The 144,179-nt window shown below is 38.6% G+C and overlaps 1 protein-coding gene and 1 pseudogene across 1 annotated transcript; both read left to right on the plus strand.

Moving 5' to 3' along the window:
* Positions 1 to 42,074: 42,074 nt before the first annotated feature.
* LOC129147486 (formin-1-like) lies at positions 42,075 to 44,066 on the plus strand. The gene has a single exon (XM_054709861.1). It carries the CDS (start codon positions 42,441 to 42,443, stop codon positions 44,064 to 44,066), a length of 1,626 nt encoding a protein of 541 aa, XP_054565836.1. The 5' UTR covers positions 42,075 to 42,440.
* Positions 44,067 to 61,654: 17,588 nt separating this feature from the next.
* On the plus strand, positions 61,655 to 108,852 carry LOC103301565 (60S ribosomal protein L4-like; annotated as a pseudogene).
* The last annotated feature ends 35,327 nt before the right edge of the window (positions 108,853 to 144,179 follow it).

Consider the following 144,179-nt stretch of genomic DNA (forward strand, 5'->3'; position numbering starts at 1 on the left):
TCTCTAAAATAAAAAGGGAAGACTCCTAAATGGCTAACTTGATAATTTTATTCACGACACAGAGAACATAGAGCTAGGAGCAAGAGGACACTGATGAGTAAATCTTAAGAAGTACTGAATTTGAGGTACCAATGGAATATTTTCATCTGGATATTCAAGTTAGATATAAAGGCCTAAATCCCAGAAGTCAATTCTGAGCATAGAATTTTTAATATGAAGGGCCATATGGTGGTGTTATAGTTTATAGATAGATTTTATGTGGAGAAAAAAGAAAAATGGGTTAAACAGAGACTTTTTAAAAAGTATAATTTTTCAAAAAGTTTGCTTAACCTTTTGCACTCGGATGTCGAGATTAAAATTACCCTTTGAATGTATCAATAATTTGAAATATAAAAAAATCCAAATAAATAAGTTTGTATGAAAAGAAACTCCAGCTTTTTATTCTAGTGCTGTGCTTTGTAAAATCTGGGGTATTTAAAAAATTAAATCCCGAGTAGAAAAAAGAAATTGAGAAAAAAGCAAGCGAGTGCAAAGGGTTAATATAAATATGCAAAAAATTTTTACTAAGTTCATAGGTTTTAATTACTTAATTTAAACAAAGATAGCCTAGAAAATGTTGATAATTCCCCAGTCTCTATTAACATTTTTAAAAAATATATAACTTTTATTGATTTCAGAGAGGTAGGGAGAGGGAGAAAGAGATCAAAACATCAATGATGAGAGAGAACCATTGATCAGCTGCCTCCTGCATGCCTCACACTGGGGATTAAGCTGCAACCTGGGTATATGCTCTGACGGGGAATTGAACAGTGACCTTCTGGTTCATAGGTTGATGCTCAACCACTGAGCCATGCCAGCCAGGCTCTATTAACATTTTTGAGGGTAACTTTATTTTTTTAAAGATTTTATTGATTTTTATATACTTATAAAAAAGTATATAAAAGGGAGAGAAAGGGAGAGGGATAGAGAGTTGGAAACATCGATGAGAGAGAAACATCAATCAGCTGCCTCCTGCACAGCCCCTCCTGGGGATGTGCCCACAACCAAGGTACATGCCCTTGACTGGAATCGAACCTGGGACCCTTCAGTCTTCAGGCTGATGCTCTATCTACTGAGCCTAACCGGTTAGGGGAAGGGTAACTTTTTAAAAAAATTTGGAGCCATCCCAGTCTTGTTTGATCTCTCCCCTCTATATTTTGTCAGTCATTATGGCCTGTAGAAATATATATATTTCTAATCTTTAGTACCTCTGCCTTTATTGTAACTTTGGTTCCTCATACCTGGCAACTCTTTTATTGAGATAATGTCAGATTACAATTACTCAGATAATAATTACTCATCTCTTCAATACTCTTCATGCCCAAATTTTACTTCTTTTGTTACCTGAATTTTCTGTCCAAAGGCTTCAATAGCTTTTTTATTTCTTTTTCATGTTCAAAGCCAATCAAGTAGCCTTCAGTGCACTTCACAGTCTAAGCATACCCTAACTAATTATCTTATTTTCTCCCTCATAAAGTGTGCAAACTCATTACATCTTGCTCAACTTTACACATGTTCCTTTTGCCTCCTGAGCTATCATTTTTCCCTGGACTGCATTCTTCCTACCTCAGTCCTAATAGAATTCATTTTTCGGGATTTAGTTCACACTCAAAGTCTTCTACTTTTTCCCCTGCCCATTGTACCCCGTTATTCATCCCTACCTATTCTAAACATTCTACAGACCAATGATCATACCACATATGCCCCACTGACTTTGAACAAAGTTAATGTTTAAATTCAGGATAGACTGTAAACTCCTGAGGCAAGGGCTTATGTAAATATAATAATAAAAGCAACAACAATAGCACTCCTATAGCATTATTGTGTACTTACCATGTTCTACTTATGCATATTATCTCTTTTATATCTTATAAAACCCAATGAAGTCAATGTTATTAAAAAAATTTCCCATTTTATAGCTGAAGAAATGAGACCCAGAAAGACTTAGTAATGTTCACAGGAATACAACTGTTGAATGGCACAGGATACATTTACACACAAGGGGTCTGACTCCTGTGCCTGTGCTCTGACTCTGATCTTATGCTACCGTGTTTTATCATCTCCCTTGCACATATATCAATACGAGTAACATGTTTAAATATTTTTGACAAAATAATTTTAAAATCTTAAAGTAATTAATAGTCAATGATTTCTAAGGGTCTTTTACATAATTTCAACTGCCTCTTAAAATGAAACACCTTGTAATTTCTTGGTTTTGCTACCAATTTTGATTCTTCACACTCTTACCCTTCTCTTCAGTTGCATGAATAATTTTCCAATAGCCCAAATGCTTTTCTTTCTACAGATTTAATGAAACCGGCAAAGCTAAAACACCCTGAGTTCTCACAGTGACAGCGTCAGTAAGCAATTAATCTCCAACAGTTCACCTACCTTGTGTAAACTTCAGAGCTCAATTCAGTACCTCACACAACTCCACGTCCTAATTCTCTCCTAGAGGAAAAAGTGTATAAACCAAAAACAGAACATCAGAAAATAGTGAGAAATAAATGATGCAGATAAAAATAGTTTTTCATCTGTAAAAAAGTATGAGCACATTTTTCATGGAGAAAAATAATTCTGATCTTGGAACTTTTGGGGTTGGTTAATTTAAGGTTTTCTTCATTTTCACCCTCTGCAAAACAGGTTTAATGATATTTGTGCATTATAGAAGGACATTGTAGGACTTAATTAAAGCTTATAAAGCATAGAGGGGACCTCTTTGTAATTACCTTGCCATTCACCTTTGTCATTTAACTTTCCTCTAGGGAACCATGACTTTTGTCAGTTGTAATGTAGAAGAAAACCACCGAACACCATGTAATGTAATTGGGGAAAACAACTTTATACAGCCATAAGTAAGTAGCAACATAAGGCAAAATAAATTCCAAGCATAGAGATGCTGCAAAAATATTGCAACAGACTGTCACTGTGTCAGTTTCTACTCTTACCAATCTGGAGCCTATTTTTAATATAACAGCACTCTAGTACACATTTAATAATATAATATCATCAAAAAGTGGTAAATATGTAAAATGATGGATGTGCTAAATCCATGGAGGAAATCCTTTCACAATGTGCACATACACTGAGTGGCCAGATTATTATGAACTCTGAACGCATAATAATCTGGCCACTTAGTATATATATATTAGAGGCCTGGTGCATGAATTCATGCATAGGTGGGGTCTGGCCAGCCTGGCCAGGGGGAGGGGGCATGGGCGGTTGTCCAGCCTGCCTGCTGGTCAAACTCCTGGGCGAGGGGACGATTTGCATATTAGCCTTTTATTATAGAGGATATACACTGAGTGGCCAGACTATTATGTGTTTAGAGATCATAATAATCTGGCCACTCAGTGTATATCAAATCATCACTTTGTATACTTTCCATATCTTACAATTTTATTTGTCAATTATACCTCCAAGAAGTCATAAAAAATATGACTAATGATGTAATTTTGCTTCCCAAACTCCCAATAGATTCCTATGTCACCCAGAGTAAAAGCCAAAGACCTAGACCTACAGGAAGTCCCTTACAGAAATGTGCACTCTTTAGTTATCTCCTACCTCTCTAAGCACAGATGCCACTCTCTCTCTAATCAGGCTGGTTCTTTGCCAGGCAAGCTCCTACCTACCTCATGGATTCTGCACTGGCTCTTTCACAAGTCGCCAGTGCTCTTCAGCCAGATTTCTGTATGGCTCTTTTTCCTCATCTCTCCTTCTGTTTCTTGCACAAATGACACTTGACAGTGGGGTCTTGTTTGTGCATCCTATCAACAATTGAACCCTGAACTTTGTATGTAATGCTGCTCCCCTACTCAATCATTTCCCAAGTCTTTATCACCACAAGACAGACTACAGATGTAAATTGTTCATTTTCTGTTTCTCCCTGCTAGATTGCAAGCTCCATGAGCATACGGATATTGAATCATTTTGTTTACTGACTTATTCCCAGTACCTAGAAAACTGCCTGTCACAAAGTTGGTTCGCTGAGGTAAATATTTATCGAATGAACAAATGAGATGGAAAAATTTCAAATCTCAGAATGGAAATGTAGTAGCATGAAATATAGTCAATCAGGGATTTTCACAAGGGAAAAAATATCTGGGTGAATTTAAAGATAAAACTTCATTTTATGTATGTTATTTATTGCTATATTATAAATCTTATGATTTGTTAGGCTTTTACATAATTTAATATTTCTTTAAAAATTTGTGTATGACACCTCTAATTTATGGTAAATAATAAAGAAAAGGTGGTCCTGTATCTCATAAAGTAACCAAGAAAAATTAATATTTTTCTTAAAAACTGGGATATCATGTAGGGTATCACCCACACTTGTCTTCCTGTTTTATGACTTTACTATTCATGCCACAAAGAAAAACAGAGGAGAGAAAGAGAGAGGGAGAGAAGTCAAATAGACAGAATACAAATAATATACATATATATATATATATTTTAAAAAATCATGTTAAAAATGAAGAAATTTAGTGAAATAAATATTAAATTAATTTAATAATTATATAATTATACCAATAGGAAAAAAATATAGATTTATACTCAGAATACTGCCTTTGTTTATATGTGTCACATTTAAAAAATCAGTTTGTAAAGGGAAAAGTGACTAGGCCCTCGTAGGATTTAAAATCCTATTGTGTGAGGTTAGACAAAGCAAAGAAAAAATAAACTAAATAAAAAGAAGAGTAGGAGAAACCAAACCCCCATTAAATACATTTACCTATTATGCAGAAGATAAATTAAACTTGTTTTGTTGGTCCCCAAAGCAATAGACAGGGACAGATGAAGGATAACATCTATGTAAGGAAGAGTGTGTGGTGAGAGAACTTCCCAGTCTCAAATGGCATGCCTGGCAGGTAGTACATTTTCTGCTAGTGAATAGCCACACATATTAATTGGGTTGAGTACAAGGGTTGAAGTATTATGACAAAAGATGATAACCCTATACTATTATTAACTCCCTTCAACTTTAAATACAATTTATCTACATAAAATGATAATGATCAGAGGCAAACACCAGAAAGAAAACACAGTGATGGCCAGATTTCTGATGTATCATTTAAGACCAAGTTTACAATTACATTATGAGTTTATAAAATTTTATAAAACATACCCATCAATTCCACTTTTGTAAACGTATCCTAAATTATCATTAAGATATACACTTCAGCACTGTTAATAATAGTGAAAAGCTGTAAACCATTTATATTTATGAAAATAGTGGGTAGGTTAAATGATTCATGGTATATCTAAATGTTTTACCAATAAATTGCTAGTTAAATGATGTTATAGGAGGAAATTTAATAACATTTAAAGATGCACGGATTATATGGTTTCATTTTTTAAAATGTATAAAAGCTGTTTGTATAGTACAGTTAAATTGGTGGTAAAAATTTGCTTATATATTAATTCAAAATTGTCTATAATGTTACACTCATGATACATAAGTTTCATTTTATTACTAGAGGCCCGGTACACGAAATTCGTGCACGGAGGAGGGTTATCCCTCAGTCCAGCCTGTACCCTCTCCAATCTGGGACCCCTCGAGGGCAGTCGGACAGCCCTCTCACAATCCAGGACTGCTGGCTCCCAACTGCTTTCCTGCCTGCCTTCCTGATTGCCCCTAACCACTTCTGCCTGCCAGCCTGATCACCCCCTAAACCACTCCCTGCCAGCCTGTTTGCCCCCAACTTCCCTCCTCTGCCAGCCAGGTCACCCCTAACTGCCCTCTCCTGCAGGGTTGATCACCTCCAACTGCCCTCCCTTGCAGGCCTGGTCCTTCTCAACTGCCCTCCCTTGCAGGCCTGGTCCTTCTCAACTGCCCTCCCTTGCAGGCCGGGTGCCTCCCAACTGCCCTCTCCTGCTGGCCATCTGTGGTGGCCATCTTGTGTCCACATGGGGGCAGGATCTTTGACCATATGGAGGCAGCTATATTGTGTGTTGCAGTGATGATCAATCTGCATATTACTCTTTTATTAGATAGGATAGAGGCCTGGTACAGGGGTGGGGGCCAGCTGGTTTGTCCTGAAGGGCGTCCCGGATCAGGTGGGGGTTCCCTTGGGGTGTGGGGCAGCCTGAGCGAGGGGCTTGTGGTGGTTTGCAGGTGAGCCACGCCCCCTGGCAACCCAAGCGGAGGCCCTGGTATCTGTAATTTATTTTCCTTCTACAATAGAAACTTTGTAGCCTGGAGAGGAGCCAAGCCTGGGGCTCCCTCTGAGGCTGAGGCCGGCAGCCATTTGTGTTGGGGTTATAATTGAAACTTTGTTGCCTTAAGCGGGTGAGCCCTGCCAGGGTGTGCAGAAAGCTTTGCTTCCCCTGTTGCTGGCGGCAACCCTGGCCTGCTCTCTCAAGCTCCATTCTGCCGCCATTTGTTTGAATTTGTTTACCTTCTATAATTAAAACTTTGTAGCTTGAGTAGAGGCTTAGGCCTGGCAAGGGCAGGCAGAAAGCTGGGCTTCCTTTGTTACCTAGAAAACCTTGCTCTCTGTGGCTGTAGCCATCTTGGTTTGAGTTAATTAGCATGCTCACTCTGATTGGATGGTGGGCGTGGCTTGTGGGTGTGTCAGAGGTATGGTCAATTTGCATATTTGTCTATTATTAGATAGGATATACATACGTATATATTGGAACAAAATGAAGAATATAAAATACTGAAAATCCACATATATTTTCTCACTTTATTCTCTATTTCAGATTATGTAAATTTATTATGTTTCTAAGACAGGTAATTGAAGAAAAAGAAATGATTTCTTAGCCTTTCTGGATAACTTGATACATACATTTTGTTTCCGTATAATATTTAGTGCCAAGTTATCTAGGAATAAAAAAAATTAAACAGAAGAGGACTGTGATTAAACATTCTAATTGAATATCTTTGTTTCACTTGTTAGTGATTAGATTGATACAGACCTTATAACACAAAGATGCAATCTAATATGACCTTTACCTAAAAGTGCTTGTGATAGGATAAAAGAAGTTCACTATACCAAACATTTAAGTTCAATGTGTTATTCTTCATTTTGTTTGTATTACTCTAAAAATTTACTTCAATACTTCTCTAACAAACAAACAGAAATGTTTAAAATTTCTAGTAGTTTCCTTTTTTTTTTTTTTTACGTGTAGAACTATTTGTATGGAATAAAAAAAAAAGGGATGTAATTTCCTTTAATTTCCAAAGGGCTTACATAGTTCAACTACATTAGATTCTTCATAATTTCTAACAAGAAAAATATGAGAGAACATCATCACCTGTTCATCATACTTCATTCATGCTTGTTTTCCTGAGATAGACAAATTTTTGAAACTATCTTTTAGAAAGAGCATCTGGTCCAGTAACTGTGTTTTAAAATAGAGCTGAAAATATTAGAAACATTAATGATTTTGCACTAAGAGAAACATGTCACTTGATATCTACTTCCAATTTCAAAGAAAACACCATTTATTAATTTTATTGTAATATTTATCAGAATGGACATTTTTTCTGCTAAGAAAACACAATTCAACCAAGTAACTTTGAAGATCTAACTGGCATTATTTATTAAGTGGTTGATGAATCAAGCATTATCCCATGTAACAAGTAGAAGGGGCAAAATGGAAGGTTTTTAATAGGAAGAAGGGTGAGGGAAGGGAGCAATTAAGAAAATAATAAAAACAAAAACACACAATTATATTTAGACTAGCATATCTTCATTTACAGGGAAGGTTTTTGTTGTTGTTTCTGTTAAATCCTCACCCAAGGGTACTCTTCCATTGATATTTAGAGAGAGTGGAAGGGAGGGGGAGACACAGGAAGAGAGAAACATCACAGATTGATTGCCTCTGACAAGATATGTGCTTCCAACCTGAACTTGCCAGGACTGCAGGGAAGGGTTTTTATCTTATGCCCAGAGGCCTGGTGCACTAGGGTCCCTCTGCCTGGCCTGTGACCTCTCACAATCCGAGACCCCTCGGGGGATGTCAGACTGCTGGTTTTGGCTCAATCCCCACTGCAGTCTGACATTCGCTGAGGGACATAGTAGTGCACAAAGCAGCAGGCGGTCAGGAGGGAACCCAAGCCCAGGCTGGGCACTGCGCTGCTACCGCTCATCCCAACCCCACTGTGCCTTCTGCCGCCGCAGCTCCACAGCATTGCCATAGAGGCAGGAGAGGGTCACACCACCACAGCTGTTCTTGACAGCTGTGAGCCCGGTGTCTGGCGCCTGTCAGTCAGCTGAGCATTGCTCCCACTGTAGGAGCGCACTGAACACCAGGGGGCAGCTCCTGCATTGAGCGTCTGGCCTTTCTTTCTCACAACAAGGGAGAATATTTGTGCTCCTACAGTGGTCAGTGTGCATGATAGCGACCCATCAAACAGTCGAGTGGTCAATCGGTTGACCAGTGCACGAATTTGTGCACGGGTGGGGTCCAGTTGGCCCAGCCCCAATCAGGGCTGATCAGGGCTGGGCCTGTAGGGAGGAGGAGACGAAGGGAGAGTGATTGGCCAGCCCACCCCAATCAGGGCCCGATCAGGCCTAGAAGGCTGGGGGGAGGGGCCATTGGCAATTGGCTGGTGGGCCCTGACTCCGATTGGGGGGAGCGGGGCTGACTGGGGGAGGGGCCAGCTTTGGGGAGGGGCTGTGGGCAGTGGGCCCTCCAGCCCTGCCTCCGAATGGGGTGCAGTGGCCGGTTGGGGGCAAGCAGCCTGGGGGAAGGGCCATGGGTGGTTGGCTGGCTGGCCCTGCCCCTAATCAAAGTGAGGAACAGAGATGGCTCGGGGGAGGGGCTGTGGAACGGTCAGGGTGGTGGGGGCCCATTGGGGGTGGGGCTGGTTGGAGAGAGGAGCTGCAGGCAGTTGGCCAGCTGGCCCTGCCCCTGGTTAGAGTAGGGGGGCCAATCTGGAGTGGGGCCAGGCAGGGGGAGGGGTTGCAGGAAGTTAGCCAGCTGGCCTCACCCCCTGTTGGGGTAGAGGGGGGCAATCAGGGGTGGGGCCAGCCTGGGCCAGCCAGCCCCACCCCCTCAATCGGGCCCGCTCGCTGGCCGCAGTGGGTGTCATAACGACCAGTTGTTCCTGTTGTTATAGCATTCTGGTTGCTGGCTTTATATATATATATAGATTGCCTCTTTCTATGGGGAATAGAGAAGGCTCTTGTAACAGGTTACCTCATTTACTAGTATGTTGACTAGAAAATTCCAATCTAGTTGATTAAGATTTTATTTCTAGGAGAGGTTAAAACAGTACTTAAGTCAGGTATTAAATCTACATTTGGTATTATGGACTTAAGCACAGTGATGCCATTTGGAACTTGTAGTTTTCTTTTTAGATGCTTTTCATTAGCCTAGAAAATGGCACTTCAAAAAATTGTTTCTTACAAATCAATGCACTACAGAAGTGGCCTTTAAATCATATTTTGAAGAGCATACAATAAAGCTATGACTATGTCTAAATATCTTACTGAATCTAATATCTAGGTAAGTATTTTTAATCCTGATTATAATAAACTTTCAGACCTTATCAATGGAAGTTCATCATAGTCAATCCAGTGATAATGTAATCATCAGAATTTTTTTTACCATAACTATATTAATGGCTAATTGTATTATACATGTAGAAGTTTCATTGATTTCACACTGACAACAATATGGAAGAGGTGAACCTGAAGCAAATTATTTATTTTTGTAAATAGAGATTGACATTTTCTATATACAAATGAATAAACAAAAGTGAAGTGATCAATTTATCTTACTAGTGAAATTGCATTATTAATTATAATATGTAAAAAGTAAATAATCTACTCCTATTATGTAAGGATATATTTAAGACAAAACTGGCTTCTAAAAACAATACAAATCTACTTAAAATATCCTTAAGACTGGCACCATTTTCTTTAATGTCTGACATAGTTATCTATGCATTATTTTTACAATCACATATTCACAGCATAAATAGACACATATACACACAAACACCATAAAAACACAGACACAAAACACCCAACTATACCATACACACACACACACACACACACACACACACAACACACACACACACAAGCTGTTATAACACTGATCAATGGCCTTTGTTATTTCCTACAAGGCCTTTGGTTGACCTGTCTCCATTTATTGATTTTGGGCTATTTCACTTAGAAGGAAATAGGTAGCAATTCAATTTCCTATTACTCAATTTAGAAGTAAGGAATTAGTGTCACAGTGAGGAAAAAAGAAATCATATACTGTGTAAAAATGAAATATGGTATATTTTGTGAAGGGAGATGAAGAGAAGAAAATGTTAAGAAGAATGGGAAAGATATAAGAAAGGTAAAAAGCTTGATGAGAAAAGGTAAAGAAATGACAATAAATATGACCACATAGACAGAGGAAGAAAGATGGGACTGAATAAAGAAAGGAGATTTGGCAAGCACAATCTTCACTGTTTGTGTCAGAATGGCTTTTCTTTCTCATAACAAGGGAGAATATTTGCAAAAGGAATGAAGACACATCCATTTTCCTCTGGCATTTTCTGAGATTGATTCTGCTTCTTCTCTGCTAAATCCCTAAGTATAATGAGAAATGTAAGCTGACAAGGCAGCAGAACAGGTCAAAAAGAGAATTCAATCATTTGGCATATTTTTATGGTTCAAGAAAATTCCTCTTCCACCATCACCATCTCCAGCCAGCCTCTAGTACCAATGAGTAGCTTAGAACTTAGCTGAACTAAACGATTTCATTTCTAAAAATATATTTTTTTAAATTTCACGATTTTTTTGGGGAATTCCTTTACTCTTACTTTGTAATAGAAAGTCATTCATTTCCTATGTTACATAAACTCTTTGGTCAGGTTTTAAAATGCTAACTGGTAAAACAGTCTATTAATTATCAGAACTGATCTGCTCTCTATTGTTTTTATTGGATACATGTGGCCAGGGAGCAGAAGGATAAGGATATTTTATTTCTCTTTTTATTTGTATTTCAGTTTACAACCATCTGGCACAAACCTGAAACTTGTGGCAGGAGTCCCATTGAAAGGAGGAATACGAAGACATGGACAAGGGTTGTTTTCATAACTGAAGATTGAGACTGGGTTCATATACTTATGGAGGCTTTGATAGAAGATCTAGTGTGATTACATATTTCAGAAGTCTGCATATCAGGCTCTGTCATGACTTACAAAAATAAAAGTAAATTTGTGGACTTTTCCATAGGAAAACATAGATTACTAAATGAGGATTTCTTATTACTTAGTTATTATTAAGAATACAGGTCTGAAATCAACTTGGATCCCTTTTCTGGACACTTTAGCTATGTACCCATAGGCCTTTCATGATTTCTTTATATAAAGCCTCCCACCAGGCACTAAGCAAAAATCAACTGCTGCTGAGTGTAGATTAGTAAATATAGCTCCATATGACAGCAATGCTAAACCAGGCACTTTACCCAGATTTATTTTATATATATATAATGAAAACATATTTATTCACCACATTAATTTGTCTTAAGATATTACCATATTTGTTTTAGATCACTTTTTCTGAGTCTTTTTTTTTTTAATCTTTATTGTTGAGATTATTATAGATGTCCCTCTTCCCCACCCCCCCCCATAGCTTCCCTCTACATTGTTCCCACCCCACACCAGGCCCTTGCCACCCTATTGTCTGTGTCATAGGTAATGCATACATGCATATAAGATCTTTGTATAAATATCTTCCTGCACTTCCCCACACCCCCTTTCATTTCCATGTCCCTGATTCTATTCCATTCACCAGTTTATTCTGTTCATCAGATTTTTTATTCATTTGAGTTTTAGATTCACTTGTTGATAGATATGTATTTGTTGTCACTTTGTTGTTCATAGTTTTGTATATTTACCGTTTTCTTCTTCTTCCTCTTCTTAAAGAATACCCTTCAGCATTTCATATAATACTGGTTTAGTGGTGATGAACTCCTTTAGCTTTTTCTTGTCCCTGAAGCTCTTTATCTGACTTTCAATTCTAAATGGCAGCTTTGCTGGGTAGAGTAATCTTGGTTGTAGGTTCTTGCTATTCATCACTTTGAATATTTCTTGCCACTCCCATCTGGCCTGCATAGTTTCTGTTGAGAAATCAGCTGACAGTTGTATGGGTATTCCCTTGTGGGTAACTAACTGTTTTTCTCTTGCTGCTTTTAAGATTCTCTTTTTGTCTTTTGCCCTTGGCATTTTAATTATGATGTGTCTTTGTGTGGTCCTCTTTGGATTCCTCTTGTTTGGGGTTCTCTATGCTTCCTGGACTTGTTAAGTCTATTTCTTTCACCAGGGAGGAGAAGTTTTCTGTCATTATTTCTTCAAATAGGTTTTCAATATCTTGCTCTCCCTCTTCTTCTGGCACCCCCATAATTCGAATGTTGGTACACATGAAGTTTTCCCAAAGGCTCCTTACACTATCTTAATATATTTGGATTAATTTTTCTTTTTGCTCTTCTGGTTGGGTGTTTTTTGCTTCATCATATTTTAAATCATTGACTTGATTCTCAGGATACTTTAGTCTACTGTTTAATCCCTATATTTTATTCTTTATTTCAGTCAGTGTATGCTTACTTTCTGACTGGTCCTTTTCCATTTTTTTTTTTTTTTTTTGGCATTCTCACTAAGGTCCTTGAAGGTCTCACTAAGTTTCTCAGAGGTTTCTTGAGTAACCTTATAACTGTGGTTTTGAACTCTATATCTAGTAGTTTGCTTTCTTCCATTTCTTTCAATTGTGACATGTTTCTTTATCTCTGCATTTTTATTGCTTCCCTGTGTTTGTTTCTATGTATTGGGTAGTTGCTAAGTCTCCTTGAGTTGATAGAGTGCAGTAGGTGTCTTATAGGGCCCAGTGGCTCAGCCTCTCCAGTTACCTAAGGTGAACACTATCGGTGCACCCCTTTGTGGGCTGTGTAAACAATTTTGTTGTAGTTGAGCCTTGATTGCTGTTGGTGTCACTGGGAGAAACTGACCTCTAGGCTAATTGGTTGTGAGGACCAGCTGTGTCTACAATTAAAGAGCTACTGTTCAGGAGACACCCTTATGGGGCAGAACTTGTTTCAGTGGGGCTTTGGTGCTCACTGAGTCTGCCCCTTGAGTGAGTCACTTATGTGTGAAGAGTTGTAATCTGGTGTGGTCTCACACTGACCACTGGGTACACTGGCTCTTGGATTTCCAGGGAGGTGCAAAGTAAGCCACTGCCTGGGGCCACCCAGGAGGAGCTACAGAGAGATCTGCAGATTCCTCTTCTTTGTGTTGGGTTTAGAAGTGTCCATGCAAGGCCCAGCTGTGAAGCAAGGCAGGCTGGTGCTGGTGCAGGCCTCGGGGCTTTGGTTGATAGCCTTGGGGCACCCTGACCCAGCTGTAGCTTGTCTAACAGGTTTTAGGCTGAGAAAGGACAGGTCATTCATATGCAAAAGCTGCTGTGCACAGCTTGGGTGGGGTTGTAAGTTGGGTGGGGTGGGGTCTCAGAGAATCACCAGAGTAGAGCAAACAGAAATGGGTGCCAGTCAGCCCAGCACTGGGGAGGTCCCAGCATGAGAATAATGACCACTGCAAGCACCTCCTTCTGGAAGAAAGCTGCCCCAGAGTTCCTTACCTGATGGCAGACAGTCCAGTTTCTTTCCGTATGTGTCTTGTCCCCCAGAGCTTTGTCTGGCACTAATGCTGAGAGCAAGTGGAAACTTGTAAATTCAGTTCCAAGTGCCAGCCTTTTGAGAGGAGCAGCTGGGTATCCAGCAGCCTGTGTGTTACTCATCCCAATCCACACCGGTTTTTACAGTCCATAGTTCTTACTGCCCATAGGGACTTCTTCTCCCAGCTTTGGGACCCTGGGCTGGGGGTCTGGTGTGGGGCTGGGACCCCTCACACCTCCAGGCAGTCTCTGCAGAAGTAATCTCCCTCCTGATTAAAAAAGTGACACACCCAGGTGCCAGACCAGCCCATTCCATGCCTCCACATCTCCTACCAGTCTCAATGTGCTTTCTTCTTTACCTCTCTAGTTGTAGTACTTCCACTCAGCCAGCTTTCCCATGGTTCTGGTTGATAGTTGTTCTGTATTTTAGTTGTAATTTGATGCGGTTGTGGGAGGCATCAAATACAGGTGTTTAGCTATGTCACTATCTTGGTTATTCTCCTTTTTACCCAGAATTTAAGTGAAGTAGCACTTCCCTGGCTCTGGGTCCTTGAGGTACTGGTTCTCTGTTACTAATCTCAGAACATTATATTTTGTCCTTCATTCAGCTTCAGAGGTACCTTGTGCCAATCGTTGATTTTCAGACATATTATGTCAATGATGCCGCTTTCTTTCAGCTTCAGAATGTCAACAAAACAACTAAATTCATGATCAAAACACACATGTGTGATTGGTTCCAGCAAGAGCTTTATATGTATCACGCATCTGAGAGTCAACATTTATTTTTAAATTGCCGGTGTGCATCATATGTACCAGTAAGTCGGTCAGACGGACGGATGGTTGGTCACTTAGCCTTTTATATATATAGATAAGTCTGGAGGCTATAACTCTGAGATCAAACTGGGTGGGTTCCTTCTGAGGATTGTGAGGGAGAATGGCTTCTGGTGGTTTGCTGGAAATCTCAGGCATACCTTGACTTGTAGATGCATTATCATAATCTTTGCCTTCATCTTCACATGATGTTCTCCCAGTGTTTATCTTTGTGCTTATCTTATCAAATGTCTTATTTTTATAGGACACAATCATATTGGATTAGGACCCACCTTAATGACTTCATCCTGATTTGATAATCTGCAAAGACCCTATTTCTAGTTAAGGTCATGTTTATGGGTTGAGGTAGAGCTTTTCAGAGCACACAATTAAGCCCATAATGGGCAAAAACAGCACTTACTTTGCTCTATAAAGTATGGTTTTCAGAGCAGCTCTGTTTTAGACCATCATGGCTGAGGGAGAGCTCTACTCCTGTTGCTTGCCAGTGGTTCAGTGAGGCTGGCTGCATTTCACAGGAGATCATTTTTAGTTCCAGGCTGAAGGCACAGCTGATATATGAGGGAAACTCTTCTCATAGCAAAAATGTAAACACAAATGGAAAAGTCCAGGTGTTCAAACCCATCTTAAGATCTCTGCTATGTCACAGCCATTAACACCCCAGCCAGAAAAGCAAATCACATGGCTAAACCCCAAATCAAGGTAGAAGAAAATACTGTGTTCCTGTGGGACAAATTTAAATAATACATGGCAAAAATTATAGCTATAAGAAAAAATGTAAAATTAAAAGAAATAATTTAGTCTACCAGATGAGGCAGTGGAAGGATCAATACATTCATTTTTCACTTATTATGTTTATCTCTTTTATTTTCATGCATAATACAAATTTAACTGTTTAAAAATATAAGTAAATAATATAGGAAAATAATGTTCCACATATTACTTTTATATTTTGCAATAATAAATATGCTTACTTTTCTAAGTTCTTGTATATTACAAGTGGCCCAGTGCATGAAATTAATGCACATTAAAAGGGAATTAATTAGCGGAAATATTTTAATATTGCTATTTGCCCTTTCTCTATAATAGAAGTGTCAGAGATGAAAAAAAAATTAGTAAAATGTATGTGAAAATCTCCCTCCTGTCAGAGTCTGGGGTCTGCCATGGGACCCAGAGTCAAGTCCCGCCCACTACCTGTACATGTTTCGAAAACACAGGAGACCCAGACCCAGCTGGCTCCACCCTCATCAAGCCTCGTCGGGCAGGAGGCGCAACCTCAGGTCCCCCATCCCAGTGCTGGGTCGGGGGTTCAGTCTCAGGTTCCCCATCAAGCCCCGCTGATCGGGGGTGCAGCCTCAGGACCCCCATCAAGCCCTGCCAGGCAGGGGGCGCAGCCTCAGGGCCCCCAGCCTGGTACCGGTGCAAAGGGCATAGCCTGAGGTCCCCCATGAAGCCTTGCTGAGTGGGGAGGCATGGCCTGAGGTCCCCGTCAAGCCCCACTGGGCAGGGGGCACGGCCTGAGGTCCCCCACCCGGGCCAGGCACCGTGCAGTTTCAAGTCCCTGCTGTTCAGTAGTTATGTGATGGCGTCCTGGACAATTTGCATTTTCCTCTATTATTAGTATAGCTTTTGATATGAAATAATACACTTAAAAGCTATATCATATATGACTTACTTTTTTGCATTTCAGAATAGATTCTGAATTGTGAATAGACTGCATAATATATATTTTTATTGTATTATGAAGATATTTACTAAATACATATATATATAGCCCATGCAAATATTGACTTTGCCAGTAGAATCGTGCAAGGTTCTTTCACTTTGTGACATAACGGTTATTGCCTATATTTTAACTTTAGTTATTCTGTAAAGTGCTGAATAGGTATCTTATACTTGCAAAATAAAATAACCTGAAATATATATATTAGTATAAAAGAGATGAAATGTGTTTTGTTCATGGATTGATATCATTTCCCAAAGGAAATATTTTGACTCTGGCTACAAAATGTATGCAGAATCAAACTGCTTTTACCACTTTCCTTTTGGTCAAAACTAATATCTTCACTTCCCTAGGTATTTAGAATAGTTCCTATCCAGCAATCAAAGTGGGCTTTAAAATGTCAGATCACATCACAACTTTACTCAGAACTCTCTAATGGTTTTCCATTTGACTTAGTATTAAAACAAAAGTCCTTATTATAGCTTCCAGACATGAAGAGATCTGTCCTGTGACCACTTTTATACCCATTCGTACCATCTCCTTTCTGACCTTTGTTTTCTCCCCTACTTCTTCCACATCGGTCTCTTGTGTTATTTCTAAAAACTCCAGGGATGCTCCTCAGAGCCGTTCCATTAGCTGTTACCTCGAGCTGGGTTGCTTTTCCTCCATATATCCATACAGCTCCTGCACTCACTAATTTCAAATCTGTTCAGAGGTACCTTTCCTAGGAAGCTTACCCTCATTTGAAATAGTTAAAATATTAACTCCTTAACTATCACCACTCCCATTTCATCTGACATGCTATTTTCTTTCTTTTCTTTTTTTTGTATCTTCTTTTTTCTTTATTGATTAAGGTATTACATATGTGTCCTTATCCGCCCGCCCCCCCATCCTATACCCATTCATGCCCTCACCCCCCTGGTGTCTGTGTCCATTGGTTATGCTTACTAGTATATGCATGCATACAAGTCCTTTGGTTGATCTTTCCCCCATATCCCTTTCCTCCCCTACTTTCCCTCTGAGGTTTGAGCATCCGATCGATGTTTCTCTGTCTCTGGATCTGTTTGTGTTTATCAGTTTATCTTGTTCGTTATATTCCACAAATGAGTAAGATCATGTGATATTTAAATTTCTCTGGCTAACTTATTTCACTTAGCATAATGCTCTCCAGTCCCATCCATGTTGTTGCAAATGGTAAGAATTCCTTCTTTTTTTACTGCAGTGTAGTATTCCATTGTGTAGATTACCACAGTTTTTTAATCCACTCATCTGCTGATGGGCACTTAGGTTGTTTCCAAATCTTAGCTATTGTAAATTGTGCTGCTATGAACATAGGGGTGCATATATCCTTTCTGGTTGGTGTTTCTGGTTTCTTGGGATATATTCCTAGAAGTGGGATCACTGGGAAAAATGGGAGTTCCATTTTTAGTTTTTTGAGGAGACTCCATACTGTTCTCCATAGTGGCTGCACTAGTCTGCATTCCATGGACATATTTTTAAGCTATGGTGAGAGGGTTAACTTGAAAGCAGGCAGGTAGGGCTGGGGTCCAGTGGAAAATAAAGGCAGGTGAAACATAGGCAGGGGCATACATGGTATTTTGAGAAAGCCTAACCATAGAAACCAGCCATGCTGAAAACAGTAAAATGTTTTTGGATACAGAGTGGCAGGCATGAGAAACCAAGGGAGGGCCTGTAGTAACAAGGTGTATGTACACATAGCAACAAGCTGATGGATATACGAACCTAGAGCTCAGAAGAAAGATATGGACTATAGACATGAATTATGAATTACGGAATAGATAGATGATGTTTGAGTCTGAGAATAGGTAAGATAGCCTAAGGAGAAAGTTCAGAGAGCAGAGGAGAATTTAATTGCAAAGAAGATAGTGTCTATAGAGGAATCATGGAAACCAAATGGTGTAATTTCATGAAAATCATGACTACCTGTATCAAATGCTACTTAAAATTCATGTAAAATGAGACAAAACCTGAAGTAACATTAAAGTAATGGATATTTTACTCAGTCACTCACTTCTCACTCCAACTTCTGAAATTGTTGCTGATTGACAGCTCTCAGCTGTCAGCCTTTTTTAGAAATGGCTGACAAGCTCATAGGTATTCTTCCTGAGTAAGCCTGTAACTAATGGCTGGGTTATATAAGGTTATATAAGGTTTATATATACATTACTAACACTTTTCCCCAATAGAGATAAATCAAAAAAAGTCACCTCACTTTCACAATTCCTTGTTGTGCAGCCAAGCTAAAAATTTAGCTTTTGAACTAAATTATCTTTCACTCTAGTTCTGTTTTCTTCACTCGAAAGGTATACATTCTTTAATTTCTTGTATGCCAATTTCTATCTTAATACCTGCTTTCCAAGTAACTGACCTGTAATTCTTGATAATGGCAGTGGGCAGAAATTTTAAAGCTAGTTCATGAGCAAGCCAGATGACAAAGAGAAAATTGTCTATTGGTAGTGGAAAATAGATAGCCTGGCATAGCATAGAAGGGTAATTATTAAGATTTTTCTCTGGGATGAAATATTCTGTGGAGGGAAATATACTAGCAGGCAAAATGTATCATCTATTTAAAAATATATATATAAGAAATGAAATTGAGGGGTTTTGAATTGGATAGCTTTTGCCAGGAGCACTTTTATGAACTTTGTGGATGATGAAAGTCTGGAGGCAATTAATAAGTAATTAAAGGCTAAATATGAAAACCTCCTTGGCAGCATATACTAAATACATTGTAGTCTCCTGCAGTTAGGAAGCAGAGAAAGCTGAGAATCACGTCCAGATTTACGCTTTTGAATAGAACAACTTCAACAAATATTAAACTTTCAATTGGACAGGTCTAATGTGTCAAGGTCAGAACTCTGACTGGAAGTGAATGCAACCCAAGTCACCAAAAGGACACATCTGGATTAGTGCATTAACCTCTCACATTTCCCAAACTCTCAAGTCTGAAGAAGAGGTATTACAGTTCTCCTTCTTAGGGGCTAGCAAACATTCATCTTTTTAAAGAGGATGCACATGTCTCTGACCTTCAGGAAAACAGCCCAATCTACCAGTCCTTCCCAACTTCCCTTCTGACCACTAAGCCAATTACTAGAATTAAGTTATTGCCTAACCCATCATGGAAACCTTGTGCCAGCAAGTGGAGAGTGGCTATAAATACTGGACTGGCTAGCAGGTACCTGGAGAAACTGAATGTATGTAGGTATGGAGACAATAGATGTTGAATTGAAGGAAGCAGAACATAAAGGTAGACAATGGACAATTTATCAATATGGGAACAATTTTGCAGATATATATTTTAATAACCTAGGAAATATTTCCAGAAAAACAATCAACAGGCTGCTAAGACCAAGGATATGGACCCCTTAAGGACAAGTCTCTGATTCATTCCACCAGGGGAACCTCTGATACCAATAGATGCACTAACTGAGACTAGAGAGAATCTAGACTGGGTAATACAGACAGGAGAGAACTTATGCTAAACAAGTGAATCTGGGCAGTGCAAGTGAAAGATTGTGACGGATACTCTGCTAAGACACCCAGACACTCTCAGGTCTTACCTTCCTTGGCTGCTGAAAGTCTTGGTTATAAGCCCTCTCAGGAACTCTGCTCAAAATCATACCTTTCCCCTGAAGCCAACTACATATAATGACTTTTTCTTTTGCAGATACAAATTTCCAAAACCTTTTCACCAACTGTGAGAAATTTTAAAACTTCCTCTTGCAAATATTTATCTATTGAGTTTATCCAAATATTTTTTTCTTTATACTGTTAATATGGTACAATATATTATAATATATTATTTTTTAAATATTAAAGCAACTTTAACATTTGGGATAAATCTTAGTTGTTATGAGGTAGTGTCTTTTTTTTACATACTAATAGTTCTGTATTTCATAAATATTTTTTAAAAGATATGTATCTCATCATAAGTGGTATTATAATACCATTGTCAGCTATTGTTGTCAGAAATATGCTGATCTCATAAAAGAAGTTGGGTTATGTTCCCTCATAATGAAATTTGTGTGAGATTTTTAATATTTCCTACTTAAGTGCATGATAAAATTCATAATTCATCAACAACGCCATCTGGAACTTGAATTTTCTTTTTGGTAAATATTAAACTATTAATTAATTATTTGAAGAAGTAGGGCTATTAAAATGCACTACTGCTTCTGTGTAAGTTTTAATAAGTGTCTTTCAGAAAACTTATTCATTTAATCTAATTTGTTAAATTTACCATCATAAAATTGTTATATTTTCTATTATCTTTTTAACATCTGTTGCATGTCCCATTTTTACTCCTGATATTAATCTGTGTTCTCTTTTTTCTTGATTAATCTAAGTAAAGTTTCATTAGTTTATAAATATTTTATAAGGACAACATAAAACTTGTATCATTTTCTTTAGTTTTTACTTTTTTCATTTATTTCTGCTTTTAATTTTAGTATGTCATTTTTTCTATTTTTCAGAGTTTATTTTGATTTGTAGGGTAGATTCTTATAATAAAAAGATCATTGAATTTTTAAAGTTTGTTTCTTTTGTTTAATCTTTGTAAAAACTCTTTTTATTTACTTCAGACAGGAAGGGAGAGAGAGAAACAAATAGTTTGTGACAGATACTTTCTAGTCAATGATGAGAGAGAATTATTGGTTGGCTGCCTTCTGCACACTCCACACTGGGGATCGAGCCCACAACCCAGGCATGTGCCCTGACCAAGAATTGAACCATGATTTCCTGGTTCAGAGGTCAACGCTCAACCACTGAGCAACACTGGCTGGGCACTTGTCATTTGTTGATTTGTTGATGATAGCCATTCTGACAGGTGTGAGATAGTACCTCATTGTTGTTTTGATTTGCATCTCTCAGATGATTAGTGACTTTGAGCATGTTTGCATATATCTCTTGGCCTTCCTTATGTCTTCTTTTGAAAAGTATCTATTTAGGTCCGTTGCCCATTTTTTGGTTGGGTTGTTTATCTTCCTTTTGCTAATTTGTATGAGTTCCTTATAAATGTTGGAGATTAAACCCATATCGGAGATAACATTGGCAAATATGTTCTCCCATGCAGTGGGCTTTCTTATTGTTTTGTTGATGGTTTCTTTTGCTGTGCAGAAGCTTTTTATTTTGAAGTAGTCCTATTTGTTTATTTCCTCTTTAGTTTCCATTGTCCTAGGAACTGTATCAGTGAAGATATTGCTTTGGCATATGTCTGAGATTTTGCTGCATGTGGATTCCTCTAAGAATTTTATGGTTTTCCATCTTACATTTAAGTGCTTTATCCATTTTGAGTTTATTTTTGTGTATGGTGTAAGGTGGTGGTCCAGTTTTATTTTTTTTCCATGTATCTGTCCAATTTTCTTCAATAAATAAACACCATTTATTGAAGAGACTGTCTTGATTCCATTGTATCCTCTTGCCTCCTTTGTCAAATATTAATTGAGCATAGATAGTGGTTTGGGTCAATTTCTGGGTTCTCTATTCTATTCCATTGGTCTATACACTGAGTGGCCAGATTATTATGATCTCTGAACGCATAATAATCTGGCCACTCAGTGTATATCCTATATAATAAAAGGGTAATATGCAAATTGTCCCCTTGACCAGAAGTTTGACCAGCAGGCAGGCCAGCCAACCGCCATGTCCTCTCCCCTGGCCAGGCTGGCTGGACCCCACCCATGCATGAATTCATGCACTAGGCCTCTAATATGTGTGTGTGTGTGTGTGTGTGTATGCATATATATATATATATATATATATATATATATCTCCTATCTAATAATAGACAAATATGCAAATTGACCATACCTCCAACACACCCACAAGCCACGCCCACAAACCACGCCCACCACCCAAACAGAGCGAGTATGCAAATTAACCCAAATCAAGATGGCTACAGCCACAGAGAGCAAGGTTTCCTAGGTAACAGAGGAAGCCAAGCTTTCTGCCTGCCCTTGCCAGGCCTAAGCCTCCACTCAAGCTACAAAGTTTCAATTATAGAAAGTAAACAAATTCAAACAAATGGCGGCAGAATGGAGCTTGAGAGAGCAGGCCAGGGTTGCCGACAGCAACAGGGGAAGCAAAGCTTTCCGCACACCCTGGCCAGGCCCACCTGCTTAAGGCAACAAAGTTTCAATTATAATCCCAACACAAATGGCTGCCGGCCACGGAGGGAGCCCCAGGCTTGGCTCTGTTCCAGGCTACAAAGTTTCAATTGTAGAAGGAAAATAAATTCCAGATTCCAGGCCTCCGCTTGGGTTGCCAGGGGGGTGGCCTGCCTGCAAACCACCACAGGCCCCTCGCTCAGGCAACCCCACACCCCAAGGGAACCCCCACCTGATCTGGGACGCACTTCAGGACAAACCAGCTGGCACCCACCCCTGTACCAGGCCTCTATCCTATCTAATAAAAGAGTAATATGCAGATTGATCATCACTGCAACACCCAATATTGCTGTCCCCATGTGGTCAAAGATCCTGCCCCCATGTGGACACAAGATGGTCACCACAAGATGGCCAGCAGGAGAGGGCAGTTGGGAGGCACCTGGCTTGCAAGGGAGGGCAGTTGGAGGTGATCAACCCTGCAGGAGAGGGCAGTTAGGGGTGACCAGGCTGGCAGAGGAGGGAAGTTGGGGGCAAACAGGCTGGCAGCAGAGTGGTTAGGGGGTGATCAGGCTGGCAGGCAGAAGTGGTTAGGGGCAATCAGGAAGGCAGGCAGGCAAGCAGATGGGAGCCAGCAGTCCTGGATTGTGAGAGGGATGTCTGACTGCCCGGTTAGGGATCCGACTGCCCACCGGCATCGGGCCTACATGGGCAATCGGACATCCCTCGAGGGGTCCCATATTGGAGAGGGTACAGGCTGGGCTGAGGGACAACCCCCCTCCGTGCACGAATTTCATGCACTGGGCCTCTAGTATATATATATAATGAGTGGCCTGATTATTATGCGTTCAGAAATCATAATAATCTGGCCACTCACTAAATGTCTGTTCTTTTGCCAGTACCAGGCAGTTTTGAGAACAGTGGCTTTGTAATACAGCTTGATATCTGGTATTGAGATCCCTCCTACTTTGATCTTCTTTCTCAGGATTGCTGCAGCTATTCAGGTCTTTTTTATTCCAGATGAATTTTTGGAGAGTTCATTCTTGATCTGTGAAATATGCCGTTGGTATTTTAATGAGGAGTGCTTTGAATCTGTAGATTGCTTTGGGTAGTATGGACATTTTAATGATGTTGATTCTACCAATCCATGAATACGTATGTTCTTCCATCTGTTTATGTTTTCCTCTATCTCTTTTTTTCAGTGTCCTGTAGTTTTCTGATTACAGGTCTTTTACCTCTTTAATTAAGTTTATTCCTAGGTATCTTATTATTTTTTAGTGCAATGGTAAATGGGATTTTTTTTTAATCTCGCTTTCTTTAAGTTCACTATTGGTGTATAAAAATGCCATAGATTTCTTGGCATTGATTTTGTATCCTGCTACATTGCCGAATTCATTTAAGTCTAATAATTTTTTATGGAGTCTTTAGGGTTTTCAATGTATTGTATCATGTCATCTGTGAATAATGACAGTTTTACATCTTCTTTTCCAATTTGGATGCCTTTGATTTCTTCTTCTTGTGTAATTGCTATAGCTGGCACTTCCAGTACTATGCTGAACAGGGTTGGTGAAAGTGGGCATCCCTGTCTCGTTCATATTCTTAGGTGAAATTATTTTAGTTTTTGCCCATTGAGTATGATGTTGGCTGTAGGTTTGTCATATAAGGCTTTTATTATGTTGGGGTATGATCCCTCTATTCCCATTTTGCTGAGGGTTATCAAGAAATGGTGTTGGATTTTGTCAAATGCTTTTTCTGCACCAATTGATATGACTATGTGATTTTTATTACTCAATTTGTTTATGTGATGTATCACATTTATTGATTTGCATATATTGTACCATCCTTGCTTCCCCAGGATAAATCCTACTTGGTCATGGTGTATGATCTTTCTGATGTAATGCTGGATCCAATTTGCTAGAATTTTGCTGCGGATTTTGGCATCTATGTTCATGAGGGATATTGGCCTATAATTCTCTTTCATTGTGTTGTCTTTATCTGGTTTTGGTATTAGGGTAATGATGGCTTCATAGAATAAGCTTTGAAGTGTTATTTTCTACAGATGTGATTTTAATTTCTATACTGTTAATATGGTACATTTTATATGGTATATATTTTATAAAGCTTTTCTAGTTATTTTGTTTTTATCAACTTCTAACTCATTATTTTTAAAGCTATAAAAATATTTTCTGAATTATTAATCTTTTGAGATTTATTTTGTGACTCAAGATAACATCTTTCTTCATAGACCATCTAACAATACATGAAATAATAGATATACTGAGTGACTGTAGTGCTTTATTAATGCCAAGTTGGTCAAGGGCATTGACATTTTCAGTTTTTTATATCTTCATTTACTTTTTTCTCTATCAATTTTGTAGAGAAAGGGTATTTATCTACTTATGTTTGTTTATTTGTCTTTATCTTCCCTTTTTTTCTGTCAGTTCATGCATCAGATATTTTGAAGCTCTATTTTGGGTTACATATTTATTTATTGTTTTGATTACATGAGTTTTTAATCATTAAAAATGAACCTCATTGTCAGTGGTAATATTCCTTGACAGAAAAATCTATTTTTCCTGATATTAGTATAGCTACTATAACACTCATGTGTACTGCTTTTATGATATCTATTTGTCATCCTTTTAATGTATTCCATCTTTTATTTAAAATTCATCTCTTGTAGACCTTGTATAGTTTGTCATTATTTTAATCAGTTTGACAATCTTTGTCTTTAAATTTGAGTGTTTTGTAAATCTATTTAATGCAATTTAAACATGATTGTATTTAACTCTATCATTGATTGGAATTTATCTATTTTTCATCTACCTTTTACTTGATTGATTGTAAATAAAATCTGTTTTTTTCCTGCCTTTTTTATATTTTGACTATTTTTTATTAATTATTGTATTTATATCTTCAGCATTATTTTATTTTGCTTTTTTATGAATTATACTATGCATTGTTATCATACTCTATTTAGAGTTTTATTTATTGATTGATCTCAGAGAGAGGAAGGAAAGAAGAGATAGAGAGACAGAGAAAGAGACAAGGAAGTGTACTGTGAGAGAAAAAATCATCAATCTACTGCCTGCTACATGCTCTCAGACCAGGAATTCATCATGAAACCTGGGTGTGTACCCTGACCAGGAATGGAACCGACCACCTTCTGGCATATGGGATGATGCTCCAACCATCTGAACCACACTAGCTAGATAGAGTTAATTATTTTATTTTATTTTATTTATTTTATTTTATTTTATGTAAAATATTTTTAAAATTACAACTTTATATTTCAAATTAATTCACCAAACTTTTGTGCTATTGATATTAAATATGATACTTCATTGCTGTAATTTTTGCTTCATATTATTATCAATATTTTAAAGGATATTTTTTTTGTATTCACCTACATATCTACCATTTCCTTTGTTGCCCATTTCTTTAGATACTATGTTCCACTTCTTTTCTGTTCCTCAGACTGAAGAACTTATTTTGGCACTAATTAAAAGAACAGATTTTGGGACAAAGGATTCTCTTAGTTTTATCCATATATATTTTTTACATTTTGAAAAATAAAATATTCTTGTGTACATTTTATCTGGATACAGGGTTCTGTATTGACAGATTTTTTGTTTTGTTTTTTCCCCTCATCCTTTGAAGATGTCATTCTATTGTTTTCTGGCTTTCATTGTTTCCTTAGAAGTTAAATGTAGTGTGTATTATTGCAATTTTTCTTCATTAATTGTTTTCAAGATCCTCCTCCCTTTACTTAATTTCTAGTATTTGGTTATTTTAGTAATATTACTACATTGTAGTAGCTGTGATTTGTCTTGCCTGAGGTTCACTAAGCTTCTTGGATCTGTAAAATGTATCTTTTTAAACAAATTTAGAAATTTTGGTCTTTTATAATTTATTTCATTGGTCTTTTTTTTTTTTTTGTTCAATTCTCATTCTCTTCTCCTTTCAACTTCAAATTCCTGTGTGCTAGACTGATGCTTTATTGCTTACTGAGACTTTACCTTTTTTAAAATTTTGTGGTTTTAAGATTATATTCAAATTCAGTGATCCTTTTGTCTGTCATATTCCATAGCATTATGATCCTTTTCAGAAAATATTTTTATATAATATATTATACTTTTAGTAGTAAATTTTCCATTTTTGTAGCATTAATACTTGATATGATTTCTCTTTTATTCATTTCATTAAGTATAATTATGTTATACCCTTGAACATATTTATAACAGCTACTTAATAATCTATATCTATTAATTATATCTTACACATATTGATGTCACTTTCCATGGACTCCTTTATTAAGAAGAAGTTTCCTTGTACAATTTCCTGCTTCTTCTAAAATCTAGCTATTTTTCATTAAATGCTGAAAATCATGCATGCTAGTCTGAACATCTGTTACCCTGCTTTAAAGAGGCTTCTGCTATTTCCCTTTGTTTTTTCCTGGCAGGCAGCTTTTAACATTAGCGCAGGTTGACCCAATTGAGGCATGTATTAAGCATCATTAGGGTAGGTATTGAGTTGCATGTACTCTATAACTAGGTTATCCCTACTCATAAATCTCTTCTGGTGTGTCAGCTGAGTCCCCCTGGAATCTAATGAGGTATCTATGCTCTAATTAGAAATACTATGTTTTCCATGCAACTTCTAAAATCTCTTCTGATCAGAGTTTTCATGTACCTTTTTCTTCCAGGCTTCCAGGAATCTTGCTGTTTAACTTTGTTTTAAGTGTTATAAGACACAGACTTAAAAGGAGTCAATAAACTAATAGAGCTTCTCTTCATAGCTTCCTCCTTCTTTATAATCTGTTCAGAAATTTTAGCTGCTTGAGAAGTTCTGATCTTTGATCTGTACTCTGCTTGGCCGTACATCCCCTAGCCAGCATCTAGAATGTGATCTTGTGCAGAAACCTGGCACACTCATGTACCCCTTTTGGCTTTTCTCTTCTTTTGATGATCACAGTTCTGCAGAGTCCATTATCCAATGTTTGAAAACACTCATTTCACATATTTCCACCAGTTTCATAGATTTTTATATATTAAGGACTAGATAAGTAGCAGTTAGTCACAGCCCAAGGAATTGAATTTTGAGATTAGGAGAAACAGCATCAAACGTAACAGGGTGAAAAAGAAATATGGGTATGGGTGCATTTAGGCTTATCATTTTTTATTGTAAGGTAAAGCAATCGTATCACATGGATTCTAGTTTCTTAATCAAGTGTGAAATCTATTACTAAAGAAAGATGGTGTTTATGTTATAGATGAGAAAATCATGGTGAGGGGAGTTGGAGAGGCAGGGAGCATGTTTTCTTTTAAAAATAGGAAAACATTTGCTCATTAAAACTCTTCTAAACCTATCCTAACATTTAATTTTGAATGTTGTCTTGGTTATTTTAAAGTGGTTGTCTGCCTTATTATATAATCTATAATAATAAAAGCATGATATGCTAATTAGACCGAATAGCCAAACGACCTTCCAGACGACTTTCTGGATGAAGCCAGGGCTGCGAGAGCCAAGGGCAGCTGCCATGGCTGCGAGGGCCAAGCCCCTTGCATGAATTTCATGCATTGGGCCTCTAGTGATATATAAGAATAGAGTATTAAAAAAATAAACTTTAACCTGAAGAGTAGAATGTGGAGATCTCAAAGTTGTTGAAAATTTTCTAAATACTTCCTGAATATAATACTAACAACATATTAAATCAAAATGCATTATCAACATATTGACCTTTAGAATAAGTTGATTAAAATGAATTATAGCCTTATATGCACATTTAATGACAAATAAGTGTAAATAACATTAAACACAGATCATATGACTGACTCCTTGTCCTATGCACATGTAAAGAAATAGACAGACATATAAGCACACATATACAATTTAAATCATGGAGCTAATAGAAATCGGATTGAATTCAATAACAGAAATCTAATTCAGCAATTTATGAGTCTTAGGAATTTTGGAGCAAATAAAAAATATCTTGGACTTTAGAATGACATCTATACAATAATAGTTTCAGTAGTAAATAGATAATGTCTGTGACCTCTATTACTACAATAATAGATAACAGGCATTATTACATATGCTCTTTATATGTATAGTGAAGAACAAATGACATATAATGTTATTTGAAAGCATGATGTGAGTTTAGGGAAATAATAGAAAAGACAATCCTATAGTGAATAAAAAATGTAATAAAACAGAAATGTGCCATTTGTTGTTATTTTCCCACTGCTTTTTACCTGAGAACCACAAAACTCTGACTCACAAGCAGAATAATTTATTGGTGACAGTTCTAATAATCATTTTTTTCTTCCCACCAAGTGCTTTTTCCACTTAATAAAAATGAAATAAAAATTAAATTAAACAAACAAGAAAAGCAGTAAGCAGGGTTCAAAGTTCCACCCTACTTTTCAAATTTATTCATTTATTTAAAAATCAATTGACTATGTGCAAGACACTGTATTTGACTATGTGAATAGTAGACAAAATATCTAAAGTTTACTCTCATATAACTTAACTACTGATTATTATAATAGAAAATTAAACTAAAAACAACCACAAAGTGATATACATGAGGGTCAAGGTAAATGCAAGGACGGTATTACTCTCAATTTCCACCCTCCCAATATCTGGACTCTAATTTTGCATCAAAATCACTCCTCTCATGTTCTTCTTTGCATTCCTTCCATTTTTCTTAAGGGCCTTTCTATTGCCATACGTCCCTTTTCTGCTGAATTATGTGTTATTTTTTCCTCCTACTACTAAATTATTTCTACCAGTATACACATGTGGTCTTAATCCATATTCCCCTCTGTTGTATCTTTCCCCTTTCTTTCAAAGAAAATCTAATAGAATAATTGTCTGCAGGAATAAACCTAAGCAGGCTCACATCATTATCACTCCTGAGTCCATGCAAATTGTCCTTCATTTCTATAATCCCACTGAGTGTTCTCTTCTCAAGTTTGTCATTGTCTTCCACATTCTTCTTAATGTCTGTGACCACTTGGTAGCATGCAAATACGTGAGCACTGGTTAATGTCCTCTAGGACCTTGTTCTTCTTATGCTCCAATTCCATCTACTATCACCTTTTTGCTTAACCTCTATGATCCAGCAGCCCTAGCCTCTTTCAAATTCTTCAACATCCCATCATAGGACCTTTGTTTAGGCAGTGTCTTCTGTGTAGACTTCTCATCCTTCTAAAATTTGCATAGCAGACTCCTTTTTGTTTTTCAGATTAAAATGAAAGGTCACCTCATTTAGATCTTTTCTAACTGCTTAAAATAAAATAGCCATGCAGGCAATTTCTATCAATCATTTTTAATTTCAATTTTTTTCATGGCTTGCATGATTCTTAAAGGTTAACTTACTTTATTTATATATTATCTACATCCAACATTAGAATATAAACTTCATGAAATCAAGAGCCTTGCATGTTTTATTCACTGCTATCATCAGTACTAAAGCCCTAAGACAGATAATCAATAATTAATTTATGTGGTTTAAAATAGTAAATTAATAAATGAACAGGCGAACAATTAAGAGATGTATCTAACTCAGACTGAGGGATCAGCGAAATATTTCCTTCAATAGATGATGCTTGAACTGAGCAGTGAGGGTTAGCAAATGTTTGTCAGTAAAGAAGAGGGTGGATGGACTTTCCAGTTTATGAACATCCATGTCGAAAGAAAACCAGGACATGGTACAGATGAGATAAATATGATTTTCCATTCCTTATCTATGTTATATAAGTTGGATACATCTATTAAGTGTATCTCTGTACATTAGTATTCTCATTTATAAGTTGAAAAAATAATGTATCATAACATTATTTTGTAGAATTAGATGATAAGAATAAACTTATTATATTAATGCAGTTTAGTACATAATAATTCCCATATTGCAGGTGCACAATGTTTCCACTCTCTCAGTGTTCTTTAGTAATATATTAGTGTTCTATGCTAAGTAACAAATTACCACACATTTAGCATCTGAAGACATCACACATCTATTATCTCAGAGGTTGGGTAGGTCAGGAATCTGGGCAAGGCCTAAATGGATCCTCTGCAAGGTTGGAACAAAAATGTTGGCAAGGGCTTCATACTCATTAGAGACTCAACTGACAATGCATCTACTTCCAAGCTCACTTAGGTGGGTGACTATTAATTTTCCTGTGGCTATATGATTGAAGGGCCTGGCTTCTTGCAGGCCATCAGGCCTGTCTCAGTTTCTAGAGACTATCATATTTTTTTGCCATATACAGGTCCTGTCACAACTCTGCCTCTTCAAAGACAGAGACAAAGAGGGTGAGCCTCCCAAGATAAGATATTACATAATGTAATACTAGGATTTATATCCCATCACCTTGGCCAAGTTTGGTTGATTAGAAGCAGTTCACAGATCCCACCCACAATAAAAGGGAAGCAGTTATACAAGAATGTAAACACCAGGAGGAGAGGATTGTGGGGCCCCTTTAAGATCTGTCCACAATTCTAGTAAACCATGACAATAACAATCCCAGATCTTCAAACTAAACTATGAGTAACTCCCACTTTTTATGCTTCTTCCTCCTTAGAAAACAAAATCTAAACCAGAAAGTTTCCCCGATTTTCAAATATTTTAAGCTTCTGCCAAAAGTATTATTTCCCAAGTTGTTTTTGGGGACCCTTGGCACAAATCCTTTAACCAGAAACTATAACCTGTTAGATAAATGCTGCTTTTTCCCATTGCCACTGACCTTCTTCAACTCATAGCTGATACTTTTAAGACAAAGGGTTATAATATGCACTCCGTGTTTTTTGTTTATGTTATTTTTAAGTGAAATTACTACCACTGCTCCAATATTTTAAGCTTCATATTTAGTGAAAATTTTCATTCACTTGATGTTTTTTATAGTACAGTCTTCCAAAGTGCTCTAATGGGCCAGGGGTTTTCACTTTAAAAATTATCCTGCTCTTTATAAGATGTGTATCATAATACTTGGCTATTAACTGGTTTGAATCTCCTTTAGCCTGTCACACACAAAACACGAGTCTTGGGATTTAGTGACTAATTTGTCAGAGTAACAAGTTCCTCATTTTTACATGACCCCTTGAACAACCGCGCTGGAGGATCATTGCCTCTACTTCATTACATGTAACTTTTTCTCTACCCAGCTCTATTTCCTCCCATCTTCCTACAAAGAATCTCTCTAGTTCTCAAGGAAGGTTTGCTTACTTTTATTTTTTATTTCTTTTCACTTGTTTACAAGTGACACTAGATGGTATCATAGAAAATAAGCATATCAAAGTCAGGGAGAAGAAAAGGAACCTGCAAGGTTTTCTATCAAATCTGCTTTATTTAATAAGTAGACATTGGTGTGAAGAGAAACAGTGGCCTTGGGAAAGGGGCAGGAGGTCACGCATGTACTGATAAGGTCTATAGAAATTGGACTACATAATCATTTAATCATGGTTGTTATTTCATAAAACATTACTCTTGACCTTATCTGAATACTACCAATCAACCATCTTTTTTTAAAGACAGTTTTTATTCATAAACTTCTAAAAAATAAATCAATTAGCCCATTGTCAGAAAAGACAAAGGAAAAGCAGAATGGCAGATTAGGGGAAAAATAACATGGAAAAAGAAGAAAATACGTTTAACCCTTGATTTGGAATTAGTTGCGTCTCATTTGATATAAATGGATGGATTACTTGACCTTAAGGTGTTTTAAGCATTTTTGTCTTATGACTCCATTTGTATAAATAGAAACTTTGAAGGAAAAGAAATGCATTCGAAGGCTAGGAAGAGAGACTACCTAAAATGACTTGTAGTTGTATTCTTGGAATTTTTTTGTAAAGTCATATATATTGCATTTAACAATTTTTTTCAATCTTTAAACTTTTAGAATATAGGACCTACATAGTAATTTAAGAACTTGGAATTCACTGAGAACTTGCATTAATTCCTACCAGGAGTGATGTAACCACTGAATCTTTAGTAACAATAACTTTATAACTTTATTTAGGACTAAGTTGTTAGAATTATTTTCCTTTATAATATATTCAGTTGGCAGTTCACAGGATTATGGAATTAATCAGTTAATATTTACTGACTATTCTTAGATGTAAGGCAATATATGTGGAGATTGTGGGTAAGTGAAGATGAGAAATTGGTTCAAAGAATAGAGACACTAATGAAATTTGAATTAGACAAAATGTAATCTGCAGTACCTTCTGTCATCAGAAATGAATGGCGACAGAAGCAGGTCTGCCCCAGCACACTCTGGACTGTACGGGTTCTTGATTTCATGCAGGAAAGATCTCAGGTTTCGAGTCCAGATGATTACATTAATTAAAGCTGGGGAGAAAAAAATGGCGACGGAATAGAGTCGGGTTTGGAGTCTGTTCCTGGGGCGGAGAGTCGGAGCAGCAGAGGCTCGCAGAGGGAGTGTATGTGGGCAAGCCAAGGGACAGCTAAACTCCAGGAGAAGGCGGGGGAGTGCTGGGCAGTGTTCCTCTGACCGCGCAGCACCCACAGGGGCTGGGTCCCCTCCTGGAGCTGCGGGCTCGCCGGGCGCCTCGCCATCTTGCAAGGAAAGGAGGATTTTATTGGAAACCTGACTTTCTGCGACAACTGCAAACACTGCGCTGCTGGGAGCACCAGACCACCGGTCCCCTATCAGCGCAAACATTTGGATTCAAAGAAACTCTTCACTGCACCACGGAAAGGTCAGATTTTGTCTGAAATAAGCTGCGGTTTCTAATCCCCGCGGTGGGTGAGGGAAGCGCTGGGTGAGGGAAGCGCGGCAGCCGCAGGACCGGCAGGAGCCGGGAGGTCTGTGCCTAGAAAAATCAGCGGCAGTTGGAACTGCCGTGATCCGTGAATGAGGAGGGGGGTCTTCTGAGCTGCTAACAGAAGTGACCTCTTGAAAGCAACTCATTTTAATCTGACGAGGAGGGTCAGACTAAGAATTTTCAAAGGAGTGCAGGCTCCTTAGTCTGGGGCACAGACCCACGGTCCGCACACCTGGGCTCTTTCCGACTCTGATTGCTAAGCCCAATACAGAGGTAAACCCAGGTGGAAACCCTGAAAGACTGCAGGGGGAAGGTGTTTTTTCGGAACCTGGGGCCAGAGCTGCGTGTGACCATCAGAGAGGCAGCTCTGAGGCGCACATCTCTACAAACCGGTAGTGAGTGCCATAGAAGGGGAAAAAAAAAAAAAGGAAAAAAGAGCTAGAGAGGCCCGGAAGTCAATTCAGAAACACTGCCACCCAGGGGCTGAAACGCTAATTGTCTCTGGTGTAATCAAAAATAAATACGAGAAATTAAGATAGGGCTGGCTTAAAAAGCAGGACTGGCTTCCAACACTGAGGAGCCCTGGAATGAAGCTGAACTGAAATACCGCCCAGACTGGGAAAAAGGCATACCAAACAGAATAATAGAGGAAGTGAATGACAGCCGCTACTGCACATTTTAGTCTTCCTATTTTTTAATTTTCAATTCTTTTTTCAATTTTTTAAATTTTTTATTCTCATATTTTTTTATTTTCATTTTTTGCATCTTTTACTTAAGAAACTAATATTTTTTTTCTTTTTCCTCACTTGATTTTCACCTTTTTAATTATTACATTTTTATTTTCAATCAGCACTATTATTACTATTATTTTACTTTTTTTTTTTTTTTTAATGTCATTTGATTTTCTCTTTCTTTTATTTTTGGATTAGTGTCCTACATTCGATTTGCATCTTTCCCTTACAATCGCTTTACCCTATCTCAAAGCTAACATTATGCCATCACTCTCCTAACCTTTCCCCTTTTGCTCCCAGTTTATCTTAACCCTTTCTGGCTTTAGATTTTCCTTACTTTTTCAGTTTACTCTCTGCTAAAACTTCACCCTACTTATATATCTAATTCCCAACCCCCTGCTCCAAATCCATACAAACCTCTCTCTACGCTACTTTTAAAAAATTATTTTTCTCTCGGGCCTTTTGTTGTTGTTTGCTTGAATGTTGATTAGATTGAATTTTTATGCTTTTTTATGAGATTGTTTAGATTATTCTTTTTGTTGGTTTGGTTGGTTCTTTTGTTTGCTTTGTTTTTGTTTGTTTTTTACTTTTGTTTTCCCTTGCCTCACTTGATATTAGCTGCTGTTGCAGTTTGTATTAATCTCCAGGCTCGTGTTGCTGGAATTTGCTGGGAATAGTGGTTGTTCTAGTGGAGTTTACTCCCCATATATATAGTTTGTTCCCCTTTTCTCTCTTAGTATCATTCTTGTCTCTCTTACTTTTTTTTTCTTTTCTTTTTCTTTTCTGTTATTTCTTTTCTTTCTTTCTGCTCTTTTCCCAAGTTCAGACTCACACTCTTTGTTGTTGTTTTTTTTCTTCGTTGTTGTTCTTTCTTTTTACTCTCCCTCTTCCACTCCTATTCCCTAATTTGTCTTTCTCTGGTGGTTACCTCTATTGGAGGTTATTAATATCGTGAATACAATTCTGTTTAGTGCCTTGTCTGTTGAGCCTGGTTGTGTTGTATTTTATACCTTTAAATCAACGCCAGAGAGAGAAATCTATATAACCAGACATCCGGAGAAGAGAGACCATAGGGAGACAAAGAAACAGCCCCCACAGGAAAGAGAAGCAGGCATCACCAGAAAAGGAAGTAAACGATTTAGAGGCAAACAACCTATCAGAGAAAGAATTCAGAGAAATGGTCATAAAGTGGCTGAAAAGGATGGAAGACAAATTCGACAATATGAGTAAGAACCAAGAAGAAATGAAGAAGAACCAAGAAGAAATGAAAAGTGACATCGCTGCTGTAAAGAACTCAATAGAAAGCATCAAGAGTAGACTAGATGAAGCAGAGGACCGCATAAGTGAGCTAGAAGACAAGATGGAAAAAAATACCCAATTACAACAGCTTCTAGAAACAAAAATTAGAAAGATTGAGGAGAGCGTAAGGGAACTTCGGGACAATACAAAACAAAACAACATCAGGATAATAGGGGTGCCAGAAGGAAAGGAAACTGAGCAAGGAATAGAAAACCTGTTTGAAGAAATAATAACAGAAAACTTCCCTGATATAGGGAAGAAAAAACCCACACAAATCCAAGAAGCTCACAGAGTTCCAAGCAAAATGAACCCCAAAAGACCGACGCCAAGGCACATTATAGTTAAGTTGGCAAACACCAACGACAAAGTAAGAATCTTACAAGCGGCCAGAGAGAGACAGACAGTTACATACAAAGGAACCCCCATCAGACTAGCAACTGATTTCTCAACAGAAACTCATCAGGCCAGAAGGGAATGGAATGAAATATACCAAGTCATGCAAAGGAAGGGTCTAAATCCAAGAATACTGTACCCAGCAAGGCTATCAATCAAAATTGAAGGTGAAATCAGGAGCTTCAGAGACAAAAAAGGACTAAGGGAGTTTATCACCACCAAACCAGCAATGAAAGAAATGCTAAAGGGTCTGCTGTAAAAAAAAAGAAAGAAATAGGAAGCAAAGAAGGTACACAGGGGTATAGAATAAAAATGGCGTCAAATAAGTACCTATCAATAATAACTTTAAATGTAAATGGATTGAATGCCCCAATCAAAAGACACAGGGTAACAGACTGGATAAGAAAACAAAACCCAGATATCTGCTGTCTACAGGAAACCCACCTCAAAAAAAAGGATGCATACAGACTGAGACTAAAGGGATGGAAAAAGGTTTTCCAGGCAAATGGAAATGAAAAAAAAGCTGGGGTTGCAATACTTATATCTGACAAATTAGATCTCAAAGTGAAGGACATAACAAGAGATAATGAAGGCCACTTCATAATACTAAAGGGAGAAATCCAACAAGAAGAAATAACTCTGGTAAACATATATGCACCCAATACAGGAGCACCAAGATACATTAAAAAACTCCTGGAAGATATCAAAGGAGAGATTGACAGTAATACAATCATAGTAGGAGACTTCAATACCCCACTATCACCATTGGACAAATCCTCTAAACAAAAAATCAGCAAAGAAACATCAATCCTAAATGACTCACTAGAACAGATGGAATTAATCGACATCTTCAGAACATTTCACCCCAAAGCCACAGAATATACATTCTTCTCAAGTGCACATGGGTCATTTTCAAAGATAGACCATATGTTAGGACATAGGCAAAGTCTCTCCAAATTCAAGAAGATAGAAATCATATCAAGTATCTTCTCAGATCACAGTGGCATAAAACTGGAAATCAACTACAATAAAAACAACCCAAAGAAATCAAACACTTGGAGACTAAACAGCATGTTATTAAACCATGACTGGGTTACCAAAGACATCAAGGAAGAAATAAAAAACATCATGGCAACAAACGACAATGAAAACACAACAATCCAAAATCTATGGGACACAATGAAAGCAGTCCTGAGAGGGAAGTTCATAGCTCTACAAGCCTACTTCAAAAAACAAGAAACAATGGTAATAAATTACCTAACCCAACAACTCAAAGAGTTAGAGAGAGAGCAACAAGATAAGCCCAGTGTAAGCAGAAGGAAAGAAATAATAAAGATCAGAGCGGAGATGAACGACATAGAGACCAAAGAAACAATACAAAAGATCAACAAAACCAAGAGCTGGTTCTTTGAAAGGATAAACAAGATTGATGGACCTCTAGCCAGGCTCACCAAGAAGCAAAGAGAGAGGACCCAAATAAACAAAATCAGAAATGAAAGAGGTGAAATAACAACAGACCCCGACGAAATACAAAGGATTGTTACAAAATACTACGAACAACTCTATTCCAACAAACTGGACAACCTAGAGGAAATCGACATATTCCTAGAAAAATACAACCTTCCAAAACTCAATCAGGAAGATTCTAAACAGCTCAACATGCCAGTAACTATGGAAGAAATTGAAGCAGTCATCAAAAAGCTTCCGGCAAACAAAAGCCCGGGGCCAGATGGCTTCACAGGAGAGTTTTATCAAACTTTCAAGGAAGAACTAAAACCTATCCTCCTCAGACTATTCCAAAAAATTCAAGAGGAAGGAACACTTCCAGGCTCTTTCTATGAAGCCAGCATCACCCTAATACCAAAACCAGATAAAGACAACTCAATGAAAGAGAATTACAGGCCAATATCCCTCATGAACATTGATGCCAAAATCCTCAACAAAATTCTAGCAAATCGGCTCCAGCAGTACATCAGAAAGATCATACACCATGACCAAGTAGGATTTATTCCAGGAATGCAAGGATGGTACAATATCCGCAAATCAATAAACGTGATACATCACATAAACAAATTGAGAGACAAAAATCACATAGTCATATCAATAGATGCAGAAAAAGCATTTGATAAAATCCAACACCCTTTCTTGATAAAAACTCTCAACAAGGTGGGAATAGAAGGCTCATACCTCAACATAATAAAAGCTATATATGATAAACCCACAGCAAACATCATACTCAATGGGCAAAAACTAAAACCATTTCCCCTAAGAACAGGAACAAGACAGGGATGCCCACTCTCACCACTCCTGTTTGACATAGTACTGGAAGTATTAGCTATCGCAATTAGGCAAGAAGAAGAAATAAGAGGCATCCAAATTGGAAAAGAAGAAGTGAAGCTGTCCTTATTTGCAGATGACATGATATTGTACATAAAAAACCCAAAAGATTCCATCAAAAAACTAATAGACTTAATAAATGAATTCGGCAATGTAGCGGGATACAAAATTAACGCCAAGAAATCTATGGCTTTTCTATACACCAATAATGAACTTACAGAAAGAGAGACTAAAAAAGCAATCCCATTTACCATCGCACCAAAAAAATTAAGATACCTAGGAATAAACTTAACTAAGGAGGTAAAAGACCTATACGCAGAAAACTACAGGACACTGAAAAAAGAGATAGAGGAAGACGTAAACAGATGGAAGAACATACCATGTTCCTGGATTGGTAGAATCAACATCATTAAAATGTCCATACTACCCAAAGCAATCTACAGATTCAATGCACTCCCCATCAAAATACCAACAGCATATTTCACAGACCTAGAAAGAACTCTCCAAAAATTCATCTGGAATAAAAAAAGACCCCGACTAGCCTCAGCAATCCTCAGAAAGAAGAATAAAGTAGGTGGGATCTCAATACCAGATTTCAAGCTGTATTACAAAGCCACTGTTCTCAAAACAGCCTGGTACTGGCACAAGAACAGACATATTGATCAATGGAACAGAATAGAGAACCCAGATATCGACCCAAACCACTATGCTCAATTAATATTTGACAAAGGAGGCATGAACATACAATGGAGTCAAGACAGTCTCTTCAATAAATGGTGTTGGGAAAACTGGACAGATACATGCAAAAAAATGAAACTAGATCACCAACTTACACCATACACAAAAATAAACTCAAAATGGATACAGGACTTAAACATAAGACGGGAAACCATAAAAATACTAGAGGAATCCACAGGCAACAAAATCTCAGACATATGCCACAAGAACTTCTTCACTGACACTGCCCCTAGGGCAATGGAAGCTAAAGAGAAAATTAACAAATGGGACTACATCAAAATAAAAAGCTTTTTTACAGCAAAAGAAACCATCAACAAAACAACAAGAAAGCCCACTGCATGGGAAAACATAATTGCAAATGCTATCACTGATAAAGGTTTAATCTCCAACATCTACAGGCAGCTTATGCAACTTAATAAGAGGAAGATAAATGATCCAATAAAAAAATGGGCAACAGACCTAAACAGAATATTTTCAAAAGAAGACAGAAGGAAGGCCAAGAGACACATGAAAACATGTTCAAAGTCACTTATTATCCGAGAGATGCAAATCAAAACAACAATGAGGTACCATCTCACACCTGTCAGAATGGCTATCATCAACAAATCAACAAACGACAAGTGTTGGCGAGGATGTGGAGAAAAAGGAACCCTCGTGCACTGCTGGTGGGAATGCAGACTGGTGCAGCCACTGTGGAGATCAGTATGGAGTGTCCTAAAAAAACTGAAAATGGAACTCCCATTTGACCCAGTAATCCCACTCCTGGGAATATATCCGAAGAAACTAGAAACACCAATCAGAAAGGATATATGCACCACTATGTTCATAGCAGCACAATTTACAATAGCTAAGATTTGGAAACAGCCTAGGTGCCCATCAGCAGATGACTGGATCGGAAAACTGTGGTACATCTACACAATGGAATACTATGCTGCCATAAAAAAGAAGGAATTCTCATCATTTGCAGCAACCTGGATGGAATTGGAGAACATTATGCTAAGTGAAATAAGCCAGTCAATGAAAGAAAAATACCACATGATCTCACTCATTTAGGGATAGTAAAGAACATTATAAAGTGGTGAACAAAAAGATAGATACAGAGACAGTAAAGCATCAAACAGACTTTCAAAGTACAGGGGGAAAGTTTGGGAAAGGTGGGGGAGTTATGAAATCAAATGAAGGACTTGTATGCATGCATATAAGCATAAACAATGGACGCAAAACTCTGGGGGGGAGGGCATGTGTGGGTGTGGGGTGGGGGGGGGTAATAGTAAGATATGTACACATATAATACCTCAATAAAAATATTAAAAAAAAAAAAAAAAAAAAAAAGCTGGGGACAGTGAAACAAAGGAAGGCTTAAGCTAGAAGAGGCAAGATTATAGCAACAGGAATGAGCCTAGGCACAGCTGCCTTGGCCCTTTGGAAGCATGAGGAAGAGTCAAGCCTAAGCAAGGCTACCTTGGCCCTTAGGAGGAAAGAAAGTCACAGAGGCAAAGAACTGAGCCAGTGGGCTGCATGGACTCAGAAAACAAGTTACAAAGGCAAAAGGAGGGCCCTTGGAGACAGGTTCAAGGGATTAGCACAGGAAAAACTGCCACTGCCCATTACTCCCCTGGTTGCAGGTCTCCTGGGAACCTTTAGAGCAGTGGTTCTCAACCTTTCTAATGCTGCGACCCTTTAATACAGTTCCTCATGTTGTGGTGACCCCCAACCACAAAATTATTTTTGTTGCTACTTCATACTTGTAATTTTGCTACTGTTATGAATCGTAATGTAAATATCTGTGTTTTGTGATGGTCTTAGGCTCTACAGCAGTGGTCGCAACCCACACATTGAGAACCGCTAGCAGGGTCTCCTAAGACCATCGGATGAAGAATAGCCTCATAGGACTCCCCTACAAGCCCTCACACAACTTAAGCATTAAGCCCCCAGGACAATGTGGTTCTGACCCATGTCAAATAACCTTATGAACAGCACCTCAGGTCTGTTGACCACTAGACAGAGTCTTGGTCAAGCTAGAAATAACATCTAGGCCTCAGTGTGTTTTAGCTCCAGGGTATAAAAGCAGCAAGGCCAGGAGGGATGACCCCATGAGTGACATCAGCATCAGCTTCAATGACTAATAAACTCCCTGCCCTGAGGCTGGCCAGTAAGTGGAGACCATGACCCTGAAAGGACACACCTAAAAGGTTGATGATATTCTATTGAGATCCTCCCCTGAGACCCCCAGATAAAAACTCTCAAGACAAAGGACTCATCGTGTGTGTTCTTTCTTTGGAGCATACCCAAGCCTTTCCTCCTCTCTGTCCCCCAAGCACTTTTCTTTGCCTTTCTTTTTCCTTAGCTCCCCTTTCTTTTGCTTCTGTAATTTGTTCCTGAGTCCACACAGCCCAGATGGCTAACTTTTCCTATGACTCACTTCTTCTACCCCTGTGACTTTCTAAATTAACTCTCACTTCTATTTGAGTTCCTTGGCTCAGAATGATTTTCTTAGCCAAACTCAAGGACCAAGGTCTAACATCTGGTGCAGTTCACTATTAACAAACAGATTTAATGTAGCCTAGTTTTACTCCTTCTCCATTGATTCCAAATGTATAAAATAAGCTGCAACACTGTCATTCTCTGGAGCATTTTCTCAATCGATTTGACAACTTCCTTTTGAACATGCTCTCAAATCTTGGATCAATTAATTTTCTATTAAGCTTTCTATAAGTTTGGACTCCTTCCATCAGCAATATGAAAACTGAGATTCATAATGAAACCAAAATATGGGGCTTGAGTCTGAGTTTGTTGTCTCATGAAATTGAAGAATGAAGTTGTGGACAAAGACGCTTATCAGAACCAAAGTTAATGAGAGAAGCCACTCCTGGAAAAGGGGCAGCTGGGCTTCCAGGATCAGGCCAGTGTCCAGAGTTTCCTTTCCATGTGACTGTCAGGTGTTAAAGTTTATGAGTCCTGTGCTGAGGAAAGAGAGAGCGAGAATGATGAAAGGACTGTACCACTTTTTCCCGCCGTAGGCTAGGACTGAACCACTTTTTCCCGCCGTAGGCTAGGACTGAACCACTTTTTCCCGCCGTAGGCTAGGACTGAACCACTTTTTCCCCGCCGTCAGACCACGCCCTACACCTTCGTAAGCAAGCCCCGGCCCCCACCCAGCCAATCAGAGTAGGCTAACTCAGTAACTTGAGTAGCATTCCCATCCTCCCTGAGCCCCCGTCTATAAAATTGCGGTATAACAAAAGATCGGGGCTCACAGCCCCCACTCTGTATTCAGGGTATGCTGTGAGACCTAGCATGCTGGTTTTAATAAACCCTTTGTTTTTTACATGAGAGGCGTCTTTTGGGTGCTTTGTGAATGCGGCCAGCTTTTCGGGCGTAACATTTGGAGGTTCCACCGAGATTGCGGCGGCCGCCTTCGGGCTCCAACAGACGCTTCTTGGGGTAAGTGAAGGCGCCTCTTGAATAGCGATCGCTTCGAAATTTGGGAATAAAAATCTTGTCAGAACTGGCAAATCTGTTCGGTCTGGTGGCTGTCGGGGAGGGACGTGAGTCTCCCCCGACTGCGGCTGACAGACGTGTCGGGAGGTCGCAGGCCACATCCCCGGGGGACGCCCTGGTGGAATCTGGAGAGGACCGGGGACGCCTGGATCCCTCTCATCTGCTTAATATTGATTCTGAAACTCTGTTGCCAGTCAGGTCAATTGGTTTTGAAAAACCTTCTTTTTGGATCCTTAAATTCTTGTCTCAACGTGTTGTGTCTGTCCTTGTCCTTTGTTCTTTGTTTCTTGTCGTGTGTGTGTGTGTGTTCGCGGTCATGGGCCAGAGTACTTCTACTCCTTTGTCCCTGACCCTAGGCCGCTGGTCAGAGGTCAAGGGACGAGCTCAAAATCTTTCCCTTGTCATCAAAAAGAGCAAATGGCAGACTTTCTGCTCGTCCGAGTGGCCTAACTTTAAGGTCGGATGGCCCCCGGAGGGGTCTTTCCATTTGCCTCTCATAAGGGAAGTGAGGAATCTTGTTTTTCAGCCTGGCCGACATGGACACCCGGACCAGGAGCCTTACATTTTGGTGTGGCAAGACTTATGTGAAAATCCCCCGGTGTGGGTTAAGCCCTTTTTACCCCCTGATTCCCTCTCTAGGTCGTCGGTCTCCGCTTCCGAACCTGCTATTCTTCCTGTAAAGCCAGCTCTGCCTTCTCCTCCACCCTCTGTTCCCCCGGTTCTTCCGGACTCACAATCTGATCTTTTCCTTCTTGATCCCCCGCCACCTCCTTATGCCTCGGCCAGAGCTCCGCGGCGCGACCAAGGACCTCCTCCGGCACCTGGCCCAGTTCCTCCACCCATGTCCCCGATGGCGGCCTCCCCAGATTCTACTCTTGAGGGCCCCCCGCCGCCGCCAGGCAGCGGACCTGCACTGCGGACTCGGAGCCGATTCCAGCCAGACGAAGGGCCTGTAGCCACTACTCTGCCGTTGCGCCCATATGGGCCAATGGTAGACAATGGGGAAAGGGGGGAAATGCCGGCCCTCCAATATTGGCCCTTTTCCTCCTCAGACCTGTATAATTGGAAAAATAATAATCCTCCTTTCTCTGAGGACCCCACCCGACTAACAGGTCTCGTGGAGTCTCTCATGTTCTCTCATCAGCCCACCTGGGAAGACTGCCAACAGCTACTCGGGACTCTCTTCACTACTGAAGAGAGAGACCGCATACTTCTAGAAGCACGAAAGAACGTCCGGGGACTAGACGGGCGTCCGACGCAGTTGCCGAACATCATTGATGACATCTTCCCGCTAACGCGCCCTAATTGGGATCCAAATTCTTCAGAAGGTAGGGAGCATCTGTCCTCCTATCGCCAGGCTCTTGTGGCGGGTCTCCGGGCAGCTTCCAGGCGGCCCACCAATTTGGCTAAGGTAAGAGAGGTCGTTCAGGGCCCCACTGAGTCCCCCGCGGTCTTTTTAGAAAGGCTAATGGAAGCCTATCGGAGGTTCACACCCTTTGACCCGCAATCGGAGGACCAAAGGGCTTCAGTGGCCATGGCCTTCATTGGCCAGTCCGCTACCGATATACGGCGTAAGTTACAACGCCTAGAAGGATTACAAGACCTCACCCTTAGAGATTTAGTCAAAGAAGCAGATAAAGTTTTTCACAAAAGGGAAACAGAGGAAGAAAAGGAAGAGCGGAAGGAAAAAGAGAGAGAGGAGAGAGAAGATGCTAGAGACAAAAAAAGAAATAAGGAATTAACTAAAATCCTGGCCACAGTGGTAGATAGTGGAAAGAAACAGAAAGAAAAGGGAGGCAGTACCGGGCCACGGCCAAGCTTAGACCCGAACCAGTGTGCCTACTGCAAGGAACATGGGCACTGGAAGAAAGACTGTTCTAAGAGACCCAAGAAGGGCCTGCAGGCTAAGCAGCCTGCCCTGTTAGCCCTGGATGAAGATTAGGGGCGACGGGGCTCGGACCCCCTCCCCGAGCTCAGGGTAAAGTTTAACGTGGAGGGGACTCCCATTGACTTTGAAGTAGACACTGGAGCCGTTTACTCGGTTTTGCAAGCGCCCTTGGGACCACTGTCAACCAAGCGGTCTTTAGTAAGAGGTGCCAATGGGAGCCGATACCGGGCTTGGACTACCAGGAGGACCATGGACCTGGGAAGGGGAAAAGTCCATCACTCCTTCCTTGTGATACCTGATTGCCCGGCCCCATTAATGGGGAGAGACCTGCTCACTAAACTGAAGGCCCGCATCACCTTCGACCCTGAGGGACCCAGAGTAGAGTTTCTGAGTCCCTTGGTAGAACGGCCGGTAGTCACAGCCCTAACTATGTCTGTAGAAGATGAGTATCGCCTGTACAACTCTCCAGTAGAAAAGCAGGACATGACAACCTGGCTTGAGGAGTATCCAGATGCTTGGGCCGAGAAGGCCGGGCTAGGGCTGGCGGAAAACCAACCCCCAGTGGTGGTCACCCTAAAGACCTCTGCAGCACCAATTCGGGTCAGACAGTACCCCATGAGTAGGGAGGCTCGGGAAGGAATTAGACCACACATTCAGAAGCTAATCCAAGAGGGGGTTTTGAGGCCCTGCCAGTCAGCCTGGAACACACCACTCCTCCCTGTCAAAAAGCCAGGAACGGGAGATTACCGACCAGTGCAGGATCTGAGGGAGATTAATAGTAGGGTACAGGACATACATCCCACTGTACCTAACCCCTACAACCTTCTAAGCACCCTTCAACCTGACAGAACCTGGTATACTGTATTAGATTTGAAGGATGCTTTCTTCTGTCTACGGCTTTGTGAAAGCAGCCAACCATTGTTCGCCTTTGAATGGATTGATCCAGAGGCCGGGATAGCGGGGCAACTGACCTGGACAAGGCTACCCCAGGGCTTTAAGAACTCACCCACCATTTTTGATGAGGCCCTCCACCAGGACCTGGGTTCCTTCAGAACCCGACACCCGGAGGTGACTCTGCTCCAGTACGTAGACGACCTACTGTTGGCTGCACCGTCTCAGGAGGAATGTGAGTATGGGACCCGTTCCCTATTGCAAGAACTTGCTCAGCTGGGGTACCGGGCGTCAGCTAAGAAGGCCCAGATATGCAGGCGGGAAGTAACTTTCCTAGGATATACTCTCCGGGAAGGAAAGCGGTGGTTGACGGAGGCCCGGAAAAAGACTGTTGTGCAGATTCCCGTACCCGCCTCCAGGAAACAACTCCGAGAGTTCCTGGGGACGGCTGGGTTCTGTAGACTATGGATCCCGGGGTTTGCATCATTAGCCGCCCCACTTTATCCACTTCTAAAAGGGGATGCGGAATTTTCCTGGGGGCCAGAACAGCAGCAGGCCTTTGATGACATCAAGAGGGCCCTATTGTCAGCCCCAGCACTGGCACTCCCCGATGTTGAGAAACCCTTCACCCTCTACATAGAGGAGCGAGGAGGGACAGCCCGAGGAGTCCTAACCCAGACCCTAGGACCCTGGAGGAGGCCAGTGGCCTATCTGTCCAAACGCTTGGACTCGGTAGCAGGAGGATGGCCCCGCTGTCTTAAAGCTATCGCTGCCGCTGCTCTGTTAGCCAAAGATGCCGATAAACTGACTCTAGGACAAAAATTGACCGTCATAGCCCCGCATGCTTTGGAAAGCATTATCAGGCAGCCCCCAGACCGGTGGCTCTCAAATGCACGCATCACCCATTATCAGAGCATTTTGTTGGATAAGGATCGAGTAACCTTTGGGCCCCCTTCTACCTTAAACCCTGCCACCCTGCTCCCGGACGAAGCTGCGGATCCAGTCTTGCACTCCTGCCAAGACATCCTGGCAGAGGAAGCAGGAATCCGCCACGACCTGAAGGACCTTCCATTACCCAACTCAGAAGTAACCTGGTTCACGGACGGTAGCAGCTTCCTGCGAGAGGGTAAGAGACATGCGGGGGCGGCGGTGGTCAGCAGAACTAAGACCATATGGTCAGCAGGGCTGCCAGAAGGGACCTCAGCCCAGAAAGCGGAGCTGATTGCTCTCACAAAAGCCTTAGAATTGGCTAAAGGAAAAAAGGCTACCATCTATACAGACAGTCGCTATGCATTTGCTACTGCTCATGTACATGGGGCCATATACCAGCAAAGAGGACTACTAACCTCAGCCGGAAAGGACATTAAGCACAAGGCTGAAATCCTTGGACTATTGGCGGCAGTTCTGCTGCCCACCGAATTGGCTATAGTCCATTGCCCTGGTCATCAGAAAGGATCAGACCCTATAGCCGTAGGGAATCGGCGGGCAGATGAGGAAGCCAAGGCAGCAGCTCTTCGAGGGGCAGGAGTTCTGGCACTAATAACTGAGACCCCAGAGGAGAATCTGGCACCCACGACTGTTAAAAGTAAGGAACAACAGGCAACTTCCTACTTACAGCACGTTCATCAGCTCACTCATCTAGGTGCCAGAAAAATGCAAGAACTGCTGAGGGAACAACCCTTTTCCTTAGCGGCTACAGAGAACAAGAGGTTGACGGAACAAGTAGCTAAGAATTGCCAGGCCTGTCAGATTGTGAATGCACATCAATCCCAAACCTCAGAGGGTAAGAGACTAAGAGGAAATAGGCCTGGCCAATTCTGGGAAGTAGACTTTACTGAAATCAGGCCAGCCAAATATGGGTTAAGATTTCTCTTAGTTTTTGTAGATACTTTCTCAGGATGGGTAGAGGCCTACCCCACCCGGAAGGAAACAGCCCAAGTGGTGGTAAAGAAGATTATGGAAGAACTTTTTCCTCGGTTTGGACTGCCCCAGGTAATTGGGTCAGACAATGGACCTGCTTTCGTGGCCCAGGTAAGTCAGGGAGTGGCCAAGGTGTTGGGGATTAATTGGAAATTACATTGTGCTTATCGTCCCCAAAGTTCAGGGCAGGTAGAAAGAATGAATAGAACAATCAAGGAGACCTTAACTAAATTGACCTTAGAGACTGGCATTCAGGATTGGACCATGCTCCTACCTTACGCCCTGTTCCGTGCCCGGAACACTCCCTCACCCTCCATGTATAACCTCACCCCTTTTGAGATTCTGTATGGAACCCCACCTCCAATCTCAAAAATGTCACCTGCCACAGATTCGAACTTATCACCCCATGCACCTCTGCTTGCCAGGTTAAAAGCCCTAGAGGGAATCCAACGATTTGTCTGGAAGCCTCTAGCCTCTGCTTACCAACCAGGAGACCTCAAGGTGCCCCACTCCTTCCACGTTGGAGATTCAGTGTTCGTGAGGAGGCACCAGACCCACAGCTTAGAGCCCCGGTGGAAAGGACCCTACGTAGTGCTGCTGACCACTCCAACTGCGGTGAAAGTAGATGGCATCTCATCATGGATCCATGCCTCTCATCTCAAGCCTGCCCCACAGCCAGGACCTGAATGGACAATGGAGAGGACTGACAATCCTCTTAAGCTTCGCCTTCGCCGTAAGCCCTTGCCTGCCCAGTCCGATGGCAGGTAACCCCCATGCCCCTGCGGCCTTAGCCTGGGAAGTCATCAACCCAACAGGACAAGTGGTCTGGTCGGTCGAGGGTACACACACACCGGGTAGCTGGTGGCCCACATTACACCCTGATATCTGCCAACTGGCCGTTGGCCTGGACACTTGGGACATACAAGACATTGAGAACCCTAATAACATCCCCAAAGGTACCGACTATCATAGTGGGTACGGTGGCCCGGCCCCAGGTTTCGAAACAGCGGGGTGCAGTACCCCACATAAACGCTACCTCCTCAAGGCCCTCACCTTTTATGTTTGCCCGAAAGATGACCGCAGCCGATATATGATGCGGCATTGCGGTGGGCCTGAATCCCTCTATTGTGCAGCATGGGGGTGTGAGACCACAGGGTCAGCTCATTGGGTCACCGGATCAAAATCAGACTGGCTTACTGTTCACCGGGATAGCACTAGGAGAGAATGTGTCGCAAGTGCTTTATGCAATGGACTGAATATCTCCTTTACGGAAATAGGCAGAATGAGCAACAAGCTTAACCGCTGGCATAAGGGGAGGACATGGGGACTTAGGTTCTATGCCTCTGGGCATGATTTTGGCCTCTGGTTTACTGTCAAGCTACAGAAAAAGGCTACACCAGTCCTTGTGGGGCCCAACCTGGCAATTCGACCAGTCCAACCATCTCGCAGTCAACAATCAGTAAGGACAAGGGCAACTCCTCCCCCGGTTACAGCCACCCCAGAAAACGCCTTGCAGGCCCTGAGTAGCGAGGCTCCTGCCCTAACGGGATCAAGTGGGAGATTCCCCCTGTTCAACCTCATAAGCGGGGCCTACGCTGCTCTTAATGCGACTCAGGATGGACTAACTCAGTCCTGCTGGCTCTGTCTCTCGGTGGCACCCCCCTACTACGAAGGGATTGCTGTGAACGGGGTTTACAACCTAACAAACAACCCCTCTGCCTGTAACTGGGGGAGTAATCACCAGCTAACCCTCCCTGAGGTTTCTGGCAGGGGACTCTGCATAGGAAATCCCCCTCCAAGTCACCAGCAACTATGTGCCAGAATTGTCCCCACAAACTCTACTAATAAGTACCTGGCTTCAGAGGCAGGAACCTGGTGGGCCTGCAACACTGGCCTAACCCCCTGTGTGTCCACTGCTATTTTTGACAACAACCACCATTTCTGTGTGATGGTCCGTTTGTTTCCCCGGGTATTATACCATGGAGCAGACTCATTCGAGGATAAAGCAGAAGGGCAGGTCACCCGCTTCCGGAGGGAGCCTTTGTCACTCACTTTGGCCGTTCTCTTGGGAGCTGGAACAGCAGCAGGAATAGGAGTTGGGACCACAGCTCTTATCCAAGGGTCTAGCCAATTGCAGCAGCTCCAAACTGCCATAGATCAGGACTTAAAAGAATTAGAGACTTCTATAACAGCCCTTAAAAACTCCCTCACGTCACTCTCAGAGGTAGTCCTGCAAAACAGACGGGGCCTAGACCTCCTATTTATGCAGGACGGTGGACTTTGTGTAGCCCTCAGGGAAGAGTGCTGTTTCTATGCTGATCACACAGGGGTAGTTGAAGAATCCATGACCAAACTCCGACAGCGACTGGCTGAGCGACAAAAAGAGCGGGAGGCACAGAGAGGGTGGTTTGAATCTTGGTTTACACAGTCACCCTGGTTAACAACCCTCTTGTCAGCAATTGCTGGACCACTCATAGTCCTGCTGTTAATCCTCACCATAGGACCCTGTATTCTAAATAAACTCATAAAATTCATACAGCAGAGAATAGGAGATATTAAGCTCATGATCATCAGGCAGCAATACGCAGCTGTGACTGAGCCAGAGGGTCTCTAGGATTAGAGACTGCCCAAAAGAAAAAGGGGGGAATGAAAGGACTGTACCACTTTTTCCCGCCGTAGGCTAGGACTGAACCACTTTTTCCCGCCGTAGGCTAGGACTGAACCACTTTTTCCCGCCGTAGGCTAGGACTGAACCACTTTTTCCCCGCCGTCAGACCACGCCCTACACCTTCGTAAGCAAGCCCCGGCCCCCACCCAGCCAATCAGAGTAGGCTAACTCAGTAACTTGAGTAGCATTCCCATCCTCCCTGAGCCCCCGTCTATAAAATTGCGGTATAACAAAAGATCGGGGCTCACAGCCCCCACTCTGTATTCAGGGTATGCTGTGAGACCTAGCATGCTGGTTTTAATAAACCCTTTGTTTTTTACATGAGAGGCGTCTTTTGGGTGCTTTGTGAATGCGGCCAGCTTTTCGGGCGTAACAATGATGAGGAAAATAAGTCATTTTTGTGAGGAAAATCAGTAGCCTGACTCTGTACTTAGTTAATTAGTATCCCTAATGCACATTCCTGTTAACCTATAGTCTAGTCACTGCCCCTTCCTTAATTATCTGGTCTTGCAAGACCTGTTTACCTAAATATTCCCATTTTACAGAGGCCATAAACCATGAACAATACACAACCCCCAGAGGGGGTTGTCAGCACTGGCGCCAGGCCAGGCCTTTAGATGTGGTCTCACCGCCACCATCCCAAAACACAGGGCTTTTTGCAAAGCCTGTGAAAGGTCCAGAAGTCTGATCCCTATTTGGGGAACAAAGAAACCAAAGGGTATAAAGAGAAAGCTTCCTTCATATTGGTTGGCTCAGGATTTGGAAACAGGCTCCCTTGAGTCACAGTACTAGTATATCTGGAAATAAATGTTTTTTTTCCTATATCTCAGAGTATTCCTGTGTGTGTATTTTCCAGTCACCTGGTAAATTCTGTAACAAGAAGAAGTGTGTATATTTAATTTAGGGAGCAGATACAGCCTTGCCAGCTCTTGATTGGTATTTTCAAAGAATTCTGTTTTAGCAACATCCTTGGGATTGGTTTAGACCAGTGGTCGGCAAACTCATTAGTCAACAGAGCGGCAAACCGTGGCTCGTGAGCCGCATGTGGCTTGCGAGCCGCAGTTTGCCGATCACTGGTTTAGACAATTTATTGCCTTGTGATTGGTAACCTGCAATGTGCTTGTCTTAGCAACAACGAATACATTTCAAGTTTATCTCTAATGCATGCCCTTCTTTCCTTGCCCAGCTGGATTGCCCTAGTAACTCCATCTAGCTAGGTGCCCTGCTTCTATTTCCTGCTCCCCATGGTCCCTATTCCTATCTACCTAGCTTCCTTCTGGTAGGAAGGAACCAGGTGACTAACATGCTTGAGACATGTAGGTAAAGAACATAAAAAAAAAAGTTGGGTTGAAAACACTGGTCATCTCATTTCTTCACAAGTAATTTTCTCACATTATGTTGAAAAATTGGTGGCTTTGATCAGGTCATAGGCCAAAGTTTCTGAATCAAATTTCAATTATTTGTATTCCTTTTGATTTCAGCACCTTTTTTTAGTGCCTTGTACTTCTGGTTTATACATGTCTGGGATAAAAATTTTCCTATATCTTTCTAAGTTCTTCTAGATGGTCTAATAATCAAATTGACATGGAAAGGATTAGCAGAAGAAAATAAAGTTTACAACTAGTATACCTCCTATATACATAGAGAAGACCAAGGAAAATTGAGTAACTCACCAAAATGGCATAAGACATCACCTTAAATACCACCTTCAGCCAAAGACAAAAAAAAAAAAAAAAATGTTGAGGGTGGTGTGTTAGTTATAGAAGGTTACCAGGAAAAGCAAAGTAAACAAGAGTAAGATTGCTATGCAGATTTAAGTTCTTGCCTTCCTCATTGATTAAGTTTTTTTAGAGATTTAGATAGTGTCCTCTTACTTAAACATTCAGAGAGACACCCTTACACGTGTAGATTTCCTTTATAAATGTAAAATATCCCTTACAAAGAGTATCTTCTACTCGTTTTTCCAAAATCTGCTGTTTCTTGAAAATTACCATCTAAAAATAATCCTTATTCCAATTAGGGATATTTTTGACAAAATTTGCTTTCCTACACAGAATAGTATGAAATTTTTTTGCTAAGTGTTTAGAATCTTTTGACTCTTAACAGTCTGACCAGTTGGCTAAAATGCTTTACAGAGTTCTCACATATGTAGAAAATATCTTCATGACTTACAAGGGTCTAGTATTATAAAATTATTATTTTAAGAGATGCCTTTTTTGTCAACAGTGAGAATAGCTAGAAATGAAGGAACAGATATGCAATGTATGCTTCAAAGGCAAAGCACATGAGACAGGAGAGTCTTACATTGTGTTGGAGAAACATTTCAGATCTGGAAGTATTCATTAGAAGGCCTGGAGTTTTAAAGTAGCTTGTGCAGAAAACACAGGTGTCACAGAGCATCCTACTTTGGAAGAAAAATGATCATTTACCATTTAGTAAAATTTCCATTTCTGGAAACTCATTCTCTGGAATGTCCTTTGAACAGTGTACCAGAGATATCCTCTGGAGCCATTGCGATTGATGAAAAGAAAGCTGTACCATTCCACTCTAAGCTTTTTAAAAGAATTAAAGAATTTGCATTTTCAAATTTTCTCCCATTGCATTGCCTATAGCAGTTCACCAAGAGGATGGTAGCTAATATTTATCGCACTTTGGTTGCTTTATATTTGCTGGAAAATCTAATCAGATCTCCTTTTGCACTATATTAAAAAAATTTTGTGTCTTGTTTCATTAAGATGGGACCATAAATAACTCAATGTTATTTCAAATACTTTGACCTTCTAATATTTTTGTTTGATGTTCTCAAGGTTTACTTTTGATGTGATTTTAGTATCCAGTTTTGATCCTTTAACATTTCACTCTTCTACACCTCAAATTATTCTTGTTTATTTTATAAAAAATGTGTTTGCTCACAGAGATCTACTCTTAAAGGACAGGATTTTAGTTTAATTACTCTAAGTTAGTGTTAGTCAACCTCAGCACTACTGACATTTTGAGCTGGGAAATCATTTGTTGTAGGGAGCTGTTCTATGCATTTGTTTAATAGTGTCCTTGGCCTATATTAACTAGACTAGAGGCCCGGTGCACAAAATTCATGCACGGGGGTCCCTCAGCCCAACCTGCATCCTCTACAATCCAGGAGCTCTCAGAGGATATCCTACTGATGGCTTAGGCCCACTCCCCGTGGTTCTCTGCTCTCTGCAGGGCCTGGAGGTTTCCCTGCAGCCATGGAGATGAAGCCCCCATGCCCTGCTGTCGCTCTCTGCCTGCTGCCGCCATGTGCCATGTGAAGGAAGCCCCAATGCCCTGCAGTGTGCTCTGTCTGCTGGGCCTGGGGGCTTCCCAGACACGGACACACTAAAGAAGCCCCCATGCCCTGTTGTCCAGGCTCTCTCTGCAGGGCCTGGGGGTGTTCCCACCGCCACTGCCCACTAAGGAAGCCCCCAAGCCCTGCTGTCTGGGCTCTGTCTGCCATGTCTGGGGACTTCCCTGCCACTGCCCCACTAAGGAAGCCACCATGCCCGGCTTTGCAGGGCCTGGTGGCTTCCCGGCTGCCGAGATCAGGAAGCCACCATGCCCTGCTCTGCTGGCACTGGAGTCTTCCCGATCGCCGCGGCGACCATCGGGAAGACTCCATGCCCTGCTCCTCCACCGGCTCCGTGTGTGCAGGGCTTGGTGGCCTCCCACTGCCGCAGCACTAAGGAAGCAACCATGCCCTGCTCTCAGTGCTCTGTTTGCTGGTGGGGCAGGCCAGACACTCCAGCAGTGGGGCTGAGGGGACTGGGTGCCACCATCTTGTGGGTATGGGGGCTGCCATTTTGTCACGGAGTGATGCCTAATTTGCATATTACTCTATTATTAGATAGGATTGTTGTAGCACACCCCCACACTCCCAATTGTGACAACCAAAAATGTCTATAGACATTGTCAAATGTCTCTTTCTTAAAACAGTGGCTCTCAATCGAGGGCAATTTTTTCCTACAGGGAACATTTCTAACTCATGGAGGAATGGGTGATACTAGCATCTAGTGAGGAGTGGTTAAGAATGCTGCTAAACATCATACAATGAACAGAGCAGACCCTTCATACAACAAAGAATAATTCTAACCAACATGTCAATAGCCCTGAGGTTGAGAAATCCAGTCTCTAAATCTGTTGTAGGTCTTCATAATTTTGAAATTCTGTCCTCAGCTTTCTATGTCAATCTGTATCTGTGAAATTCAGTTACACAATCACATCATGTTCTACAATTGATGCTCTTCCATCAAGTTCTGTAGTTTCAGTCACACACTTTTGTATTCATGATTAAATTCAGACATGGATAAACTTTCAGATTTAGTTGCTTCTATACTTAGCATTATTGTATCTGCAACAGAGTCAGGGATATTCCCTCTCACCTTGCATTGCTTCAAACTACACATGGTTTTTCTTTGTCCTCAGTGAAACATAAGGGAACATTTAGGGGAACATAAGCAGGTTTAGGGGATTTTTAGAATTGGAGTCCGTGGAAAAAAACATAGGGTTACAGACTGGGAGAAGGTACATTTCCATAACACAAGGAAGCCAGGTGCAGTTGCATTTACAGAAGACAAGGGGGCAGTAACAGGTATATTTCCATAAGACAAGGGAACTGGAAGTAGCCAAAGAGGCCTATATTTACAAAATAAAAAGAAGAAAGAAAGCCCAGAAGGAATAGGAGGAAAATGAGGGAGGAGGGCCTCAGGAGTTACTATAGTAACCAATTTGAAAGGGAATATTGACCAATCAGAGGGGATATCAGGACACAGGAACTACAGCCTTTATAAACCATGGAAACAGGAAGTCGGTGGGACTCTTTCCCCCTCCCCATGTGGGAGTCTGTGCTGTGAGAATCTTTCCTTTCCCCATGTGGGAGTCTGTACTTTTTCTTCAATAAATTTCCACCTTTGCTATACAACCTTCTGACCGTGGAGTCATTCTTCAACTCCAGCGAATAAAGAATACAGGTTCCAGTCCAAAAATGCTGTATCATCAGTACAGAAATTTAAATATATTTTTCATAAATTTTCAGAGCAAAATGGAATATAGGGTCATTCCCCTAAGCTTCTATACACCATAGAAGCTATCCTTCGTGAATTTCTCTCAGAAATGTAAATTTTGGAATGTTGCTCCATAGCAGATTCTCTCCCAGCGAACCTTGCAATATCTGATACAAGACAGCAAATCAGCACACATTTTTGTAAAAACATTTAATGAGCTGAGAAGCACCATTTTTCATTCAAAGTAGATACTGTGTCTGTACAGAAAGACACAACAGTTTTCTGGCCCATCAGAGCCTTTGTAATGTTGAATCCTTCCTCACCTGTGGAACCTTGGGGTGGGTGCTGTTTTTGATTCAGATTTAACAATCCTCTTCTGTTTAGTATTTTAGTAACCAAGCTCACCCTGGGCTTCCCTAAGCTGGTACTGGACAATTTTTCATCGGTATATACTCCCTCTTTCTTTTCTGCCCACCCAGCAGGTAATGGATCTTAGAAATAAGCTGAAAATGCTCTCCATTATATTCTGGAAGAGCAGCTGTCTTGCCATCAACACCACCAGTTGGGGTAGTGCTTGTTGTGTGATCTGCTATACTTGTTGCTGTCTGAGAATTTATGGTCCATGAAGTCATCACAAGCTCCTCAGCCAGCTCTCAACTTATGGCTTTGCATCAAATAATCCTTCTAATACTGTCAAATGGAGGGAATGTATTATTTTCCCCTGAGAATTCACAACTTCATCTCGGGCTCTGTTGTTTTGTTTTGTTTTGTTTTTTTTGTTTTTCAAAAAATAACTTACCCTATGCTGATCAGAAAACCACTGTCAATTTCATCAGGATCTTTTTTTTTTTTCTAGATATATTTATATTTCTCTGCCAAGCTTACCTTCCTATTTCACCTCTCTCTATTATATATCCTACTCCAATATTGTATGCCAACTATTTTTAGAGAGTAGCTTTTTTGCCTGCCATTTAAATGCTATTGACAAAGTCCTATATTAAGTTATAAGAAATAGACTTCTGTGGTCAATGACTCTTTTCAGGCAAATTCTTCTCTTATTCTCATTCCCTTATTTTTTTTTACTCTTACAACTTGTTATTTAATAACTCTTAGTTAATTGGGTTTCTCAGTTACATAGCCATGCATATTCTACAATTGATGGTCTTCCATCATATTTTGTGGTTTCATTTATACACCTTTTGTATTTGGAATTAAATGCACATATAAATAAGCTTTCAGATTTAGTTTGTTGGTTTTCAAACACTTCTATAATTCCAGATTTAGCTATCTGTGGATTCTACTCCCTGTCTCTGCTCATCTGTACTCCTGAACATGGCAGTGAGTTAAATCTGCTCCAAGTTCTAGCCCACGTGTAATTTGGTCAATGGAACCAATTTTTGTCTTTTAGTTTAGAGAGTGAGGCAAATTACTATAAACAGAGACTGAAATATTTGCAACAACATTTTGCAATACTTAGCCCTTTTTAAAAAAATAATAAGAATTTTTAAAACTATCTATAAAGAGCTGGCAACTTATTTGATTTAGAAGATATGGTGAAAGATGTGACTAGATTAGTTATTCTCAGATATTTCATCATAAGCTTTTACAAAGTGATAAAACAATTTTTTTTCAAAAAGGAATACCTTAAATTTCAAAGGGTTTATTGACAGTTAAAGACCCTCTATGGACACAAAGTTAAGAAACTCTTTGCTGAAAACTTTAAATATCAAATACAAGGTAGAGGTTTTCTATGGACACTCTATCTCTCGAGTCCAGAAATCATTCATTACTCTCTCCAAAGAGCACCAATAGAATATATTGGTGACAACTAGCAGAAATAGATAATAACAAAATGAAAAATAATGAACAAAATTGTACTCCCAAGTTTTTCATTGCAATATGCTCCTATTAATATACTCCAAAATTTAAAGAAAATATAACCAAGACCTAGGCATGAAATAGAAAACCAATTTTCAAGTGCAGTATTCAAAAGTACAACCTTGAGATTAGAATCCAAAATTAAAGTGATGTACAGAGATAACAATAGAATAAATATCAAAACTAAATTCAAATGACTAGAAGTTTTTATTCATCCATTCAAACTAAGGGACACTGGTATAGAAACAATGTTTTTATACTATCTTAGATAATTGTCAAACATTAGGAAAAAATATAAAGAGAGAGCAAGAGAATTAGAACAAATACAAGCTTGAGAGAGAAAGAGAGGAGAATGCATGTTACATTTACTTTTAATTTTTAATGATCTAATGTTAATTCTCCTCCATTTATTTTTTATGATCCTACATTTTGCTGGTAAATTTGTCTAATGACACTAAATAAATCAAGATAATGGAGACTTTATTTTCTACTGCCCATAATTCCCACTTATGTGATTGTCCCATCACCAAGATGAAGCAACATCATTCCTGAAAGTCACACATTACCTAAGCATATCTGGTTCTTGAAATTTGTTATAACAGTAATTCCTTTCAACATAATTTTTAAGATGGTTGTTTTAACTTAATGGCCTGTATTTTGCTACAAAACCACCCCAAATTTAAAAAAAATATTTCTTTCTTACTAGGATTTATGTTTTTGTTTAACTAAATGTAAAACTCATAAAAAGTCTTTGCTCTGGCCATTGTTGCTCAGTTGATTGGAGCATTGCCCCATACACCAAAAGGTGGCACATTCAGTACCCGGTCAGAGCACATACTCAAGTTGCAGGTTCAATCCCCAGCCAGGGTACATATGGAAGGCAACAAATTGATGTTTCCTCACATTGATGTTTCTCTCTCTCTCAAAAAAAAAAATCTTTTAAATACATTTGTTAGTATTGCTTACTTCTATCATTGCTATTGTTCAGTGTTTATATAAAATATGTCTGTATTTTCAACTTTAGACAAATACAAAAATATCTGTCAATATAATATAATATTTTCCTAAATGAGAAACTCTTATTTTAAATGTTTATTGTCAAGAGTTGAAGGAATGGGGGGTGGGGCGGTATCTAACAAATAACTATTGTCACAATTTTCCAAAATCTATCTGAATCCTAATATACATTTTCTGATTTACCAAATTGTTACTATGGCAACTTCAGAGTAATACTCAGCGGAAGGAGTCATGGATATAGCATAGACTTTGCTGTTTAGGTTTCTATACATAGAATCAGTTGATCTACAAAACTGATCAAGACAATGTCAACTGTGTACAAATCTCTCCTTTGCCAAGTTCTGTTGCTAAGGAGAAAGGGAGTTCTATATGTGTAACTGATATGTCCAATAATTTTGAATAATACTATTAGAAGAATGTGGGAAATGAAAATGCTTTTTATTCAATTAATAGTTTATAGTAAAAAGTATTAACTCAACAAATATATATTAAATGTTTACTTTTGGATTAAATGCAAATCAATTTCAATATGTGTTTTTTACTTCTGCAAAATAGGAAAATATAATAAGTTAAGAAATGAAAATATAGTTAAATCAAGGAGTTTGAAGTTCTATAGGATCAGATCTTAAGTCCCATAGTTTGTAATTTTATGATGAGGTTTGAGTGTAGCATGTGGGATATTAAGGCCATGCAGGTCTCAGGGCTTTTATGCAAAGTTCTGCTGGTTCTCAGGGCTTAGTAAGGTACTGACAAATTATCAATGGCATTTTTTTGGAGGTGGGTACTGCTTTTATATAAGATATGCCATAAAGAAACTGAGAAGTAAACAAGGTTTGTGTCTAATACATTAAGTAATATATGAAAGTTAAGATGTTGGTATTTGATATAGGTAAAATAAATATAAATGGAATAAAAAAAATGTACATTTGAAAATCCGGGAAAAGAGACCTCTGATTCCAGACTTAATTGCCACTGTATTAGACAAGCCATTACACTTGGGCTACAATAAACTGAAAAAAATATATATACAAAATACTGGTTTTAGTCATTGGAAATGAGATGACATGAAATGTGAAAAACCTTTATGCTGAAAACTACAAATCATCCTAAGAGGTATGATAGAGAACACAAGTAAATTGAGATGCATACTATATTTATGGAAAGAGAAACTCAGAATTGTTTAAGGTGCCAATTCTGTATAAATTGTCCTATAAGCTTAATACAATTCCAATCAAAGTCTTAGCATACTTCTCTTTTGTAAAAATTAACAAGCAAATTTAAATAAATGCAAAGTCAAATTCAAATAAAGAGTCAAGTCAGTCTTTAAAAGGGAACTTATTGGATAATAACACTACCTTATTTAAAATGCTACTATAAAGCTATGCTAATCAACAATTGTGGTATTGCCAAGCTGTGATGGCTCAGTGGTTGGCATTGACCTATGAACCAGGAAGTCACAGCTGGATTGCAGGTCAGGGCATATGCCTGGGTTGAGGGCTAGATCCCCAATCCTGCAGGAGGCAGCCAATCAATTATTTTCTCTCATGCTTAATGTTTCTATCTCTCTTTTCCTTTCCCTTGCCCTCTGAAATCAATAAAAATATATTTTTTAAAATGTAATATTGATATAAGAATAGACAAAACAATCAACAGAGTAGAACAGAGAATCCAGAAATACACCTATATTTACATGGTGAATTGGTTTCCAAAAAGTCGCCAATGCAATTCTATGTGAAAAAAATTTTTAATTAAAAATAGTGATAGCAAAACTGATTATCCATATAGAGAAAAATTGAGCCTTAGTCCATATCTTATATATACACAAAAAGTAATTTGAAATATATAATAGCCTTAAGCATAAAAGCTAAAATATAATGCTTCTAAAAGAAAATAAGGAGAATTATCTTTGTAACTTAGGATAGGTAATGATTTATTAATCAGGCTGCATAAAACACTAAATATTAAATAACAAAAAGATAAATCTGACTTTATATTAACATTTTTTTTTAATAGAGAGGAAGGGAGAAAGATTTAAAAACATTAAATATGAGAGAGAATCATTGATTGGCTGCCTCCTGCATGCCCCCTGGTGGGGATCAAGCCTGCAACCCCAGACAGGGAATCAAACTGTGACCTCCTGGCTCATAGTTTGACACTCAACAATTGAGCTATACCGGTTGGGCTAAATTAAAAATTTTCAAATGCTACCTTTCTAGTGACATTTCTAAGAAAATGGGTAGACAAGCCACAGCTTTGAAAAGAACATTATTAATGCATGTTCTTATAAATAACTTACATGCAGACTACATGAAGTACTCCTTAAAGTATTTGATTAACAGAAACAATAAAAATGTGTGAAAGACTTCAGAAAGAGAGATATCTTACAAAAATTGTGCACGAATGATCAATAAGCCCATGAGAAAAATCCTGCCTCATTATTTATTTTAGAAATGTTAATTAAAAATTATAATACAAGCAAAGTAGGTCCAAAGACATGGATGCATGGGACAGACTGACAGATCTCAGAGGGAACAGGGGAGGGGTGGTGGAAAGAGATTAACCAAATAACTTATATGTATATATGTATAGCCCATGGACACAGACAATATTTCAGTGAAGGATGGGGTGAGATGGGGGGTTTGCTGGAGGTAGGCAAAGGGGGAAAAATGGGGGACATCTCTAGTATTTTCAACAATAAAAATAAATTTAAAAATATATAACATTACATATATCTTAGAATGGATAAAAATAAAAAAGACCAGTTTGGGCAATGATTTGAAGTAACTAAAACTCTCATATGTTGCAGGAGGGAAAGTAAAATGGTACAATTTTAGAAATCATTTGGTAGTTCCTTACAAACTAGCAATTCTACTTTCTAGGTATTTATTGAGGATAAATGGATTATATATGACCCCGAATACAGTGGACATAAATAATCCTAGTAGTTTGTTTACAGTAGACTCAAATTGAAAGCAACTCGTTTTTCTTGCTTAACATGAGAATGGACAAAACAAGTGTAATACACTCCCCTAAAGTAATTCTATTCACCAATATATGGGAATGATAATATATTCAACAGTATGAATAGCTTTCAAAAATGTGCTGAGAGAAGCTGGATCCAATAGAATATGTATTGCATTTCATATCTATATAAAATTCTAGATCAAGTAAATCTAATCTTGGCAAAATAAATCCATCTTCAAAGGCAAAATAAAAGAAATTGTTCATTTAAGAAATATTTATTGCATGCCAGCTGTATGCTGGATGCTTTAATTGAGTTATAGCAAAACTCTCTCTCATTGTTTATCTTACATTAAACAATGGGAAGAAAAAGTAAAATATAATAAAATAAAACACAGAGTATTTTACACACCAATATGTGCCAAGTGGTATATATGGAGAAAAGACTAGGAGGGCAGGTTGGGAAGTCATCTTTGAGAACAATAACTGAGGGAAGAAAGGAAGAGAAAAAACTGTATTTATAAGGAAGAATAATATTTTAGGCTAAGGGAAAAGCAAGTGCAATCCTCTGAAGCAGATGAATACTAAGATTTTAGAGGATTAGTAATAAAACTAGTATGGGTGGAGTAGACTGAACAGGGAAAATTCTAAACAAAATCAGAGTGATGATGCCAGGGGAAGGGGAGCAATCCTATAGGATATATTGTATATCACAAAATCTCTGAGCACTTAACTACACTTGAAAAGTACTGAAGGTTTTGCAGCAAAGATATGACATGATATAATCAGAGAAATTGGTTGGGAGATTATGCCATCATTCAGGTAGAAATGAAATGTTGAATTACAGACAGATTATGTATATCTTTTGACAGTAAAACCAAGAATATTTATAAGCAGATTAGATGTGCACTGTAATAAAAAGGCAAAAATTAGGTGTTTGTTTTTTTTTTAAATTGTTGTTGTTTGTTTTGGCCTGAATTATTTTTGGATAGAATAACAATTTACTGAGATGGGCAAGATCGTGGGTGTAATAAAATCAGATTTGGGTTTCAGTTATGTTAAGCATGAGATTTCTATTGGGTATCATATTGAGTTTCAGTAGGTATTTCAATACACAAGTCTGAAGTTCAAATAAATGCCAGGGCTTAAAATAAAAACTTGAGAGTTATTGATATGAAGGTGGTATTTAAAACCACGAGACTCCACATCTAAAGAACTGAGTACAGATAGCATAACGAAGAGCCCCTAGGACAGAGTCGAGTACACTCCCACATTTATATGTTGGAGAAATGACTCGAAACCAGAAAAGGAGAATGAAGGAAGAGGGCAGTAAGTTAAGGAGGAACTGTAAAAGAGTATAATGCCGCCCTGGCCGGTTTGGCTCAGTGGATAGAGCGTTGGCCTGGGGACTGAAGGGTCCCAGGTTTGATTCCGGTCAAGGGCATGTACCTTGGTTGCGAGCACATCCCCAGTGGGGGGTGTGCAGGAATCAGCTGATCGATGCTTCTCTCTCATCGATGTTTCTGACTCTCTATCCCTCTCCCTTCCTCTCTGTAAAAAAAAAAAATTAATAAAAATATATTTTTTTAAAAAAGAGTATAATGTCCACAGAGCCAAATGAAAAACATCTATCAAAGAGGAAAAAGTGGTTGATGGTGTCAAAAGATGATGATAGTAAGACGAATTCTTGGTATTGTCTATGGTTTAGGTTATTGGTAAGCTTGAAACAGTAACTTCAGTGAAGTGAGTTTATGTGGACCCTCCCTTGCAGGGAGTTCAATAGAAAATAGGAAGAATAAAATTAGAGACAGCAAGTATAGACAGGTCATTTGAATTTTTGTGGCTTTATCCCTTGAAAAAGTAGTGCCTGGAGGACGATAATTATGGAGTAAAGAAAGGCTATTCCTTTTGGTAGGAGAATTTATATTGTGCCTGTGTCTGAAGAAAGGGTAGTGGGGGGCTTATACCTCAGGGTCTTCTGTGCTGGGTGCATGCATCACAGAGGGCTGCAGCTTTGTTATATCTGCAACTACTCTCCCCAGGTTCCTCTGAAGTGCCTTTCCCTGGCACAGATTCCTGGGGTTTCCAGATCGGGAAGGCTTCACCATTCATTGTTTATACTTTTAAAATAGTCCATTAAAAATGTTCTAAATTTACAAAATATTGAATGTACTATCGCTGTTTTAATAGGATTTTGATTAATTAAACAAACATTATAGCCTGCATTTTTTTCTTACCACTATATTACCTGTATTTGAACATGTGTATAAAAAGGACAGTTTTCTAAGTTATTTCTAATAGGTACAATAAATTCAAGTACAGTTATTAGATACATTTATAAGAACCTGAGAAAATGTACCAAATGCTATCAGTAAATCGATGAACAGAGTTTTCACAAGGAAATTCTTTCAAAATTTGCAAGGAACCAATTACATATGTTACTTAACTTTTTTAAGGAAGAGAAAATAAAAAATATGCATCTCTGGGATATTTTGTTTTATGGAATTGGCATAACTTTAATTTAAAAATGTTAAATAAATGAAAAAAGGCAGATGAGTTTTCATTTATGAATATAGATATTAAAATTAAAAATAAATATTTTAGGAAATGTTCTTATTCTAGTTAGATTCTTTTAAAATATTTTTTCAATTACAGTTTAGACTCAATATTATTTTTTATTAGTTTCAGGTGTATAGCATAGTGGTTAGACAACCATATACTTTACAAAGTATTCCCACTGATATTTCTTGTACCCAACTGGCACCATGTATAGTTGTTACAATATTATTGCCAACTAGAGGTCTGGTGCACAAAATTCGTGCATGGGTGGTGGTGGGGGTGTCCCCTCAGCCCAGTCTTCACTTTCTCCAATCCGGGACCCCTCGGGGGATGTCCAACTGCTGGTCTAGACCGGCAGTTGGACATCCCTCTCATGATCCTGGACCGCTGGCTCCTAATCACTCACCTGCCTGCCTGCCTGGTTGCCCCTAACTGCCCCCCCGCCCCACTGGCCTGATCAACCCTCACTGCCTCTGCATACCAGCTTGATCACCCCTAACTGCTCCCCTCTGCTGGTCTGGTCACCCCTAACTGGCCCCCCTGCTGGCCTGGTTGCTCCTAACTGACCCCCCGCACCAGCATGGTCACCCTAAATGACCCCCTGCCAGCCTGGTTGCCCCCAACTACCCCTCTCTGCTGGCCTGGTCAACTCTAACTGCCCCCCCGATGGCCTGGTTGTCCCTAACTGCACCCTACTGATGGCCTGGTCACCCCCAACTGCCCCTCCACTGGCCTAGTCACCTCTTACTGCCCCCCTGCTGGCCTGGTCACCCCCAACTGCTTCCCCTGCCGACCTGGTTGTCCCTCATGGCCACTGCTTCCCCTGCCAGCCCCCCTGATCACCCCTAACTGCTTCCCCTGCCAGCCACCCTGCTGGCCTGGTCACCCCCAACTGCCCCCCCCTGCCAGCCTGGTCACCCCTCACGGCCCCCCTGCTGGCCTGGTCGCCCCACGCAGCTTGCTTGTTCAGTCATTTTGTCTTCCCTTGGGCCGGCCCTGGGTGGCTGGGAAGCTGCCATCTGAGGCTTGCTTGCACCTCGGGCAGGCTGGGGGGATGAGGAGACTGGGGGACTATGGAGGCAGGTGCGCAGGGCAGGCCCAGCTGTGCCACGCGCCTGCGGCCCCGGCGGGGCTGAGGGGACTGGGCGCTGCCATCTTGTGTTGTGGGCACCGCCATCTTTGAGGGTGTGGCAGTCAATTAGCATATTTCCTCCTTATTGACTGTGGGTGCTGTCATCTTTGTGAAGTGTGTTGGTCAATTAGCATATTCACTCTTTATAAGATAGGATATTTTCTATGTTGTTCTTTATATCCCCATGACTATTTTGTAACTACCAATCTGTACTTCTCAATCCTTTCACCTTTTTCACTCACTCCTCCAATCCCCTTCCCTTCTGGCAACTATCAGTCTGTTCTCTGTATCTCTGAGTCTGTTTCTGTTTTGTTTGTTTATTTACATTGTTCCTTAATCCTACTATCTAATAAAAGAGTAATATGCAAATTGACCATCACTCCAGCACACAAGATGCCTGCTCCCATGTGGACACAAGATGGCTGCCTCCATGTGGACACAAGATGGCCGTCACAAGATGGCCAGCAGGGGAGAGCAGTTGGGAGGGACCAGGCCTGTAAGGGAGGGCAGTTGGGGCAATCAAGCCTGCAGGGGAGGGAAGTTAGGGGTGACCAGGCCAGCAGAGGAGGGAAGTTGGGGGCAACCGGGCCTGCAAGGGAGGGCATTTGTGGGGAACCCAAGCCTGCAGGGGAGAGCAGTTGAGGGGGACCAGGCCTGCAGGGGAGGGCAGTTAGGGGCAAACAGGCTGGCAGGAGAGCAGTTAGGCATCAATCAGGCTGGCAGGGGAGTGGTTAGGGGGTGATCAGGCTGGCAGGCAGAAACGGATAGGGGCAATCAGGAAGGCAGGCAGGCGAATGGTTGGGAGCCGGCAGTCCTGGATTGTGAGAGGGATGTCCGACCGCCCGTTTAGACCCGATCCTACTGGGATCGGGCCTAAACGGGCGGTCGGACATCCCTCGAGGGGTCCCAGATTGGAGAAGGTGCAGGCTGGGCTGAGGGACATACAGCCCAGTGCAGGAATTTCATTCACTGGGCCTCTAGTTTTCACATATACGTGAAATCATATGGTAATTGTCTTTGTCTGACTGACTTATTTCACTTAGCATGATACTTTCTAGATCCATCCATACTGTCTCAAAACTTAAGATTCATTCTTTTTTATGGCTGATTATGTATGTACCACAACATTTTTACCCACTGGTGCATTGATGGGCCCTCAGGTTGCTTCCATAATTAGGCCAATGTAAATAACACTGCAATGAACATAGGGGTGCATATATTTTTTGAATTAGTGTCTTGGGTTTCTTTGGATATATACCCAGAAGTGAAATCATTGTGTCAGAAGGCAGTCCCATTTTTAATTTTTTTGAGGAACCTCCATACTGCTTTATAGTGGCAGCACCAATCTGCATTCCCAGCAACAGGGCACAAGAGTTCCCTTTTCTTCACATCCATTCCAACACTTGTTTATTGATTTTTTGATGATAGCCATTCTGACAGGTGTAAGGTGAAATCTCATTGTGGTTTTAATTTGCATTTCTCTGATTATTAGTGACTTTGACCAGCTTTTTATCTATCTAATAGCCATATGCATGCCTTCTTTGAAGAAGTGTCAATTTTTTTCATTGGATTGTTTTTTGTTTTCATTGTGTTAAATTGCATGAATCTTTATAAATTTTGGATATTAACCCTTTACCAGATGTATCCTTAGCTAATATTTTCTCCCATTTTCATTTTGTTGATGGTTTCCTTTGCTGTGCATAAACAACTTTTTAGGTTGATGTAGTTCCATTTGTTTATTTTTTTCTTTTCTTTCCCTTGCCTGAGGCAATGTACTAGTATATAAAAAATATCACTAAGAGAAATGTCTGAGATTTTACTGCCTATGTTTTCTTTTAAAGTTTTTATGTTTTGTGTCTTACATTAAAGTATTTAAGTCTTTAATCCATTTTGAGTTTATTCTTTTATATGTTATAAGAAGGTGGTCTAGTTTCTTTTCTTTTCCTTTTTTTTTTTGCACATTTCTATTCATAGTGCCATTCATTAAATAGATTGACTTTTCCCCATTGCATGTTCTTTCCTCTTTTGCCAAACATTAATTGACCATATATGCATGGCTTTATTTCTGGACTTTTTATTATGTTCCACTAATCTAAATGTCTGTTTTTATGACAGTACCATACTGTTTTGATTACTAAGACCTTTTAGGATAATTTGATATCTGGTAGTATAATTCCTAATCTTTTTCAAGATTGCTGTGTCTCTTCAGTTTTTTTGTAATTATATCTGTTTAGATTATTTGTTCTAGTTCTTTGGTAATCTTTTTAATGTATTGCTGGATTTGATTTGTTACTATTTTGTTGAGGACATTTGCATTTATGTTCATGAGCGATATTGGCCTATACTTTTCTTTCTTTGTAGTGTCTATAACTGGTTTTGGAATTAGGATAATACTGGCTTCATGAAATGAACTTGGGAGTCTTACCTCGTCTTGAATTTTTCAGAATAGTTTGAGAAGAATAGATGTTAAATCTTCCTGGAATGTTTGATAAAATTAACCTGTGAAGCCATCTGCTTAAGGACTTTTGTTTGTTGGTAGTTTATTTATTTATTAATTTTTTTAACTGATTCAATATCATAAGTTGTAATTGCTCTGTTCAGATTTTCTGTTTATTCTTGATTCGGTTTTGGGAGACTGAATGTTTCTATAAATGTCCTTTCTTCCAGGTTGTGCTATTTATTGGTATACTAGAGGCCAGATGTCCGAAAGTATTGCAAGAGTAGGCTTTCCTTCCCCCGGCCTCATCACCAACTTCCCTCTGGCACCAGGGACCTAGGCTTCCCTCACAGCCATGGCTTCGTCTGGAAGGTCATCTGAAAGGATGTCCAAAAGGATCTCTGGTCTAATTAGAGTATTACACTTTTATTATTAGAGATAGCTACTCCTAACATTTCCTTATAATAATCTGTAATTCTTTGGTATCATTTGCCATTTCTCCTCTTTATTTCTGATTTTATCTTTTTGAGTCCTCTCTCTTTTTTCTTGATGAGTCTGGTTAAAGGTTTATCATTATTATTTATCTTTTCAAAGAACCAGCTCTTGGTTTCATTGATCTTCTGTATTAATTTTTTGGACTCTATTTCATTTATTTCTCCTCTGATCTTTATTATTTCCTTTTAGCTACTCACACTGGGCTATTTCTGTTGTTCTTCATTAAATCCCTTTAAGAGTACAGTTAGAGTATTTTCTCCTTAGTTTCCATTGTCCTAAGAGCTCTATTGGTAAAAATATTCCTAGGACATATTCTGATATTTTGCTGCCTATGGATTCTTCTAAGATTTTTTATGGTTTCCTATCTTAAGTTAAGTCCTTTATCCATTTTGAGTTTATTTTTGTGTATGGTGTAATTTGGTGGTCTAGTTTAATTCTTTTGCATGTGTCTGTTCAATTTTCCTAATACCATTTATTTAAGAGTCAGTCTTAACTCCAGTGTATGCTCTTCCCTCCTTTGTCCATTATTATTTGAGCATAATGGCTTGGGTAAATTCCTGGATTCTCTGATCAGTTCCATTGGTCTATTCTTATGCTAGTACCAGGAAGTTTTAAGAACAGTGGCTTTGTAATATAGCTTGACATGTGGTATTGTGATCCCTCCAACTTTGTTCTTCATTCTCAGGATTGTTGTGGCTATAAAACTTCTGCACAGCAAACAAAACCATCAACAAAACAATAAGACAGCCCACTGCATGGGAAAACATATTTACCAATGTTATATCCAATAAGGGTTTAGTCTCCAAAGTTTATAGGGAACTCATACAACTTAACAAAGGAAAGATAAACAATCCAATCAAAAAATGTACAAAGGGCCTAAATAGACACTTTTCAAAAGAGGACATACACAAGGCCAGGAGACATATGAAAACAATGCTCAAAGTCATTAAACATCTGAGAGATGCAAATCAAAATGAAAATGAGGTACCATCTCACACCTATCAGAATGGCTATCATCAACAAATCTACAAATGACAAGTTCTGGTGAGGATGTGGAGAAAAAGGAACCCTCGTGCACTGCTGGTGGGAATGCAGACTGGTACAGCTACTGTGGAAAACAGTATGGAGTTTCTTCAAAAAATTAAAAATGAAACTCTCATTTGACCCAGTGATCTCACTTCTAGAAATATATCCCAAGAAACTAGAAACACCCATCAGAAAGGATATATGCACCCCTATGTTCATAGCAGTGCAATTTACAATAGTAAAGATTTGGAAACAGCCTAAGTGCCCATCAGCAGATGAGTGGATTAAAAACCATGGTACATCTACACAGTGGAATACTATGCTGCTGTAAAAAAGAAGGAACTCTTACCATTTTCAATAGCATGGATGAACCTAGAGAGCATTATACTAAACAAAATAAGCCAGTCAGAGAAAGATAAATATCACATGATCTCACTCCTTAGTGGAATATAATGAACAACATAAATTGATGAAAAAAAATAGATCCAGAGAGATAGAAGCATCAAACAGACTGCCCAACCTCAGAGGGAAGGCAGGGGAAGGGGTAGGGGGATAGAAGATCTACCAAAGTACTTGTATGGGTGCATAAAAAGTGTAATCCATGGACACAGACAGTAGGGGGTGAGGGCATGTGCTGGGGTGTGGGAATGGCTGGGGAGAAGTCAATGGGGGGGTGGGGAAAGGAGATTATGTAATACTTTAAAGTATAAAATTTAAACAATAAATAATTTAAATTAGAAAAAAATGATTATAGCTAGGTTGAGATTTTTCTTGTTTTCTATGATGCTATGAATTTTCTTTTTAGAACTGTTTTTATCTGTGTCCCAAAATTTTGGGTTGTTATGATGTCATTTTCATTTGTTTCAAGGTATCTTTGAATTCTTCCTAGAAGTCATTATTAAAATACTAGAGGCCCAGTGCACAAAATTTGTGCACCGGTGGGGGTTGTCCCTCAGCCCAGCTTGAACCCTCTCACAATCCGGACCCCTCAGGGGATGTCTGACTACTAGTTTAGGCAGGATCCTGCAGGGATCCCTACAGGATTGGGACTAAACTGGCAGTTGAACATCCCTCTCGCAATCAAGGATTGCTGGCTCCTAACCACTTGCCTGCCTGCCTGATTGCCCCTAACCACTCTGCCTGTACCCCTGATTGTCCCTAAGTGCTCACCTGCCTGCCTGATCACCCCTAACCGCCTCTGCCTTGGCCCCCACCATAGCGCCTTCGTCCAGAAGGACATCCGAAATGACATCCGGAAGGTCATTCAGCTGTCCAGTCTAATTAGCATATTATACTTTTATTGTTATAGATTTATTGTTTAGTAACATGTTATTTAGTCTCAATGTCTGTGTGCTTTTCAGGTTTTTATTTTCTTTTAATTGATTTCTAGTTTTATACCATTGTGGTAAGAGAAGATTCTTGATATGATCTCAATCTTCTTAAATTTTTTGAGACTGTTTTGTGTCCTAACATGCAGTCTATCCTGGAAAATGTTCCATGTACACTTGAAAAGAATGTATATTTTGCTGCTTTAGGGTGAAATGCTCTGATTATATCAATTAAATCCATTTGATCTAGTGTGTCCTTTAAGGCCAATGTTTCCTTGTTGATATTATGTCTAGAAAATCTATTCATTGATGTCAGTAATGTGTTAAAATCCTATACTATGACTATATTACTGTCAATCTCTTGCATTTTGTTTATCAATATTTGATTTATATATTTAGGTGTTGCTATGTTGGGTGCATAAATCCTCTTGCTGGATTGCTCCCTTTACCATTATGCACTATCCTTCTTTGTCTCTTACTAAAGCCTTTGTTTTAAAGTCCATTTTGTCAAATATAAATATTGCAACCCCAGATTTTGTTTGCTTGTTTCAATTTGTGTAAATATATTTTGCTATCTATTTAATGGTAGCCTGTGTGTGTCTGTTGTTCTAAGGTGGGTCTCTTGTAGACAGCATACATATATGTCTTGTGTGGTGTGTTTTTTTATAGATTCAGCTACCCAATGTCTTTTCATTGGTCCATTTAAGCCATTTACATTTAAAGTCCTTATTGATAGTTGTTTATTGATTGCCATTTTATTTGTTATAACTATATTTCTCTCTCTCTCTTTTTTTTTCTTGTTCTTAAAAAAGACTTTTTAATATTTTCTGTAATATTAGTTTGGTGGTAATAAACTCCTTTAGCTTTTTCTTGTCTGAGAAGCTCTTGATTTCTCCTTCAATATTAAAAGTATAGCCTTTGTTAGGTAACGTAGTCTTGATTGTAGGTCCTTGTTTTTCATCATTTTGAATATTTTGTGCCAGTGCCTTCTGGCCTGAAATATTACTGTTGAGAAATTGGCTCCCTTATATATAGATAACTAACTTTGTCTTGTTACTTTATTTTTTTTCTCTCTTTTTATTTTTAAGATTCTCTCTTTGTCCTTAACCTTTGCCATTTAAATTATGATGTGTCTTGATTTGAGCCTATTTGGGTTAATATTACTTGGGACTCTTGGTGCTTCCTGGATTTGTGTGTTTTTGTTTTATTTTTCATCAGGTTAGGAAGTTTTATCTCTTCAAATAAGTCTTCAATCCCTTGTTATCTCTCACCTCTCTTTCTGGTGTCCCTATAATGTAGATGTTGTTACTCTTCATGTTTTCCAAAGGCTCCTTAAACTATACTCATTTTCATTTATTTATTCTACTCTGATTGAGTGTTTTCTGATACTGGAATTCTAATTCACTGATTTAAGTCTCTACTTTATCTAATTTACTGTTGTTTTTTTAGTGTATCCTTTTTCTCAAATATTATAGTCTTAATTTCTGATTTTTTAAAATTGTTTCTATGTTGTTGTTTTTTCATTATATTTGAAATCCTCACTAAGTTCTTTAAGTATCCTTATAACCATTTATTTATTTTTTGAGTGACTTTTTTAATATATATATATTTATTGATTTCAGAGAGGAAGGGAGAGGGAGAGATAGAAACATCAACAATGAAACCGAATCACTGATCAGCTGCCTCCTGCATGCCCCCTTCTGGGAATTGAGCTCGAAACTTAGGCATGTGCCCTTGACTGGAATTGAACCTGGGGCCTTTTAGTCCATAGGCCAATGCTCTATCCTCTGAGCCCAACTGGCTAGGGCTATAACCATTTTTTGAACTCTATACAGGCAGTCCTCAAGTTACGTCAGACTTGACATACATCCTTTTGTGGTTACCTCGCCATCTCCCATTTATTTATAAAAAAAAAATTTCCATCATTTCGATGTATGTACATATGTGCTTTATGTTTTTTATTATTTATTTACCTCAAGTAAAGGTCAGGAATTGTTATCTTTCTTTCAATTTTTTTTTTTACTATTTCACTTCATTACTGCTGTGTATGTGCTCCATGTGAATGATGTAGGTTCTTATGTAGGTAGGTTCTGACTTACAGTGAAAATTGCATTATGTCACACCATAGGAACTGATCTCCCACATAACCCGAGGACCTAATGTATCTGATAGATGTTTGCCTCCATTTTATTTAGTTCTTTTTCTGGGAAATCCTACTGTTCTTTCATTTGGAGGTTCTTTCTTTTGTATCCCCATTTTGGCTACTTCTCTGTGTGTGTTTTTTTTTTCCTATTTATTGGTAGATTTGCTATGTCTCCCAGTCTTGATAGGGTGGCCTTAAGTAATAGGTGTCTTGTGGAACCCAGTGGCATAGTCTCCTTGATTATCTGAACTGGGTACTTAAGAAATGTCTCTTGTGTGGATTATGTGAACCCTACTTTTGTAATTGAGCCTTGATTGCTGTTTGCCTGTCCATGAATGAGGTTAACCTTCTGGCTGGCTGACTATGAGAATCTACCCTTATCACTGTGTACTAGCTATGGTGTGGGTGATGACCACATGATGAGGAATTTGCCTCAGCAGGTTCTGGTGCCTGTCAAGATCTTTCTTTGGATGTTTCACTTTGGATGTGAAGCTAATTGAATCCTACTCTTATATCTGATGTTTGCCAATGGATTTTTTGGTTCTGGGGGCCTCTTGGGAGAGACTCTGGTGAAGGTCAAAGTCATACACTACATGTGACTTGCCGTGGGCAATTTTTTTGGAGCTACAAAGCAATCCACAGTTTGTAGCTGTCTATGTGGGCCTAGGTTTGCATATGAAGGGCCAAGCTACACACTAAGGCTGGCTTCCACTAGAAATGAGCCCAAGGGCAGTTCAGCAAAAGTCCCAAGATACCTTAAAATATTCTCTACTTGCCTCTACCTGCTGGATGTCTGTTAGGCTCACTCACTGAAAAACACCTGGCAGTGTGCAAGTTGAGTTAGGTTCTCAGTGAGTGACCATATAGGAGTGATTGGTGTTCATAAGACTGATACAAATTCAAACTCAGTGTCAATGCTGGATCTGAGACCACTCAGAAAAGTCTCAGGGCACACCAACACTAGCTCCTACCCACTAGGTGCCCACAGACCTTTATTGTGGGGCAGAGTCTTAGAGAATCATTAGGGAGAGGCCAGTAGAGTTCATTAGGCCCAAACTGACCAATATTTGCCCACTTAAAGGAAGGGCTTTGCACTGGTTGGTAGTGCAAGGAAAAAATGGCCTCCTTCCTAGAGCTGCACAACCCAGCCTATCCTGATTCTACTTGGACATCCCAGAGAGATCAGGCTCCACGGTGAGGTGGAGCTAGTGGATCTCCCATGAAAGAGTGGTTCCCATCATGTTCAAAGGAAAGTGAGGGGATGGCTCCCACCACAAAGCCACACAACCCAGTTACTGGCCTCCAACTGAGTCTACTAGGACTTCTACACCCCTGCCCAGGCCGCTGACTCCTCAGCAGGGTGTTAGTTTCACAGGGTGAGGTGAGAGGGAGTCCAGAGGGTTGAACTATTGCATTCCCCCAGGCTGATGCCTTATAGAGGGGAGTGTTCCACTTAATAAAGTTGGCATCTGCAGTGTGGGATAGGGGCTCAGTACAAGGACCCTAGTGGCTGTCACTTCAGCTCTCTCCCTGGATCCACAAAACCCAGTCTCTCTGCATACATCTTTAGTCCACTTGCCCTCCCTCTGCAGGAGCCCAGGGTGAGTGGCTAAGAAAGAGATACTATGGTCTGGCTTTTTAAGAGGGCACATGAGTTCCAGCAGGCTCTCATCCCTCCTTGGAAGACATAATCCTTATTGATTTTCACAACCAGATGTTATGTTGGCTCCTCTTCTTGGATTTGGTGCACCTCAGTGGGAAGCCCAGGTTGAAGTTGAGACCCCAAGCTCCTTCAGGGCAATCTTTGAAGCTGAGATATCCCTCCAGGTCCTTAGTCACCACATTTGGGTGTGGGACCAGTCATTTCTATATCTCTGCTCTTCCTACCAGTCTGGATGTGGCTTATTCTATACAACATTGCTCATAAGACTTATGTTCAACTAGTCTTGGATTATTCAGGTGATTGTTCTATATTTTAGTTGTAATTACAATTAGGTCTTGTGAGGAGGTGAGTATAATATCTACCTGCTCTGCTGCAATCTTGAATGACTGTCCTTCTGGGTTTGTGGTGGACAAGCATTGCTTTGATTAAGGAAAATGCCATACCCATAGGCAGATTCTTATTTTTTTTCACAAAGACCAAATATATATTGCTATTTTAAGAGTAAAATGTTATTGCTAATGATTGATGCATAAACTTGATATAGACTCATGTAAGAAACTCAAACAACTATAGGAACAAGTTAGACTCCCATACTTTTATATGCATCATAGGATTTCTCTGTTGTAATCCTATCTAATAAAAGAGTAATATGCAAATTGACCATACCATCACTACACCCACAAGTCACGTCCACCAGCCAATCAGGAGCGGGTATGCAAATTAACCCAACCAAGATGGCTACATCCACGGAGCGAGCAGGAGGCGTGGGTTTCCCCGGAAATGGAGGAAGCCAAGCTTTCCGCACACCCTGGATGGCCCTGGACTCCACTCAAGGCTACAAAGTTTCAATTATAGAATATAAATAAACCCCAACAAAAATGGCTGTGGCCATGGAGCTGGAGAGAGCAGGAGGCTTGGATTTTCCTGGCGGTGGAGGAAGCCAAGCTTTCCACCCATCCTGGCTTTCCCTGGCCTCTGCTCAAGGCTACAAAGTTTCAATTGTAGGAGATAAATAAATCCCAGATACCAGGGCCACTGCTTGGGTGGCCGGGGGCATGGCCAGCCTGAAAACCACCACACACTCCTCGCCCAGGCCACCCCAAGCCCCAAGGGAACCTCCACCCTGATCTAGGATACCCTTCAGGGCAAACCAGCCGACCCCCACCCATACACCAGGTCTCTATCCTATCTAATAAAAGAGTAACATGAAAATTGACCATCACTCCAACACACAAGATGGCTGCCCCCATGTGGACACAAGATGGCCACCACAAGATGGCCAGCAGGGGATGGCAGTTGGGAGGGACCAGGTCTGCAACGGAGGGCAGTTGTGGGTGATCAGGCCAGCAGGGAGGGCAGTTGGGAAGGACCAGGCCTGCAAGGGAAGGCAGTTGGGAGTGATCAAGTCTGCAGGGGAGGGCAGCTAGGGGTGACAAGGCTGGCAGAGGAGGGAAGTTGGGGGCAACTGGACCTGCAGGGAAGGGCAGTTGTGGGGGACCCAGGCCTACAGGGAAAACAGTTTGGGGGCACCAGGCCTGCAGGGGAGGGCAGTTAGGGGTGACCAGGCCTACAGAGGATGGCAGTTAGGCATCAATTAGGCTATCAGGGGAATGGTTATGGGGTGATCAGGCTGGCAGGCAGAAGCAGTTAGGGCCAATCAGGAAGGCAGGCAGGCGAATGGTTGGGAGCCAGCAGTCCTGGATTGTGAGAGGGATGTCCGACTGCCCGTTTAGGATCAGGCCTAAATGGGCAGTGGGGCATCCCTCGAGGGGTCCCAGATTGGAGAGGGTGCAGGCTGGGCTGAGGGACACACACCCCTGTGCACCAATTTTGTGCACCAGGTCTCTAGTATCTTATATCTGCATATCTATTCCTTTCTTTTCTTCTTACAGAATAGCACTTATCTTTTCTAATATGTATTTTTTATAATGCCTCATGACATCCACTTGACAGTATTGGTTTAACATATAAATTTAGTTTTCCATGCTACCTCTGAGATTTAAGTAGACTTCATAGCATTTTTCCGTTTGAATCCTGTTGCTAATCAGCTAATTACTTCCTTTCCTTGGCATTTCAAACACCTGAAAAGGCACTTCACTGGCCCAATACTATGTTTGTTTGTTTTTTATATATTTTATTGATTTTTTACAGAAAGGAAGGGAGAGGGATAGAGAGTTAGAAACATCGATGAGAGAGAAACATCGATCAGCTGCCTCCTGCACACCCCCCACTACGGATGTGCCCGCAACCAAGGTACATGCCCTTGACCAGAATCGAACCTGGGACCTTTCAGTCTGCAGGCTGACGCTCTATCCACTGAGCCAAACCAGTTTTGGCCAATAATATGTTTTTATGCCATTCCCTTTCATAGATTACTGGATAGTTAATATATGTTGCTGCTTCTTGAAAAAGTTTTAATTTTAGCATGAAAGTTAAAATTATTCATCCATTAACAGATGTTTATGGATTTCTCTATCATGTACCAGGCATTGCACTAAGTGGTAGGATTATAAACAACAATAAGTACTTCCTTCCCTCATTAATCATACATTCCATGGAGTGAGATAAACCGTAAACATGTTCATAAATGTGCTATATAATCTCATATAAATATTATGAAAAAAGCAGAAGAGTATTATAAATATGATAGACTAATTCATATACAAAATGGAATTGTTCTGGAAAGTAAAACTTGGAACTGCAATTGAAAACTATTTGACAAAATAATGAAGTACATTGTACAATGAAGTACAATATTGGCAGTATTGGCACAAATTGAAGAACAAAAACATGAGTCTATGTGTTGCAGAGGTTCTGGTAAATAAAATCCATTTTCCCTATCCAAATTCTCAAGTTTCTGAAACTCAGAGACTCATGTATGACTTGTTGAGTAGTTTATTCTTCATGTAAGTAAGTTCTTAATAGTAATAATTAGCTATAGACTGAGACCATTTCTTCCCTTTCCTTTCACAGACAGGCTCCCTATGCAATATCAGAATATTGCCTATAAAATTCATGTATAGAGAAACAGAGCAGAATATGGGCATTTTCATTGAAGCCTATTCCCTAAAAAGACAAAACAGAGAAAAGGAATGAACAATATAAGCCACTTTCTCTTTGCAAATCAAATTTAGTCATAACTCTTTCCCAAGTAAATAAGGAATAAGGTGGTATAAATTTGGCAGGGGATTATAGAGAAAATGGCTCTTCTTAACATCAGAAATGAGAAGGAAACATCCCCAGTCTAATATTTCCAAGTTTCTTGACTGATAAAATTTGAAGACTTAAGCATTAAAGCTATTGCTAATCCAGATTTGAAGGGGAGATCAGCAGACAATCACTGTCTCTATCTCCATATCAGCCACTCGTTGTTTGAGGATTCTCCCAAGATTACTGATGAATAGTGTCAATTTTTCCAAAAGAAATTTATGAAAAAGGTAAAAAAACAAAACAAAACAAAAAAAACCTATGGTAATTAAAAATTCTCAAGGCTCAAAGGTCACTATTTTATTTCTTGTCCAAAATTTTCTCGCCATGTTGTCCAATATAACTCTTCAGAGGGCCTGCATTGTGACCAGATAACAACATAAAAGTATACAAGAGCAAAATGTTACTAGATGTTTTCCAAATTTGTATATAAATCCTTAATTTTATTAATTTTCAAAGAACTTAAAGGTCAGTCATTAATTTTTCTTGCAAATTAATATCTATAGGAATTTAATCCCCAAATAATATTTTCATGCAATAAAATAAAGTTGTTACATTAACCTCTTCTCCAATTTCTTATTCCTCTTTCATCTACCATTCTATCTGAGCAAACCGGGAAAGTTCTGAAAGCTGGTGGTATAGTGGCTCCTTAGGCAGCTATAGTCTTAGTGTCTCACTAAATGGGTACATTCCTTATTTAAAAGATATAGAATGTCATTCCAGTCACTGGCACATCTTCCAATAATTTAGAAAACATGCCAAAATCATAGGCACTAGTGCAGTTAAACTACATAATTTCTTTTGTTTTCAGAACCCAAGTTCAGTCCTGCCAAAGACCATAGTGCAAACTCAATAGAATCTAAGGCAATGGGCAGAGAAGGAACATCTGGGTTTCAGATTTGCCAATGAACTAGTAAATTTATGCCAAGTCTCAGAAACCCATGGTTTGTTGATATAAGTTAGATTAGAAAATATATCACATAAAGAGGTTAATTATGCCACTATGTTTAGGATATCTGGGGGGAAATATCATTATGCAAATGTTTCATCTCTTGGAATACCATTTGAGATATTACTGCCTTCTGGCAAAATTCAGAAATTTGCAATGGCAACAGCCTCAATCACCAGGTCTTATTTGACAGGTCTGTCTTTCCCATAAAGCTTATTTAAACTCTTATTAAACAGTTTCTCTTGATATTCCACATTTCTAGCAAGACAACTCTACATGGGGGTAGTCTCTGTTGGTAGCAGGTCCTCTACAATCTCGTGAGCAGGCCTCTCCATCCTGTGGTAAATAGAATCTTAAACCTATGAATCCTCTTCTCCTACGCAAGTTTCTTCAAGTCTATATTGTTTTGAACTGGAAATTTATCCACAGTGGTCTTCTGAACTAAAGCCACTATTGGTGCATCTGCCACATGCCTCTTATCAGACTGTCTTTCCATTGGAATAATGCAGCAGAATATTGATAGCATTTCTTTATACTACATATTTTTATTCATGAAAATTTTTCTATCCTATATAATAAAAGGCTAACATGCAAATAGACCGAATGGCAGAACTACCGAAATACAGTTCACTATGACATGCGCTGACCACCAGGGGGCATGTGCAGAACATGGCAGGCCGCAGGGGGGATGGTAGAGCAGGTGAGAGGAGGCACCAGACCAAGGCAGGGCACTGGTCGCTGTCATCGGGGCGAGCCTCTGGTGGTTACTGAAAATTCTTTGTTCCCACACGCCACAGTCCCACCTGGTGCTTGCACCTATTGCCAGCGCCGAAGCCGTCACTCACACTCGCTGCCAGTGCTTGGCGTTGGTCCCGATGACTCAGTGCCATCAGCGGGTGCCGGCAGCGGCTGCTGGCCCTGATCGCTCCTGAGGGCTTCTCCACCTCCTCCTGACAGCACTGGCTCCACTTGCACCCACTACGGGCACCAAGCCCAATTGCTTTGCACCGTCAGTGGGTGTGAGCGGGGCTGGAGCTGTCAGTGTATGGGAGCAGCGGTAACAGGAGTGGGGCTGCCAGCAGACAGGGGCCTGGGGCCCATGGCGAGAGGGGCTGGGAAGGGGTGTGGAAGATGGGCCTAGACCCACCCCTGTGCCTACAGCAGCCTCCTCAATGCCCACAGGTCCTTTCAAGGTGCACGAATTTGTGTACTGGGCCCCTAGTAGTAGAATATGTGGTGAGTGTTCTTATTTTACTATTGGAAGGCTCACTTGAAATCAAACAGTTTAATCATGTGTAGTTTGACTCCTCTCTCTCCTCCCCAATGTAATATTAATGCTTTCTATTAGAATAAAAACATCTTTTTAATTTACATATGCCTTCTGTCTCAGATATTTTTCTAACATCTTCTTTTAGGTTTTGAATTGTGGGCTCTCTCATAATTCAAAAAAGATTTTATAACGAATGACCTCTGTATCTACTAAAATAATATGCTATTCAAATAATTATGAATGCATTTATTATACACATATATTGCTTGGTTCTACCTAAAAGGTTTTTTACCCATGGAGCATTCTCTCAATAGACTAACAGTAGCTTAGTTTTGGTCCATATCTGGCTCCTTCTTAATGTATTTTATCCTTTGTTTTCTCTTAGAGTTTTTATTGAAGAAAACCAGAAATATGTTACCTCAAAGTAATTATCTTTGGCTTAAGTTTTTTGAGCTAAAGGTAATTAAGAAACACTGAATGCAAGAAAAGGTCTCTATACTATTCCCTTTTCTATCTCAAGGCAGGATATAAATTCTTCTTTTAATAGAGACAGATACTGTTAAGTCCAAAGGTGGCATCAGAGGAATATGCAAACAAACCTTACTTAATTAGTTCTCTCTCATTATTAACCCTCTCAAGTTTCTATCTGGGGAAACTTAAATAGCTTTCCTTTGTTCTGTCATTTCTCTACAAAGATATTGTTCTTTGTTGAAGGTGCTATATAAGCCAGAGTTCTAAGCTACCACTTTGAGTTAATTTTCACCTTTGGTTTCTCCTGCATGATGTTAAAAAACTGCTTTTTATATTGTTCATCTTTTTGTTAAAGATTCCCAACTAAAAACCCAAGATGAGTAAAGTATTGCCTTCCCCACAAAGTTATTGCTTCTCCTATTTATTTATTGTATCTTCTCAAAACTCTTATATAATAATAGGATTCACAATGTCAAAAATTGTTTCACCATGAAATTTATTCAGTAATTAATTAGATACAGGGTGTCCCCCCAAAAATGTACACACACTTTAACAGCTGATAGTTCAGTTTTGAAAGTGAAATGTATTTTAATAAACACTGCTTTTATAATTATTCAAAATGTGTTTATACATTCTTTTTGGACACCCTATATTTATACTATCTCCTTTATCTATTGCACTCAACACTGCCCAAATTTTATGTAAGCACTGTAACTGTATTTGCTTTTATTTTGCATCTTTTATTTGTAGTTTTAAGAAGCATTTACTCAATTATTTTTATGGTCCATTTCAATTTACTTTCTGAAACATTCTTTCCTTTGATTAGATATTTTAGGGCCCTTTTCACTGTTTCTGATACAGCCATGACTTAAATAGCAGAGGCATTTTTTTGGCCTTTTTATATCAATTTTATATTAATTTACTCTGGCTTTGAAGATTTTGTCTTTAACTTTTTAAGCCGCCACTTAATAGCTCATGCTTTCTTCTAAGAAAACTTCTTTCTCCTCTAGCTTAATCAGAATTTTTCTCCTTCATTTTGTTCATTATTTCACTGCTCCTGTTTTGATAATAAGTACATTTTTCAAATCTCTGGTTTATCTTTAATTTCATGAGCATGCCTAATCCCCAGTGACAATCTTAAGGTTATACTTCTAAAAATTCAACACAAGTAAAGACTACCCAAGATAGTCATAACATGCAAATTCAAGTTCATGGATTGGAGTACAAGAAATGTATTGAGGTTACAAGATACATTATGGTTGATTCCAGTGCTATTTACTGGTCAGTAGACCACACTTTTAGTAGTTAGTGTTAGAAAATCCTTAAGGTTTTTAGTAAAGTCACTGAATTGTCCATCTTTATCAATCTAAGGTGATAAATTCTTTTTACCAAAGGGCTCCTATTTTTTTGTGTGTGTTTATTAATAAAATACATCCCACACTTCTCTGGGTAAAGTCATAATTTTCAGAAATCTAAATTCATAATTACAGATAGTATAATGAACAAATACAGAGTCAATTTAAACAAACCATGTGAAGCCAAGTATAGTTAGTCACTTGAGAGTTTTCACTTTAGTTCTTAAAAGCTATTTAAAGCTAGAACTTCATTAGAGTTCTGTAGCATCAATAAGAGTCCAGCTTCCCTGCAGATTATATGCAGCTTTGATGGTTCCCTTGACAGAAGCTAAAGATTTTTCATCTTGCCCCAGCCTCATTTGTAAATCAGACCAAGAATTCTATGTAGCAGAAGTCAACCTATGCAAATTACAACCTAGAGTTCTGTCATTTATCTGTAACCTGGATGGTCCCTTCTCTTCTTAAAAACCCCACACCATTCCTAAGTCTTTGAGTTCCATGGTTTCTTTAGAGAACTTTTTGAGGACGACTTCTTACAGAAACCCATGTGGCTTTTGTTAAACTGTGGCTTTCCCATCAAAACAATTTTTAAGTATTTGTCTTGTGAAAATAGATACCAAAATGTCAGCAGCAATGAGCATATCAAAATAGTAAATGACCTGATCCGCAGCCGCTGAGGGGGCCTGCCGCGGACACCCAGCTGCGCCTCTCAACGGCAGGGTAGCCAGGTGTCCGCGGCAGCCCCCCTCAGTGGCCGTTGAGAGGCTCAGGGGGCAGGAGTCCCGCCCCCTGCACCTCATAACAGCAGGGTAGCCCCCCTCAGCAGCCGCGGACCATCAAAAGTGGGGGAGCTGGGTGCCTGTCTGCTCCGGCACCAGGCCTTTCAGAAGCCTCCGGCTCGGCGGACAGGCACCCAGCTCCACCGCGAAAAGCGAAAGCGTGTAGGGGACCCTACACGTGCATGATTCAATTATGCACTGGGCCTCTAGTCTAAACATGTTTGAAGAGATTATGTGGAACAAACATTATTGTAGTACTAAAGGCCCAGTGCATGAAAACTCATGCACTGGAGGCGGGGGTCCCTAAGCCCTCCCTGCCCCCTCTCACAGTCTGGGAACCTTCAGGGGTGGGAGGCGACCCAGGGATCAGAGGAAGGGGACGCCCAATCACACCTCTGCTGCTGCCACTGCTGGCACTGCAAGCCTCAACCGGCCTTGATTACCTGAGCCTCAGGCACCCCTGGGTGGCTGGGCAGCCACCATCTAAGGCTTGCCTGCACCTCGAGCCTGCCCTGGACGGCTGGGGGGCTGAGAGGTCTGGAGCACTCCAGAGGCAGGTCGGCCCAGCCTTGCTGCGTGCCTGCCACCCCAGTGGGGCTGAGGGAACTGAGTGCCACTTGTGGTTGTGGGTGCCACCATCTTTGAGGGCATGGCAGTCAATTAGCATATTCCCTTCTTATTGGCTGTGGGCGCCACCATCTTTAAGGGTTGGGCAGTTAATTAGCAGATTCTTTCCTTACTGGCTGTGGGTGCCGACATCTTTGTGATAGTGTGAAGGTCAATTAGCATTTTCCCTCTTTATTAGATAGGATGTGCAGAAATGCAACAAACCCATGAAGGATTGTCCATCAGCATTGCCCAGGTCTCAGCCACACAAAGGTAAAACCAGCTCTGCTTCAAGAAAGAGGACATTGCAAGTCATCAAATTCATGATTTGCTTGATGCTCATTGTTAAAAAAACTGTCAGTGTAGCCCAGCCAGTGTTGCTCAGTGGTTGAGTGTCAATCCATGAAGCAGGAGGTCATGGTTCAATTCCTGATCAGGGCACATGCCTGGGTTTCAGGCTCAATCCCCAGTAGGAGGTGTGCAGGAGGTATCTGGGCCATCATTCTCTCTCATCATTGATGGTTTCTATCTCTTTCTCCCTCTCCTTTCCTCTCTGAAATAAATAAGATATTAACAAAACAACAAGAAAAACTCCCTGGGTAAACTGCTCAACTTAGCCATGCCAAAAGTTTCAAACTCTGTTTAAAAGTCACTGCCCCAAATTCCATAACTTGTAGTTTCATCATTTCCTGTAAAAAAAAATAAACGTGATTAAATTTAACTTTCTATTAGAAACTGTAACATATTTGCCACCTCTAGTCTGCCCTTTTAAAACTGATGACACAGAGAAGTGCAAGAGTATTCTAATCCAGAGAATGGCTGGTACCCAAGAAGTGGGGAAGGAAGGTACTGAACTGGAGGACCCAGATTTTCCTCCCAAACTCACCCATATGGTTAGTTCATTCCTTTTTTCCTGAGGTGGAATGAGGTATTTTGAGAAAAGACAAAAAGTTTAAGGACATATTTTTCTTGTGGCAACCAAAATTAGAGAATGATTGGCAATGTAGATAAAATATATTTGCCTTCATATTTTAATTTATAATTTGTTTCTCTGAATGTCTCTGCAAATGTATGTGCCTGTCAGCATAAAGAAAAATGCCATTTCTTCTCAATATTGCCAATATCTGGGATAGGTATTAACAAGCAATGTTTTATAAATAGTCAAAGTAGTCTTAGATTATTTACAGCTATAATTATGTTGATTACTTATGAAGGTTGTTGCATAATAAAAGTATTTATGCCCTGATATAACAATAAGGTCAAAAGCAGGGCAGTGCTAGCATTAGTTCAATAGCCAGATGACCACAGGATCTCTCAGAGTATCTAGGCAGCTATCTTCGGTGCACTGCTTTTTGGCTTTTTGTACCATTTATTTAAGTTCTTAGCTTTTCTGAAGTATTTTTGCTGTTATTTTTCTTGCTACTAAGTTGGAAACAATAATTGCCATCTATCTTGTGAAATTTCTAAAATTTGTATTATGGCCAAATGTGTACATTCACTTTTTATAAATGGCCCAGGTGTACTTGAGAATAGTATGTATTTATGCAATTTTCACTTACATTAGTCACTTAATTTTTTAAATCTTTTATTATTCCTATAATTTTTCTTCTTGGGCTAGTCATTATTGAGAGAAATCTCTTTCACCTTTCTAAGATTATATAGATTGGTGCTTCAAGTTCAAAATTGTTCATTACTGATGAGATTCATGTTTTTTACATGATATCAATATGTTCCATTTTTTTGTTTGCTATTTACTTGGTATTATATTTTTCATAAATTTTACACTGTCTTGTGTAATTTTTAATTTTAGAATGAAGAGAAAAATATTGGCGATTTTACCACAATGTCCTCTCAAATTTGACTTTTTTTAAAAAAAAGTATTAATGGATATTGAGGAAACTACTGTCAGGAATTAAAATTGATGACTTTGGAAGAGAGCTGAGACTGACATCTAAGATAAGGAAACTATCAGATCTAACATTATATGATAATATGCTATTTTTGTTGTTATTGTTTAGCAGAGTCCTATTTTTTTAAGTATAAGTAGAGGAATACACACACACACACACTCACACACACACACTGGGGTTGGGAAAAGTAGGTTTACAGTTGTATGTGAAACACAAATTATTTTTGTATTATTTATTATTGCATTATGTTTCATATAAACAACTGTAAACCTACTTTTGCCCAACCCTGCATACATATATGAACACTTCTCTTAGGTTGTATGTCTATCATTCTTATTCTTTCCTTTAATATATATAATTTCTGATATAAAATTTTTCTTCTCCCTAACATAATTTATTGTGTTTACAAATACTTTAATCTAAAAATTTAATAAACTTGGCTTATGAATGGCTTATGAATCAGACAGAATTATCTTAGCATTTATTTATTTTGATACGAAGCTTGGTTTTTGTAACAGTCATTTTATTTTATTATTCACAGTGAATAATAAGGCTGGAACTTTTTCAAATAATATCTAAACTTGAATGATTTTACTGTGGCTAACATTGGGTGCTCACAATGATTAAATTATGCTAAATTGAGTAAAATACATGATAAACACATTCACATTTAGTTAAATCAAATTATTTTTCTCCACAAGTCTATCCATGTTATTTCAGTTATTTAACAAGGCCAGGTCCTTGATAAAAAAGAATTAAGCTTGCTCTTATTCAAAATAACAAAGAGAAAAAGATACAAATATGAAGAAAACCAACAGATAGAAATGGAGGACCATGACCAAATTTCATCTAGCATTCCAAAACTACAATTTTTTTTTTTGTAAAATCTTTTGGAAAAGAAGTGGTTCACAGTTATACATCTTCAATTAAAAGTATAGTGGCCAAAATCTCACCCTTTTTTTTTATGATTTTAAGTTCAATAATTTATTAACTACTACTCTTTCAGAAGGTATATTTAGTAATAGAGCAAAACTTACCATTATTACCATTATACTATCAAGAGTAATATTACTTATGGTTGATATACTTAAGATTATCTTAAATTTTAAATGTATTATAGTTTTTAACCAGAATTATGAAGTTAACAGCTACCTGTAATGATCCTCAATGTTAACTTTTTTCTTTTGTTCTCTGTCCAAATATTCTAGTTATAACTGAGATTTACCTTGCTATACCCTCAAAATGCTGCTCTGATGAAGCTCAGAATTGTAAGCATCTAAATTAACCATTGCTTGCATAGAAAGCCTAAATGATTGAAATTTCAAAATTAATTATCCTACATTTAAAAATGAATAGAGGAAGGCTAGTTCATATAAATAAACATACATTTTTAATAACATGATTATTTTCTGGTTATAATTTAATTGTGATTTGTTATAAATGTGTAAGGTGTTATTTGCTTTTTCATAATAATCCTTTCAAATAATCTTTGGTACAGAGTCTGAAATACTGAAAATACTCTAATTGACTCATGTATTATATACATAATATTATTATTATGCATATTCCAACTCTATCTATTTGTGCAGATAGTAAATTTAATGTGATAATTCTACCCAATGCCCAGAAAATTATTGCTAGTGAATTTTATTGTATATCATTTGATGTCTAGATTAAATATAAAATAATAATTTAAGTGTTTGTTGTTGGGTTTTTTTGGTACTATCCAGATGAAAGTATTTTATTTATAAAGTAGAGGCCCAGTGCACGAAATTCTTGCATGGGGGATGTCCCTCAGCCCGGCCTGCACCCTCTCCAATCAGAGACCCCTCGAGGGATGTCTGACTGCCGGTTTAGGCCCAATCCTGCAGGGACTGCTGGCTCCTAACCGCTCACCTGCCTGCCTACCTAATCACCCCCCAACTGCCCCCTGCTGTCCTGTTCACCCCCTAAATGCCCCCTAGCAGCCTGGTCACCCCCTAACTGTCCAGAAAGAAGTCGGACATCCAGAAGATGTCCGGTCACCCAGTCTAATTAGCATATTATCCTTTTATTAGTATAGATAGGAAAATTTTTTTGAGAAGTTTGTTTCCTGTAATTTTTTGTGTGTTTATACATCTTATCATGAAAATTCCTCCAAGAGCACCTATCTATGAATTTAAAATAAAGCTAAATTTTCTCATAAGGTGAATTTAGACCCAATCCATTTGTTTATTGCTAACTCATCAGCCCCTCAAATCTCTTCAAAATAAGTTCTTGTCATGTAAGATCCAATACAAATGCTATTCTTTTTCTAAATAAATTTTATTTTTTTAATATATTTTTATTGAATTCAGAGAGGAAGGAACAGGGAGAGAGAGATAGAAACATCATTGATGAGAGAGAATCATTGATTGGCTACCTCCTGCATGCCCCCCATTGGAGATCAAGCTTGCAACCCAGGCATGTGCCCTTGACTGGAATCAAACCTGGGACCCTTTAGTCCTCAGGCTGATGCTCTATCCACTGAGTCAAACCAGCTAGGGCCAAATGCTATTCTTAATTCATGAAATGTATTTATTCCCTCACTCTCACTCCTTCTATCTCCTTACGAAGTTAAATTTCATTTAGTATATGGAAATCTATTTAGGCATATTCTTTTCTAGAGGTCATTGCTTGGGTATTTCATAGTATCACACATTCAATTAGTTCAAAATGAACCAATGTCATCTTCCTTCCTCAACCTCAGATGTTTCTGTTCCAGGTTAATGAATACCAATAGCTGATGTCTTCATCTATTTAACATTCAACTCAAAGTAAGGAAGAGGAAGGTGTCATCTACTATTAGCCTATCTGATCTACCTCCAAAATATATCTTAGGCTTACCTCCTTCTTTCTATTTTAGTAGCAACATGTAATTCCAATGCTATTTGGGATTCTTTAAAAAAAATTTTGTAGTTGATCTCTCTTCCCTCCTATGATAGACTGTATTTTGTTCCCCCAAAATTCATATGTGTAAACTCTAGCACCCAAAATGATTGTATTTGGAGTTAGGGACATTAAGGAGGCATTTAAAGTTAAACAAGGTCATAAGGGCACAGTCCTAATCCAGTAGCACTAATGCTTTTTTTTAAGAAACAGAAGGACAGCAAGAGTGCCCATGCTCAGAGAAAGAGGCCATGATATGACAAAGGGAGAAAGTCTCTGTCTGCAAGCCAAGGAGAGAGGCCTCAGGAAAGAACAACCCTGCAAGAGGGGTTTCGGAATCCTTTAATTTGGACTCCCAATCTCCAGAACTATGAGAAAAAGAAATATATATATATTTTTGTAAGCCACCTAGTATATTGTTATGGCAGCCCAGGAAGGAAAAATACCCTCATTCCATCTCTCTGATACAGCCTCTACATAGCACTTAACATTTATGTTTATATATTTTATATAAAACATATAAAATTATATGTATTTTATAATAAACTAATATATAATTCTATATAAGCATTTACATATACATACAAATATATAAATATGTAACCATATGTGTGCCTATATATGTGTGAGTGCCTGTGTGTGTGTGTGTGTATGTGTGTGTACAATTTTGATCAAACTATGCAATGGCTTTCCATTGCTTTAGGATGAAATTGTTTTTGGGACTGATAATAGAGACAATAAGGTTTATCCCCACTATTGCTGCAGCCAAAATGAATTTTACCATAGAAATAGTGAATATCAATATTAATTTACAGGTTACAACCACGTCTTAGTGTAACCAAGGCTGTCCCTCAATGGTCCATCCAAAGTCTGCTTCTCCACCTTATGACATAAAAGGACTTTGACAACTGTTTTCAGACTACAGAACAGACCTTCAAAAGGTATGTTTGGGATTGGTACACAGAAGATCATGTAAATGAAATGCTCATTTACTAAAGTCTTAGTGTCTTTGAATACAGGGATGATGTTCTGGGTAGAACAGCAGCTACCAAATCCCAGTCTGCCAGAATTATTATGTACTTTCTTTTAACATTAGTTGTACATACACTGTGGTCACGATGCTGAAGTTGTCTTTTATTTTCTTGTCCAAAGGATACATTTGGCTGTTAGTATGAGAAACATTGCTGACAATTTTCAAAGTGATGACATGCTTTCATAATTCACTTCCATCACAAACATGGAAATACCAGCAAAATGGAAATAGATGACACTTTTATTCCACACTGTAAGTTGAAGCCACCAATGGACTCCAGAACATATTTTGCACTGTACCACTCCATTCAGGCTAGTGGAATCTCACTTCTGGAAAATAGGGATGGGCTTCCCACTGATCACAGGCTTCCTAATCTCAATCAGGGTGGTACTGAGCATACCATAAGAGTAAATCATGTAGCTGAGTACAATAAAGGAAGTGGTAATGTTTAGATTGGCCTCTGTGCTGGTATTGAACATAGCCCTAATGACCAGCTGCCCAAACCTGCCAATTATTTTTGCTCTAGTCTTCATCATACACCAAGAATCTTGGCACTGCACAAGAAGGTATAACTATTTAATGAATTGTCAAGGGATTGTATATTTATTTAACAGACTTCTTTTCTCATTAGTGACATTTAGTGAGCTTAGAGACTAGTTCTTTCATAGAAGAGGTATTTGTTAGTAAATTATTACTCAAATTCAAATATACACAACTAAGTTCAATCTTCCCATATGTAACAGGTAGCATGTGTTAAGCCACTCAAAAAGAGTAACTTTATAGAGAAATTCTTTTACTTTTATTTAAACAATTCAACATATATCACCTAAAAACTACATATATCACAACTAAAATCTACATGATTTTTATTACTAATGATTCTGAACATAGACCCCTTATACCAACCATTTGTTTTGGGGATATATAGATTACATCACATGGCTAAGAAACAATAGAAAAAAACACATTTTCTTCTATTTCCCAATAAACTGAAACTATAGGTTTGTCTTTGCTTTGTCTGATATTATAATTTTTGGGCAAGAAATATTCTAAAACAAATGTTAAATTTATCTAATAAGAATGTAAAACATCATTACAGAGAAATCATGAGGTTAAAATGCCACACAGAAGAATGCAGAGGGCCAGGTAGAGAGATAACCTTGATGGGTGCGGGGCGGGGGTTCTTTCTCATTTAATAGAGCTGCTTTCTTCTGCTAATGAAGTCCGCCTATAAAGTACACTGGAAAATAATCATCTGCATGAATGTTAAATAATCATGTAGGAGTTACGTTGCATTCTCAAAAAAAAAAAAATGATAGGTTACCGCAATTAACTTTAGACTTGTTTTTCATTTAAGAACAGAGTAAGAAGAGAACTTCCTTAAAAATGAAAGTAGTGGCCCATAGTTCATTTCTTTAAAATATATTTAATATAATGTAGTTAAAGTATCAGCCTCTTTTGGAAAAAAATAGTCAATAATTTTTTAGGGTATAATGTTTTACTAATGTGCACATGTAATCTAAAAGCTTTCAGTCTTAAGCAAGAATAAAACAGTGCCTCATTCATTGTGCTTAATAACAAAAATTAGCTGTACCATGTATAGTTAACAACTTATTACCACTAACTGGAACTCAATATCTGCTTTCCTATTTATACCAACAAAGCCATTATAAAAAGAGGGATGTGATTATGTGATAATGGCAGACTTTGAGAAATGATTTCAAAGAGGTCTATGAAACATATTCTTTTCTAGTAAGATCATATCATTAAAATAAGTCCTAAATATGAAAATTAGAATGATCATAAATTTTAAAAAATATTGGAGTATTTTCTTGATTTACACAACAATTAATAGTGAAAATTATTTTGTGGAGAATAATAAACATTTCTTTGAGGTTCTGGAGTCAGTGCACAACAATAAATTCTGTAAATATAAGCTTATACAAGTTGAGAATAGTTCCTTTGCAGATTGAATATTGTATATGTACTTATATGACCATATAACTCAGTGTTAAAGGGGAAATCCACTTTGGAAAATTTCTGGCAGTCATAGTTATTCAAATATCACTCACACTTCTTAACCAAAGAAGTCTTTTCCTGGTCTTATCTCTATTGTTTTTCACCTAAATATCTATCCAAACAGCTTAATCTTTCCCATCTTTATACAAGTATGGCCACCATTTCTCATTTTACTAAGGCTGCCACATAACTGATCTTCTTGACCCAGGTTTATGACTCATAAACCTGGGATTGCAATGTCCACACTAATGCAAATCTTAGCATGTATGCACCTCTTACGAAGATCTCCAAGTCTTTTGCCTTAGAGTCAAATCCAAATGCCTTAACATCATCTACATGGCCTGGCCTCTCATAACCTCTGCAGTCTATTTCCTGACTGTTTCCTTTTGCATCATGCACCACAGTTATTTAGAGATCCTTGTGTTTTCCAAATGCCCCCATGTGTCTGATCTACAGTATTAAAAGGCACTCTTTTTCCTGGTTAGAATTTTCTTCTGCTAACTCCTTTCCTGAGTTTTGTTCAGACTTCAGCTATCAATTTGAGCATTCCTTCCTGTAGGAAGAAACATCATTTACAAAGCCTTGGTAGGGTGTTCAGTCTATGTTACAGCACAATCATATGCATTATTACAAGTCTGAGTCCTCCACAGTGAGCATACTTCTTAAAAGCATTCATTAGCCTGGCCAGTGTAGCTCTGTGGTTGAGCATCAAACTATGGACCAGAAGGTCACAGTTCAATTCCTGGTCAGGCTCCATCCCCAGTGGGAGCCATGTAGGAGGCAGTAAATCGATGATGCTCTCTCATCATTAATGTTTCTATCTCTCTCCCTCTCCCTTCCTCTCTTTGAAATCAATAAAAACATTTTTTAAAAGCAATCACTAGTCCTTTTTTTCTTTCCTCTTCCTACTACTCAGAGAAGTGCTGGTAATATAAAAGTTTAGTGAACAGTTCTGGTTTAATGAGTTCTGAAAGCCTTTCATGGGTTAAGTTACATGTCAATGTTAGTATTTAATTATAGATGTTTATAAAAATATAGGTTTTACATTATGTTTAAACATGTTTCTACATAGTACTTTGAAAATGCCATATTGAGAAACTTGTACTTTTTAGTTCTACAGATTCACATATTTCTCAAGTAATCTAAGTTGATTATTTGGCTATACAATCAAATGATAATAGAAGCATTGGCACTCAACTACTTGAGTGATTATTAATATCTTCATTGAAAAGTTCTGTAAATGTCAAAAAAGAAAAAGAAGGAAATAGAAATCAACCCTTTTTCATGTTGTCAGTTTAAGCTTCTTAAAAATACATAAGATACAAACTAGTAAAAATATTAATTGACTTTCAAAAGCATTAATTTATTTAACTTCTTTCAATCTAGAATAGGAGAAAGCCAAATAGTCTAGGTCATATGATATCCATGCTATGAATACAAAATATAATTAATACAAAATGTTTCAAACAGAGAGACGTAACTACCTAAAATATTTCACTGCTACTAAAATTACTTTTGATATACCTGCATAAAACTGTGGAATATTTAAATGTAAATGAATTACTATAGATGGACAAATTTTTCAGGTGTTATGAATTTTTATAATTATAAAATATGTGGAGTTAACATAAATAAATTAGGAAAAACAGGGGAATAAAATCAATGTTGTTAGTTTCCTTAGTCAATAAGACAATTGAAAGTAAAAATGAATCATAGAAAACAATTTGAGTTCATTTACAATGTCTAAACCGAAAAATGAGATGGAAAGACTAAAACTCTGTTAAAAGATTCTAAACCATATGTACTAATAGATGCAAATACTAGTAAGAGCATTTTAATTAGAAAATTTCACTTGTTAATCCTAAAGAAGTATAAAGTGTTTTATCAACGAATTAGCATATCTGGAAAAAAAGCATTTTTTTGCTCTGGTCAGTATGGCTCAGTTAGTTAGGCATCATCCCATGCACATAAAGTTTGCTGGTTTGATTGCTGTTCAGGGCACATGCCTATATTGTGGGTATCATTCCCAGTAGGGGGTGTTCAGAAGGCAGCTAATCAATGTTTCTCTCTCATTGATTTTTTTTTTCTCTCTCTCCCTTCCTCTCTCTCTAAAAATCAGTAAACTATTCTTAAAAAACAAACAAATATTTTCTTGGATATGAAGCTATAATAGTAGTTATAATTACTAGAAACACTAAATTACGGGTAGTAACACAATTGGAAAGAACTCAATGTTAGATGTAAATACTATTACTTTTTAATAAATTTTAATAAAATAGTATTTTATTTATAATAACATAATAATAATATGTATAACATTAAATACATATTATATACACATTATAAAGTGAAGGAACTATATTACCTTTGGATTCACTTTATTTTATTACTACTTCCAATTATCAGCAAGTACTCTCAAGATTGGTGTTTTTCAAACCATTAACTGCATCCCTTTTTCTTATTCCCAAGCATACCTTATTTTTAAAGCAATCCCTTAAGTTTACTACCTTGGTCTTAGAGAGGATTTTATTAATTTGTCCTCAAAGAAAAGGAAGTAAAAGCAAAAATAAATGAATGGGACTATCTAACTAAAAAGCTTGTGCACAGCAAAAGCAGAGAGAGAGAGAGAGAGAGAGAGAGAGAGAGAGAGAGAGAGAGAGAGAGCGCAACCAACCAAATGGTAGAAGGTATTTGCAAATATAACCTCTGGGGTTAATACCCAAATTCATATAAAACATATAAAGAACTCATACATCTCAAAAACAAATAAATAATCCAATAAAAATTGGGCAGAGGACCTAAACAGACACTTCTTCCAAGAAGACATTCAAATTGCCAATAGATATATGCAAAGATGCTCAACACCACTGTCAGGGAAATGCAAATCAAAACTACAATTAGATACCACCTCACGGCTATTAGAATGGCTATTATTAACATGACTAGAGGCCAGGTGCATGAAATTTGTGCACTTGAGGGGGGTCCCTCAGACCATCCTACACCCTCTCACAGTCCAGGACCCCTCGAGGATGTCTGCCTACTGGCTATCCCTCTTGCAGTCCAGGAGCCCTTGCTCCTTACCACCCACCTGTTTGCTACTCCTTACCACTCTGCTTGCTGCTCCTTAGCGCTGCCATGGAGTCAGGAGAGGCTCCTGCCACCAATGCTGCACTCACTAACCATGAGCCCAGCTTCTGGCTGAGCAGTGCTCCCCCTGTGGGAGTGCACTATCCACCAGGGGGGCAGCTCCAGGGTTGAGCATCTGCCCTCTGGTGGTCAGTGTGCATCATAGTGACTGGTCATTCTGGTAGTTCCACCGTAATGTTTGCTTAGGCTTTTATTATATAAACTAGAGGCCCAGTGCGTGAAACTGGTGCATGGGGGGGGGGGGGGATCCCTCAGCCAGGCCTGCACCCTCTCCAATCCAGGACCCTTCAGGGGATATCTGACTGCCAGCAAAGTCTCTCCAAATTCAAGAAGATTGAAATCATATCAGACATCTTCTCAGACCACAATGGCATAATATTAAAAATAAACTACAATAAAAACAATAAAAAAATTCACACTTGGAAGATGAATAGCATGCTATTAAACAATGATTGGGTTACCAAAGAGATCAAAGAAGAAATTAAAAACATCATGGAAACCAATGACAATGAAAACATAACAATCCAAAATCTATGGGACATAATGAAAGTAGTCCTGAGAGGGAAGTTTATAGCTCTACAGGCCTACCTTAAAAAAACAAGAAAAAGTGGTAATAAATTATCTAACTCTACAACTTAAAGAATTAGAAAGAGAGCAACAAGAAAAGCCCAGAGTGAGCAGAAGAAAGAAGATAATAAAGATCAGAGCAGAAATAAACAACATAGAGAACAACAACAACAACAAAAATCAATGATACCAAGAGCTGGCTATTTGAAAGGATACAAAATATTGATGAACCTCTTGCCAGGCTCAGCAAGAAGCAAAGAGAGAGGACCCAAATAAACAAAATCAGAAATGAAAGAGGTGAAATAGCAACAGACTTGACAGGATTGTAAAAAAGGATTGTAAAAAAATATACTATGAACAACTCTATTCCAACAATTAAACAACCTAGAGGAAATGTATATTCCTAGAAAAATACAACCTTCCAAAACTCAATCAGGAAGAATCTAAAAATCTCAGTAGTCTGATAACTATGGAGGAAATTGAAGCAGTCATCAAAAAGCTTCCAGCAAACAAAAGTTTGGGGGCAGATGGCTTCACAGGGAAGTATTATCAAATATTCAAAGAACTTAAACTATCCTCCTCAGACTATTCCAAAAAATTTAAGAGGAAGGAACACTTCCACACTCATTCTATGAAGCCAGCATTACCCTAATACCAAAACCAGATAAAGATAACACAATGAAAGAGAATAATAGGCCAATATCCCTCATGAACATAGATGCCAAAATCCTCAACAAATTCCAGCAAATTGGATCCAGCATTACATCAGAAATATCATACACCATGACCAAGTAGGATTTATCCCAGGGATGCAGGGATGGTACAATATCCACAAATCAATAATCGTGAAACATCACATGAAAAAATTGAGAGATAAAAGTCACATAGTTGTATCAGTTGATGCAGAAAAGGCATTTGACAAAATTACAACACTCATTATTGATAAAAACCCTCAGCAAAGTGGGAATAAAGGGATCATACCTCAACATAATAAAAACCTTACACAACAAACCTACAGCCAACATCATACTCAATGGGCAAAAAACTAAATCCATTTCACCTAAGAACAGGAATGAGACAGGGTGCCCACTTTCACCACTCTGGTTCAGCATAGTACTGGAAGTGCTAGCCATAGCAATTAGACAAGAAAAATAAATAAAAGGTATCCAAATTGGAAAGCAGACCTAAAACTGTCCTTATTTGCAGATGACATGATACTGTACATAGAAAACCCTAAAGACTCCATCAAAAAATTATTAGACTTAATAAATGAATTCGGCAATGTAGCAGGATACAAAATCAATGCCAAGAAATCAATGGCATTTCTATACACCAATAGTGAACTTACAGAAAGAGAGATTAAAAAAAACAATCCCATGTACCATTACACCAAAAAAATTAAGATACCTAGGAATAAACTTAACTAAGGAGGTAAAAGACCTTTAATCAGAAAACTACTGGACACTGACTAAAGAGATAGAGGAAGACATAAACAGATGGAAAAACATACCTTGTTCATGGATTGGTAGAATCAACATCATTAAAATGTCCATACTACCCAAAGCAATCTACAGATTCAATGCAATCTCCATTAAAATACCAATGGCATATTTCACAGACCTAGAAAGAACTCTCCAAAAAATCATCTGGAATAAAAAAAGACCCCAAATTGTGGCAGCGATCCTGAGAAAGAAGAACAAAGTAGGAAGGATCTCAATACCAGATATCAAGCTGTATTACAAAGCCACTGTTCTCAAAACTGTCTGGTACTGGCACAAGAACAGACATATAGACCAATGGAATAGAATAGAGAACCCAGAAATTGACTCAAGACACTATACTCAATTAATATTTAACAAAGGAGGAAAGAGCATACAAAGGAGTCAAGACAGTCTCTTCAATAAATGGTGCTGGGAAAATAGGACAAATGCATGCAAAAAAAAAAATGAAACTAGAGCACCAACTTACACCGTACACAAAAATAAACTCAAAATAGCTAAAGGACTTAAATGTAAGATGGGAAACCATAAATATCTTAGAGGAATCCACAGGCTGTAAAATCTCAGACATATGCCAAAGCAACATCTTCACCAATACAGCTCCTACGGCAATGGAAACTGCAGAGAAAATAAACAAGTGGAACTACATCAAAATAAAAAGCTTTTGCACAACAAAAGAAACCATCAACTAAACAAGAAAGCCCACTGCATGGGAGAACATATTTGCCAATGTAATCACCAATAAGGGTTTAATCTCTAACATTTACAGGGAACTCATGCAACTTAACAAAATAAAGATAAACAACCCAATCAAAAAATGGGCAATGGACCTAAATAGATACTTTTTGAAAGAAGACAGAAAGAAGGCCAAGAGACATATGAAAACATGCTCAAAGTCACTAATTATCGAAGAGATGCAAATCAAAATGAGAATGTGGTACCAATTCATACCTGTCAGAATGGCTATCATTAACAAATAAACAAACTACAAGTGTTAGAGAGGATGTGCAGAAAAAGGAACCTTTGTGCACTGCTGGTGGGAATGCAGACTGGTACAGCCACTGTGGAGAACAGTATGGAGTTTCCTTAAAAAACTAAAAATGGAACTCCCATTTGACCCAGTGATCCCACTTCTAGGAATATATCCCAAGAAGCTAGAAACACCAATCAGAAAGGATATATGCACCCTTATGTTCATAGCAGCATAATTTACCATAGTTAAGGTTTGGAAACAGCCTAAGTGCCCAGCAGCAGATGAGTGGATTAAAAAACTGTGGTACATCTACACAATGGAGTACTATGCTCCTGTAAAAAGGAAGTAACTTCTACCATTTGCAACAGTATGGATGGTCCTGGAGAGTATTACGCTAAGTGAAATAAGTCAGTCAGAGAAAGATATATATCACATGATCTCACTTATTTGTGGACTATAATGAACAACATAAACTGATAAACAAAAACAGATCCAGAGACAGGGAAGCATAAATCAGATGCTCAAACCTTAGACGGAAGGTGGGGGAGGGTGGGGGTAAGGGGGAGAGATCAAACAAAGGACTTATATGCATGCATATAAGCTGAACCAATGGACACAGACACCAGGGGTTGAGGGTATGAGTGGGCAGGGGGAGGCAATGGGGGGGTAAGGACACATATGTAATACCTAAATCAACAAAGAAAGAAAAAATCTATAATAATAAAAGCATAATATGCTAATTAGACCACACAACTGAATGTCATTCCTGATGTCCTTACGGACGAAGCTGTGGGGTTGGGGGCCAAGGCAGAGGCTGTTAGGGGTGATCATGCAGGCAGGCGAGTAGTTTGGGGAGTTCAGGCAGGCCGGCAGAGTGGTTAGGGGCCAACAGGCAGGCAGGTGAGTGGTTAGGGGTGATCAGGCAGGCAGGCAGGCAAATGGTTAGGAGTGAGCGGTTAGGAGTCAGGGGTCCTGAATTGTGCGAGGGTGCAGGCCAGGCTGAGTGACCCCGCCCCCATGCATGAATTTCAGGCACCGGCCTCTAGTAAATAAATAAAAAAAAAAAGCACACCTACACAAAAACAAATGTAAATAGCAATAGATCTTATCTAAAAATATAGCTGTAACAAATAAAAATATATATTTTTATTCTTAAAATTATAAATAGCAATAGCGTGTACCTAAAAGTATAACTATAGTGAATTGAAAAAGAGTCATAAAAAGGTTATACCTCAAGTATTTAGTGACCTGTAAATATCAGCAATTATTATGTGGGATTTAATTTTCTTCTACTTTTAGTTGAGACCCATAAGAACCCAGAAAAGTAGAATATTCCCTCCCCTCTCCCCTGACAGTTGGCATAGTCAGCAGGATCTTCACTGTCTGAATGCTACTGGGACTGCTGCAGATGAAGAGATCCTAGTGCCTATGACAAAAGCCACAGAAAGTAAGAATTCTTAGTTAAGATCAGCCTCCCAGATCTCAGTGGGATCTAGTGGAAGCAAAAGTGGTGAGAGTCCTTTTCTCTCTTTCTTAAACCTTTAGAAAAACAAAAGCATAACACAGAGTTACTCAAAATCAACTCTGACTTCCTCCTATTTCCTTCAGACATAAACCGATATTGTAAATATCAGAACATTGGGAAAAAAAGCATTGTCCTGCACTTTAAAAACAGAAGAATAAATTTAAATAGTAATTGCTTTAAGAATTTATATAGTAGATACCTATACTCCAAAACTACTAGGAGAAAACTTGCATTTTTTTTCCTGTACCTCTAAGATATAAGTCTTACCCTGTCCTTAAAATGTAAATATTCAATAAGGTAATTAAAAGTGTGCTGAGACTAATAAAAAAAACAAACAAGAAAAAGGCCCTTTAAAAAATACTAACTATTAAAAGGTTCTCTTGACCAAACTGTAATCTTAACTTATTCCATCTGCCAGAGACATATTTATAAACTAGTGAGTTTTATGATCTACTTGATTCATGGATAATATTTTAAAATGAAAGCTAAGACATCTTTATTTTGTCTATATGTTTTATATATGGATGTTATAGATATGGTATATTTCTACTTTTGGATGCTATTACTAAAATTAATTTATAAAAGAGTTCTCTTTAACTGACTTAAAAGTAAGTGCTTATAAGTTGAGTGTTTTAAATTCACGAATTATAGGATAATTTCAGTCAATTAAAACTACTTTGAGTTTGTTGGGTTAAATAAATAGGCATGCTTCAGAGTTCTCAATTTTAATATACTATGGATAAACAACTTTTATTCTGCTTTGGCTTATGACTCAAATAACTTCATGGTATTTCTGTTATAAAATTTTTCAGCCAAAAATTATTTAAGATGATAACTGATGTTATCAAATGTCTAATAAAGTTTCTATAGGTAATCTAAACATGATTGTTTGGAACAAATAAATTAAATAGGCATTGGTGAAATAAAAAGGGTTTAGGGAAGAATTCCTTCTTTTTTGCAACAGCATGGATGGATCTGGAGACCATTATGCTAAGTGAAATAAGCCAGTCAGTGAAAGATAAATACCACATGATCTCACTCATTTATGGATAATAAAGAACATTACAAACTGTTGAACAAAAATAGACAGAGGCAAAGAAGCATCGAACAGACTGTCAAACTACAGCAGGAAGGTAGGGGAGGGTTGGGGTGGGGTAAGAGATCAACCAAAGGACTTGTATGCATGCATATAAGCACAACCAATTGAGGCAAGACACTGGGGGCAGGGGGACTAGGGCAGGTGCCGGGGGGGGTAGGGGAGGCTGGGGGGAGGTCAGTGGGGAGGGGGGGAGAGACATATATACTACTATTTGTAATACCTTAAACAATTAAACTTAAAAAAAAAAAGGGTTTAGGTAAATTTTTCAATAATGTTTGTTGTGTGATAGTTTCCCAAACCCCTTTAGTAACTTCTACTTATGGAATTTTGCTAAGTAAAATAAATGGGAATTATGGAAATTCAGTAAATGTCTGTAATATTTACAAATGAGATAAAATACTGGTACATTAATTGCCATTTGAGTCTAAATTACCTATTTTGACCTATTGTTATGGAGGAACTAAAGACATTTTGGTCTGTAAATAAAAATGTCTTGTGCCACACTGAAAAAAAATAGTATGCAGAAGCATATATTTCTAGAAATTATAAAATATATTAATACATTTGCCAGTAAAAATGTGTAACAGACAGTTCACAATCACAGACACACCTCATTTTATTGCACCTCACTCTATTGCACTTCACAGGTGTTGCATTTTTTACAAATTTAAGGCAAGACAGCAAACAGAGTATGCCTCCTTTTGTTGTGATACCCAACTTTATGGCTGTAGTCTAGAACTGAACTCACAATGTCTGTGAGGTATGCCTGAATGTATATTTCATTAGAAATCATGGTTTCTAAGTGTTGAATATTTTAATTAGTATATGTAATTAAAACTACTGTAGAGGGCCCCCTGGGAAGACACATGGACATTCTTTAGCTTGCTGTTGATTAAGCCCAAGATATTTGAGAGAGTCATGTCAGTTGCACCTCGCCCCAGGAGTGCGGAGGTGTTGTCATTTCCTGGCTTACCTTTGTCTAGGTTCTGGAAGAGGGCTTTGAGATGTGGAACCAGTCTAGCACAGGAAAAGAGGGAATGAAATAGACCTGGGCCCTCCCAAGCTCCTTTAATCTTAAGTTTTTCAGTGAACCCGCCTTGTATATGGGAGTATAAATAAATGTGCTGCGTGGCTCAGGAGTCGTCTGTCTCTCCAGCAGAGGAGGTCAGTGACCCACCTGGGACCAGCTTGCATCTACTTCTGTGTCTCTATTTCTTTATTTCTCAATCCCTGGACGCCTCTATCAAGAACCAGTTTCATCTCTCTCCGTGCTGGCCACGGAAAAGGGAGATCCCCGCCGCATCAGGCCCCCGCATATTGACGCCCAATGAGAGGCAAGAGGCAAGGGATCACTCCTAGAAGTGTGTGCACACCACAGACTTAAGGTAAGAAGGAGTGGATTGTTGTAAAAATTAAATCAACCGGGTGTAAAACGTGGGTAATACTCAAAAATGCTTTAAACTATGCTCATAGCTCAAAGATGCTGTTAAGCATAGTCAGATGCTTGATTTCTTTCTTGTTTTGTTGATGAAACCTGGGAAAAGGTTAGAAAGCAGTTGTGTGAATACCATCTGCACCTCTTCTGCCTCCTGCAGTGGAAGGGTGCAAGTCTAAAAGGAACTTCTCAGCAACTGCCCATAATTCTTTATCTTAAAAAAATCCTTTTCTTTCCTTAAAAAATAAAAAAATAAAAATAACAATAAAAATTGAAAAAATAAATAAGATAAAAACAGTAGATGCCTGACCATTACTGAAACTTCCCCCGAAGAAACAAGGAGGTGGGGGAAAGGCCACTTTGAGAGGCCTGATCTTAGCCATCTTTATTTATTTTCCAGCTAATGACTTAAAGCTTTTACAAATTCATAAATGCATCTGGGGTTTCTGTGCACATGTAAAGGGAAAAGGCCAGTGTAAAAACGAGTGCGCATAGTTTTGAGCTGAACTTGACTTTTTGCTGTGTACAGAATAAAAACCCGAGATTGTTTTGGCCTTAAAAATGGCGAAGATGAACGGGAGAAAGAAATACAGGCCAGTTTCCCAAGACATCTAAAGTAACTCTTGAAATTTCCCGCCAGAGGCAAGTAAATAGCAGGAAGAAAATAGTCAAGTTTACATATGAATGGCTGAGAGTTTGCTTCTTGACTTCCCCAGCAGGAAAATTGTGACCGTTTTGAAATTTAGAGGCTGGTCCAGGCCTATCGGCTGGAAATTTAAAAAGAACTTGGAAGTTTACTAAATCAAATGATAAATTTAAAAGATCTAAATGTATTGAATTGTTATAATACTGAAATGTTGATCTGAGTATGCATTGCATGAAACCTAGAGGACAGAATTGAAGCTGTTAATTGATTATGTCTTGTATTTATTCTTAGAAATATAAAGTGTTATTGTGTTATTAATCTAGGACATGCTAAAAATATTTGACTGGCCAGCTCTAAAAGTTTAAATTTGATATATTAAGATAATTATAAAAAAGTATTATAATCTTTAAATCATATACGGATATATATATATATATATATATATTTTTGATGGTTTTTTTACCATGTTAAAATTTCAAGGTCTTAACAGAGATGATTCTTGGAAAGCTCCAAGGGCCCGGAGTAATACAAGAAATTTATCCTCTCTTCTTAAAGGAAATCTTTTTTAAAAAGATCTAATATACTTGAAATTGCATGGAAAGCCTTATCAAATAAAAATTAATAAATATACTTTAAATGTTATGAAGGTTTTGGCCCCAAAAATGGCAAAACAGAGTAACTAAATATTTGACAGCCATTTTGAAATTGGATTGCCATGGCCTAGAGCAAAGGATATCCTTACATAATATTCTACAATGTCATTATAATTTTTGATATTTTACAACAGCATATACCAAACAAACTTACAAACTAATTCTTTGAATGATTGGCAGCAATTTAAAAAGGATATGAAAGGATTTAATCCCTTCCACTGTGTGGAAGGCCCCCTTGGGAAGGCAATTGAGCATCCTATATTGGTCCTTTTTGCCAAGAGGGACCCTCTTCTCACAATCCAATTTCCCACAGCTGTTGCCTGAGTTTTCAGTTCATGCTGAAGTTGAAGCCTCATGGTGGCTGGTACCATGGATCTGTCTCTCGCACAATGGCGTGAGCTGGGCCCTCCCTGGAGAAGACACCTGGGTTCCCCAAGATATGTGATCAATGCCAGGGCCCCGCCAGCAGGTGAGGGGATCCCAAGGCAGGTGCTGGGCATGGAGGCCATAGGGGCATAGGCTATCAAGGAGACAGAACTGAACCTCACATCACCCTGCTTGGCCCCGGAGGATGGCTGGTTAGTCCAAGACGGGTAAGATTCCTCAAGGGAGGAACAACCTAAGACAGGCACAGTCGCAAGGGGCCATCAGGAGAGAAAAAGGGGGTCAACAGAGGTGGGGCACAGAACCTCACCCCCCCAACATTGCAGGGGCCTGAACACGCGCCCCTTCTGAGGGAGGTCTCCTGCCCCATGGCTGCTTTGTGCTTCCCATGCCCAGCTCAGATCGGGACCCAGGCAACATACACAGACTTGGCCCAGCTCAAATCGGAAAGAGACCCATCTAACAGAGAGACATGGCCCAGCTTGGATTGGGACCCAGGCAACAGAGAGTTGGACCATGGCAGCTGCCCTATGTCTAAATCCAGTCTAAATCCAGGAATGCTCAGGGCTTTTCTCAAGGATGCAAATAAACCTTTCCATTTAACATTTACAGGATAAACTAACATTGTTGTTAAGAGTATTAAAATTTTAACAGTAAAATAGTCAAATTTTCAGATTAATTTAAATTGGCTAAATGGAATAATTGAATATTCAAGAAAATTTAATTGTACAAAAGGCTATTCCTAAAGTATTAACTAAAATTTCTATTGGTAGTTCATTTCATGGTAAAATTACTTAACATGTAATGAACCTAAAGGCAGTCATATTTTTGTGCAGATGAAACTTAAAGTGATCAAGACTACATTATAAAAATTTTGCAAAATCCTCCTAATAATTAAATCAAAAACAAAGGGGTGATAGTGGAAAAATATTATGTAAGGAAAAATATCCAGAAAAATTTTTACTTTGAAAACTAATTTTCATTTATAATACTAAGAGCAGGACACCTATGAAAAAACACACATAGTATCAGAATAAGCCAAAGGAAAATCATTTTGGGCAAAAAATGAAAAAGATCCCAAGTCAAATTTATAGAAAGGATTGTTTTACTAACTTTTGGTCGAGAATATGTTTGTATATTTTCAGAAAACAACTCCAAGACCATGTGGATTCCTGCAGGAGAGGAATTGACAGGAATGCTCCAGCCATGAAGACAAGAGGAGAAACAGTCCAGGGATGGAAGACGCTGATGACACCTTGCCATGCTAGCAGTCAGCAGCAGTGCGTCACTGCAGGATGCCCAGGACCAAACCAGAGACGGTCGGGCCTGCATTGCCACCGTTTGTCCACCATCCAGATATCATTGCTGACATGTACACATGAGGAACTATTGGACATTGAAATTGGGACTCAAACATTTTTCATTCTTATATGTTTATTTCTGGTCTGTAAATGCAAGATTTTTTAAAAAAAATTAAAAATGGGGGAGATGTAGAGGGCCCCCTGGGAAGACACATGGACATTCTTTAGCTTGCTGTTGACTAAGCCCAAGATATTTGAGAGTCATGTCAGTTGCACCCCGCCCCAGGAGTGCGGAGGTGTTGTCATTTCCTGGCTTACCTTTGTCTAGGTTCTGGAAGAGGGCTTTGAGATGTGGAACCAGTCTAGCACAGGAAAAGAGGAAATGAAATAGACCTGGGCCCTCCCAAGCTCCTTTAATCTTAAGTTTTTCAGTGAACCCGCCTTGTATATGGGAGTATAAATAAATGTGCTGCGTGGCTCAGGAGTCGTCTGTCTCTCCAGCAGAGGAGGTCAGTGACCCACCTGGGACCAGCTTGCATCTACTTCTGTGTCTCTATTTCTTTATTTCTCAATCCCTGGACGCCTCTATCAAGAACCAGTTTCATCTCTCTCCGTGCTGGCCACGGAAAAGGGAGATCCCCGCCGCATCAGGCCCCCGCAAACTACTAGAAATAATAAAGGAAACTACTTTGAATGCAAAAAAGTAAGATGTCTGTTTTCAGTAAAAAAAAATGGAAATATATTTGTACAAGTAAAATAATGTTATTTTAAAGAGAGGTAAACTGTAAAAGTGGAAATATGGGACAAATTTAAATTTAAAAAAAAGTTCTAAAAGGTTTGTACAAAAGGGATCTTTGGGAAAAAAATTTAATGTATGGTTAAGTTGGCTAAGATTGAAATGAATTTAATTTAATAAATAAATTTAAATATCTAAAGCAATCTGGTACAAAATTAGAATTTTGTTTTTCTTAGACTATTGGTTTACTCTTGATAAGATTGTGAAGTATTTTCTTTGCCTTTTGGGTATGCTGTCTGGAAAGCAGGGATTTTGTTCTACCAAATTAATGTTCTTTGCTTCAGGTTGTGTTAGTCAGGCCTTAATGCTGTCTTAATCAGGTCTTTGATTTCTTAAGAAAACTAAATCTTCTCAATATTAAAAGGGCTAAATTTTGCTAACAGCTATTTAATCTTCTGTATTTGCCTTTGAAATCTATTATTGTTACTTTGGTTAAGTAGATAATTAAATGTTATTTCACAATAATCTGTGGCCTCATTTAGTCAAACATCCAAATTTTTTGATATTTTCCACAAATTTCCCCAAATCAAATTCTAAATAAAGTCATTTTGACCTCTAGCTAACTTTGGGATATTTCAGAGGGTTTCTGTAAAAACTCAAAATACTTCATCTCTTTCTTTATTAGGCTTATTTAACAAGTTAAATTACATGGAAAGCTTTTTTCAACAAGTGATGCTAAATTTTCCTATATTTGTGTAGATATATGTTATTTATATAAATTTTGTAGAAATTATGTAAAATTTAAAAAAAATCTAATATATCCAGGCCATGGTCGGGTAGCTCAGTTGGGTAAAGCCAAGGTTGTGGTTTGATCCCCGGTCAGGGCACATACAAGAATCAAACATTGAATGCATAAATATGTGGAACAACAAATTGAAGTTTCTCTTTCTCTCTCTCTCTTCCTTCCTCTCTCTAAATCAATAAATAAAATGTTTTAAAAATCTAATATGTCCTAATATAACCTTAATAACCTTATCAGTTTTAATTCTAGTTATCATTTTAAAATCTTGATGTCACAAGAACAACCAAATTTCCTTGTCAATTTCATTATAATGAACTCTGATCAAATCTCTCACAAATACATTTTTTAAAGTATTTTTTCAATTACAGGCAATTATTGTTTTACTCTGATGCTTTTACAAAAGTGCTTCAGCTTCAAAAAGAGTCATGTCTCTAATGACTTATAGATTATACCACTGAACTAGGTTAGAAATTACAGGACATGAATAGAGAAACTAATGGCTTCATAAAACTGCTAACAGAAAGATCAATATAAGCAATAATGAATAAAATGTTATTAAATGAACCAAGAAACACAAATATAAATTTGTGACTTGGTATTTGAAATATTGCTGGTTCTTTAATATTTAGTTTCCAGATATAAAGAAATAATTTCTCTTAAGCTAACTATGACTACAACAATTTGGTAAATTATATCTACATACATAGAATTGAAACATTATAACTCTCAGTGAGTATTCTTATATGGGCACAGGGGCGGGTCTCGGCCCATCCTCTGCGCCCCTGCCCAGCTCCTCCCACCACAGCCCCCAGTCCCCTGTCTGCCAGCAGCTCCACTCCCTCTGCCACCGCTCCCACACGCTGACAGCGCCAACCTGGCTCACACCTGCTGATGGCGTGGAGCGATTGGGGCTCGCGCCAGCAGCAGGTGCAAGGGGGGCCGGTGCTGTCAGCGGGTGTGAGCAGTGGCTGCTGCCCCTATCACCCCTCAGGAGCAGGGGAAGTGGAGAAGCCCTCAGGGGCAATTGGGGCCAGCAGCTGCCTTTCGCACCTGCTGACGGGACCAAGCGATTGGGACCGGCACCGGGCGCCAGCAGCAGGTGCAAGTGGCGGCTTTGGAGCCGGCTGTGGGTGTGAGCGGGCCTGTGCCAGCATTGGGTGCGAGTGCTGGGCGGGACTACAGCGCGCAGCAGCAAAGAATTTTCAGTAACCACTAGAGGCTTGCCCTGATGACAGCAACCAGCGCCCCGCCTTGGTGTGGCGCCCCTGCTCACCTGCTCCACCATCCTGCAGTGGCCGACACCCACCATGTTCCACAATCTGCTGCCTGCTGCCGATGCCCACCATGTTCCGCGCGCACCTCCTGGTGGTCAGCGCATGTCATAGCGACCAGTTGTCCGTACCGTTCGGTCTATTTGCATATTAGGGTTTTATATACATAGATTTTTCATACAAACAACTGTAAACCTACTTTTGCCCCACCCTGTATATTAATTAAATCCAAACTAAATTAAGGTATTGATATCCAGACAAAGTTTGGTAATTTCTGATAACTCTAATAAAAAATGGTAAAGAGCAATTGAAAAGAAGTTATTTTATGCATTATCATTTTTCAAACTTACAAAAAAATAATATATACTTCATTAACATGTCACTTTTATCTATTTTGTTCCCTATTTTTTTTACTTCAAAATGTATAATGTTTTATTTATTTTCTCTTGAATTTCATTTTCACACCATTAATAAAATATGGCTTTCTTCATCTAAGTGTTGATATGTACTCTTGGGATGATAATGAGCCAAGCTTTCAAGCTTTCAGGCAATCTGTCTAGAACAAATAACCACAAACATAATGCTGTAAAGCAATACAAATTTATGATCTTATAATACTACATATAGGTTAGAAGAATGCCACAGGTCTTATTCAGCTTCATTACTTTTGGAAGCTCTAGGGAATTCATCTTTTTCTTTACCTTTTCCAGCTCCCAGAGGCTGCCAGTATTAGCTCGTGGCCCTCTTTTTCCATATTCCAAATTTCCATATGAAAACTAGGATGAGTCTTTCTTACATCTCATCACTCTGTTCTTGCTTCTGTGGTTATATCTTCCTCTCAAAATCTCTGACTCTTCTGTTTCCCTTGTTGGCTTTATGTAACATTGGGCTCTCTTCAATAATCCAGAATAATTTCCCTATTTTAAGGTCAACTGATTAGCATCCTTAAATCCATCTGAAACCTTAATTTTCTTTTGCCATATAACCTAACATATTAAAAAATTATGAAAATTAGGACATGAACATCATGTGGGAGCATTATTCTACCCACAATAGAAAGATTCTTTTTCAAACAGTCTAGTATTTCTATTTGCCTCCTTCCTTCTGCCTTCCTCCTTCTACATGCTTTGTCTTTGTGCCGCTGCTCATGCTCTTCTCAGACACATAACAATGGCCCATTCTCTCTCTCTTTTCCTAATTCTACTAGTACTTCTGCATAAAACCAAACTATTTCTCCTCTATGAGACCTCACCTTACTACTTCAGCTACAGTCATTCGTTCTTTGCTAAAATTTCAGGGTATTTAGTAACTCTATAAAACAATAAAGTTTACATATGCTGTTCTCCTGTTTTGTTTTGTTTTTCCAGTTGTTCATCTCCTTGAAGCAGAAGTGGGAATGTCCCACACGCGGGACGTGTAAAACCTGAGAAATCATTTGGTCTAGCCCTGTCGCGGCAACCACAGGTGGGACTCAAAATCCAATACATCTGTGAGTTGTTGCTTTTTTCATAGAAACATAGATTTATATTAAGCAAATGATGTTATAAATATTCCAATGTCCCTTGCCAGAAAAAAGGTTCCCTACTTTTATTTTTCTCCCTGTGGGAGCCGCTGGGTAGAGAGGAGTGTGGCCTTCTCCTCTCCCAGTGTGGGCTCCTGCACTGATAACTGTGTACTCCAAAAAGCGGGAACCATCTGGTGAAAATGCCACTTTGCCTGCTGTGTTCAAAGCTCCCATTCGACCAGATATGGTGAGCTTTGTTCATACCAACTGATGCAAAAACAATAGACAGCCCTATGCTGTCAGTGAATTGGCAGGTCACCAAACCAGTGCCGAGCCCTGGGGTACTGGCAGACCTGTGGCTGGAATTCCCAAGTCCGAGGAGGTGGAACTCATGGTCATGGCTGAGGTGCTTCTGGAAATATGTGTCATGGGGGCTGCATGTTTGCACCAACAAAAACCTGGCGCCGTTGGCACAGCAGAGTGAACACAACACAGAAACAATATGCCATCTGCTCTGCCCTGACTGCCTCGGGCTCACCAGCACTGGTCATGTCTAAAGGTCACTGTATAGTCCTGGCCGGTTTGGCTCAGTGGATAGAGCGTCGGCCTGTGGACAGAGGAGTCCCAGGTTCGATTCCGGCCAAGGGCACATGCCTGGGTTGCGGGCTTGATCCCCAGTGTAGAGTGTGCAGGAGGCAGCTGATCCATGATTCTCTCTCATCATTGATGTTTCTATCTCCCTCTCCCTTCCTCTCTGAAATCAATAAAAAGATATTTAAAAAATAAATAAATAAAGGTCACCATATTGAGGAAGTTATTGAACTTCCTTTGGTGGTTGAAGATAAAGTTGAAGCTACAAGAAACCCAAGGAGGCTGTTTTGCTTCTTAAGAAACTCAAGACCTGGATAGAAAAAAGGTCTACGCCTCTCAGCAAATGAGGGCTGGCAAGAGCAAAATGAGAAACCGTGGTGGTATCCAGCTCAGGGGACCTCGCATCATCTATAATGAGGACAACAGGACTATCAAAGTCTTCATAAACATCCCTGGAATTACTCTGCTTAATGTAAGCAAACTAAACATTTTGAAACTTGCTCCTGGGGGGCATGTGGGACGTTTCTGCATTTGGGCTGAAAGTGCTTTCCGCAGGTTAGATGAGCTGTATGGCACTTGGCTAGAGCTGCCTCCCTCAAGAGTAACTACCACTTTCCCAAGCACAAGATGCTCCATACGGACCTTAACAGAATCTTGAAAAGTCCAGAGATCCAAAGAGCCCTCTGAGCACCATGCAAGAAGATTCATCACAGAGTCCTGAAGAAGAATCCACTGAAAAGCCTGAGGGTCATGTTGAAGCTAAAACCATAGGCAAAGGCCATGCGCCGGAACTCCATTCTTCGCCAGGCCAAGAACCACAAGCTCTGGGTGGACAAAGCAGCAGCAGCGCTAGAAGCCAAATCCGATGAGAAGGGGGTTCCAGGCAAGAAGCCTGTGGCCGGGAAGAAAGGAAAGAAGGCTGTGGGCCTTAAGAAGCAGAAGGCTTTGGTGGGGAAAAAGGCTGCAGGTACCAAACCACCAGCAGCTGAAAAGAAGCCTGTAGAAAAGAAACCCACCACAGAAGAAAGAAGCCTGTGGCAAAACTTAAATTTGTTTATTCCATAATGGTCAAATCACTTAGGACAGCTAATTTTGAATAAAAATATGATCAAAGGCAAAAAAAACACACACCAAAACAAAAGAAAACAGAACAACAACAACAACAAAACCACGGGTTCCCCACCCCTACTTAAGGGACTTGAATCTCTGGAGGAGAAACCTCATTATGTTACTTTTTGTGTATTTGCTGTGCTTAGATATGTGTTGCTCACAAACTTCAATTAACTCTTTTCCCGTAACAGGACTCTGCCATGTCCCTTGCATTATGTACATATTTTGGGCAAAATAGAAACTTATGAAAGCAAAGAATAAAATGATTAAATTTTAATCTAACAAAACAGAACCCTAACGCCAATATTAGTTTTCACATTTTGATTTTGAAAAACACTTGTTTGTAGTAATTCACAGGCAAAACCCCAAATGAGTTTCCACTGAGTAAGTGTGAAAATCTATTAAATATTTAATACCTTTATTTCACTTGTTTTGATATTGTCTCCTCGTGATGTCTGCCTTCTGAGCCACAATCCTTTCTTACCATTTCAAGTTAAAAATAAAATACAATTTTTTTTTCTCCAAGTAAGAATTCTTAAGTAACACGCAAAACAAAAAACAGTTTATATGTTGTATTAGTAATATAGGGACCTCATTAGCTTTGGGGGTTCCTTTAATGAGAGTGATCCCAGATATTATTTTGCCTCTTCAAAATAGTGTTGGCAAAAGTAGCCCAGGGAACCACTCCCTAATTGCTTCTGAACAAAGCAGAATGTTGTTTCATGTGCTGCACAGTAACCAGTGCAGGCTGAGCGTAATTATTTGTCAGGCTGCCATAACAGAGCTACCCAACTTGTTTTTCTCTTCTTTCTTCCTATTGTAATTTCCCACCTTCCTATAAAACAGAAAGTTTGGGAACTGTATGGACTGAAGCAAATATATATTTTATGCTTGATGTCTGGGAGTTACAAAAATATTGAGTTTCTTTTACTGCTCATTATTCATTAAGTATGAATAAACTCCAGAAGCCTGGAAACACAAATAATTCCTCAGTATGTGTCAAGATAATGATGTATTAATAATATAAACTAACCATAATGGACATCAGAGATTTGTTATAAACAGAAGTAATTAAATACCAACAAAACATATTTTATATATTTACAGTACTGCTATGTGAGTGTACTGTATGCAAAAATGCACTGCTGGCTAATTTTAAACTATGTGGAAGGCTCTGAAGGTGTCCCTCCTGAATTTTAAATGTGGAAGAAAATCTTGACTCTTTCTATGGCCACAGGGATGAATTCTGTTTTGGTGATTTGAGGTGTTATTGTTGTTGTTGTTGTTGTTTGTCTGTTTGCTTTGTTATGTTTTGTTTTTTGAGGAAGAAGATCGACTAGTCTTGAGATGTAACACCAAGCCACAATGAAAGAGAATCTCTGCTTTGTAAGTATAAACAATGCCCTGAGGTTCGTGGCACAAATTTCTTATGACATATTTTCAGTGAATAACATTTAAAGTTGCATTTGCCTAAAAAATTAATTATATAAACATTATTTATTTTTGGCTAAATGATGGATTTCTGCATGTTCAAGCTGGCAATAGATATTGGAGAATAATTGCATTAATTCAGAGAAAAGGATAAATGAGGGCTACTATACACATTAATCTTGTTTCTGACTCGAGACCACCTTGGAACATAGGAGCAGCAATGATGTAATGGCAAAGTACAAACTTTGACCTATTGGTGAGGTAGGCAGGTAATAGTTCAGAAAATACGTATTTTTTTTGGGGGGAGGGAAGGAGACTGATTATTATTAAAATAATGGATAAATTAAAAATAAAAGGGAGACATATACTCTAGAAATTAAAGTTCCCAATCAGAGACACTAAGGAGTAAATCAAGTGCACAGAAGAAAACAAACAAACACACATAAATAGTCTAGAGGACTCTTGTGGGTCTAATCAAAAGCAAGAACCTGAAGCTGAAATGAAAAAGAAGAAACAAGAACTAAATTCTATTTAATAGCTCCTCATTTTAGGTGTTACATTTTACCTTAGAGGTTTTGAGAGTCTCCTTTCATGGTTAGAGAAGAGTTTGAATGGGTCTTTTTTCATTTACTCATGTATGCTACATAGCACATATGTATCTTAATATCTGCTCATCATATTATTCAAGAGACACTTGGAGCTTTAAATATTACCTTTAGAATCAGGAAGTTGTGAGAGCAGTTTAAAAATATTGAATTGATCGGGGTGGCATTGGTTAATAAAATTATGTAGATTCAGGTGTACTATTCTATAATTCACAATCAGTACATTGTATTGTGTTCACTACTCAAAGTCAAGTGTCCTTCTATCTCCATTTATCCCCTCCTTACCGCTTTTTACCTTCCCCACCCCACTTTTCTTTTGTTAACCACATACCGTTTTCTGTGGTTATGAGGCTTTTTGTTTTCTTTGCTGAATCCCTTTGCCTTTTTCACTCATTTCCCAACCCCTCTCCACTCTGACAGCTCTCAGTCTGTTCCTATTTTGTTTGTTAGTTCATCTTATTCATTAGATTTCACATATAAATTAATCATATAGTACTTATCTTTCTCTGACGAGCTTATTTTACTTAGCATAATATTCTCCAGGTCCATCCATGCTGTCTCAAAAAGTGAGAGCAGCCCTTGCCAGTTTGGCTCAGTGGGTAGAGCGGTGGCCTGCTGACCACAGTGTCCTGGGTTCTCTTCTGGTCAAGGGCACATACCTTGGTTGCAAGCTCCTCCCCAGCCCAGGCCCTAGTCGGGCCTCATGCAGGAGACAACCAATTGATGTGTTTCTCTCACATTGATATTTCTCTCTCTTTCCCACTCTCTTCTACTCTCTCTAAAAATCAATGGAAAAATATCCTTGAGTGAGAATTTAAAAAACAAAATAAAGATGAGAGCACTTTTATAATGATGATTTCAAATGCAAACTTTGGTGTATTATTTGAATTTAAGCTATTTCATATTAAGATTTCTGAAAACAAACATACCTACATTGAGTGTGAGCCTGACATTTGCCAGCTAGTTTCTTCTTAGATCTTTTAGTAATGGTATCACCCAACTTCTTATAATATTAGGGTTGGTTTAGAGAGGAGAGAGGAAGTTGTGAAAAGGTTAAAATACGGGAAAGTCTTTACTCGTTGTATTGCTTTATTGATGACCAGAACAGTGAGCCCAGGTGTTTCCCGGGATCATGTCTCGCGACACTGTAGAATGAGCTCTATGGACCAGAAGATTTAAGCAAAAGTGTGGAAAGTTTATTGCAAGCAGATTCAGACTCCCTGCAAGGGGAGGGGGCCCAATAATGGGCTGCCCCCATTAGGCCTTGTAGTCCAGGGGTATATGTTTGCTACAACCCTGCTCTATGTCTACCTGTGTTGTCACCTGATTGGTTCCCTCATTGTTCTTGCCCAGCAACAGACCTGAACTTTCCCGGTTTCTATGTGTTCTTTCTCTGTCCCTATGCTGAACTTTGTTTCCATGTGTCAATACACCTTATTGTTGCAGGCCCTCCCTTGGTTTCCCATGCCTCCTGCTTTGAGTCCAGAAACATTTTATTATTTCTGTTTGGTTGGTTTCTGTGATCAGGCTGCTTAAACTGCTGTGTCTGCCCCTGCCTATGTCCCACCTGCCTTCGTTTCCACTGGACCTGCCCTATCTGCCTGCGTTTCAAGTGAAGCCTCTCATTATTACTGTGGCTATCACCCATTATCACAAACTTAGAGGCTTCAAAACTTTTATCCTCTCAGAGCTCTGGAAGTTAGAAGTACAAAATGAGTCATTGAGGGCTTCAAGTGTCAGTATGCCTCACTTCTTCTAAAGCCTCTGAGGAAAGAATCCCTTTCCTTGCCTTTCTCAGCTTTAAGATTGACTTCAGGTTTTGAATCAATGCCCTTTCGTCTCATCACTCCAAACTTGGACTATTTTTAGTTTCTTGCTAAAATATATATATATATATCCAATACAGGAGATAATGTGAAATTTTTAAAAAGTGACTCACCTTTATAATTCAAAAGAAGGCAGGACTGGAAGAAAAGAACAGATGAGACAAATGGAAAAAAAAATAATTCCTTAAATTATCACCCAATTTGCTTAAATAAGTTTAGTGTCATTTTTGAATAATATGTCTATGATTTCAGTATTTCTCAATGCTGCTTTTATGTTTTCAAATCGAAAGAGAATACACTAGTTCGCTTTACAAAACAATGCCCTTCAGGTAATAGAGTTCAAACTTCAGAGAAGTAAGGTCCAGTGTTTCAGTCAGCCAGTCAGAGAAAGATAAATATCACATGATCTCACTCATTTGTGGAATATAATGAACAACATAAACTGATGAACAAAAACAGATCCAGAGACAGAGAAGCATCGATCAGACCATCAAATCTCAGAGGGAAGGTAGCGGAGGGTGGGGGTAAGGGGAATAGATCAACCAAAGGACTTGTATGCATGCATATAAGCCTAACCAATGGACACAGACACCCGGGGGGTGAGGCATGAGTGGGGGGGGGGGGGCGGGCAATGGGGAAATAAGGACACATATATAATACCTTAATCAGTAAAGAAAAAAAAATCAGTAAAGTTATCAGACATGTTAGTGGAATAAAATATAACTACAAAAAATAATTTCCTTTCAGTTAAACCACCTTCTGCGGTTTCCTTTACCCATGGATAATCATGATTCACATACCTGCGATTATAAAATAAAATGGCATCAAATTTTAAAACATATACATATGATCTACTATTAGATTTAGTTGATATATTAAACTATCTCACATTTGCAGATGAAAGCATAAGAAATGGAGAGACTGAATGCATTCCAGAAACATTTTCCAGTACCAAACTCAATTTGCCTCTGAGACAAATGAGGGGCTTCCAAAGTTATGTATTGGCTTTTATTATTTTTTGCAAGAGTAGAAAGGCTTTCTAGTAAAAAAAAAAAAGTGAAGTTAATAAACCCCATTTTCAATATATCCTGTGTATCTGCAATTCCCTGTACCTTTAGCCAACCTGTTTTCTAAATGAAAAGAAAATTGACTTTTCAGGCAGAAAAGAAAGCGCACATTAGATACCAGTAGACTAAGTTCAGCCGCAGATTGAGCAAACTAGACTTTTGTGTTTTTTTCTAAGAAATACGTAAATACACTGCATGTGATATCTTCTCAAAATCCATTTAGGATCTTTGGTCTCTGTTGTTTTTTGTTCTTCTTCCCTATCAATATCCTACCTTCTCACATATAAGCAAAACTTACTGATTACCCATTCTTTACAATTTTATGTTAGGGACTTGTAGGCATGTTTTAGCCCTTATGTTAAGGCAACTGTAGAATCACATGTAAAAAAGATTTGCTACTACATGTTTCCAAAAGGGAAAAAAAAAGCAGACAATGTACTTCTATTTATTTTTCAAGTAAAATTAATTGTCCCCAGTATAGCAAGTTTTCTGAAGCATGCCCCTTCTTCCTTCGCAGTCTGCACAATTTTTGCTCCACCAATAGTTTACTGCAGAGGTAGAGGGATGGACCCTTTTGTAATCTGAATTCCATGCCCTTGGTTCTGCTGTCAAGCTCTGCTCTGTTCTTTCCCCTTGTTGCAACAGCAAATCCATTTGGGCTCTGCATGACAACCCATGAAATATTCAATGGCACCATTTTCTGAACATCTACAGTGAGTTAAGTACTGCAGAAGTTACAAAGAATATTAAGTCTCATTTTTTACATAAAAATTATAGAGTTCATAGGAAAAGTGAGTTAAAATAAAGTATATTTAAAGTAAATACCATAAGATAGCAAATAAAAAAGTGCTATAGAGAACATCCCATTACAGGACATGAGAGTATTTACTCTTATCTGGTGAAATTAAGGAAAAGTGTTATTTCCTGCTCTCTCTCTCTCTCTCTCTCTTCTCTCTCTCTCTCTTTCAGCATATTTATAGAAGTTTGTGAAAATAACATCAATTTTTCAAAAATTCCTCTAACACTTGGAACCTCTAGTTTTTCTGCCCCTATCTTCAGTGCAAATCAGGTTGACCAGAGAAAGGTGAAACACTTATATGAAATGTTAAACAGAACTTTCACTTGTTAGAATTTATTGAAATGAGTATTTGTCACCTACTTATTTTTTTATTCAGAAAACACAATGCCTGCAATATACTCATTACATAGTTACTTCCAATTCATCACATGTTCTCCATAGAACAGGAATGAGTTAGGCATTTAGAAACAGCAGAGCTTTCAGCCATCACAACTATAGACATTTGTCATCTAATGTTGAGGAGCTCCTACCAAATGAGTACTGTCATTCTTCTCCAGTGTGGATTATGCAGCACTCTGGTGTCTTCCTGAGCCAATGACCTACACACGGGGCAGCAAACATTGTGGCTAACTGTGGATATGATTTTTCCACACAAAACTCATATAAGGAAATATGATACTACTTCATATTCAAAGTGGTCTTAGTAATTGCTATTTAAGGGCATTAAATCCACCACTGTCTTTCTGGATTTCTTGATATGAGTGCATATTCTTTGGATAAAAGCTTAACTCTAAAGGAAAAAAATATTGAAAGGGCTACTTAGGAGCTACATATTTTAGCTACATACAACACCCATGAGCCTTGTGATTGCTTTCAGATTAATCAGTGGAATGAGCACTGGACTATGACTTACAGAACCAGAGACTGGGTCCAAATTTCAGTATTTAATAACTGAGATGATAGAAATTATCATATGAGGTCATAGCCTAATCCAGTTTTGAGGTCTGGATCTCTGCACTAAGATTCTTTGGGACAGCTCTGTATTCTTATTATGCATTTCCTGTAGGTCCTGGCTAGTTCATTTCTCTTATTTGCAGTTTTCATAGTTGAATTGTTCTAATTAGATAAATTATTTAAACCCCTTACATATCACATAAATAGTTTTAGACAGATACACTCTATTTTATAGTACTCCATTACATGGATTTTAAAAATGAATAACAAGAATGACATTGTTAGTAGACACACTATTTAATAATCTGTTTCTCAAGCTATTTTTAATCAGGAGACATGTCTTCCTAATAATATAAAAAATTTTCTAATGAATAATCATAAGTGGCTGAAGTGTCCATTTCAAAGTATAGGGTGAAAATCTAGTGTCAAACTCCTAACCTTTCAAGTCATGCTGTCAAAGAGGAAATATTCGGAACCAGAGCTGTGCACAGCTACATAATAACCCCATTGTGAGAGTGAACTATCCTGGTCTTATAACTGGTACGAGTCTCTGAATAGTGTCAGGACCTTTTAAATGTCAGAATTTTCTGGCTCTGGGCCCCTTCTGTCTGTTCTGCATGGAACATTGTGACTGATTTGCAATAGGCAGATAGTTAGTACTTAAAAATTTCCTGAACTCTTTCTTATGATCATAAATGGCAATAGCTGTATGAGAAAGATTGAGGGAAGTTAGAAAGCCCTAGAGAAGAGGTTGGTTGAAATTTTGAACTTGTATTAACCTCATAGTGGAAATGTATTAAGGCCAGAAGTCTATGAAAAACCTCAAGTAAATACTTGATATTTATTGGATGCCTTAGGGAAGATAAATACTTTAAAGACACACGTTCTATTTTAAATATATATATTTTTCAATATATTGATTTCTGTTGTTGAAATGGTAATTACTAAAATTAATAAATTTGATTTATTAAAAACACATTTCTGAATTTCTGATTGGATCCTTTCTCTCTCTCTTTTTCCAAACAAATCTTATTAATGTCTATGTAGCTCTTATGGGATGCTTACCTTGTAATTCAGATATTGTATATATTCTTTATTATATCTAAGATTTGTAATAAGAAGAAGTCTTTCCAAGTGCTTCTCAAAATGTGCATTTGTTTTTCACAAAAATATTACTGTTATTCTTTCAAAAATATTTTTATATACTCAAAAACTTTTTCAAGAATCAATCATTTATGTATTATACTCTCTCCTTGAGAAGTTATATCTGAGTTTTGTGAAGCTCAGTGTCCAGAATGAAACACAAATATTATTGAGAAACTGATAAAATCTTTATTTTAAAATTGATACAACTTGAAGAGACACTTTTAATTAGAAAAATTAGTACAAGAATTCTGATCAATAACTTTCCCAGTAAGAAGCATGTGATGATTCACTGGGCTTGAGCATTACTTTATTATCAGTTACCAGCATTCTCTTATTTAATGAAGCAAAAGAAAACATAGATTTTATTCTAATAAATACACCCAATGCAGAGTGAAATAAAATATTTTTTAAATTAAGACAAAAATGAAAAAGAAGTTACCTCAATATGATGTTTATGTGGATTTATTTCTCACTAATTCTGTCCTAAAATACCTTAGAATAATAATGCATTTATTCTAATTCTATTATTTTGCTTTGTGTTATTTTAAAGAAATTAAAAGTGTGAGGATCATTATGGGAAAAATATGGAGTTTCCTCAAAAAATTAAAAATGGAACTGCCATTTGACCCAGTGATCCCACTTCTAGGTACAGATACTAGAACTGGAAACAACAATCAGAATGAGTGTATGCACCCCTATGTTCATAGCAGCGCAATATACAATAGCTAAGATCTGGAAACAGCCCATCAGTAGATGAGTGGATAAAAAAAGCTGTGATATATTTACACCATGGAATACCATGCAGCAGTATACACTTGATCTTAGCCAAAAGGCCGAGAAGCGATGTATGCAGCAGTATAAAAGAAAGATCTCTTATCCTTTGAAACAGCATGGAGGTACCTGGAGAGTATTATGCTAAGTGAAATAAGCCAGTCAGAGAAAGATAACTATCACATGATCTCACTCATATGTGGGATCTAATGAATAAAATAAACTGATGAACAAATTAGATCTAGAAACATGGAAGCAGGGAACAGAATGACAAATCTTAAAGAGAAAGGGGAGGGGGAGTTGGCAGGAAGAGATCAACCAAAGAACTTATATGCATATCCCATGGGCACAGAAAATAGTGAGGTGAAGGCCTGAAGGGGGAAAGGACAAGAGCAGGTTGGAGGGAGTCAAGGAGGGCGGGAAGGAGTCATGGCGACATATGTAATAATTTCAACAATAAAGATAATTGCTTTTTTTAAAAATGTGAGGATAAATCTTTTAAAAGTATTAAAAAATGGCTGTAGGGCCCTGGCAAGTGTGACTCAGTTTTTTTTGTGTGTGTCTTTCAGTGTAACAAGAGGTTGCTGGTTCAATTTCAGGTCAGGGCACATGCCCAAGTTGTGGGTTCAATCGCTGGCAGGGGGCATGCAGGAGGCAGGAGACAGCTGATTGATGCTATACTCTCACATACATGTTTCTTCTTCCTTCTTGCTCTCTAAAAAAATCAATAAATTACTTTTTAAAATGTGAAATAGTACAAAAGAATGCCTATATGGCATAAGTTTAAAGATTTTTTTGAAAAAAATTCAAAACTTATTTGAGACATAAATTTTATTACTTTTCCAAATCTTTTCTAGTAATTACAAATCATTTGATTTTTAGTAGTAATACTAAATATTCCTTCATTCTGGGCTTATATAGAAGTCATTAGTGGAAAGAAAGAACTGAAAACTTGTATAATGTAAATTGTGGTTATGGTTCTAAAATAATTATTTTTCCTTTTAACTTTAGTAATCATGTTTGTACATTCATTTGAAGAAAAGAAATGACTATATCTTAGCCAAGAAAATAGAAGTGAACTGAAAATAATTTAAGCTAGAAATATTACTAAGTATCTCTAAAAAGTATTGTTTTGCTGCAAATTATTTATCCTTAATACAGGGTGGGGCAAAAGTAGCTTACAGTTGTTCATATGGAAAATAATGCAGCAATTACAAAATAATATGCAAGAATAAACTTTCACGCTGAAACCAGTTTGCCTCAGTGGATAGAGCATTGGCCTGCGGACTCAAGGGTCCCTGGTTCGATTCCGGTCAAGGGCATGTACCTTGATTGTGGGCACATTCCCAGTAGGGGGTGTGCAGTAGGCAGCTGATCGATGTTTCTCTCTCATCGATATTTCTAACTCTCTATCCCTCTCTCTTCCTTTCTGTAAAAAATCAATAAAATATATATTTAAAAAAAGAATAAACTTTCACAAACTCACAACTGTAAACCTACTTTTGTCCCACCCTGTATATAATGATGACTATTCATGGTTCCATTTTTTTTTTCTTCAGAGAATTGAATTTAAATGTGAAATAGCACAGTAAATAAATATAAGTATTGATTTTTTTAAATAACTAAGCTACAAAATGGTATTATTTAACAATAAAAATGATATTATGTTAGACTTTATGAACTTACAGCGGAAAATATTTTCTCCTTTTTTGAAAGAAAAATAGTAGTGAAGATTTTTAAGGCCCAAACAGATTATTAAACTGAAATATATAAGGTTTATATAACCCTTTAGCATTTGCAAAGCATCAACTATATATAACCTTTTACACTTTGTGACTAGTTGCATTTTCCTCTATTTTTATACTTTCAGAAATTTTAGTTAATTGTATTTCTCCGTTTATAGTACACAAATTTACTTCACTCATGAAACCAACGTTGCATATAGTAAAAGGTAGAAATCCAGCTTATTTTTTTCACTATGAAATTCCCCAATAACATATACTAAAGTTATCTATATGTTTTTTAACATTTATCATATAAAAATCTCACACAGAAACAGATTGTTCTCTGCCTTATCTATTCTATCTCATTGGTCTGTTTGCTATCCCTAAACTAGTTCTATATTTTTCTTTTTTTTTTCCTTTGAATGCTTTATTTTACCATGGCTTCTTAGTGAAATATCTTAAGTCGTAATTCTTTTTTTTTAATTTCTTTATTGATTAAGGTATTACATATGTGTCCTAATCCCTCCATTAACCTCCCAACCCCCCCCCCCCATGCCCTCATCCCCCTGGTGTCCGTGTCCATTGGTTAGGCTTATATGCATGCATACAAGTCCTTTGATTGATCTCTCCTCCTTTCACCCACCCTCTCCTATCTTCCTCTGAGGTTTGACAGTCTGATCAATGCTTCTCTGTCTCTGGATCTGTCCCTGTTCATCAGTTTATGTTGTTCATTATATTCCACAAATGAGTGAGATCATGTGGTATTTATCTTTCTCTGACTGGCTTATTTCACTTAGCATAACGCTCTCCGGTTCCATCCATGCTGTTGAAAATGGTAAGAACTCCTTCTTTTTTTTCTGCAGCGTAGTATTCCATTGTGTAGATGTACCAAAGTTTTTTAATCCACTCATCTGCTGATGGGCACTTAGGCTGTTTCCAAATCTTAACTATGGTGAATTGTGCTGCTATGAACATAGGATGTTCTAGTTTGGTGTTTCTGATTGGTGTTTCTAGTTTCTGATTGGTGTTTCTAGTTTCTGATTGGTGTTTCTAGTTTCTTGGGATATATTCCTAGAAGTGGGATCACTGGGTCAAATGGGAGTTCCATTTTTAGTTTTTTGAGGAAACTCCATACTGTTCTCCACAGTGGCTACACCAGCCTGCAGTCCCACCAGCAGTGCAAAAGGGTTCCTTTTTCTCCGCATCCTCGCCAACACTTGTCATTTGTTGATTTGTTGATGATAGACATTCTGGCAGGTGTGATATGGTACCTCATTATTGTTTTGATTTGCATCTCTCGGATAATTAGTGACTTTGAGCATGTTTTCATATGTTTCTTGGCCTTCCTTCCGTCCTCCTTCAAAAAGTGTCTATTTCGGTCCGTTGCCCATTTTTTGATTGGATTGTTTATCTTCCTTTTGTTAAGTTGTATAAGTTCCCTGTAAATGTTGGAGATTAAAACCTTATCGGTGATGACATTGGCAAATATGTTCTCCCATGCAGTGGGCTTTCGTGTTGTTTTGTTGATGGTTTCTTTTGCTGTGCAAAAGCTTTTTATTTTGATGTAGTCCCATTTGTTTATTTTCTCTTTAGTTTCCATGGCCCTAGGAGCAGTATCAGTGAAGAAGTTCCTTCGGCATATGTCTTAGATTTCACTGCCTGTTGATTCCTATAGTATTTTTATGGTTTCCTGTCTTATGTTTAAGTCTTTTATCCATTTTGAGTTTATTTTTGTGTATGGTGTAAGTTGGTGGTCTAGTTTCATTTTTTTTCATGTATCTGTCCAATTTTCCCAACACCATTTGTTGAAGAGACTGTCTTGACTCCATTTTATATTCATGCCTCCTTTGTCAAATATTAATTGGGCATAGAGTGGTTTGGGTCGATTTCTGGATTCTCTATTCTATACCATTGATCTATATGTCTGTTCTTGTGCCAGTACCAGGCTGTTTTAAGAACAGTGGCTTTGTAATACAGCTTGATATCTGCTATTGAGATCCCACCTACTTTGTTCTTCTTTCTCAGGATTGCTGCAGCTATTTGGGGTCTTTTTTTATTCCAGATGAATTTTTGGAAAGTTCATTATAGGTCTGTGAAATATGCCATTGGTATTTTAATGGGGATTGCATTGAATCCGTAGATTGCTTTGGGTAGTATGGACATTTTGATGATGTTGATTCTACCAATCCATGAACATGGTAGGTTCTTCCATCTATTTATGTCTTCCTCTATTTTTTCAGTGTCCTAGTGTTTTTCACATATAGGTCTTTTACCTCCTTAGTTAAGTTTATTCCTAGGTATCTTAATTTTTCTGGTGCGATGGTAAATGGGATTGCTTTTTTAGTCTCTCTTTCTATAAGTTCACTATTGGTGTAAAGAAATGCCATAGATTTCTTGGCATTAATTTTGTATCCTGCTACTTTGCCAAATTCATTAATTAAGTCTAATAATTTTTTCATGGAGTCTTTAGGGTTTTCTATGTACAATATCATGTCATCTGCAAATAAGGACAGTTTTACTTCTTTTTTCCAATTTGGATGCCTTTTATTTCTTCTTCTTGTCTGATTGCAGTGGCTAATACTTCCAGTACTATGTTGAACAAGAGTGGTGAGAGTGAGCATCCCTGTCTTGTTCCTGTTCATAGGGGAAATGGTTTTAGTCTTTGTCCATTGAGTATGATGTTGGCTGTGGGTTTTTCATATATGGCTTTTATTATGTAGAGCTATGATGCCTCTATTCCCACCTTGCTGAGAGTTTTTATCAAGAAGAGGTGTTGGATTTTGTCAAATGCTTTTTCTGCATCAATTGATATGATTATGTGATTTTTATCTCTCAATTTGTTTATGTGATGTAGCACATTTATTAATTTGCGGATATTGTACCATTCTTGCATTCCTGGGATAAATCCTACTTGGTCATGGTGTATGATCTTTCTGATGTATTGCTGGATCTGATTTGATAGAATTTTGCTGAGGATTTTGGCATCTATGTTCATGAGGGATATTGGCCTATAATTCTCTTTCATTGTGTTGTCTTTATCTGGTTTTGGTATTAGGGTGATGCTGGCTTTATAGAATGAGCTTGGAAGTGTTCCTTCCTCTTGAATTTTTTTGGAATAGTCTGAAGAGGATAGGTTTTAGTTCTTCTTTGAATGTTTGGTATAACTCCCCTGTGAGGCCATCTGGCCCCAGGCTTTTGTTTGCTGGGAGCTTTTTGATGACTGCTTCAATTTCTTCCATAGTTATCAGCCTATTGAGATTTTTAGAATCTTCCTGATTGAGTTGTGGAAGGTTGTATTTTTCTAGGAATATGTCCATTTCCTCCAGGTTATCTAATTTGTTGGAGTACAGTTGTTCATAGTGTTTTTTTTAACAATCCTTTGTATTTCTGTGGGGTCTGTTGTTATTTCGCCTTCTCATTTCTGATTTTGTTTATTTGAGTCCTCTCTTTTTGCTTCTTGGTGAGCCTGGCTAGAGGTTCATCAATCTTGTTTATCTTTTCAAAGAACCAGCTCTTGGTTTCATTGATCTTTTGTATTTTTTTTTTTTTTTTGGTCCCTATGTCATTTATTTCTGCTCTGATCTTTATTATCTCCTTCCTTTTACTCACTCTGGGCCTTTCTTGTTGCTGTCTTTCTATTCTTTGAGTTGTAGAATTAGATGATTTACTACCATTTTTTCTTGTTTTTTTGAGTTAGGCCTGTAGAGCTATAAACTTCCCTCTCAGGACTGCTTTCATTGTGTCCCATAGATTGTGGATTATTGTGTTTTTGTTGTCATTAGTTTCCAGGATGCTTTTAATTTCTTCTTTGATCTCATTGGTAATTCAGTCATTATTTAATAGCATGCTATTCAGCTTCTAAGTGTTTGAGAGTTTTGGATTGTTTTTATTGTAATTTATTTCTAATTTTATGGCATTGTGGTCTGAGAAGATGCTTGGTATGATTTCAATCTTCTTGAATTTGGGGAGACTTTGCTTGTGACACAATATGTGGTCTATTTTTTAAAATGTCTCATGTGCACTTGAGAAGAACGTATATTCTGTGGCTTTGGGGTGAAATGTTCAGAAGATGTCAGTTAAGTCCATCTGATCTAGTGAGTCATTTAGGATTGCTGTGTCTTTGCTGATTTTTTGTCTAGAGGACTTATCCATTGATGTCAGTGGTGTATTAAAGTCCTCTACTATAATTGTATTGTTGTTCATCTCTCCCTTGATATCTTCCAGGAGTTTTGTTATGTATTTGGGTGCTCCTGCGTTGGGTGCATATATGTTTATCAGGGTTATATCCTCTTTTGTATCGATCCCTTTAGTATTATAAAGTGACCTTTCTTATCTCTTGTTATGGCATTTACTTTGAGGTCTATTTTGTCAGATATAAGTATTGCTACCCCAGCTTTTTTTTCATTTCCATTTGCCTGAATGATATTTTTCCATCCCTTCACTTTCAATCTGAGTGAGTCTCTTGTTCTGAGGTGGGTCTCGTGTAGACAGCATATATATGGGTCATGATTTTTTTATCCATTCAGCCACTCAATGTCTTTTGATTGGAGCATTTAGTCTGTTTATGTTTAAAGTTATTACTGAAAGGTATTTGTTTGTAGTCATATCTATTTTTATGTCTGAGTTCCTTCTTACCTGCTTATTTCTTCTTTTTACAGTATTCCCTTTAGCATTTCTTGCATTGCTGGTTTGGTGGTGATAAACTCCCTTAGCCTAAGCTCCTGATTTCCCCTTCAATTTTGATTGATAGTCTTGCTGGATAGAGTATTCTTGGATTCAGTCCTTTGCTTTGCAACACTTTGTATACCTACTTCCATTCCCTTATAGCTTGATGTGTTTCTTTTGAGTAATGATTTGATAATCTGATGGGTGTTCCTTTGTAGGTAACTCTCTGTCTCTTTCTTGCCGCCTTTAAGATTCTCTCTTTGTCATTTATATCTGCCATTGAAATTATGACGTGTCTTGGTGTGAGTCTTTTGGGGTTGATCCTGCTTGGGACTCTCTGTACTGGTGTAACTTTTTTCTTCCCCATATCCGGGAAGTTTTCTGTCATAATTTCTTCAAATAGATTTTCTAATCCTTGCTGCTCTTCTTGTCCTTCTGGCAGCCCTATTACACGTATGTTACTTCAATTTCATGTTGTCCCAAAGCTCCCTTAGGCTTTCCTCCTGCTTTTAAATTTTTTTCTCCAATTGCTATTCAGATTGAGCTTATTTCTGTACCTGATCTTCTAACTCACTAATTCGGTCCTCTGCATCTTCTAGTCTACTGTTGAAACTTTCCATGGTGTTTTTGATTGTAGCTATATAACTTTTCATTTCTTCCTGATTCTTGCATAAGTTGTTGATTTTCTCATCCATCCGATGTATAAATTCCACGACCATTACTCTGAACTCTTTTTCGGTCATGTTGCATGCTTCAATTTCACTAATTTCCTTTCTTGGCGATTCCTCATTTTCTTTCCTCTGTGGATTATGTCGTCTCCCCATTCTGACTATCACCAGAAAGTTCAAGTTTCAATTTGCGTGGACCTGGGCTGTGTGCCGTGGGAACTTCGCACCACCCAAGTTTCACTGAAGTGCTCTGACACTAGGACGTGTGGCTGCCGTGGGTTTGTGGGAACCAGGCTAGCCCAGGGTCAGTGTTACCAGCATTCAGTGTGGTCTCATGTGTTCACCTAGAATCAGGGACCCTGCCTGAAACGCACTGTTGGCGTGTACTGAAAATGAGACCCCTAGTGCATGTCAGGAGTCAAACTTTCCCTGTGTTTACACCAAGATTTGAGTATCAGAGTCTCTGTTGCCTTGTGCGGCTTCTCGTGAGAATCAGTGTCCCCATGTGCGCATGCACCAAGAATTGGAGTCACTGGCTCTTAGTGTGAATGCGCTGTGAGTCAGGGATCCCAGAGCACACAGTAAGAAACAGAGTCAAGTCAGTGGTGCTCAGTGCTGCCTCTTGCTGGGAGAATCTGGGTCCTGGTCACCATGGGGGAATGGGTTGCACATTAGCTCTGTGGCGTGACTGCACTGTGGAAAACAGACTTCTGTGTGCGCTTGCCCAGAATCTAAGTCAAGTGGCACTGCCGCCCTGCGTGGGCTTCAGGTTTGGTCACCCCATTGCGTTGTGGAGAGCAGATTCCAGTGTAGCAGCACTGCAGCCCATGCGGGCACTCCCAAGCTCTAATTCCCGTAGGGGTGCTGCGGTGAGGGGCAGGTCTATCAGTTAGTATGGCGCTATCCACGAACCTGTGGGGAGGGGGGATAGCTCTTTGACTCACAGAAATCTGTGGCTGGGATGTCTGGATTCTTGTTGTCTCTTGGTCTGAAGCTGTGGTCGCAGTTCTCTGTCCCCAGTGGCTGCAGGGTCCTGGTTTGCATCTGAGATGCGACTGGGTGGTTCTGAGGCCAGGATCATAGTCTCAAGCAGCTCTGTTTCTCAAGATGGCATGGTCTCCATGCCCGCATCGGACGCCCAGAAGTGTCTGCTTTGTGCATGGGGCTCTGCCGTCTAAGACTGCCCGTTTTGGCAGCCCTTTGGAGGACCTGCAGAATCTAACTGTCCCTAGCAAATACACACACACACCACACACATCTACACTCTCTTCTATGGCTCCCTCACTCTCTCACACTCTCTCCCTCTCTACCTTCCTGCCAGTCGCCATCTTCCCGACCTAGTTCTATATTTTTCATTTCTAGCAATTTGATGCCTGTCCTATAGTATATGTTATTATTATATGCTCAAGAAGGCCTTCTGTTTTCCTTTATACATCTTTTAACAAAAACTAATTTACATATTTTTTGAAATTTTTAGTTTAGTTCTCTAATTTAAAATATATTATTTTTATTTTATACTAGCTGTACCCGGCCATGCGTTGCTGTGGCTCAGTCTGGTTAAATGGAAAAGAAAGAAAAGAGAAAGCGCACATTTCTAATATGTTTAATTTCACAATGCTTGTGGGCATACAATATTTTTTGTTGTTCCATTGTCTGTGCAGATATAGAGATTGTCTGGTTTGCTGACTCTAGAACACGCAACATATAATTGTCCATGTGAGAAGCAATCCGTGTCTAGATCTAAACCGCACAATTCTAAAGATTGGCCCTGAGCTTTGTTGATGGTGATTGCAAACACCAATTGAATTGGGAATTGCAATGTCTTAAATTGAAATGGCATATCCTTTGGAAACATAGGAATGTGAGGAATGAGGACATCTTCACCTTTGAAAGGTCCTGTCAAGATTGTTGCTTCTACGACATGGCTCATCAACTTTTTTACTGCAAGCCGCGTGCCGTTGCAAAGCTTTGGCTGGTTGATATTTCGCAACATGATAATTGGCACGCCGATTTTCAATTGCAGTACATGCGGTGGCATCCCTGGCAGATCAGGTGAATTCAAAAATTCTGTTGGATAATTAACTGCTTCATCTGCTTCCACAACAGTGTCGACAGACTTGTATGTGACTGCCTCACTTTGAATGTTAGACTGAATAATATTGTTAAGTTCGTAGATGTCTTTGTTGTTGGCTGCAAGAATAGCTCGTTCACTCAGCCAGTTGTGATTCTTATAATTGGTTTGAATATTGGGAAATACTTTTTCAACCAATTCTTCTTTTGACGTCACTAAATTGCAGAAGTTATGAGGCAATGAGATTCGTCCTGAGGTCAGATCAACCGGCACCTTTCTGTTCCCAATTTCCAGCAATTGATGTGAGAATATCTCAGCTGATCGATCATTTTGCAGCTGGAAATGCATATTTGTAGTTAATTTTAATGTCTTTACATGTTGCCACAAAGTAGATTATTTCAGGCAAGCATTTATTTCGTCCGCTGGTGTTGATTGAGGAAATACAGGTAATGTTTGCCTGAAATCTCCTGCAAGCAATATTAATGCGTTCCCAAATGGTCTGATGTTTTCACGTAAATCTTACAATGATCGATCAAGAGCCTCGAGCAATTTTTTGTGAGCCATTGTGCATTCATCCCAAACAATAAGTTTGCATTTCTGCAATACTTTTGCCATGCCGGATGCTTTGGAAATGTTGCACGTGGGAGTTTCAATGAATTGCATGTTCAATGGCAATTTCAAAGCAGAATGAGCAGTTCTTCCACCTGGTAGCAATGTTGCAGCTATTACGGACGATGCAAGAGCTAAGGCTATGTCATTTTGGGATCGAATTGCTGCCAGAATCAATCTAATTAGGAACGTTTTACCAGTTCCTCCTGGCGCATCTAAGAAGAAGATTTCTCCAACTGCGTTATTGACAGTTTGCATTATTTGATCGTAAATGCCTTTTTGCTCAAGTGTTAGCTTAGGAATATTTGATTGCACATACGACAAAAGATCACCTGTGTTGTAATTTTGTTCACGATGCAATTCTACATCAAACGAAGCAGCAGCAGATCGATTCGGTGATGGAATTCCCAATTGATTGAGAACTTTTTTTCATGATTTCTAAGCACAAATCTTCAATCATTATCAACATTGAAATGGAATTGTAAAATTGGAAATTTGGAAATCAGAAATGGATCGTAAATCAGAAACATTGAAATGGAATTGTAAAATATTTAGTATATCGTGTGTTGCTTTTACGTCCAACAGATGGTAGTGTTTTTAAAAAAAAGCATGTTTTTTACCTGTCACAGGTGTGACATCTATATAATAGCAGGTATAAGGTATATAAAAACGCACATGTATTCGAATGCAATGTTGTGTCAAAATTTCAAAACAATCGGTGAAGAACTTTCAGAGATTTAAGATTTTGAACAAACGAACATTTACATTTTTATTTATATAGATTAGATATTTTGGAAAATGAAGTATGCTTTTTTGTTGTTGTTTTCATTATCCTTATATCTTGATACTTTATTCTGGTTTTATTTCTCTTCTAATCAGAATATTTCTACTAAGAATACTTATAAAATAACTAGTGGCCCAGTGCATGAAATTTGTGAATGGGGAAGTATCCCTCAGCTGGCCTGCACCCTCTCCAATCTGGGACACCCTTGGGGGATGTCCAACTGCAGATTTAGGCCTGCTCCCTGAACCGGCAGTTGGACATCCCTCTCACAATCTGGGACCACTGGCTCCTAACTGCTCGCCTGCCTGCCTGCTTGCCTGTCTGATTGCCCCTAACAACTTCTACCTGCCAGCCTGATCACCCCCTAACTGCTCCCCTGCCTGCTTGATTGATGCCTATCTACTCCCCTGCCAGCCTGATATCCCCCAACTGCCCTCCCCTGCTGATCTGATCACCCCCAAGGCTTTTATTAGTATAGATCTTTTGAATAATTACATTTGGGCAGTTTTATAAATCTCAAAATATCTTTATTTTTCCCTCATCCTAATATATAAAAAGCCAGGGGCCGTCATGACTGAAACAACTGGACAGACAACTGAACACAGGCTGTGTGGGGCGACCAGGCTGGCAGAGGGGTTAGTGAGGGATGACCAAATGACTGACCAGCAGGCTGCATGGGGCAACCAGGCCGGCAGGGGGGCAGTTGGAGACAACCAGGCCAGCAGGGGCAGGCAGTTGGGGGCGACCAGGCTGGCAGAGGGGGGCAGTTGAGGGCAATTAGGTTGGCGGGGGTCAGTAAGGGGCGAGCAGGCCAGCAGGGGGCAGTTGGGGGTGACCAGGCCAGCAGAGGAGGGCAGTTGGGGGCAACTAGGCTGGCGGGGGGCAGTAAGGGGTGACCAGGCCGACAGAGGAGGACAGTTGGGATCAACGAGGCTAGCAGGGTGCAGTTTGAGTGATCAGGCAGGCAGGCAAGTGAGAAGTTAGAAGCCAGCGGTCCCGAAATGTGAGAGGGATGTCTAACTGCCCGGAGATCGGGCCTAAACCGGCAGTTGGAAATTCCATGAGAGGTCCCAGATTGGAGAGGGTGCAGGCTGGGCTGAGAGGACCCCCCACATGCACAAATTTCATGCACCGGGCCTCTAGTGTTATAATAATTGTTTACCTTAAAATAAACAGGTATGTGTTAAATTATTTCTCTTTAATACTCTTTAAGTCTTCCTTTTTAAATTTTATTACAATTTCACAAAGCATCCCATGAGACAAGGCTACATTGTAGCGATGATACATCAAGACAAAGATAACTCCATTTAATAATAACATATGTACTCAGGAAAAAACATGAATATTCTCTAAATCAGCAAAATGTTTCAACATTCCCCTAACCTGGCTAATATGGGTGAATGTTACACCTTTATCAATTAGTATTAGACTTAATCTCATCTCTTCTTCTTGAGAATATGCATGAAGAGACCCAATCATAGAAATGTCCCAACTTCATGAAGGCTCCCCATCAGCATAAGATCCATCTCCTTGAGTCCTCTCCAAAAGCACTTAAAGCTTAGATTGTCTGTCTTTCTTAACACCTACTACGTGAGACTCCTCCACAGTTCTCACAGTGTGCATTCTCCTTTGCTAAAATGAAAAACATAACCAACTTCTTTAAATACAGGGTGTTCATAGGGGTCTCTGCTTAAAGGACATTGATAAAAGGAGAGAGGAGAGAGCACAAGCTAACTTAGAACCATACTAAATGAGTCACAAGAGGGATACTCCTAATATTTAAAATTTGTATTATATTCCACTGAAAGCTCTAAGCCCAGATTCATTTTCTTTCTAAGTGAGTCTCCAAAGTTCAATTATATTATGTCAGAATTTCTTTTCTCAGCTGGAGGATGGATGTGGTCAATGTTTCTTTAATAGATAGAGGAGTTCTTTTAAAACACACACCCAGCTCTATGTCCCCTTAAAAAAGACATAAACATAAATTAAGTTAGAATATATAGATCTCAGGAAAATTGTGCCTCTTTACAGATATTTATGTTGAAGCACCACAATTAGTATTATATGGTCCTACTGACATTTCATTCCCTATGCATAAATCTGTTAAGAAGGAAGCTCTCTGCTTAGCTGAAATGGTCTACCTAAAAAACAAACAAACAAAGAAACAAACAAACAGACAGGAAGCTCCCAATACAAAACAATGGCTTATCATTGAGAAATTATGAGTTCTGTTTTCATTTGGTTCTTAATGAGTTTGACAGTTCTGTTTGCCTCTTTGTCAAATTCCCCTCTGTGAAAAGGGGAGAGCTGATCTATCTGATGGGGGATGTGTTAAGATGATTAATGCTAAAGAAAGACTGTGAGAAAAATTTGCACCCAAGATCAGTGCATTCCTATTTCACTAAATCACAATTTTCTTGATGTTCATATCAGTGGCCTGCTGTTTATGCAACAATAACTGATTCAGACTTCATTTATAAAAATATTTTTGAAAAGCAGGGACAAAAGGAAAGAGAATTCACAACACAAAGCAAAGAGAAATTACAGTAATATGAACTTTAATACTGTAGCATTCTTTCATTGTCTGATGCTATTTAATCTTGAGGCATAGATGAGAAAATAAAGAGAAAAAATTAAGGTGTAGCCATTATACAGTAGGCAAAGTGAGATTGCTTAGACTGATTACTCTGAACATAAGAAAATAGCTATAGAATGTCTAGAATTCCCTAGACATGACTATTGTGGATCTGAGTGGTCTCTCAACAACCCTCATTTTCAGATAGGTTACATTGAAGTACCAATTTTTTTTTTCTCAAATCCTTCATTTTAGTTATTTAAAAATATTTATTGTTAAAAAATCACATATATCCACTTTTTCCCCACATTGACCTTTTCTAGACCAACCCTGCCCCCCACCCCAGGCCTTCACCAAACAACCTATTGTCTGTGTCCATAAATTATACTTATATGCATACAAGTCCTTTGGTTGATCTCTTCCCACAACCCACCCACTCACTTTCACTCTGAGATTCGACAATCTGTTTCATGCTTCTATGCTTCTGGACCTATTTTGTTCATCAGTTTATTTTGTTCAATAGATTCTGTATGAATGAGATCATGTGAAACTTGTCTTTCTCTGACTGGCCTATTTCACTTAGCATAATGCTCTCCAGGTCCTTCCATGCTATCTCAAAGGGTAAAGAACCCTTCTTTTTTTTTTTACTTCTGCATAGTATTCCATGGTGTAAACCTACCACAGCTTTTTTATCCATTCATCTGCTGATGGGCACTTGGACTGCTTCCAGATCTGAGCTATTGTCAATTGCGTTGCTATGAGCATAGAGGTATATACATTTTTCTGATTGGTGTTTCAGGTTACTTAGGATATATTCCCAGAAGTGGGATCACTGAGTCAAATGGTTTTTCCATATTTGATTTGTTGAGGAAACTCCATATTGTTTTCCATAATGGCTGCACCAGTCTGCATTCACACCAGTGGTATAATAGGGTTCCCTTTTCTGCACATCTGCACCAGCACTTGTCATTTGTTGATTTGTTGATGGTGGCCATTCTGACATGTGTGAGGTGATACATCATTGTCATTTTAATTTGTATCTCTCTGATAATCAGTGACTTTGAACATTTTTTCATGTCTCTTGGTCATCTGTATGTTCACTTTGGAGAATTGTCAATTTAGGTCCTTGGACCATTTTTTAATTGAATTGTGTGTCTTCCTTTTGTTAAGTTGTATGAGTTCTTTATATATTTAAAATTTTAAACCTTTATCATTGCCAATATGTTCTCCCATACAGTGGACTCCCTTTTTATTTGGTTGATGGCTTCTTTTACAGTGCAAAAGCTCTTTATTTTGATGTAGCCCCATTTGTTTATTTTCTCCTTAGTTTCCCATGGCCAAAGAGATGTACCCGAAAACATATTGCTATGAGAGATGTCTGAGATTTTCCTGCCTATGGTTTCTTCTAAGATTTTTTTATGATTTTATATCTTACCTTTAAGTATTTTATCCATTTTGAGTTTATTCTTGTGTATGGTGTAAGTTGGTGGTCTTAGTTTCATTTTTTGGATATATCTGTCCAATTTTCCTAACACCATTTATTGAAGAAAATGTCTTGACTCCAATGTATGTTCTTACCTCCTTTGTCAAATATTTATTGAGCATAATGGCTTGGATAGATTTCTTGGATCTCTGTTCTGTTTCATTGATCTATATGCCTCTTCTTGTGCCAATATCATGCTGTTTTGAGTACAGTGGCATTGTAGTATAACTTGATATATGGTACTGTGATTCTTACAACTTTGTTCTTTTTTTATTTAAAAATTAAATATTTTTATTGATTTCAGAGAGAAAGGGAGAGGAAGAGAGAGATAGAAACATCAATGATGAGAGAGAATCATTGATCGGCTGCCTCTTGTACACCCCCTACTGGATATTGAGCCCACAACCCGGGCATGTGCCCTTGACCAGAATTGAACCTGGGACCCTTCAGTCCACAGGCTGACACTCTATCCACTGAACCAAACCAGCTAGGGCCAAATTTTGTTCTTTCTCAAGATTACTGTGGCTATTCAGTTTCTCTTTTGATTTCATATAAGTTTTTGGAATATTTGTTCTAGATCTGTGAAATATGCAGTTGATATTTTAATAGGGATTGCATTGAATTTACAGATTGTTTTGGGTAGTATGTACATTTTAATGAAGTTAATTCTACCAATCCATGAACACAATATATTCTTCCACTTGCTTATATCTTCCTCTATCTCTTTTTCAACATCCCGTGGTTTTCCTTGGTTAAGTTTATTCCTAAGTATCTCAATTTTTTTGTTGCAATGGCAAATGGGATTGTTTGTTTAGTTTCTCTTTCTGAGAATTCATTTTGGTGTATAAAAATGCCATCAACTTATACACGTTAATTTTGTATCTTGCTACATTGTTGAATTCCTTTATTAAATCTAGTAGATATTTGATGGAGTCTTTAGAGTTTTCCATGTATGATATCATGTTATCTACAAATAATGACAGTGTTACTTCCTCCTTTCCAATTTTAATGCCTTTTATGATTTTTCTCTTATCCGATCGCTGTGGCTAGCACTTCTAGTACTATGCTGATTAAAAGTGATGAAAGCAGACATCTCTGTCTTGTTCCTGCTCTTAAGGGAAATAGTTTTAGTTTTTACACAATTGAGTATGCTGTTGACTATAGTTTTGTCATATATGGCCTTGCTTATGTCAAGATATAATCCCTCTCTTCCAATTTTGCTGAGAATTTTTATCAGAAATGGGTGCTGGATTTTGTCAAATGCTTTTTCTATGTCTATAGATAAGATCATGTTATTTTTGTCTTTCAGTTTGTTTCTATGATGTATCATGTTGATTTATTTGTGAATATTGTACCAGGCTTGCATCCTTGAAATCAAACCCACTCTGTCATGGTGTATGATCTTTTTAATATATTGCTGGATATGATTTAATAATATTTTGTTGAGGATTTTGGCATCTATGTTCATCAAGGATATTAACTTGTAATTCTCTTTCTTTGTACTGCCTTTATCTGGTTTTTGAGATTAGGGTAATGCTGGCCTCATAAAAGGAGCTTGCAAGTGCTCCTTCCTCCTGGAGTTTTTGGAATAGTTTGAGGAGTATAGGTGTTAGTTCTTTGAATGTTTGCTAAAACTTCCCTGTAAACCTGTCTAGACCAGGGCTTTTGTTTACTGAAATTTTATTTTTATTTTTTTTATTACTGCTTCAATTTCATCAATTGTTATGGGGCTATTCAGGTTTTCTGATTCTTCATGATTGAGTTTTGGAAGATTGTATTTTTCTAGGAATTTGCCCATTTTATCCACATTGTCCAGCTTGTTGGCATATAATTGTTCATAGTATTTTCTTACAATCCTTTGTATTTCTGTGGTGTCAGTTGTTACTTCAATGTTTTATTTTATTTATTTTATTTATTTGGGTCCTCTCTTTTTGTTTCTTGATGAGTCTGGTTAAAGGTTCATCAATCTTGTGTATCTTTTCAAAGAACCAGCTCTTGATTTCATTGATCTTTTGTATTGTTTTATAGTCTCTATGTCATTTATTTCTGCTTTAATCTTTATCATATCATTCCTGCTACTTACTTTGGGCTTTGCTTGTTGTTCTCTTTCTATTTCTTTAAGTTGAAGGGGTTAATTAATTTATTATTCATTTTTCTTGTTTTTTGAGGTAAGCCTGTAGTGCTATAGACTTCCCTTTCAGGACTGCTTTTGCTATGTCCCAGAGATTTGGGGATGTTGTATGTTCATTGTCCTTTGTTTCCAGGAAGTTTTTATGTCTTTCTTGATCTTGTAGCCCATTCATTGCTTAATATCATGCTATTTAGCTGCATTTGTTTGAATGTTTTTGTGTTTTTACTATAGTTGATTTCTAAATTCATTCTACTGTGATATGCTTAATATGATTTCAATCTTCTTGAACTTGTAGAAACTTGTTTTGTATCTTAACATGTGGTTTATCTTTCAGAATGACCCATGTGCACTTGAGAAGGATGCATATGCTGCAGTTTTGGGGTCAAACGCTCTATTTTAGTGTTGATTTGTAAATAACCCATATAACCCAAAGTTATATTATTTATTTTGCTGCCTATGACCCCAGAGATGATTTTTTTTTATAGCTTTACAACATTTACTTGGCAAATAAGAATATGAGAAAAACATTTAGCTATTTATATTAATTATTTCATTTCACAATAATTATACTGGGATCATACAGTTGAATCTATTTTTTACTCTCTGATTGTGGTCAGGTAGGCACAATTTGGAAAAATTACAGGAAAAATAGCTGAAAATAATAATTTCAGGGTGTGTTATATTGATCTTCATAATGTCTTAAAAGTATAATTGATTGATATTATATTTCCATGAAAGAGATGCCCCTTTTAGAATATCTAAACTTTCTAAACATACACATAAACACATAAAAACTAAACACACACTAAATTATATATTGGGGTAATGTTTGTATGTATATTAAGAAAGTTAGTCTATATTCTAAATACTCTTTCATGGATGTATAGCTGGGGCTGCAAGGGAAGCCCGGGTCATGGGAGCCTGCTGGTGGCTGGAGGGAAGCCTGGGTCCTGGGTGCCAGAGGGAAGCACCTACTCTTCTGGGGGAAGAAAAGCCTACTCTTGCACAAATTTCATGCATCAGGCCTCTAGTATATATAATAAAAGCCTAAGTGACTGTTACAGCAGAATGACCAGAATGACTGGTCAATATGATGCACACTGACCACCAGTGGGCAGATGCTCAATGCATAAGCTTTCCCCTGGTAGTCAGTATACTCCCAAAGGGAGAGGGCTGCTCAGTCGGAAGCTGGGCTCATGGCTAGTGAGCACAGCAGCAGTGGTGGGAGCCTCTCCTGCCTCCGCAGCAGTTCTAAGGAGCAGTGATCTGAGCAGTAAGGAGTGAAGAGTCACAGACTGCGAGAGGGATGTCCGACTGCCAGCTTAGGCATGCTCCCCAGGGAGCAGTATGAAAAATGATATATATTTGACAATATTGAGCATCCAATCTAGAGACTTACTATTGTATTATATACTAGAGGCCCAATGCACAAAATTTGTGCAAGAGTAAGCTTTCCTTCCCCTGGCCGCTGGCACTGGCTTCCCTCTGGCACCTAGGACCTGGGCTTCCCTCTGATTGCTGGCAGGCACCTGGGACCCGGCTTTCCCTCGCAGCCCCAGTTTCATCCGGAAGTTTGTCCGTAAGGACATCTGGTCTAATTAGCACATTATACTTTTATTATTATAATACATATTTAAATCATTTTGACCATCAGTTAATTTCCTATTCTATTTATATAAAACATTTACAGATGTCATGGAATTTATTATTTATTTTGGGTACCTTTTGTTAATTATCATTTAGTATTATCTGTATAGGTGATTGTTTATTTTAAGAAAGTTGTATTTGAAACATTTTAAATCTAACAAATATTTTCAAATTCTGTTTTTGAGCTGTTCAGGTAGGCAATTAAATACAAAACATTAAAATGGGGGAGAACCAAGATGGCGGCATAGGTAAACACCTGTACTTGCTGCTTCCCCTACCTAATCAAAATTACAACTAAAAGACAGAACAACTATCATCCAGAACCACAAGAGAGCTGGCTGAGTGGAAGTACTACAACTAGAAATGAAGAAGAAAGTGCATTGAGACTGGTAGGAGGTGCAGAGACATGGAATGGGCAGACACCCGGGTGTGCTGCTTTTTTAATTGGGAAGCAGATACATGCTCCTACTTGTTCTGAACTCCAGTTCTGGGCAAGACTCTGGGGGACCTAGATGCATACTGGGAAAAACTGGACTGTCTTGCATCGGGGCAGGAACGTGAGGGTGGCTTTCTTGCAGATGGAGGTGCTTGCAGGGATCATTGTTCCTGCGTTGGGACTTCTCAGGTGCAGGGCTGACTGACAACCATTGCTGTTTGCTCTGCCCTTGTGATTCCCTGAGATCCCGCCCCACCTAATTTATAACCCCACCCAAGTTGTGCACAGCAGCTTTTGCATATGAACGGCTTGTCCTTTCTCAGCCTAAAACATGTCAAACAGGCAACAGCGGGGTCAGGGAGCCCCAAAGCTATCAAAAGAAAGCCAAATGCTGGCAACAGCAGCCTGCCTTGCTTCACAGCTGGGCCTCATCTGGGCACTTCCAAGTGGAATACAAAGAAGAGGAATCTGAAGATCCCTCTGTAGCTCCTGGTGGGTGGCCTCAGGCAGTAGCTGACTTTGCACCTCCTTGGAGATTCAAGAGCCACTGTACCCAGTGGTCAGTGTGAGACCATACCAGATTACAACTCTTCACATCCATAAGTGACACACTCAAGGGGCAGACTCAGTGAGCACCAAAGCCCCACTGAAGCAAGTCCTGCCCCATAAGGGTGTCTCCTGCACAGCAGCTCTTCCATTGTAGACATAACTGGTCCCCACAGCCAATTGGCCAGAGGTCAATTCCTCCCAGTGATACCAACAGCAATCAAGGTTTAACTACAAAAAGACTGTGCACACAGCCCACAAAGGGGGTGCACCAAAAGTATCCACCTCAGGTGATTGGGGATGCTGAGCAACTGGGCCTTATAGCATACCTACCACACAAGGCCATTCTATCAACTCAAGGAGACTTAGCAGCTACCCAATACATACAAAGACACATAGGGAAGCAGCCAAAATTCAGAGACAAAGAAACATGTCACAAATGAAAGAAATGTAAGAAAGCAAACTACTGGATATAGAGTTCAAAACCACATTTATAAAGCTACTCAAGAATCTTCTAGAAACCTCTGAGGAACTTAGAGAGACCTTCAAGACTCTTAGTGAGAATGCCAAAAAAAATGGAAAAGGACAGTCATAAATCACGCATACACTGACTGAAATAAAGACTAACATATGGAGATTCAACAGTAGACTAGAGGATTCCAAGAATCAAGTTATAGATTTGAAATATGAGGAAGCAAAAAAAAAACACCCAACCAGAAGAGAAAAAAGAATCCAAAAATATGAAGATAGTCTAAGGAGTGTCTGGGACAACTTCAAATGTACCAACATCCAAATTATGGGGGTGCCAGAAGAAGAGATAGAGCAAGATACTGAAAACCTATTAGAAGAGATAATGACAGAAAACTTCCCCTACCTGGCAAAAGCAATAGATTTACAAGTCAAGGAAATGCAGAGAACCCCAAACAAGAGGAATCTAAAGAGGACCACACCAAGACATATCATAATTAAAATGCCTAGGGCAAAAGACAAAGAGAGAATCTTAAAAGCAGCGTGAGAAAAACAGTTAGTTACCTACAAGGGAGTACTCATACTGATTTCTCAACAGAAACTATGCAGGCCAGAAGGGAGTGGCAAGAAATATTCAAAGTGATGAATAGCAAGAACCTACAACCAAGATTACTCTACCCAGCAAAGCTATCATTTAGAATTGAAGGTCAAATAAAGAGCTCCACAGATAAGAAAAAGCTAAAGGAGTTCATCACCACCAAACCAGTATTATATGAAATGCTGAAGGGTATACTTTAAGAAGAGGAAGAAGAAGAAAAAGGTAAAGATACAAAACTATGAACAACAAAGTGATAACAAATACATATCTATCAACAAGTGAATCTAAAAATCAATTGAATAAAAAATCTGATGATCAGAATAAACTGGTGAACATAATAGAATCAGGGGCATGGAAAGGGAGTGGACTGACAATTCTCAAAGGAAGGGGGCATGGGGGTGCAGGAAGAGATTGGACAAAGATCTTACACCTATAAACAAGGACAGTGGTGGGGGGGGGGCGAGGGCCTGGGGTGAGGTGGGAACTGGATGGAGGGGAGCTATGGGGGGAAAAAAGAGGAACATCTGTAATAATCTGAACAATAAAGATTAAAAAACAAAATAAAACAAAAATATTAAAATGTTTCTTAAGATTTATTATTTTGTTTTCTTGCTTCATTAATTTAGGGTGAGAGTAGGAATCCAAAGTCTTATTCTTGATATTTTGTAAAAATGCTTTTGCCAGTAGCATATTTAAACATTATCTATGACTACTGCTTTTTTTGATATGATTTATTTTATTATGTTGGAGAAATAGCCTGTTCTGGTTTTATTTATTTGGCTAGGAATGAATGTTGAATTGTATCAAATCTATTTTTAGGTTATTTTAATCTAATGTGTAGCTAATGAGTTTCCTAATAGGATAATCTTTAAATTTTAAGGATAAACAGAAGTTAATCTTGGTATATTTAATTTTTACATGATACTTAATTTAATTCACAAGTATATTATACAGAGTTTCATCTGTGTTTTTGAAAATGTTTTTCTCTGCAAGTTTATAAGGTACATGATGACAAAAAAGGTAGTGAGGAATTCTTTTAACTGTTCTGTGTGCTGAAACAATTTTAATAATGCAGGTTTAATCTATGGTCTAAAATTATGGAAATCTCATATAAGGCACATTAGAATCAGTATCAGATAATTTGCTATTGTGTTGGTTCTTATTCTCATTAAGTAGTGACATATTTGAATTTTTTTCTATTATTTATTCACCTTTGATCAATTATATTTTCTTAGAACATTCCACAGTGTTTTGTGATTTTTAAAATGCATTGGAAAACTGACATAATTCTCTTTTGTTTCTGAAATGTATTTACTTTACACAGGTATAGCATATTTCTCATTGATATTGCCATGCATTTGTAATTTTTTGTTACTTATCTGTTATTTTATTTGTAAAAATTATGTCTAATATTTTCCTTCTTTAGAATATCTATTTTCTGGATTTGTATTTTTTTATATTTTTTTATTCCCCCAAGGCGTATTTGCTATTCTAAGTATACTAATTTATTTTTATGACTTTTACTACCTATTCTCTTGGACATTTAGTTGGGTGTTAGATTATAAGAATTTTGTTTGTTTCATTTTAAAACATTTAAGATTGTAAGTTTTATTTACATATTTACTACATCCCATTATTTTGTTTGCTATAGTTCATTTTTATCAGTTTTTTAAGTTTATTCTTGCCTTGTGATTTATTTCCTTTTATCTTTAACTTTTTTTTAAATAGTCCATTTTCATTGCTTTTCTTTAATGAGTTCTTTTATTTCTTTATATTTTGTTGTCTTAAAAGTGTTATTGCAAACACATAACTCTTTGTTTTCTTTTCTGCATAATTAGTCTTTGTTTAAATGTTCATATATAAGAATCTATTAAATAATTTAAATATTATTAATATTATTTATTTCAGAAAAAATATATAATTAACTCTTTTTTGGGCATTTTTCTCTTTATATTTCTTCAAACTACTGCTTTTTAAATTGTAATTTTGTATAATTTGTCCAAAAATGCTCACAATGTTATATATTCATAGTACTTTATATTCTTCTTCAAAATGCAATGATTCTGTTTATCTCATTTAATAGCTTTCCTTAAATTCTATTTTTATATCATTTTTTATCTTAGCATATTTTCATTTACAATTTCCTGACATATCTTTCACACAATTATAATATTTTCCTTTCCAAATTACATTTTAGCTCTGTTATTTATATGCTTTATACAGTCAATTTTTTATGTTCTTCAAAGTTTGTTAGTATCTTTTAATATAAGAATGTAACCAATTTATAGTTATCATTATAATGTATTTTATTTTATAGTCATTTGATTTTAAGAATAAATTGATATTTTATAATAAATTTAATGTTGTTTTTAAAAACACATATCAAAAACAAAATAAATAAGCAAAATGTATCAGAAGCATACATATTCAAAGTAAGTTAGATTATTATACTATTTTCCTGAATATTCTTTAAAATCATTCCTTCACAAAGATATATATAAATATAAGTATTATTATAAATATAGATATAGATGATGTCTAGGCTGTGAATAAATCTTTAAAAAAGACAATGGCCCAGACAGCATGGCTCTGTGGTTGAGTGTTGACTTATAAACCAGGAGGTCACAGGTTGGATTCCTGTCCAGGCTGTGGGCTCAATCCCCAGTGGGAAACATATAGGAGGCAGCCAATTGATGATTCTCTCTCATTATTGATGTTTCTATTTCTCCCCCTCCTTTCCTCTCTGAAATCAATAAAAATATATTTAAAAAAGATAAAAGAAAAAGACAATTATATCCCTTTCATGAAGTTCATTTAAGTCAGTGATGAAATTAACCAATAATTAAATTATATGAGGTAGTGATATGTACTCAAATAAGAAGTAAAACAGTTGTTTATATCATTTATTTTTTTATTATTGAATAATAAATTTCCTCCAAACTTAGTGGCCTAAAGTAAGCATTTGTTATTACATGTAAGTTATGATTCACTGGGACTGTTCTGCTGATGTGACTAAGCTCAGTTTACCTCAATTGAGCATGCTAATGTAACTATGGTAAGGTGACTAGCAGCAATTGATCTGGAATGGCCATAGTAAATGTTTGACATCTGGCCTGACAGATGGCCATGCTGTGTTTTTTATCATTTAGCAGGTTATTCTGGGCTTATTCACAATACTGGAAAAATTCTTAAGGACTGTGCACAAAACTAATACGCTGTCAGTTCCTCCACATTCTATTGGTCAAAGCAAGATCAACTCAGATTCATAAGGTGGGGATAGGGATTCTAATTCTTGATAGAAGAAAGATCAGGTGTCATTGCAAAATATGTTGACACAAGGAGGCTTGGAACATTAGAGCTGTTTATGGGGAAAAACAATTCATGACAGTGAGAAAAATGTGGAATTACTCTAAAATGTTTGGCCATTTAAGGTGTCGTAAATTAGATAACATTTTGCATAAAATCTGGAAACAAAAGGAAGGCAGCTATCCCGTACTTAGAGGATAATACTTTAAATACAACAGCTTGTTCAGAAAATTAAAGAAGAAAAGAGCTTTTAGGTAAACAGAAGATCATTACGAGGGCTAGTAAGACCTGGGCAAGGGAAGATGTGGTTACAGAGGAGCAGGTTCCAATCAAAGAGGATATGATGGGCCTTGGATTTCAATCTAAGTACTCTCAGGTCCACTAAAACACAATGTACAGCTTCCTGAGGATCACTGAGCTATGCAAAATTATGCAGTAAAAACCAATAGGAGGTCTGAGAGGTGCATTCTACTGGTCCCCACAGTTATATAGAAAACATCTATCTCTGTGAATTCAATAACTTCTTTGGAACTAAAGACCTGATCTATCTCTTGCTGGCCATCTCATAGGCTATAAAATTAACTTATTATTTATGTAAATCTATGTTGCTTTATTGGTTTTTCTGGTGAGCCTGCTGATTATGGAGTTTAATGTTTGGCAAATAGTAAAGCACATTTTCCTGGTATATTTTATGAATTAGTTTAGTATTATACTTTTAGCTATTTTCTGCCTTACTTAATTTATCTTTCTCTAACAGTTACAATGAAAGACTCAGCCTATATGAGTAGATTAAGGATAAATATGGGGGGCCAGCATACCCATTAAAAGCTCCCTCTTTGTTATCTGAGATACAGTTAGTCAAAAAGACCTGTCATAGTTCTTCCCAATGATTTACATTTCCACTGCAACTATCTTAATTCAAGACAATATTATCTCTAATATGATCCGTTACAATGACTCTTAATTATTCTCCTCATATAGACTCCTTTGTTGTAGATCAGGTTATTATGGTATGAATAAAGAACAAAAAGGTAAATTTTAAGTATAGCTTTGATGGATTTTTACAAAGTGAACATACTAGGGAAAATACCACATAGGTCAATAAAACACAGATCATCAGTGGCGCCCCAAGAAGACTCTTCCAAGCCTTCTTCTAGTAAGTTACTCCACCAAAGGTAATATTATCCTAGGTTCTATCTTATTAATTTACCCATGTTTGGACCTTTATGTAAAGACAATTATAAAAAATGTTTACTCTTTTGTATTTGGCTTCTTTCACTCAACATTATGTTCAGAATCCCATCCTTATTGATGGATTTAGTCTATTCTATTTTACTGATCCACATTTCATTGTGTGATGTTCCAATGTTATACTTATTCATTTTATTATTGGGTGAAATTTAATGTATTTATAGTTTTGGACTCTTATGGTTCTACACTTCTATTGGTAAAAAATATTCATACTTAGTATTTTTTATCCCCAGTGTGGGGCATGCAGAAGGCAGCCGATCAATGATTCCCTCTCATCATCAATTTTTCTGTCTCTCTCTCCTTCTCCCTTCCTCTCTGAAATCAATAAAAATATATTAAAAAAAAACCCCTGTTCCAATCTTTTTCCATTTTTATATTGTGTTGTCTGCCTCTTTCTTAGTGATTTGCAGCAATTCTTATACATCTTATTTCAAAGTTATTTTACAGACAAATTATCAGTCATCTGTGTATTTATGCATATTAATTCATTCTTTTTCTCTTCATATATATATATATATATATATATATATATAAATACATTTTATATATAATATGTTATACACACACGCACACACACACACACACACACACACACACACACACACACACCAGAGGCCTGTTGCACGATATTCGTGGAAAAATAGGCCTTCCTTCTCCTGGCTTCACTCCTAGCCACCTGGGAGCCCGCTCCCCGCCGCCTGGGAGCCAGCACATCCCCGCTCCTCGGCCGCCCAGGAGCCAGCAAGTCCCCACTCCCTGGCCAACCGGGAGCCCGCACCCTGGCCGCTGCCCGGCTGCCCGGGAGCCATCATATCCCTGCTCCCGGGCTGCCCAGAGCCAGCAAGTCCTTGCTTCTGCACCACTCCAGTAGCTCCCTCCACTGCCTCCCTTCCCCTCACAGCAGGCTTCACACCACTCTGTGCCTACATATGCAAATTAACCTCCATCTTTGTTGGGCTAATTTGCATACTCATTCTAATTGGCTGTGGGCATCGTGGAGTGATGGTTAATTTGCATGTTTCTCTTTTATTGGGTAAGATATATATCTTATCTAATAAAATAGCAATATGCAAATTAACCATCACTCCGCTACACCCACCAGCCATGCCAACCAGCCAATCAGAGTGAGTATGCAAATTAACTCCAATCAAGATGGCTGCAGCCACAGAGAGCAGGAAGGAGGCTTGGGTTTCCCTGGCAATGGAGGAAGCCAAGCTTTCCACACACCCTGGTGGACCCAGGCCTCCACTCAAGGGTACAAAGTTTCAATTATAGAAGGTAAATAAATTCCAACAGAAATGGCTGCAGCCACAGAGCTGGAAGAGCAGGAGGCTAGGGTTTCCCCCAACGATAGAGGAAGCCAAGCTTCTGCAGCCCTGGCCAGCCTAGGCCTCCACTCCAGGCTACAAAGTTTCATTTATAGAAGACACATAAATTCCAACAGAAATGGCTGCTGCTATGGAGCGAGCAGGAGGCTTGGTTCCGCTCCAGGCTACAAAGTTTCAATTGTAGAAGGTAAATAAATTCGAGATACCAGGGCCTCCGCTTGAGTTATGGTGGGGTGTGGCCGGCCTGCAAACCACCACAGGCCCCTCGCCCAGGCTGCCCCACACCCCAGGGGAACCCCCATTCTGATCTGGGACACCCTTCAGGGCAAAACAGCTGGCCCTCACCCATGCACCAGTCCTCTATCCTATCTAATAAAAGAGTAATATGCAGAT

This window comes from Eptesicus fuscus, chromosome 3 (genome assembly GCF_027574615.1).
Source record: "Eptesicus fuscus isolate TK198812 chromosome 3, DD_ASM_mEF_20220401, whole genome shotgun sequence".
Taxonomy (NCBI): domain Eukaryota; kingdom Metazoa; phylum Chordata; class Mammalia; order Chiroptera; family Vespertilionidae; genus Eptesicus; species Eptesicus fuscus.

Bases quoted from the DNA above. Each gene is read 5' to 3' on its own strand.
- LOC129147486 (XM_054709861.1), top strand. From the start codon at position 42,441: ATGGGCCAGAGTACTTCTACTCCTTTGTCCCTGACCCTAGGCCGCTGG.